Consider the following 144,179-nt stretch of genomic DNA (forward strand, 5'->3'; position numbering starts at 1 on the left):
TTCCTTCTTTTTTAACTATGCTTTGGGCCAATCATTCCTTCTTTTGATTCTTACTTTTTGGTTTGCATGTATCATGTGTGTGTCCCCACCATGTAAATTCTGTTCTATATCACTAACAGTTTTGCCTTGAAAATGATCAGTTGTTCAGGGTCGAAACACGTTTCGGCAGTTCTGTTTTATTATTTTGATCATAAACTTTTATCCAAAGCATCAAGGCTGATGATTCTATTGCTCAGCTCGATTTGATTTATTGGTCTACAGCATTGACACTCTTTTGGTATATTTCTGTACTGGGTTGCGCAAGGAATCCGAGGTGGCACTCTTCCTTTCGCCATCATCCACTACAGGACACAGAGTCCCAGGCTAAATGCCCCCTATTTCATCTAGGCCCCTTCGAGCTTGTGGGCTCTCTCCATGCCATGTGTGCCCATGTGATGGACATCAGAGCAGCTGCCACTCTCTCTTGACCCTAGATCAAAAACTAGACACCATAACACGGAGACTGACAGCCATAGGTTGTAACAAACTTGATGTATTACAATGAGCTCTTAACACAAAGCAATGGATAGTGGGAATCTTTACCTCACCTCGGAAACAAGGTTATTATATGGGTTCTGATAATCACAGGGAGGTGCTTCTTCACACAAACCTCTGACATAGTTATTTTCCTCTCCCGATGTGCTTTCACCCCTCCCAACTTGTGCTGTCGCTCCTTTCCCCTTGCAATTTCACTTCTTCCCGCTCTAAGCACTGTCACTCCATTCGCCTTCACGCTGTCACTCCACCCACCTTTGCGGTGTTGATCAGTACCCCCTTGTTTTGCTGCTCTGCCCCCAATTGCCCTTTCACTTCATTCAAATATTGGACAATGCTCATGTGTACTGTTGTTGGCTAGATTTGCTTTTTGATGCAGCCAGTCTGGCTATTTATTAAAGTGACATGACATTTCCACTGGAAATTATGATAAAGCAAGCTTGATGTGTTATAACATGGCTAGACTGGCATGATGGGACAGCCAGTTTCGACATGTTTTCATATTGTGACATACCATTTTTAATGGTGAACCCGAGGTAACAGTTTCTGAGATGGATGGGGATGCATATCTTACTCTAACATCAATAATCAGACCGACTCAGGAAGTTGGCAAAAACATAAATGCTTTAATTGCACTTGTCTAAAACAGGGAGTACAACGGACATCAACGGACACCACAGAAGCATTCTGAAACATGTTGCATAAAAAACAAAGCTTTATTCAAAAAATGTGTCATCACTGGTGTCATACTACATGGCAAAATAAGAAAACCTAAGCTGGATTGTGGTAGGCTTAAAGGAATCATGTAAGTATACTTTCTATGGGGTATGGGATCGTGATTGGATCTCTAAGGTCAGGTGGACAGCTATGCCCACCACTACTGCAAGTCATCTCACGCGTTATGAAAATACACAACGTTTCATAGGCTTTCAGACTATAGGGTTCTCTGCTACGTGGCCCTCTACAATTGGATGGCACGCTTGTAACATTCTGGAATATTCCACTCGCTAGCAGCACGCAAGATGGTACCCCAGGTGCTGGAGGGTTGGCTTGGTCATGCCTCCCCACCTAATTAGCCCAACATCCATCATCACTCCTGCTGTCTGCCGTTCAATTAGTCCTTTTAACTTGGCCTTGCAAAGGATCACTGTGCCTGAGAATAAAAGTGAGTGTGGGCATGGCCTTTTCTTCTGGTCTCGGTTTAGCTCGCCCCAAAGTCTATTTTCATCTGCCCATGTGACAGGAGACCATGTTTTGAGCTCCTTTGTTGTATTTAATACTATTAAATTAATAAAACCTGGCACTTCTAGTGTTTTTACATTACACCTCAAACAGGAGCTTGGCTCGCTTCTCATGTTCATTGTATCTTCTGGAATAGATAAGCAGGTTCTTGGCAGCCCCAACTCTTGAAACTGGGCCAGGTAAGCCTTCTCGGATCTTCCTTCAGCATCAGTTGTTTTATTCAACTGTGCCACACTTTCAACCCTTCTATTCATGGGTTCTTAGCTTGCTAAAATGCTTTGTGGAACATTCCGATTCTATACACACATATATATACATATATTGGCAGCACCACCTGCCGTCTATCCACTACGTATAGCCAGCCTTATGATCACTTGGTCTACTTGCGTTACTGCAACTGTACAATTAGAAAATGGCTTTGCATTTTCTTCAGTGCTTTCCCGCACATGCAATCTTCATTTTGCTATCAAAATGTTGCTCACTTCTTTACTTTGCCATCAGATTCTATAAGGTCTATGTACTCTCTTCATTGGCATGTCTTATGGGTGCGTCTTTTTTGCTTCATGTGACGTCATCAGTATTTTCTTTCATTCATCTTCACACTTCTTCTTGAACTTCCTTTAGAAGACTGTCATTTCTTTGCGAATACATCATATAGGGTTTTCTCAATGGATACCTTGTTTCGAGGACTCTTAGTGGTATAGGTACCATTACTGGCGTTGTGCATGTCGCAATTTCCGGCTGCCAATATATAGCCAGAATGGGGGCGGGACCTCCGCTAGAAGCACTTAGCTCCTCCTCTACAATGGCAAAACCAGAAGGAGTATGTTCTTACATGGATGTACTGCCCTATATTGCCAGAACCAGCGTGGACATGTTTACTTATAGCATCACTACTGATATTATGCATAAAGCAAACATGAATAAGTTGATGCATGTGAATGCTGGCATAAGAAATGTATAGAAATAACCAGCGTGAACTTGTTTTTATACTGGCATATATTGTGGCCAAAAGCTTTATGAAAATGTGCTGGAAAATGCTGCTGTGCACCGGTGGTGACTCGCATCTATTTTATTTGTTCATGAGTTACCCTACGAAACCAATTGGAAGCTGCCTTTTAAACCAATTATTCACTTAAAGTGTGCTGTAAAATGCACCATTGTCACCAATTATTGAAAAAGATTTCTTGGGGGAAGAACCCCCACAACCCTCCATTTGATTAGTTCAGGTTCCTTCCTAAAGTTCAGGGACTCCTGCATGTTTGTAGGAAGTATTTATGCCTCTCCAATTAAAAAAAAATTCACCTGCCACCACTGCGTATAGCACTACCTTTATGGGACTCTCAAGCAGAAAAATACAGGCAGACTGTTATTTCACAGCAGTACAATGACTGGGGGGAATTGCCAACGACACCACAACCGATCATTTAGACAGGTCTGTGGCATGTGCGCAATTGTAAAAGCATAGCAAACTTGGCCTTTGTGTTACTTTAATGTACCATGAAAATACTGGTGGACTGTTAAAACTGCACAAATATCCAGTGCACTGAAATCATAGTGCCCATGGTCAATACAAATTGTAGTGAAGTTGGGCAATGAGCACCATGACTTCAGCGCTTGAAGTTGGGCCAGTGTTCCTGCTGTATATACAAAAAAATATCAAACTGACATCAATTAATCTGTAAAGCCATTTCCAAAACTATGTTTATGCCCAATAAATAAATGGAAAAAAAAAACTAAATAAATTCAGCTTTGGACTTTTGTTAATCACAGGAGTATAATGTTAACATACTATAATCCATAGCATAGGTTACTGATGGACTGGTTTTGCATTTGCAGAATATATATTGATTCACATAGCATCAGAGCATTCCCTCAGATAGCTCAATGGGATAAGCTCCAGCTTGTTGTAATAGCATGACCTGATACACAGGTTTAAATCCTGCCTCAGGCTTTTAAGAGAATGATGTAAATGTATGCATAACAATAAAAATAAATCAGGCTGTTAAACACAATGCTAGGGGGAGATTCATTTCACAGGGGGTACAAAAGTACGCCCCTCTACCCAAGAGGTTCTATTTCAGAATACATTCTGGGGAGGGATGATGGGGTGGAGGGTTAATTCTCAAATGAAATCGCCAGGGGGAGAGTCTGTGCAGGTGTGGATATGTTTTGTGACACTGGGCAAATAGGCAGCTCACTGCTTTTCACTTTATTTCTTAGCAGAGCATTTAAAGTGGGAGTGATTTACTGTGAGGGTCGATTTAAAATACAAATGTTTTCACTTTCTTTCTTAGCAGAGAATTTAAAGTATGAGTGATTTACTGTGGCGGCCTATTTAAGAGACCATTAATTTGGACGAGATCTTCTTAACGTTTCCTTCTTAAGAGCTTCAATGGGAAATTTTTCACACAAAACCATTTTAAATTATCTGCCTTATTTTCCCATGTTCACATTTACCATGTCAAAAACGTTTATTTTAGGTAGAATGAAACATTTTCCTCACATTATCAGGCCGATTCATGGACTAATTAGCGCGGCGCAAGTGGGCAAAAACGTGCGAATCGCAGTGCAAGTGCGAAAATCGCATGAAAAGCAGCGCACATCGATTCATGGAAGGGCGTGCGCGAAAAAAACATCTGATGTGCGCTAAAAAAGTGCGCGGCGCACGTTGGCGCACAGGCCATCTAACGGCGTGCGCCAGGTCACAGCGAAAATCGCACAGGCCACAGCGAAAATCGCACATAGCGCGGCGCACGCAACAAAAGTAGGCGGAACACGGGGCGTAACACTCGGAATGGGGAACAACTTACCAAAATGTGGGCGTCACGGGGGAAGTACAGGGTGCAAGTGCGCGGAACGCCCACACGCTCGCCTACAACACGTATTCATGGAATCGAATAGGGCAAAACAGCGCACGGTAAAACCAGCGCACAGGCACAAACACGACCGCCACAAGAAAGCAGGCGGTAGAATCCCTGCGCCTGTAAAAAATGTGCGCCAAAAGGTGCGCCAACAAATAGCACCTATATACAGCTATGATGAATGTCCTATACTGTGGCCCTCCAGGACAAATGACGTGCAAAGGGGTACCCACAAACACGGACACCCGCTGACTGAAAAATAACGTGTGCGTGTATTTCGGGGTGCGCGGGAAGTTTCACACGCGAATTGGCTGGGTACGTGGATTCCAGAGGTGCGCGGGAAGTCCCACACGCGATTTGGCTGGGTACGTGGATTTCAGGGGTGCGCGGGAAGTTCCACACGCGATTTGGCCGGGTACGTGGATTTCAGGGGTGAGCAGGAAGTTCAACACGCGATTTGGCTGAGTACGTGGATTTCAGGGGTGCGCAGGAAGTTCAACACGCGATTTGGCTGGGTACGTGGATTTCAGGGGTGCGCGCGAAGTTCAACACGCGATTTGGCTGGGTACGTGGATTTCAGGGGTGCGCGCGAAGTTTCACACGCGATTTGGCTGGTTACGTGGATTCCAGGGGTGCGCGGGAACTTTCACACGCGATTTGGCTGGGTACGTGTATTTCGGTGTTGCGGGGGAGTGCTACACATGATATGGCCATGTGGGTCCCCCCAGGTGTTCCCTCTACACCCTCCACGGCCCCTGCAGGCCGCCCACACCACAGGGTACTACCCTGCACCCCTGCTCATGTCCCACAGGCAACCCATCCACCATGGCCATGCCCACCAGCCAACCCACATGTCACGTTGCACCACTGATCACCAACACATGTCTACCACCACCCCCACCCCCCAGCCACCATGGGCAGCCTCCACCAGGCCCCCACTCATGTCTCCCACCACCCCCACCCCCCAGCCACCAGGGGCAGCCTCCACCAGGCCCCAATTCATGTCCCCTATTACCCCCACCCCCCCGCAGTGCAGGGGCAGCCTCCACCAGGCCCCCACTCATGTCTCCCACCACCCCCACCCCACAGCAGTGCAGGGGCAGCCTCCAACAGGCCCCCACTCATGTCTCCCACCACCCCCACCACCTAGCAGTGCAGGGGCAGCCACCACCAGGCCCCCACCCATGTCTACCACCACCCCCACCCCCCAGCCACCAGTGGCAGCCTCCACCAGGCCCCCACTCATGTCCCCTATTACCCCCACCCCCAGCCACCAGGGGCAGCCTCCACCAGGCCCCCACTCATGTCTCCCACCACCCCCACCCACCAGCCACCAGGGGCAGATACCACCAGGCCCCCACTCATGTCTCCCACCACCCCCACCCCCCAGCCACCAGGGGCAGCCTCCACCAGGCCCCCACTCATGTCCCCCTGCACCCCCACCCCCCAGCAGTGCAGGGCAGCCTCCACAGGCCCCCCACTCATGTCTCCCACCACCCCCACCCCCCAGCCACCAGGGGCAGATTCCACCAAGCCCTCACTCATGTCTCCCACCACCCCCACCCACCAGCCACCAGGGGCAGATACCACCAGGCCCCCACTCATGTCTCCCACCACCCCCACCCCCCAGCCACCAGGGGCAGCCTCCACCAGGCCCCCACTCATGTCCCCCTGCACCCCCACCCCCCAGCAGTGCAGGGCAGCCTCCACAGGCCCCCCACTCATGTCTCCCACCACCCCCACCCCCCAGCCACCAGGGGCAGCCTCCACCAGGCCCCCACTCATGTCCCCTATTACCCCAACCCCCCCGCAGTGCAAGGGCAGCCTCCACCAGGCCCCCACCCATGTCTCCCACCACCCCCTACCCCCCAGCAGTCAGGGGCAGCCTCCACCAGGCCCCCACCCATGTCTCCCACCACCCCCTACCCCCCAGCAGTCAGGGGCAGCCTCCACCAGGCCCCCACCCATGTCTCCCACCACCCCCTACCCCCCAGCCACCAGGGGCACCCTCCACCAGGCCCCCACCCATGTCTCCCACCACCCCCTACCCCCCAGCAGTCAGGGGCAGCCTCCACCAGGCCCCCACTCATGTCTCCCACCACCCCCACCCCCCAGCAACCAGGGACAGCCTCCACCAGGCCCCCACTCATGTCTCCCACCACCCCCACCCCCCAGCCACCAGGGGCAGCCTCCACCAGGTCCCCACTCATGTCCCCTATTACCCCCAACACCCCGCAGTGCAGGGGCACCCTCCACCAGGCCCCCACTCATGTCCCCCACCACCCCCACCCCCCAGCCACCAGGGGCACCCTCCACCAGGCCCCCACTCATGTCCCCTATTACCCCCACCCCCCGCAGTGCAGGGGCAGCCTCCACCAGGCCCCCACCCATGTCTCCCACCACCCCTACCCCCCAGCAGTCAGGGGCAGATTCCACCAGGCCCCCACTCATGTCTCCCACCACCCCCACCCCCAGCAGTGCAGGGGCTGATTCCACCAGGCCCCCACTCATGTCTCCCACCACCCCCACAACCCAGCAGTGCAGGGGCAGCCACCACCAGGCCCCCACTCATGTCTCCCACCACCCCCACCCCCCAGCCACCAGGGGCAGATTCCACCAGGCCTCCACTCATGTCTCCCACCACCCCCACCCCCCAGCAGTGCAGGGGCAGCCACCACCAGGCCCCCACTCATGTCTCCCACCACCCCCACCCCCCAGCAGTGCAGGGGCAGCCACCACCAGGCCCCCACTCATGTCTCCCACCACCCCCACCCCCCAGCCACCAGGGGCAGCCTCCACCAGGCCCCCACTCATGTCTCCCACCACCCCCACCCCCCAGCCACCAGGGGCAGATACCACCAGGCCCCCACTCATGTCTCCCACCACCCCCACCCCCCAGCCACCAGGGGCAGATTCCATCAGGCCCCCACTCATGTCTCCCACCACCCCCACCCCCCAGCCACCAGGGGCAGCCTCCACCAGGCCCCCACTCATGTCTCCCACCACCCCCACCCCCCAGCCACCAGGGGCAGATACCACCAGGCCCCCACTCATGTCTCCCACCACCCCCACCCCCCAGCCACCAGGGGCAGCCTCCACCAGGCCCCTACTCATGTCCCTTATTACCCCCAGCCCCCGCAGTGCAGGGGCAGCCTCCACCAGGCCCCCACCCATGTCTCCCACCACCCCTACCCCCCAGCAGTCAGGGGCAGATTCCACCAGGCCCCAACTCATGTCTCCCACCACCCCCACCCCCCAGCAGTGCAGGGGCAGATTCCACCAGGCCCCCACTCATGTCTCCCACCACCCCCACAACCCAGCAGTGAAGGGGCAGCCACCACCAGGCCCCCACTCATGTCTCCCACCACCCCCACCCCCCAGCCACCAGGGTCAGATTCCACCAGGCCCCCACTCATGTCTCCCACCACCCCCACCCCCCAGCCACCAGGGGCAGCCTCCACCAGGCCCCCACTCATGTCTCCCACCACCCCCACCCCCCAGCCACCAGGGGCAGCTTCCACCAGGCCCCCACTCATGTCCCCTATTACCCCCACCCCCCGCAGTTCAGGGGCAGCCTCCACCAGGCCCCCACCCATGTCTCCCACCACCCCTACCCCCCAGCAGTCAGGGGCAGATTCCACCAGGCCCCCACTCATGTCTCCCACCACCCCCACCCCCAGCAGTGCAGGGGCTGATTCCACCAGGCCCCCACCCATGTCTCCCACCACCCCTACCCCCCAGCAGTCAGGGGCAGATTCCACCAGGCCCCCACTCATGTCTCCCACCACCCCCACCCCCAGCAGTGCAGGGGCTGATTCCACCAGGCCCCCACTCATGTCTCCCACCACTCCCACAACCCAGCAGTGCAGGGGCAGCCACCACCAGGCCCCCACTCATGTCTCCCACCACCCCCACCCCCCAGCCACCAGGGGCAGATTCCACCAGGCCCCCACTCATGTCTCCCACCACCCCCACCCCCCAGCAGTGCAGGGGCAGCCACCACCAGGCCCCCACTCATGTCTCCCACCACTCCCACCCCCCTGCAGTGCAGGGGCAGCCACCACCAGGCCCCCACTCATGTCTCCCACCACCCCCACCCCCCAGCCACTAGGGGCAGCCTCCACCAGGCTCCCACTCATGTCTCCCACCACCCCCACCCCCCAGCCACCAGGGGCAGATTCCACCAGGCCCCCACTCATGTCTCCCACCACCCCCACCCCCCAGCCACCAGGGGCAGATACCACCAGGCCCCCACTCATGACTCCCACCACCCCCACCCCCCAGCCACCAGGGGCAGCGTCCACCAGGCCCCTACTCATGTCCCCTATTACCCCCAGCCCCCGCAGTGCAGGGGCAGCCTCCACCAGGCCCCCACCCATGTCTCCCACCACCCCTACCCCCCAGCAGTCAGGGACAGATTCCACCAGGCCCCAACTCATGTCTCCCACCACCCCCACCCCCCAGCAGTGCAGGGGCAGATTCCACCAGGCTCCCACTCATGTCTCCCACCACCCCACAACCCAGCAGTGCAGGGGCAGCCACCACCAGGCCCCCACTCATGTCTCCCACCACCCCCACCCCCCAGCCACCAGGGTCAGATTCCACCAGGCCCCCACTCATGTCTCCCACCACCCCCACACCCCAGCAGTGCAGGGGCAGCCACCACCAGGCCCCCACTCATGTCTCTCACCACCCCCACCCCCCAGCAGTGCAGGGGCAGCCACCACCAGGCCCCCACTCATGTCTCCCACCACCCCCACCCCCAGCCACCAGAGGCAGCCTCCACTAGGCTCCCACTCATGTCTCCCACCACCCCCACCCCCCAGCCGCCAGGGGCAGATTCCACCAGGCCCCCACTCATGTCTCCCACCACCCCCACCCCCCCAGCAGTGCAGGGGCAGCCACCACCAGGCCCCCACTCATGTCTCCCACCACCCCCACCCCCCAGCCACCAGGGGCAGCCTCCACCAGGCCCCCACTCATGTCTCCCACCACCCCCACCCCCCAGCCACCAGGGGCAGCCTCCACCAGGCCCCCACTCATGTCTCCCACCACCCCCACCCCCCAGCCACCAGGGGCAGCCTCCACCAGGCCCCCACTCATGTCCCATATTACCCCACCCCCCCGCAGTGCAGGGGCAGCCTCCACCAGGCCCCCACCCATGTCCCCACCACCCCTTACCCCCCAGCAGTCAGGGGCAGCCTCCACCAGGCCCCCACCCATGTCTCCCACCACCCCCTACCCCCCAGCAGTCAGGGGCAGCCTCTACCAGGCCCCCACTCATGTCTCCCACCACCCCCACCCTCCAGCCACCAGGGGCAGCCTCCACCAGGCCCCCACTCATGTCTCCCACCACCCCCACCCCCCAGCCACCAGGGGCAGCCTCCACCAGGCCCCCACTCATTTCCCCTATTACCCCCACCCCCCGCAGTGCCGGGGCACCCTCCACCAGGCCCCCACTCATGTCTCCCACAACCCCCACCCCCCAGCCACCATGGGCAGCCTCCACCAGGCCCCCACTCATGTCCCCTATTACCCCCACCCCCCGCAGTGCAGGGGCACCCTCCACCAGGCATCCACCCATGTCTCCCACCACCCCCTACCCCCCAGCAGTCAGGGGCAGCCTCCACCAGGCCCCCACCCATGTCTCCCACCACCCCCTACCCCCCAGCCACCAGGGGCACCCTCCACCAGGCCCCCACTCATGTTTCCCACCACCCCCACCCCCCAGCCACCAGGGGCAGCCTCCACCAGGCCCGAACTCATGTCTCCCACCACCCCCACCCCCCAGCAGTGCAGGGGCAGCCACCACCAGGCCCCCACTCATGTCTCCCACCACCCCACCCCCCAGCCACCAGGGGCAGATTCCACCAGGCCCCCACTCATGTCTCCCACCACCCCCACCCCCCAGCAGTGCAGGGGCAGCCACCACCCGGCCCCCACTCATGTCTCCCACCACCCCCACCCCCCAGCCACCAGGGGCAGCCTCCACCAGGCCCCCACTCATGTCTCCCACCACCCCCACCCCCCAGCCACCAGGGGCAGCCTCCACCAGGCCCCCACTCATGTCTCCCACCACCCCCTACCCCCCAGCAGTCAGGGGCAGCCTCCACCAGGCCCCCACCCATGTCTCCCACCACCCCCTACCCCCCAGCAGTCAGGGGCAACCTCCACCAGGCCCCCACTCATGTCTCCCACCACCCCCACCCCCCAGCAGTGCAGGGGCAGCCACCACCAGGCCCCCACTCATGTCTCCCACCACCCCACCCCCCAGCCACCAGGGGCAGATTCCACCAGGCCCCCACTCATGTCTCCCACCACCCCCTACCCCCCAGCCACCAGGGGCACCCTCCACCAGGCCCCCGCCCATGTCTCCCACCACCCCCTAACCCCCAGCAGTCAGGGGCAGCCTCCACCAGGCCCCCACTCATGTCTCCCACCACCCCCACCCCCAGCCACCGGGGGCAGCCTCCACCAGGCCCCCACTCATGTCTCCCACCACCCCCACCCCCCAGCCACCAGGGGCAACCTCCACCAGGCCCCCACTCATGTCCCCTATTACCCCCACTCCCCCGCAGTGCAGGGGCACCCTCCACCAGGCATCCACCCATGTCACCCACCACCCCGTACCCCCCAGCAGTCAGGGGCAGCCTCCACCAGGCCCCCACCCATGTCTCCCACCACCCCCTACCCCCCAGCCACCAGGGGCACCCTCCACCAGGCCCCCACTCATTGCTCCCACCACCCCCACCCCCCAGCCACCAGGGGCAGCCTCCACCAGGCCCCCACTCATGTCTCCCACCACCCCCACCCCCCCAGCAGTGCAGGGGCAGCCACCACCAGGCCCCCACTCATGTCTCCCACCACCCCACCCCCCAGCCACCAGGGGCAGATTCCACCAGGCCCCCACTCATGTCTCCCACCACCCCCACCCCCCAGCAGTGCAGGGGCAGCCACCACCAGGCCCCCACTCATGTCTCCCACCACCCCCACCCCCCAGCCACCAGGGGCAGCCTCCACCAGGCCCCCACTCATGTCTCCCACCACCCCCACCCCCCAGCCACCAGGGGCAGCCTCCACCAGGCCCCCACTCATGTCTCCCACCACCCCCACCCCCCAGCCACCAGGGGCAGCCTCCACCAGGCCCCCACTCATGTCCCCTATTACCCCCCCAACCCCCCCACAGTGCAGGGGCAGCCTCCACCAGGCCCCCACCCATGTCTCCCACCACCCCCTACCCCCCAGCAGTCAGGGGCAGCCTCCACCAGGCCCCCACCCATGTCTCCCACCACCCCATACCCCCCAGCAGTCAGGGGCAACCTCCACCAGGCCCCCACTCATGTCTCCCACCACCCCCACCCCCCAGCCACAAGGGGCAGCCTCCACCAGGCCCCCACTCATGTCTCCCACCACCCCCACCCCCCAGCCACCAGGGGCAGCCTCCACCAGGCCCCCACTCATGTCCCCTATTACCCCCACCCCCCGCAGTGCAGGGGCACCCTCCACCAGGCCCCCACTTATGTCTCCCACCACCCCCACCCCCCAGCCACCAGGGGCAGCCTCCACCAGGCCCCCACCCATGTCTCCCACCACCCCCTACCCCCCAGCAGTCAGGGGCAGCCTCCACCAGGCCCCCACCCATGTCTCCCACCACCCCCTAGCCCCCAGCAGTCAGGGGCAGCCTCCACCAGGCCCCCACCCATGTCTCCCACCACCCCCTACCCCCCAGCCACCAGGGGCACCCTCCACCAGGCCCCCACCCATGTCTCCCACCACCCCCTAACCCCCAGCAGTCAGGGGCAGCCTCCACCAGGCCCCCACTCATGTCTCCCACCACCCCCACCCCCCAGCCACCAGGGGCAGCCTCCACCAGGCCCCCACTCATGTCTCCCACCACCCCCACCCCCCAGCCACCAGGGGCAGCCTCCACCAGGCCCCCACTCATGTCCCCTATTACCCCCACCCCCCCGCAGTGCAGGGGCACCCTCCACCAGGCCCCCACTCATGTCTCCCACCACCCCCACCCCCCAGCCACCAGGGGCAGCCTCCACCAGGCCCCCACTCATGTCTCCCACCACCCCCACCCACCAGCCACCAGGGGCAGCCTCCACCAGGCCCCTACTCATGTCTCCCACCACCCCCACCCCCCAGCCACCAGGGGCAGCCTCCACCAGGCCCCCACTCATGTCCCCTATTACCCCCACCCCCCCGCAGTGCAGGGGCAGCCTCCACCAGGCCCCCACTCATGTCTCCCACCACCCCCACGCCCCAGCCACCAGGGGCAGCCTCCACCTGGCCCCCACTCATGTCTCCCACCACCCCCACCCCCCAGACACCAGGGGCAGATTCCACCAGGCCCCCACTCATGTCTCCCACCACCCCCACCCCCCAGCAGTGCAGGGGCAGATTCCACCAGGCCCCCACTCATGTCTCCCACCACCCCCACCCCCCAGGAGTGCAGGGGCAGCCACCACCAGGCCCCCACTCATGTCTCCCACCACCCCCACCCCCCAGCAACCAGGGGCAGATTCCACCAGGCCCCCACCCATGTCTCCCACCACCCCCTACCCCCCAGCAGTCAGGGGCAGCCTCCACCAGGCCCCCACCCATGTCTCCCACCACCCCTTACCCCCCAGCCACCAGGGGCACCCTCCATGTTAGGGAGAATTCTCTGTTTAGGCTGAATTTCCTAACCTAGTGAGTCCCCCAGCAGCTTTGCTGGATTTCTGGAGTTTGTTTTTTCCATCCTGCCAAGAGTGTGACCCTTTTCCTCTCACTCTTGGACATGTATGTGTGTGATTCCTTTGAGTTGTCAATGTGTTCGATGGGCTATGGGGTCTTTTACTCCATAGGGTCTCATAAGTTTTTCTATGTGTGTCACTCCGCACCCTACGTGTCGTGACACGGGGGCACCCTAGCTGGTCCCCCCACCATAGACTCCATACCCGGGGACTGACTACCGTCTCCCCGGGCATGTAAAGTCACCATTGGCTTTGCTAGACCTAAATTTACTAACAGAACTAGTACCAACCATCTTATTGTGGACGTGCTAGTAGGGGTAATTCGATTACTCCTGGATCTGTTACTCGAGGGGGCACTGTCCCGTCCCTCCTCGTCGAGTTTTGGCTGGTGGCAGTGGAAACTACTTGTTATGTTCGACCCCGAGCATAACCCCATGGGATCCGTCCCATTGTTGAAGATTGATACTGTTTTTCGTTAATCTCCAACGTACCACCGATCTACTTATCTTAAATAGGTTTATCGAGTGGTATTTTCTGCCAGAACTCGGGTTGTAAAATGGCGTCTGTGTTTTTCTCTGTGACTCCTAAACCAAAGGTTGAGCCCTTTGTTCCACTTTTGGCGGGCCTCTGGACAGAGACCCTCCAAAGTGGCGCCATTCTGTCTGGGTTACCTCAGGGGTGTGGGAGGGGGTTTAGGCACCCTGGACCGAGTTGCCTTGCCAACTCAGGTCGCACTCTGGAGTGATTGGCCCAGGTGGTGAGCCTTCCCGCTCACCACTTAGCATGTATTGATTGACAAGCTAGGCTGAATGAATGGGGGACGTCTGCATAAAAGCAGGGCTTTTGGGACTGGATCTTAGGAACGTCGCCACTGGACCTAAAGAATCCGACGAGGGTAACGCTGAGCCGACCTGCACGACGACACCTCCGGTGGAGCCCGCGGAACCGTCTCACAATCTCCCGACGACAGAAGAGATCTCCCTGCCGGAGAGGCTCTTTCCCTGGCTGGTGGGAACAACCAGTCTTCTTCTTCTTTGTGCTTTTTGATCGCCCTGGACGCAGTGGTCGAATTGCCCGTGCAGAGCACCCGGCAACCGGATAGCCACTACTCCGGCATCGTGATCGAAAGGTGGTGCCTTGTGACGAAGCACTCCGCGGCTGGTTTCTTCCCTGGTGGTGCACCGGACATCTTCTCTTCGACGACGAGAGCATCTCTTCTCTTGGCCAAGACCCGTTGTGCATCCACCACCAGGAACAACTGCCCCCGCTGGAGTGGTCTTCCAAAACAAGGTACCGTAACCGCCTGGCTTCCCTTATCGATCGGTTCGTGTGAGGTATCTGATTCCTCTCCGTTCCGTTGGGTTGCCTCCAAGCTTTATTCACTCTTTGTTCTGAACTGGTTCAACCTGTCGCTAACCAAACTGCTAACTGAGACTTGAACGCATCACCCATAGAGACTTTCCAGGACATCGTGCCATACCTCTCACCGAGTGGGCCTGGCCGCCGAACTGTATGATCTAGTGTGATTAATGCCTTCTTGCCTTGCATTTTTACCTGCTTCAGTACGAACCGTGTTGACTTCATTACCTGCCTATCTCTTCTCTCCCTTCCTCACTAAATATTCGAGTGTCATCTGGGTTGAGGTATACACCTCTGTCTGAAAATAAGTGGTGCCGTAGGACCTGGAGTTGTCGATATTGTGTTTTCGGGGATTGAGCTTTATTCCATTCTGCAGAGTAATTGTATTTTGATTTGTTTGCCGTGGTTCGCTTTAGTACTTTCCGTAGATGTTCTGTTATTAATAAATAACTTGCTACCTTTATACTAAAGCCTGGTTGCGTGTTTACTCGTTTTGCTGCGAAGAATTACCCTATCTTGTATGCTCCCTATACTGACCAACTTTTCTTGAGAGAAGTCTGACTGCTCAGCCACAGCTACCAATTGAATCTGTGTGGTACAGACTGCTACCAAGTGGGTTCATCGCAACACCTGTAGTCCTAAATCTTTTGCAGTGGTCCCAGAGGGAGCTGCACAGGTTTCCGCCTAACACTGGTGGCAGCGGTGGGATTAGTATCGAGTATACAGTTTAGAGTGTTTTTCGACGCTGTAGGACGACTAACCACAAAGCGTTACAAAAGCAACTTTCAAAAAACATGTCTACGATGGAAATGTACAGCCAAGAGTCTTTGTCAGATAAAAATACTGAGAGTCTGCGAGCTCTCTGTAGACAAGAGAATCTTCCTGTAAAAGGCAAGAAGTTAGAACTGATAGAGAGATTGCTGGCGAACCAAAGTCTGGGTACTGGTTCAGAGGAACCAAACTCTCCAGCAACTGTAGATAACAGTAATGGTGTTGATCTGAATCGTAATTCTGATGATAGCGATGAAGAGGCTGACGAGGACGGCGAGGCTAACGAAACTGTCTCACCTGTTCCTCTACCTGCCTTACCAACTGTGCCTACGGGGCCAATACCAGGTCCCACAAGTAATCCTGCTTATTTTGAACTTGAAAAAATGAAGCTCGAATTAGAATATAAACGGTTCTTGGCTCAATCTGAACGAAACCAAGAGCTCGAGTTCAGACGAATGAATGCCCAGGCTGAGCAGAAACAAGCTGAGTTAAGACTCAGGGAAATAGAGCTTAATCATGAGTTACAAATGAAAAAGTTGTCTATGGAAAATGCTTCTCTCTCCTCTGGTTCCTCTAGGAGCTCCAGTCCCAAAAGACCCCGGATGCTGAAGGAATTAGTGGGTATGTACGAACCGAGATTGGATGTGTTGGATTGGTTGAAACTGTTTGAATACAATCATGGGCTCCAGGACATCACCGGGAATGCGTTGCTTCCCTGGTTGTTCTCTAGGCTTCCTCCTGTTGCGACTGATGTGGTAATGGAATTGGGGGAGGTGGATAAGACGGATTACGAAAGTGTGAAACTAGCATTGATAGCTAGATTCGGGAAGACCCCTTCCCAGTATCTTAAGAGGTTTAGAACCCTCAAAAAGCATGATGGTACCCCTTGGGCTACCTGGGTGAGTGAAGGGTTGAAAAACTTAGAGGGATGGATTAAGGGTTACAAAGTTAACACTTACGAGGGTATGCGAAATCTTTTTATGTTGGAGTCGATTTATGATGCCTGTTCTCCCGAGCTCAGACAGCACTTGGCTGACTCGAAGGAATTAGATTCCAGGACTCTAGCTAGGGCTGCTGACTTGTGGGTTGCCAACAGGGCTACTCAAAAGGATTCTGGGGCAACTCAGAAAAAGGACGAGGGAAAACAGCCTAAAAAAGACTCAAAGGAGAATTCGAATAACTCACATTCCAAAGAGGGCCCCAAACAAAACCAGAAGGGTAAGCACCGGGAAAACCACAGCAGAATAGTATGTCTTCTGGTGCCAAACCGTAAGGAGGTCAGAACAAGCCACCATTCCAGAAAGCATTCGGGAAATGCTTTGTTTGTGGCTCGACTGATCACGTGAAAGGAGATCCCAGATGTAAGGGTAAACGTTCAGGGGTCCAGCTTGTCTCCTTAGCCTTCGCTCCAGAGGAGGAAGTCCAAATGGCAAGTGGAAACTTTCTACTGCTAGCTGACGAACCCATTGGAGTCTCAGCCAGCGTTTCTTTAGTATCTCTGGGGTTGTGGGAACAACAGAATTTAGATGTCTATAATTCTATCCCCGATAATACTAAAGAGTATTATAAGGACAGTGTCCAGGTGGATGGTCAGGAGACGCCTGCCATTAGGGACACTGGGGCCAGCATAACTGTGGTGGATAAATCGTTTTTTCAGGCTGAGGATGTTGCTAAGGCACCCAAATGCCTCACCAAGTTAGGCGGAGGGCCTGTGCAGATGCTTCCCCAATTACCAGTTCTCATCCAGTGTAACGACATGACTGTAAAGATACCTGTCAGCATACAGAGTGAGGTACCAGGACGCGTACTGTTGGGTAACGATTTGAAAACTCTCAGAGTTGTATCGCATACTCCCAGACCTCCTAGTAAACGGTTACAGGAGCTAACCAGACCTGCAAGAGAGAGGACCCTGCGCGGAACTCTCGGGGAGATGATGAAGAAAGAAATCACTCCTGCTCCATTGGAAATGGCGGCCGCTGTCTCTAGGAACACAGAAGTAAAAGGGAAACCTAAAACTTCTAAACCGAAACCAACAGCCCACATTCCAATGCAGCCGACACGGACTTCCCCGCGGTTGTCCAACGTCACACCCGTAACTCCACCTCCAGCTGAGGCTGAGGGGGAAGTACAACCCTGTATGGTAGAATTAGACTCTGAAGAAGAGCTAATGGAAGGCCAAGAACTCATTGGAGATCTGGATCCTGTTGACCATCCTGAGCTGCAGTCGTTACTGGCAGAAGGTGGACCCAGCAGGGCGGACTTCAGTAAGGGACAGAGAGAATGTCCAACTCTGGAAGGTCTTCGCCGTCAGGCAGACACTCAGGCTGAAGGGCAAGAGCCTGGGAAACAAAGTTTGCACTGGGAAGATGGCCTCTTCTATAGTGAACCGACCGAGTCTGCACCTGGAGACTACAAACGCCTTGTAGTACCCCAAGAGAACAGACCACAGTTCTTGCAGTTAGCCCACGAGATTCCTTTGGCTGGTCACTTGAGTTTCAAGAAGACTAAGGAAAGGCTCTCGCTCTACTTCTATTGGCCAAAGATGGGGGCCGAAGTAGAAAAACACTGCAGAAGCTGCCATACCTGCCAGATCTCTGGTAAGGTTGGGTCCAAGAATGTGACACCGTTAGTGCCTCTTCCCGTTGTGGGAGTCCCATTTGAGAGAGTAGGGATTGATATCGTTGGTCCCCTTGATCCTCCAACCTCCTCAGGCAACAGGTTTATACTTGTTGTAGTAGACCATGCTACTAGGTATCCTGAGGCAATTCCTATGAGGACTGTTACAGCTCCGGCTGTGGCTAAGGCCCTCCTTGGTATTTTTACTAGGGTCGGATTTCCTAAGGAAGTTATCTCTGACAGGGGGTCAAATTTTATGTCCCACTACATGAAAGCCATGTGGAAAACCTGCGGGGTAACTTACAAGTTCTCAACGGCTTACCACCCACAAACCAATGGGTTGGTAGAACGGTTCAACCGAACCATGAAGAGCATGATAGGTGCTCTAGAAGAACCCCTTAAACGTAAGTGGGACCTTCTATTGCCATGCCTTCTTTTTGCTTATAGAGAAGTCCCTCAGGAGGGAGTAGGCTACTCTCCCTTCGAACTGCTCTATGGTCATCCCGTCAGAGGTCCATTGGCCCTGATTAAGGAGGGGTTGGAGAGTGCTCCTTCCCCCAAGCCAGTCAGAGTGACTGACTACGTGATAGGTCTCCGGAGGAGAATGTCGCACCTGATGACAGAAGCAAGCGATAACTTGAAAGCTGGACAAGCATTGGTCAAGCACTGGCACGATCAAAAGGCTAACATGGTTGAGTTCGCTCAAAACCAGCTTGTTCTTGTTATGATCCCCACAAGGCAGAGGGCCTTGCAAGATAAATGGATGGGACCCTACCGAGTAGTGGGTAAGCTCGGCGAGGTTAACCATCTGGTGGACTTGGGCAACCCCAAGGAGGCTCCGACAGTCTTTCACACCAACCGACTTAAAGCGCATGTCTCACGACCTGATGTAGGAGCGTTGCTTCTAGCATCGGCCGAGGAAGAAGAAGAGAGTGAAGCTCTTCCGGATCTCCTCAGAGGCTTACCTTTAGATGAAAAAATTGAAGGAGTAAATCTCTCCTCCAATCTGACACCCGAGCAACAAGAAGAGTGCAAGTCTATGTTGAATCAGTTTGCCTCTCTGTTCACGCTCTCACCAGGCTTGACCCCTTGGGGCCAGCACGAGATACTCACTGTTGACTGTCTGCCTGTCAAAAGCAGAGGATATCGCATGTCAGAAAACGTAAGAACCCACATCAAAGGCGAGGTCAGCAAGATGCTTGATCTCGGGGTAATAGAGCCCTCTACTAGTCCATGGTCTAGCCCAGTTGTGTTAGTACCAAAGGCCGGATCTAAAGAACTTAGGTTCTGCGTGGATTATAGAGCTCTTAACGCAGTCACCACGACTGATGCCCACCCTTTGCCAAGGACAGATGAGTTGGTGGATAAACTTGGCGCCGCCAAGTTCCTCAGCACATTTGACTTGACGTCAGGCTATTGGCAAATAGCCCTGACCAACCATGCCAAGGAGAAAACTGCATTTTCTACCCCCGTTGGGTTATACCAGTTTACGGTAATGCCTTTCGGACTAAAAAATGCACCTGCTACGTTTCAACGGATGGTAAACCAGGTTCTAACCGGGATGGAGGACTTCTGCATGGCATACTTGGATGACATAGCAGTGTTCAGCAATTCCTGGGACGAACATGTAACCCACCTGAGAGATGTTTTGCAGGCTCTTGGACGAGCCAATCTGACCATAAAGGCGAGTAAATGCCAAATTGGACAGAGTAAGGTAGTCTACCTTGGGCATGAGGTAGGCGGTGGAGAAATAAGGCCTTTGCTCAGTAAGATTGAAGCTGTGCAAAATTGGACAACACCGACTACTCAGACTCAGGTGAGAGCCTTCCTAGGCCTCACCGGGTATTACAGGAATTTCATAGAGAACTATGGGACCATAGCTTCTCCACCGAATGTCATCTCCTCGCCCAAATTCCCTAAAAAGGTTAAATGGAACGAGGAGTGCAATCAGGCTTTTGAAAACCTGAAAAAGGCTCTTTGCAAAGCCCCAGTACTCAGAGCTCCTGATTACCGCCAACACTTCATTGTGCAGACAGACGCTTCCAATGTAGGGATAGGTGCCGTACTCAGTCAACTGGATGGGAAAGGTAGGGAGCACCCCGTTTGCTACATCAGCCGCAAGCTGAAGGATCCTGAAACAAGGTGGGCAACAATCGAAAGAGAATGCTTTGCTATCGTGTGGGCTCTGAAGAAGTTTAGGCCGTACTTGTATGGTTCTACTTTTGTTATTCAGACTGACCACCACCCTTGAGATGGTTAATGCAAATGAAAGGGGAAAACCCGAAACTACTGAGATGGTCGATCTGCCTGCAAGGGTTCGATTTCACCATTGAGCACAGGTCAGGGTGTCACCACCAAAATGCTGATGGTCTCTCTAGGATGTATATCATCGACTAGAGGTATGAGATTCATCCAGGAGTGGATTAAATCCTCCTGTCCCTTAGTCTGGGGGGGGCGAGTGTTAGGGAGAATTCTCTGTTTAGGCTGAATTTCCTAACCTAGTGAGTCCCCCAGCAGCTTTGCTGGATTTCTGGAGTTTGTTTTTTCCATCCTGCCAAGAGTGTGACCCTTTTCCTCTCACTCTTGGACATGTATGTGTGTGATTCCTTTGAGTTGTCAATGTGTTCGATGGGCTATGGGGTCTTTTACTCCATAGGGTCTCATAAGTTTTTCTATGTGTGTCACTCCGCACCCTACGTGTCGTGACACGGGGGCACCCTAGCTGGTCCCCCCACCATAGACTCCATACCCAGGGACTGACTACCGTCTCCCCGGGCATGTAAAGTCACCATTGGCTTTACTAGACCTAAATTTACTAACAGAACTAGTACCAACCATCTTATTGTGGACGTGCTAGTAGGGGTAATTCGATTACTCCTGGATCTGTTACTCGAGGGGGCACTGTCCCGTCCCTCCTCGTCGAGTTTTGGCTGGTGGCAGTGGAAACTACTTGTTATGTTCGACCCCGAGCATAACCCCATGGGATCCGTCCCATTGTTGAAGATTGATACTGTTTTTCGTTAATCTCCAACGTACCACCGATCTACTTATCTTAAATAGGTTTATCGAGTGGTATTTTCTGCCAGAACTCGGGTTGTAAAATGGCGTCTGTGTTTTTCTCTGTGACTCCTAAACCAAAGGTTGAGCCCTTTGTTCCACTTTTGGCGGGCCTCTGGACAGAGACCCTCCAAAGTGGCGCCATTCTGTCTGGGTTACCTCAGGGGTGTGGGAGGGGGTTTAGGCACCCTGGACCGAGTTGCCTTGCCAACTCAGGTCGCACTCTGGAGTGATTGGCCCAGGTGGTGAGCCTTCCCGCTCACCACTTAGCATGTATTGATTGACAAGCTAGGCTGAATGAATGGGGGACGTCTGCATAAAAGCAGGGCTTTTGGGACTGGATCTTAGGAACGTCGCCACTGGACCTAAAGAATCCGACGAGGGTAACGCTGAGCCGACCTGCACGACGACACCTCCGGTGGAGCCCTGCGGAACCGTCTCACAATCTCCCGGCGACAGAAGAGATCTCCCTGCCGGAGAGGCTCTTTCCCTGGCTGGTGGGAACAACCAGTCTTCTTCTTCTTTGTGCTTTTTGATCGCCCTGGACGCAGTGGTCGAATTGCCCATGCAGAGCACCCGGCAACCGGATAGCCACTACTCCGGCATCGTGATCGAAAGGTGGTGCCTTGTGACGAAGCCCTCCGCGGCTGGTTTCTTCCCTGGTGGTGCACCGGACATCTTCTCTTCGACGACGAGAGCATCTCTTCTCTTGGCCAAGACCCGTCGTGCATCCACCACCAGGAACAACTGCCCCCGCTGGAGTGGTCTTCCACAACAAGGTACCGTAACCGCCTGGCTTCCCTTATCGATCGGTTCGTGTGAGGTATCTGATTCCTCTCCGTTCCGTTGGGTTGCCTCCAAGCTTTATTCACTCTTTGTTCTGAACTGGTTCAACCTGTCGCTAACCAAACTGCTAACTGAGACTTGAACGCATCACCCATAGAGACTTTCCAGGACATCGTGCCATACCTCTCACCGAGTGGGCCTGGCCGCCGAACTGTATGATCTAGTGTGATTAATGCCTTCTTGCCTTGCATTTTTACCTGCTTCAGTACGAACCGTGTTGACTTCATTACCTGCCTATCTCTTCTCTCCCTTCCTCACTAAATATTCGAGTGTCATCTGGGTTGAGGTATACACCTCTGTCTGAAAATAAGTGGTGCCGTAGGACCTGGAGTTGTCGATATTGTGTTTTCGGGGATTGAGCTTTATTCCATTCTGCAGAGTAATTGTATTTTGATTTGTTTGCCGTGGTTCGCTTTAGTACTTTCCGTAGATGTTCTGTTATTAATAAATAACTTGCTACCTTTATACTAAAGCCTGGTTGCGTGTTTACTCGTTTTGCTGCGAAGAATTACCCTATCTTGTATGCTCCCTATACTGACCAACTTTTCTTGAGAGAAGTCTGACTGCTCAGCCACAGCTACCAATTGAATCTGTGTGGTACAGACTGCTACCAAGTGGTTTCATCGCAACACCTGTAGTCCTAAATCTTTTGCAGTGGTCCCAGAGGGAGCTGCACAGGTTTCCGCCTAACACTCCACCAGGCCCCCACCCATGTCTCCCACCACCCCCTACCCCCCAGCAGTCAGGGGCAACCTTCCACCAGGCCCCCACTCATGTCTCCCACCACCCCCACCCCCAGCCACCAGGGACAGCCTCCACCAGGCCCCCACTCATGTCTCCCACCACCCCCACCCCCCAGCCACCAGGGGCAGCATCCACCAGGTCCCCACTCATGTCCCCTATTACCCCCACCCCCCCGCAGTGCAGGGGCACCCTCCACCAGGCCCCCACTCATGTCCCCCACCACCCCCACCCCCCAGCCACCAGGGGCACCCTCCACCAGGCCCCCACTCATGTCTACCACCACCCCCACCCCCCAGCCACCAGGGGCAGCCTCCACCAGGCCCCCACTCATGTCTCCCACCACCCCCACCCCCAGCCACCAGGGGCAGCCTCCACCAGGCCCCCACTCATGTCTCCCACCACCCGCACCCCCCAGCCACCAGGGGCAGCCTCCACCAGGCCCCCATTCATGTCCCCTATTACTCCCACCCCCCGCAGTGCAGGGGCAGCCTCCACCAGGCCCCCACCCATGTCTCCCACCACCCCTACCCCCCAGCAGTCAGGGGCAGATTCCACCAGGTCCCCACTCATGTCTCCTACCACCCCCACCCCCAGCAGTGCAGGGGCTGATTCCACCAGGCCCCCACTCATGTCTCCCACCACCCCCACAACCCAGCAGTGCAGGGGCAGCCACCACCAGGGCCCCACTCATGTCTCCCACCACCCCCACCCCCCAGCCACCAGGGGCAGATTCCACCAGGCCCCCACTCATGTCTCCCACCACCCCCACCCCCCAGCAGTGCAGGGGCAGCCACCACCAGGCCCCCACTCATGTCTCCCACCACCCCCACCCCCCAGCAGTGCAGGGGCAGCCACCACCAGGCCCCCACTCATGTCTCCCACCACCCCCACCCCCCAGCCACTAGGGGCAGCCTCCACCAGGCTCCCACTCATGTCTCCCACCACCCCCACCCCCCAGCCACCAGGGGCAGATTCCACCAGGCCCCCACTCATGTCTCCCACCACCCCCACCCCCCCGCAGTGCAGGGGCAGCCACCACCAGGCCCCCACTCATGTCTCCCACCACCCCCACCCCCCAGCCACCAGGGGCAGCCTCCACCAGGCCCCCACTCATGTCTCCCAACACCCTCATCCCCCAGCCACCAGGGGCAGATACCACCAGGCCCCCACTCATGTCTCCCACCACCCCCACCCCCCAGCCACCAGGGGCAGCCTCCACCAGGCCCCCACTCATGTCCCCTATTACCCCGACCCCCCGCAGTGCAGGGGCAGCCTCCACCAGGCCCCCCACCCATGTCTCCCACCACCCCTACCCCCCAGCAGTCAGGGGCAGATTCCACCAGGCCCCAACTCATGTCTCCCACCACCCCCACCCCCCAGCAGTGCAGGGGCAGATTCCACCAGGCCCCCACTCATGTCTCCCACCACCCCCACAACCCAGCAGTGCAGGGGCAGCCACCACCAGGCCCCCACTCATGTCTCCCACAACCCCCACCCCCCAGCCACCAGGGTCAGATTCCACCAGGCCCCCACTCATGTCTCCCACCACCACCACCCCCCAGCAGTGCAGGGGCAGCCACCACCAGGCCCCCACTCATGTCTCCCACCACCCCCACACCCCAGCAGTGCAGGGGCAGCCACCACATGGCCCCCACTCATGTCTCCCACCACCCCCACCCCCCAGCCACCAGGGGCAGCCTCCACTAGGCTCCCACTCATGTCTCCCACCACCCCCACCCCCCAGCCACCAGGGGCAGCCTCCACCAGGCCCCCACTCCAGTCTCCCACCACCCCCACCCCCCAGCCACCAGGGGCAGCCTCCACCAGGCCCCCACTCATGTCCCATATTACCCCCCCCCGCAGTGCAGGGTCAGCCTCCACCAGGCCCCCACCCATGTCTCCCACCACCCCTTACCCCCCAGCAGTCAGGGGCAGCCTCCACCAGGCCCCCACCCATGTCTCCCACCACCCCCTACCCCCCAGCAGTCAGGGGGCAGCCTCTACCAGGCCCCCACTCATTTCCCCTATTACCCCCACCCCCCGCAGTGCAGGGGCACCCTCCACCAGGCCCCCACTCATGTCTCCCACCACCCCCACCCCCCAGCCACCTGGGGCAGCCTCCACCAGGCCCCCACTCATTTCCCTATTACCCCCACCCCCCGCAGTGCAGGGGCACCCTCCACCAGGCACCCACTCATGTCTCCCACCACCCCCACCCCCCAGCCACCAGGGGCAGCCTCCACCAGGCCCCCACTCATGTCCCCTATTACCCCCACTCCCCCGCAGTGCAGGGGCACCCTCCACCAGGCCCCCACTCATGTCTCCCACCACCCCACCCCCCAGCCACCAGGGGCAGCCTCCACCAGGCCCCCACTCATGTCTCCCACCACCCCCACCCCCCAGCCACCAGGGGCAGATTCCACCAGGCCCCCACTCATGTCTCCCACCACCCCCACCCCCCAGCAGTGCAGGGGCAGCCACCACCAGGCCCCCACTCATGTCTCCCACCACCCCCACCCCCCAGCCACCAGGGGCAGCCTCCACCAGGCCCCCACTCATGTCTCCCACCACCCCCACCCCCCAGCCACCAGGGGCAGTCTCCATCAGGCCCCCACTCATGTCTCCCACCACCCCCACCCCCCAGCCACCAGGGGCAGCCTCCACCAGGCCCCCACTCATGTCCCCTATTACCCAACCCCCCCCCGCAGTGCAGGGGCAGCCTCCATCAGGCCCCCACCCATGTCTCCCACCACCCCCTACCCCCCAGCAGTCAGGGGCAGCCTCCACCAGGCCTCCACCCATGTCTCCCACCACCCCCTACCCCCCAGCAGTCAGGGGCAGCCTCCACCAGGCCCCCACTCATGTCTCCCACCACCCCCACCCCCCAGCCACAAGGGGCAGCCTCCACCAGGCCCCCACTCATGTCTCCCACCACCCCCACCCCCCAGCCACCAGGGGCAGCCTCCACCAGGCCCCCACTCATGTCCCCTATTACCCCCACCCCCCTGCAGTGCAGGGGCACCCTCCACCAGGCCCCCACTCATGTCTCCCACCACCCCCACCCCCCAGCCACCAGGGGCAGCCTCCACCAGGCCCCCACCCATGTCTCCCACCACCCCCTACCCCCAGCAGTCAGGGGCAGCCTCCACCAGGCCCCCACCCATGTCTCCCACCACCCCCTAGCCCCCAGCAGTCAGGGGCAGCCTCCACCAGGCCCCCACCCATGTCTCCCACCACCCCCTACCCCCCAGCCACCAGGGGCACCCTCCACCAGGCCCCCACCCATGTCTCCCACCACCCCCTACACCCCCAGCAGTCGGGGGCAGTCTCCACCAGGCCCCCACTCATGTCTCCCACCACCCCCACCCCCCAGCTACCAGGGGCAGCCTCCATCAGGCCCCCACTCATGTCTCCCACCACCCCCACCTCCCAGCCACCAGGGGCAGCCTTCACCAGGGCCCCACTCATGTCCCCTATTATCCCCACCCCCCCGCAGTGCAGGGGCACCCTCCACCAGGCCCACACTCATGTCTCCCACCACCCCCACCCCCAGCCACCAGGGGCAGCCTCCACCATGCCCCCACTCATGTCTCCCAACACCCCCACCCACCAGCCACCAGGGGCAGCCTCCACCAGGCCCCCACTCATGTCTCCCACCACCCCCACCCCCCAGCCACCAGGGGCAGCCTCCACCAGGCCCCCACTCATGTCCCCTATTACCCCCACCCCCCCGCAGTGCAGGGGCAGCCTCCACCAGGCCCCCACTCATGTCTCCCACCACCCCCACGCCCCAGCCACCAGGGGCAGCCTCCACCAGGCCCCCACTCATGTCTCCCACCACCCCCACCCCCCAGCCTCCAGGGGCAGATTCCACCAGGCCCCCACTCATGTCTCCCACCAACCCCACCCCCCCAGCAGTGCAGGGGCAAATTCCACCAGGCCCCCACTCATGTCTCCCACCACCTCCACCCCCCAGGAGTGCAGGGGCAGCCACCACCAGGCCCCCACTCATGTCTCCCACCACCCCCACCCCCCAGCGACCAGGGGCAGATTCCACCAGGCCCCCACTCATGTCTCCCACCAACCCCACCCCCCAGCAGTGCAGGGGCAGCCGCCACCAGGCCCCCACTCATGTCTCCCACCACCCCCACCCCCCAGCAATGCAGGGGCAGCCACCAACAGGCCCCCACTCATGTCTCCCACCACCCCCACCCCCCAGCCACCAGGGGCAGCCTCCACCAGGCCCCCACTCATGTCTCCCACCACCGCCACCCCCCAGCCACCAGGAGCAGATTCCACCAGGCCCCATGTCTCCCACCACCCTCACCCCCCAGCAGTGCAGGGGCAGCCACCACCAGGCCCCCACTCATGTCTCCCACCACCCCCACCCCCCAGCCACCAGGGGCAGCCTCCACCAGGCCCCCACTCATGTCTCCCACCACCCCCACCCCTCAGCCACCAGGGGCAGCCTCCACCAGGCCCCCACTCATGTCTCCCACCACCCACATCCCCAAGCCACCAGGGGCAGCCTCCACCAGGCCCCCACTCATGTCTCCCACCACCCCCACCCCCCAGCCACCAGGGGCAGCCTCCACCAGGCCCCCACTCATGTCCCCTATTACCCCCACCCCCCGCAGTGCAGGGGCACCCTCCACCACGCCCCCACTCATGTCTCCCACCACCCCCACCCCCCAGCCACCAGGGGCAGCCTCCACCAGGCCCCCACTCATGTCCCCTATTACCCCCACCTCCCGCAGTGCAGGGGCACCCTCCACCAGGCACCCACCCATGTCTCCCACCACCCCCTACCCCCCAGCAATCAGGGGCTGCCTCCACCAGGCCCCCACCCATGTCTCCCACCACCCCCCAGCCACCTGGGGCAGCCTCCACCAGGCCCCCACTCATGTCTCCCACCACCCCCACCCCCCAGCCACCAGAGGCAGCCTCCACCAGGCCCCCACCCATGTCTCCCACCACCCCCTACCCCCCCAGCAGTCAGGGGCAGCCTCCACCAGGCCCCCACCCATGTCTCCCTCCACCCCCTACCCCCCAGCAGTCAGGGGCAGCCTCCAACAGGCCCCCACTCATGTCTCCCACCACCCCCACCCCTCAGCCGTGCAATTTGCCTGGGTACGTGTACTTCGTGGTGTGCGTGAAGTTCCACACGTGATTGTACGTGTACTTCGGGGTGCGCGTGAACTTCCACATGCGATTTGCCTGGGTACCTGTATTACTGGGGGTGCGCGTGAACTTCCACACGCGATTTGCCTGGGTACGTGTACTTCGGGGTGCGCGTGAACTTCCACACGCGATTGGGCCTGTGAGAGTGGGTCACATGTATTCCAGGGGTGGGCGGGAATATTTAGCCGCGACTGTGCCTGTGAGAGCGTGCTACGTGCATTCCTGGTGTGGGCGGGAAGATTCACACGTTCTCCTACGACGTGCCGAAAAAGGGTCCAATCCTGACACGCGTACGCCAGCATGAAGCAGGCGTACGTTGACCCGAGCAGCATAAAAGTGCGCGAAAACCACAAACAAGCTCATACGCCAGGATGAATATACCATTCCTAGCAGCAGTGGCGGTGGGTTACCAAAGGAGGAGGAGGAGGATAGTGAGGGCCCGAATTTTCACTCCCAGAAGCAGCCTTTTTGGGATGCCTGATGACCAGGTGTATGGGAGGTACAGGTTTCCCCCACACATACTACTGGACCTGGTCAGTAGGTGGGAGGATGACCTCACATCACCCACCCTGTGCTCCCAAGCACTCAGCCCCCTGGAGAAGGTCCTCAATGTACTGCACTTCTTGGCCACAGGATCATTTCAGCGGACAAGTGCCATAGTGGGTGGGGTGTCACAGGCCACGCAGTCACGCTGCCTACACCAGGTCTTGAACATCATCACTGCACGCCCATCAGTCCGTAGGCACATATACCTTCCCAGGACACCTGCAGAAAGGCAGGCTGCCACCCTCGATTTCTACGGTGTGGCACAATTTCCAAAAGTGCTAGGTGCCATTGACTGCACCCATGTGGCACTACGTCCCCCCAGGGCATCTGAGCAATTCTATAGGAACCGCAAGCACTGGCATTCCATCAACGTGCAGGTAGTATGTAATGCTAAGGGAATCATCACCTCAGTATATGCCAACTATCCAGGGTCCACCCACGACAGCTTCATTTTCCGAATGTCTACCCTAAGCCGGGACCTAGAAGCTGGGCGGCATGGTGATACATGGCTGCTTGGTGAGTATGAATGCCACTGCACATGCATGCATGTCAGATGCAGAGTTATGTCACTACCCCACTAATGATACCCATCACCTCCTCACCAGGGGACAGTGCCTACCCTCTGAGCACCCACATGATTACGCCAATTCGGAACCCCATCACGCCTCCAGAGGTAAGATACAACACAGCCCATATTGCAACCCGGGGCATAGTGGAGCGCACATTCGGAGTGCTCAAGTCACGCTTTCGCTCCTTTGACCGGTCTGGCGGGTAGCTGTTATATGCGCCCCCAGTAGTGTGCAGGATCATAGTGGCAGCATGTGTCCTGCACAATGTTGCAACATGCCGGGGCCTGGCCGTGGACATGGTGGTGCCCCCACATCCCCAACCACATGCACGCCCGCTGCGCATGGGAGGGGAGAGGGCACGGGGTGAGGCAGCCTGTACGCAGCTGGTGGCTAATTACTTCACATAGAAATCACACCCCAGTGGAGTGCACACAGGCTTGGCACATACCATCTGATAAGCAATGATGACTCGACCTGACAATTAAGACGAACAAAGGGACTGTCAACTGTCAGAACCATAGCAGCCTGAGATTGTTCATGTGCAAGTGTCACAATGTGTGCATCCCTACCTACACAAACACCACCAATGCAGTGTCATGAAAAGACACTTCCATGTTGCAGAAATAAATACCCACTTGCAAAATACTACATGAAAACAGTGCCATGTCACCCACCCCCTCCACGGCACGGCCACACAACACACCATGGCATGTCATGCAATGTGAGAGGAAAGAAATGAATCCCCACAACATGCCCCAAGTGTCAGCAGCTACAGTGTCCCTAATGGAAACCTGTCCACACATGAAATGCTCACAGTAATGCAGGACCTACAGCCCACATCACCAATTACTTACCAATAATACCAATCACCTACACAACCTCCAACCCACCTTAAACATGACATTACAGACTTATTAATTAGCTAGCCTCACCACCTGATGATGACAGCCCTCCGAACACTTGCAAGTATACAGTGTTAGCGCCATGCAAGAGTGTAGGTGCACTGCTTACAACATGGACTCCAGTTCCAAGGTGGACCGCATTGTGAAGACATGAGGAATGGACCTGCAAATATGGAGGATGAGATGGATGCAGAGGCACATATCAATACACCACGCAGTGCACAATACAACAACAATATGCACTATGAATGTATACACAGTATTGACTACAGACTGCCCACACAGCTCATGGGAGTCCAATGTCACCATGTACGTCAATGTCACTTGGGCACACCCTTTGCAAGCCCATGGAAACGGGAAGCAGGAGTGGTGTGTGTGACAAAAACCCAAGCATCTGAACCAAATCCATGACAAGCCTGCATGTGCCCAGCCACAATGCAGCGTATGCCCACGGGAGCCACACAAGGCAAAACACTGTCCCAAAAAATAAATAAATAAATAAATTTAAAAAAAAAAAAAAATTCAAAAATGGCCCGGGGGGGGGGGGGGGGGGGTTGGGGAGGCCACCCAGGAGGTCTGAGGACAGGGTGCACACCAAAACCCACCTGTGTGGATCTTGCGAAAAAAAAACACCTCCATGGGCTCATGGCCCACACGGCTACCCTATTGTGGGAGTATCACTGCTGTCGCTATTCTCACCCTGTGCAGCTGGATCCGGAGGTGGTGGCACTATGGGAGGCAGCCCACGCAAGGCCCTAGTCTGTTCCTCCATGGCTGCAAGCATGCGGGTGTGGTTGGTCTCGTTCTGGAGGATGAGTGTGCGGAGGTCCCCATGCAACAACTCACGGGATGCCCGGACCTCCGCCCTAGTTGCCTGCATCTCAGCTGAGAGCGTACGGGTGAGACGCTCCAGCTGCTGTTCTGTCCTTCGGTTTGTTGAAGCCTAAAGCTCAACAAGAGTCGTCCTGAGGTGAAGGAGTTCCAGCCTCAGGGCTTCCCTGTGGCCCTGGGACTCTATGGAGATGGCTTCCTGCAGAGTCGCCAGTGCCGCCCGCCTGTCCCTGTTGGACGCCAACATGTCCTCCCTGTGTGACTGGCAGATGGAGTCGGTTGCCTGCTGTTGTCGCTCCATCAGCCTTTCGGGGGGGACAATGGAAGTGGCCACCCTATCCATGGCCTGTGACATCATCTCTGACATCATCTCTGATGATGCTGCCTGTTGGGTTGCCATACCGTAAATGGATTGCTCCCATGCGTTATTGCCAGGTGGCGTACGGCCACCACGTCGGCGGGCACCACACCTGTCTGGGGCAAGGCGAACTGCGCCTTGCTGTGCCGGCACTGCCTGAGGCTGCAGGACTGCATTCCCCCTCTGATCTGCTGGCCCAGGAACAGGATCAGATGTCGCGGAGTGTGACCCTGCATCCGTAACCACCAAAGGCGTACCTGCCAACACTGACATCCCCATTGAGGGTTCTAACCCTGGTGCAGGTGGGTCGGACAGAACAGAATCCCTCCCAGGAACACTCACCTGCGACGGCACGTAGGTCTCATCATCGTAATCAACACCTGAGTACAGCTCGGGGGAGGTGCAGCCAGAGACACCCCTTGAGAGCACGACCTGCAGCAGTTGTGGGTTCTCACCCACCACCACACCACGTCCCTCACTGGTGGTCGGTCGGCCCTCAGACCCCTCCTGGGTCTGCACCATCTCCACAACCACAGCAGTATCAGGTGCGTCTTCCCCTGCAAAGATATAAAAGAAAACAAATGGAAACAGGCATTAGCACCATGGCACACAATGAGGGCTGAGAGGCTACAGAAACAGTACTTGATTGACACATGTCCCACATGACTAAAACACTCCCATGCATGCACCGTCACTGCGTGTGATAGGGAGGCAGATGCCACACATTGATGACACCAAGATGGAAGATGAACACATTTGCTGCATGCTGCCTAGCAGTGCCATCACACATTGGCCAGTGATTGGCAGGTCAAATACACATGCCATCACACAGATGGCATGTACCCTAGCCATGAAGTGAAGAGGGAGAGGAGGTCACCATTTGTTCATTCAGTCCAGTTTGTTCATATGATTGATTATTTTCATTGTAATGGTTCTAATGTTTAACATGCAGCTGCCAGTCAAAAATGGTCCTATAGCACAGGGACATGTCCAAACTAATCATGTCCACGAAACTGAGCCAGTCCACTGTACCATAGCCATGTCAGACATGTGACAATAGGACTGAGAAATCCCGAGTAAAAGTGGTGGTATGCAAACAATCTGCCTGAATAAACAGAGGTAAATAAGCAACAGTGTAGTCGCAAGATGACACTCCAAGGGCAACTGGCGTGGTGTTGGGCTGGATGTCTAATGTTGGCCGAAGGGATGCTGCTATACCCAAATGCTGGTGCCAAGAATGTTTAGGAAGAGGCACATGGGTGAGCCGAACCACTCAGGCACACACACCCTGCCCTGGCACACAGACAGAAGCCCTCCCACACACAACATGCACATGGATGACACACACACATGCATGTGCACTCACCGGACAATGCCTTGTAATCTGCCACTACTCCCACGCCTTGGATCTGTTCCTCCGTGACGTAGGTCCCAGCAACCTGCTCATGTGGAGTGAGTTCTATGTCGTCTGCTGGAGACATACCTCCAGTCACTAGAGTTGCGGCATGACTTGAGGCCAGCTTATTCTTTGCCCTGCGCTTCAGGTCATTCCAGCGCTTGTAGCAATCATTAGCTGTGCGCCTCACGATTCCAAGGGCACTTATGATGTCCTCAATGGTCTGCCAGTGTGCCTGACGTTGTGCAGGTGTGGTCTTGGATCCTGCAACAATCACCATTTCGCGGTCATGTGCGGACACATACTCTACAATTGCATTCAGTTCGGCCTCATTGAAGCTGGGCTTCCTTGACGGGCCGGACTGTGTAGCCGTGTCTGGGGCATCAGCCTCTACTGGACGAGCACTCTTCCTCTTCCGCTTGGAAGGTGGTGGGGATCCAGAGTGTCCTGCGCCACTCTGGACACTAGGGGTAGGAGCATGGGATTGCACACTCAGCATGGGAGTTGGTGCAGGCATTATCTCAAGTGTGATGGTGTCAGGGGGAATGTCAGCATGATGGACTTGAACCGACACTGTCCTGGCTGGGTGTGTGAGAGGTGGGGTGGATGGAGCCGCAGCTGCCCTTGCAGCCTCCCCAGCCTGCGTACGCGGGGCAGCAGATGACCTAGCTGCCCCTGATCCACGTGGCCTGATGGCACCAACGTTCACCAGCGCACGTGGCCTAGACCTGCTGACCTGGAAGTCAGCCATGGAGTCACCCTGTGCCAGGTCTGGTTCCACAGTGGGCTGGTCCAACAAGGGCTGAGCATGGATGGTGTCAGCCACGGTAACCTCAACCAGGGGGGGGGGGCATGGGTGTCTCTGACTGCTCCTCCACACATGGGGGGCTAGGGGCACCCTGCAAGTCACGGCCACGTCCCCTACCGGATCCACCACGACCACCACTTGGGGTTCGGCCACCTTTGCCACCCTTACGGCTTGTTCGCCTCCCAGCGATGGCACTGATGTTATTGTGCGTATGGGAGTTGATGTGAACTATTGTCCTGGGCAATTGGGGGTCAAAGGGCTTGGGTACCAGATGGTAATCGTACCCTAGTGCTCTAGCAAGGCTGTATGTCACCCCTGGGGAAAGATGACGGGTCACGCAACGCACAGGCAGCCCAAAAAAGGGAAGTAAGGTGCACGCAACCCCTCCTAGACCACGTGCGTGGAAAAAAAAACCTGCACTACGCTGTGGCACCCAGGAACACAAGAATGAACGTATGCGTGTCACACGCAGCCTAGAATGACCTCTGAAGGGGTACGCGACACACGTGGCAAGCACAGATGTTAGATACGTGCGCGACTCACCGTCCGCCAGGAACAAAAGCGTGAAAAATATGCGCGTGTGCGCGTTGGCAACACCCCCGCCAAAAGAAGAATTGTACGCTGTCGGAGGAGACAGGACAACAGTAGTAGGGAAGCTGTTTGAGGAAACAGGCCCAGGAAAAAGAGGAAAAGAGAAAAAACTGTCAGAGGTAACAGGGAGTATGAACTGGAAACGCCGTGAAGTAAATCGCGTGTGAACCGACAAGAAGTACAGCTTTCACCCACTCGCTCTCCACGAAAAGCACGTACAAGGAAATGGCGTCCTACACGTACCTTTTATACACACGTCACAGACGCGCATACGCAATGAGGCCATTTCCACCAATTACGCGCTTTGACACTCGGACGTGTATCTCTTCATTTTTACACGCGCCATTCTCTACGGCCATGCGCGTGATGTCACAGCTGCGCATGGTGGCCTTTGGGCCACTGAAATGAAACTGCACGTCCGAGTGTCATCACGTGTAATCGGAGGGAAGTGAGCGTACACCCGATTGGCCTGGGTACGTGTATTTCTGGGGTGCGCAGGAAGTTCCACACACGATTGGTGGAAATCCACGTGTGCTCTGTTATCACGTGTAATGAGGGAAACACCCGCGCGCCTCACGTCACAGACGCGCTCACGCGCTAAGGGCCTTTGGTCCAATGAAATCGCATATGCGTGCTGACGTGTATACGCGCTAATGGCCTTTCCTCGATTTACACGCAGACGTGCAGGATTTTCACGTGCCAAATCACTCCGTATCAAGCTGGCCACACGTAAGCACACGGAAGACCACGCTCCTGCCCAAAAGGCCAAATGACTGCCCCCCAGAGCCCCGAGCAGCCTCCCACGAGCCATCTGCTGCTGCCTGCCTGCCTGCCTGCTGCCACCGTGCCCTGCCATTTGGTGCCTGCACATCAGCCATCTGCAGGGGTCCATTTGCTGTGTCCACCCCTGCTGGAACAGAAGACTCCCGACTGGGATACCATCGCTCCACAGCCCAGCCCCAGGACCCAGTTGCCCACCCACTCCTGCCTCTGGGGTTGCCATGTCGGGCACTGCTACATCTGGCACCACTGACAACCCCCGGCCAGAGAGGCAGAGGGGCACCAGCTTCAGTGCCACCGAAGTTGGAGTCCTGGTGGAGCAAGTCCTGGGGCAGTATGATGCCCTCTTTGGAAGTAAGCGCGCCAACAAGGAAGGACGGACTCGGATTTGGACGGACATCGTGACTGCCATCAACGCGGAGGGGGTGGCAGTCCGCGACTACCAACATGTCAAGAAGCGCTGGGATGACTGCAGGTCCAGGACCCTCTTGAAGGCCCGGCGCCTCGTGGAGGGGGGCCGGGGCCGCATGAGTACCATCCAGATGAGGGTCCTGGAACGCGTAGGCCCAGCGCTCCACGGCCAGATCCTTGAGAGGCAGACCCGTCTGGAGTTGAGGGGTAAGTGGCCAAGCATTGCTGTGTGAGACAGGGCATGTCGCAGTGTGCTGGTTGTCTGATACTTGCCTGTATGTGTGACATAGCCCATGTATGCATGTGTGTGTGCAGGGACGTCATGCATGTGAGACCAGTAATGTGTGAACCACACGGCTGGTGCATGTGTTCAAATGCAACATGGGTTGCCCTATGCGGAATGGCCACATGAAAGCATGCCAGTCTCTGTTCCTGGACATGGGTGAGGGATGGGTGCTGATGCCATGTACATATATGCTGTCCATGTCTGCGTGTCTGACCAGCGTGTCTGTGACTTGTGAATGCCTGGGATGCATGACACATGTCTGTCGCAATGTTCCGGTTCACTGATGCAGCCTAGTCATCCTTGTATCCACTGTGTCTGTGGTGTACGAGGCCAGATGGATGAAACTAGGGTGAAGTGTGTGCATGTGATAGGCATGGCACATGATGCATGTAAGTTCCAAAACAACAGTGTATGTTTAAAGAATGACTTGGACATGTATGCTAATGTCCATAGCATGCGCCATGCCTGTTACCACATGTGTTTTACCTGCACTGAGCCATGTGTTGTGGAGGGACATGATGGAAGTGATCTTTGACAGTGCCACTCATCTGCTATTGCTTCTTGTCTAGGGGACCATGTACAGTACCCTGATGCTTGTGTTCTATGTCTCCCTCTACACAGCGCCACGTGAAGAAGAGGGCGGAGACGGCTCTGTGGAGCAAAGCGGCAGGGATGCCCCCACGGCTGCAGCAGAAGGGGTGGGTGAGCCCCCACAGGGGCTTGCAACGGCGGAAGACGGGGTGGAGCCATCCAGGTTGGTAGTTTACACAGAGGAGGAGGAGGCCGCTACTGAGGCGCACATGGGGCCTGGTGGGGGCATCCCTGCTGGTGCAAGTGTTGCAGTCCAGGGGCAGGGGCAGGAGGCAGCACAGGTCGCCGTGGAGGGGCCTGTGCATGTCACTGTCCCTGACACTGTGACTGCACCACCATGCACCAGCAGGGATGCCCCATCCCAGGCCCGTCCGCAGGTAGGGGGGATGTCCATGTCATCTGACTCCCCTCCACCTGCGTACGAGGGGACCCCTGGCCGTATGGAGAAGGTCCTGATTGGTGTCGCGTTGCGCACAGGTGCAATCCGTGATGAGGTGCGTGCTTCCCGGGAGGAGCATGCACGTCATCACGGAGAGCACCGTGCCGACGTGGCCCAGTTGGGAACGGCCATGGTCGGGGGTTTCCTACATGTGTCGGCCAATCTGGCGACCCTCTCCTCCTCTGTGGAGACTATGCACCAGTCGTTCTCCATGCCGTCTTCCGACCCAGATGCCACCAGGGCCCCCTGTGGACCTGCCCCGACCAATGCAGCCGGCTCGGTGGGGATCCCATCCCTGCCACAGTCGGGAGTCGGAGGTCCAGCAGGGGTGGACACACCAGCAACTGGACCTGTTAGGGAGAATTGTCTGTTTAGGCTGAATTTCCTAACCTAGTGAGTCCCCCAGCAGCTTTGCTGGATTTCTGGAGTTTGTTTTTTTCCATCCTGCCAAGAGTGAGACTCTTTTCCCCCACTCTTGGACATGTATGTGTGTGTAATTCCTTTGAGATGTCAATTTGTTCGATGGGCTATGGGGTCTTTTACTCCATAGGGTCTCATATGTTTTTCTATGTGTGTTACACCGCACCCTACGTGCCGTAACACTGGGGCGTCCTAGCGGACCCCCACCATAGACTCCATACCCGGGGACTGACTACTGTCTCCCCGGGCATGTAAAATCACCATTGGCTTTACTAGACCTAAATTTACTAACAGGACTGGTACAAACCATCTTATTGTGGACGTACTAGTAGGGGTAATTCGATTACTCCTAGACCTGTTACTCGAGGGGGCACTGTCCCGTCCCCCCTCGTCGAGTTTTGGCTGGTGGCAGTGGAAACTACTTGTTATGTTCGACCCCGAGCATAACCCTATGGGATTCGTCCCATTGTTGGAGATTGATACTTTTTCTTGTTAACCTCTAACATACCACCGGTCTACTTATCCTAAATAAGTTTATCGGATGGTATTTTCTGCCAGAACTCAGTTTGTAAAATGGCGTCTGTGTTCGTCTCTGTGACTCCTAAACCAAAGGTTGAGCCCTTTGTTCCACTTTTGGCGGGCCTCTGTACAGAGACCCTCCAAAGTGGTGCCATTCTGTCTGGGTTACCTCAGGGGTGTGGGAGGGGGTTTAGGCACCCTGGACCGAGTTGCCTTGCCAACTCAGGTCACACTCTGGAGTGATTGGCCCAAGTGGTGAGCGTTGCCACTCACCACTTAGCATGTGTTGATTGACAGCTAGGCTGAATGAATGGGGGTTTTCTGCATAAAAGCAGGGCTTTTGGGACTGGATCTTCAGAAGTCGCCACAGGACCTAAGAATCCGACGAGGGTAACGCTGAGCCGACCTGCACGACGACACCTCCGGTGGAGCCCTGCGGAACCGACTCACCACTTCCCGACGACAGAGGAGATCTCCCTGCCGGGGAGTCTCTTCCCCGGACTGGTGGGAACAACCTCTCCCCTTTGCTTTTTATTCGCCTCAGGACGCAGTGGTCGAATTGCCCGTGCAGAGCACCCCGGCAACCGGATAGCCACTACCCCTGTACCGCGACCAAAAGGTGGTGCCTTGAGACGGAGCACTCCGCGGCTGGTCTCTTCCCTGGTGGTGCACCGGACTTCCTTTTTCTTCGACGACGAGAACCTCTCTACTCTTGGCAAAGACCCGACGTGCATCCACCACCAGGAACATCTATCCCCGCCGGAGCTGCTCTCCACAATAAGGTACCGTGTCCGCCTGGCTTCCCTTTCGATCGGATTGAGCGAGGTGTCTTAATCCTCTCCTTTCCGTTGGGTCACCTCCAAGCTTTTCTCATTTATAGTTCTGAACTGGTTCAACCTGCCGATAACAATTTGCTACAAAGACTTGAATGCATCTCCTCTAGAGACTTTTTGGGACATTGCGCCCTGCCTCTCTCCGAGTGGCCTGGCCTCTGAACTTTATGATCTATTGTGTTTCTTGCCTTCCTGCCTTGCATTTTATCCGCAAAGGATTGAACTGTGTTGATTTCATGACCTGCCTATCTTTTTCTCTCCCGTCCTAACAAGTGTTCGAGTGTCATCTAGGTTGAGGTATACACCTCTGTCTGAAAATAAGTGATACCGGTAGAACCTAGAGTTGTCGAAATATTGCTAGGGGGATTGATCGTTTTCTACTTCGTAGAGTAATTGTGTTTGATTTGTTTGCCGTGATTTGCCTTAGTGTTTTGCATAGATGTTCTGTTATAAATAAATGCCTTAATATCTTTACACTAAGCCTTGTTGCGTGTTTGCTTGTCTTGCTGTGAAGAATTGCCCTATTTTGTATACTCCACATACTGCTCAACTTTTCTTGAGAGAAGTCTGACTGCTCAGCCACAGCTACCAAGTGAATCTGTGTGGTACAGACTGCTACCAAGTGGGTTCACCGCCAAACGCCTGTAGTCCTAAATCTTTTGCAGTGGTCCCAGAGGGAACTGCACAGGTTTCCGCCTAACACTGGTGTACAGCGGTGGGATTTGTATCGAGTATACAGTTTAGAGTGCTTTTCGACACTGTAGGATAACTAACCACAAAACTTTGCACAAAAAGCAACTTTCAAAAACATGTCTACGATGGAAACTTACAGTCAAGAGTCTTTGTCAGTTGAAAATACTAAGAGTTTGCGAGCTCTCTGTAGGCAAGAGAATCTTTCTGTAAGAGGCAAGAAGTTAGAACTAATCGAGAGATTGCTGGCGAACCAAAGTCTGGGTACTGGTTCAGAGGAACCAATCTCTCCAGCAACTGTAGATAACAGTGATGGTGTTGATCTGAATCGTAATTCTGATGATAGCAATGAAGAGGCTGACGAGGATGGCAAGGCTAACGAAACTGTCTCACCTGCTCCTCTACCCGTCTTACCAGCTGTGCCTACGGGGCCCATACCAGGTCCCACAAGTAACCCTGCTTATTTTGAACTTGAAAAAATGAAGCTCGAACTAGAATACAAACGGTTCAGGGCTCAATCTGAAAAAAACCAAGAGCTCGAGTTCAGACGGATGAATGCCCAGGCTGAGCAGAAGCAAGCTGAGTTAAGACTCAGGGAAATAGAACTTAATCACGAGTTAGAGATGAAAAAGTTGTCTATGGAAAATGCTTCTCTCTCCTCTGGTTCCTCTAGGAGCTCCAGTCCCAAAAGACCCCGGATGCCGAAGGAATTAGTGGGTATGTATGAACCGAGATTGGATGTGTTGGATTGGTTGAAACTGTTTGAATACAATCATGGGCTCCAGGACATCACCGGGAATGCTTTGCTTCCCTGGTTGTTCTCTAGGCTCCCTCCTGTTGCGACTGATGTGGTAATGGAGTTGGGGGAGGCGGATAAGACGGATTACGAAAGTGTGAAACTAGCTTTGATAGCTAGATTCGGGAAGACCCCTTCCCAGTATCTTAAGAGGTTTAGAACCCTCAAAAAGCATGATGGTACCCCTTGGGCTACCTGGGTGAGTGAAGGGTTGAAAAACTTAGAGGGATGGATTAAGGGTTACAAGGTGAACACTTATGAGGGTATGAGAAATCTTTTTTTGTTGGAGTCTATTTATGATGCCTGTTCTCCTGAGCTCAGACAGCACTTGGCTGATTCAAAGGAATTGGATTGCAGGGAGCTAGCTAAGGCTGCTGACTTGTGGGTTGCCAACAGGGTTACTCATAAGGATTCTGGGGCAACTCAGAAAAAGGATGAGGGCAAACAGACTAAAAAAGATTCAAAAGAGAATTCTAATAGCTCGCATTCCAAAGAGGGCCCCAAACAAAACCAGAAGGGTAAGCCACCGGGAAAACCACAGCAGAATAGTATGCCTTCTGGTGCCAAACCGGAAGGAGGGCAGAACAAGCCACCATTCCAGAAAGCATTTGGTAAATGCTTTGTTTGTGGCTCGACTGACCACGTGAAAGGAGATCCCAGATGTAAGGGTAAACCTTCAGGGGTCCAGCTTGTCTCCTTAGCCTTCACTCCAGAGGAGGAAGTCCAAATGGCAAGTGGAAACTTTCTACTGCTAGCTGACGAACCCATTGGAGTCTCAGCCAGCGTTTCTTTAGTATCTCTGGGGTTGTGGGAACAACATAATTTAGATGTCTATAATTCTATCCCCGATAATACTAAAGAGTATTATAAGGACAGTGTCCAGGTGAATGGTCAGGAGACGCCTGCCGTTAGGGACACTGGGGCCAGCATAACTGTGGTGGATAAATCGTTTTTTCAGGCTGAGGATGTTGCTAAGGCACCCAAACGCCTCACCAAGTTAGCTGGAGGGCCTGTGCAGATGCTTCCCCAATTACCAGTTCTCATTCAGTGTAACGACATGACTGTGAAGATACCTGTCAGCATACAGAGTGAGGTACCAGGACGCGTACTGTTGGGTAACGATTTGAAGACTCTCTGAGTTGTATCGCATACTCCCAGACCTCCTAGTAAACGGTTACAGGAGCTAACCAGACCTGCAAGAGAGAGGACCATGCGCGGAACTCTCCAGGAGATGATGAAGAAAGATATCACTCCTGCTCCACTGGAATTGTCGGCCGCTGTCTCCAAGAAATCAGAAGCAAAAGGGAAACCTAAGACTTCTATCCTGAAACCAGCCGCCAGCATTCCACTGCAGCCGACACAGACTTCCCCGCGGTTGTCCAAAGTCACACCCGTATCTCCACCTCCAGCCGAGGCTGAGAGGGAGGTACAACCCTGCGTGGTAGAATTAGACTCTGAGGAAGAGCTAATGGAAGGCCAGGAACTCATTGGAGATCTGGATCCTGTTGACCATCCTGAGCTGCAGTCGTTACTGGCAGAAGGTGGACCCAGCAGGGCAGACTTCAGTAAGGGACAGAGAGAATGTCCAACTCTGGAAGGTCTTCGCCACCAGGCAGAAGCTCAGGCTGAAGGGCAAGAGCCTGGGAAACACAGGTTGCACTGGGAAGATGGCCTCTTCTACAGTGAACCGACCGAGTCTGCACCTGGAGACAACAAACGACTTGTAGTACCCCAAGAGAACAGACCACAGTTCTTGCAGTTAGCCCATGAGATTCCTTTGGCTGGTCACTTGAGTTTCAAGAAGACTAAGGAAAGGCTCTCTCTCTACTTCTATTGGCCAAAGATGGGGGCCGAAGTAGAAAAACACTGTAGGAGCTGCCACACCTGCCAGACCTCTGGTAAGGTTGGTTTCAAGAATGTGGCACCTTTAGTGCCTCTCCCAGTCGTGGGAGTCCCATTTGAGAGAGTAGGGATTGACATTGTTGGTCCCCTTGATCCTCCAACCTCCTCAGGCAACAGGTTTATACTTGTTGTAGTAGACCATGCTACTAGGTATCCTGAGGCAATTCCTATGAGGACTGTTACAGCTCCGGCTGTGGCTAAGGCCCTCCTTGGTATTTTTACTAGGGTCGGGTTTCCTAAGGAAGTAATCTCTGACAGGGGGTCAAACTTTATGTCCCACTACATGAAAGCCATGTGGAAAACCTGTGGAGTTACTTACAAGTTCTCAACAGCTTACCACCCACAAACCAATGGGTTGGTGGAACGGTTCAACCGAACCATGAAGAGCATGATAGGTGCTTTAGAGGAACCCCTTAAGCGTAAAAGGGACCTTCTACTGCCATGCCTTCTCTTTGCTTATAGAGAAGTCCCTCAGGAGGGAGTAGGTTACTCTCCCTCCGAACTACTCTATGGTCATCCCGTCAGAGGTCCATTGGCCGTGATTAAGGAGGGGTTGGAGAGTTCTCCTTCCCCCAAGCCAGTCAGAGTGACTGACTACGTGATAGGTCTCCGGAGGAGAATGTCACACATGATGACGGAAGCAAGCGATAACTTGAAAGCTGGACAAGCATTGGTCAAGCACTGGCACGATCAAAAGGCTAACATGGTTGAGTTCGCTCAAGACCAGCTTGTTCTCGTTATGATCCCAACAAGGCAGAGGGCCTTGCAAGATAAGTGGATGGGACCCTTCCGAGTAGTGGGTAAACTCGGAGAGGTTAACTATCTGGTGGACTTGGGCAATCCCAAGGAGGCTCCGACAGTCTTTCACACCAACCGACTCAAAGCGTATGTCTCACGACCTGATGTAGGAGCGTTGCTTCTAGCATCATCCGAGGAAGAAGAAGAGAGTGAAGCTCTTCCGGATCTCCTTAGAGGCATGCCTTTAGACGAAAAAATTGAAGGAGTAAATCTCTCCTCCAATCTGACACCCGAGCAACAAGAAGAGTGCAAATCGATGTTGAATCAGTTTGCCCCTCTGTTCTCGCTTTCGCCAGGCTTGACCCCTTGGGGCCAGCACGACATACTCACTGGTGACTGTCTGCCGGTCAAGAGCAGAGGATACAGAATGTCAGAGAACGTACAAACCCACATCAAAGGTGAGGTCAGCAAGATGCTCGATCTCGGGGTAATAGAGCCCTCTACTAGACCATGGTCTAGCCCAATTGTGTTAGTATCAAAGGCCGGATCTAAAGAGCTTAGATTCTGCGTGGATTATAGAGCTCTTAATGCAGTCACCAAGACTGATGCCCACCCTTTGCCAAGAACAGATGAGTTGGTGGATAAACTTGGCGCCGCCAAGTTCCTCAGCACATTTGACTTGACGTCAGGCTATTGGCAAATAGCCCTGACAGACCATGCCAAGGAGAAAACTGCATTTTCTACCCCCGTTGGCTTATACCAGTTTAAGGTATTGCCATTTGGATTGAAAAATGCACCTGCTACGTTTCAACGGATGGTAAACCAGGTTCTGAATGGGATGGAGGACTTCTGCATGGCATACTTGGATGACATTGCAGTGTTCAGCAATTCCTGGGAAGAACATGTAACCCACCTGAGAGATGTTTTGCAGGCTCTTGGACGAGCCAATTTGACCATAAAGGCGAGTAAATGCCAAATTGGACAGAGTAAGGTAGTCTATCCTGGGCATGAGGTAGGCGGTGGAGAAATAAGGCCTTTGCTCAGTAAGATTGAAGCTGTGCAAAATTGGACAACACCGACTACTCAAACCCAGGTGAGAGCCTTCCTAGGCCTCACCGGGTATTACAGGAATTTCATAGAGAACTATGGGACCATAGCTTCTCCACTGAATGTCATCTCCTCGCCCAAATTCCCTAAAAAGGTTAAATGGAACGAGGAGTGCAATCAGGCTTTTGAAAACCTGAAAAAGGCTCTTTGCCAAGCCCCAGTACTCAGAGCTCCCGATTACCGCCAACACTTCATTGTGCATACAGATGCTTCCAATGTAGGGATAGGTGCCGTACTCAGTCAACTGGATGGAAAGGTAGGGAGCACCCCATTTGCTTCATCAGCCGCAAGCTGAAGGATCCTGAAACAAGGTGGGCAACAATCGAAAGAGAGTGCTTTGCTATCGTGTGGGCTCTGAAGAAGTTTAGGCCGTACTTGTATGGTTCTACTTTCGTCATTCAGACTGACCACCAACCCTTGAGATGGTTAATGCAAATGAAAGGGGAAAACCCAAAACTATTGAGATGGTCGATCTGCCTGCAAGGGTTTGATTTCACCATTGAACACAGGTCAGGGTCTCACCACCAAAATGCAGATGGTCTCTCTAGGATGTATGTCATCGACTAGAGGTATGAGATTCATGCAGGAGTGGATTAAATCCTCCTGTCCCTTAGTATGGGGGGGCGAGTGTTAGGGAGAATTCTCTGTTTAGGCTGAATTTCCTAACCTAGTGAGTCCCCCAGCAGCTTTGCTGGATTTCTGGAGTTTGTTTTTTTCCATCCTGCCAAGAGTGAGACTCTTTTCCCTCACTTTTGGACATGTATGTGTGTGTAATTCATTTGAGATGTCAATGTGTTCGATGGGCTATGGGGTCTTTTACTCCATAGGGTCTCATATGTTTTTCTATGTGTGTTACACTGCACCCTACGTGCCGTAACACCGGGGCGTCCTAGCGGACCCCCACCATAGACTCCATACCCGGGGACTGACTACTGTCTCCCCGGGCATGTAAAGTCACCATTGGCTTTACTAGACCTAAATTTACTAACAGGACTGGTACAAACCATCTTATTGTGGATGTACTAGTAGGGGTAATTCGATTACTCCTAGACCTGTTACTCAAGGGGGCACTGTCCCATCCCCCCTCGTCGAGTTTTGGCTGGTGGCAGTGGAAGCTACTTGTTATGTTCGACCCCGAGCATAACCCTATGGGATTCGTCCCATTTTTGGAGATTGATACTTTTTCTTGTTAACCTCCAACATACCACCGGTCTACTTATCCTAAATAAGTTTATCGGATGGTACTTTCTGCCAGAACTCGGTTTGTAAAATGGCGTCTGTGTTCGTCTCTGTGACTCCTAAACCAAAGGTTGAGCCCTTTGTTCCACTTTTGGCAGGCCTCTGTACAGAGACCCTCCAAAGTGGTGCCATTCTGTCTGGGTTACCTCAGGGGTGTGGGAGGGGGTTTAGGCACCCTGGACCGAGTTGCCTTGCCAACTCAGGTCGCACTCTGGAGTGATTGGCCCAAGTGGTGAGCGTTCCCGCTCACCACTTAGCATGTGTTGATTGACAGCTAGGCTGAAAGAATGGGGGTTTTCTGCATAAAAGCAGGACTTTTGGGACTGGATCTTCAGAAGTCGCCACAGGACCTAAGAATCCGACAAGGGTAACGCTGAGCCGACCTGCACGACGACACCTCCGGTGGAGCCCTGCGGAACCGACTCACCACTTCCCGACGACAGAGGAGATCTCCCTGCCAGAGAGTCTCTTCCCCTGACTGGTGGGAACAACCAGTCCCCTTTGCTTTTTATTCGCCTCAGGACGCAGTGGTCGAATTGCCCGTGCAGAGCACCCTGGCAACCGGATAGCCACTACCCCTGTACCGCGACCAAAAGGTGGTGCCTTGTGACGGAGCACTCCGCGGCTGGTCTCTTCCCTGGTGGTGCACCGGACTTCCTTTTTCTTCGACGACGAGAACCTCTCTACTCTTGGCAAAGACCCGCCGTGCATCCACCACCAGGAACATCTGCCCCCGCCGGAGCTGCTCTCCACAATAAGGTACCGTGTTCGCCTGGCTTCCCTTTCGATCGGATTGAGCGAGATGTCTTAACCCTCTCCTTTCCGTTGGGTCGCCTCCAAGCTTTTCTCATTTATAGTTCTGAACTGGTTCAACCTGCCGATAACAATTTGCTACAAAGACTAGAATGCATCTCCTCTAGAGACTTTTTGGGACATCGCGCCTTGCCTCTCTCCGAGTGGCCTGGCCTCTGAACTTTATGATCTATTGTGTTTCTTGCCTTCCTGCCTTGCATTTTATCCGCGAAGGATTGAACTGTTTTGATTTCATGACCTGCCTATCTTTTTCTCTCCCGTCCTAACAAGTGTTCGAGTGTCATCTAGGTTGAGGTATACACCTCTGTCTGAAAATAAGTGATACCGGTAGAACCTAGAGTTGTCGAAATATTGCTAGGGGGATTGATCGTTTTCTACTTCGTAGAGTAATTGTGTTTGATTTGTTTGCCGTGATTTGCGTTAGTGTTTTGCATAGATGTTCTGTTATAAATAAATGCCTTACTATCTTTACACTAAGCCTTGTTGCGTGTTTGCTTGTCTTGCTGTGAAGAATTGCCCTATTTTGTATACTCCACATACTGCTCAACTTTTCTTGAGAGAAGTCTGACTGCTCAGCCACAGCTACCAAGTGAATCTGTGTGGTACAGACTGCTACCAAGTGGGTTCACCGCCAAACGCCTGTAGTCCTAAATCTTTTGCAGTGGTCCCAGAGGGAACTGCACAGGTTTCCGCCTAACAGGACCCCAGCAGATGGAGGATGTGACGGCATCATCGGGCAGGGCACGTGCACGACGGCGTCGGTGGATACCATCAGCCTGGATGCCGTCGTGCTGGCACAGGCAGTTGCGTCGGAGGCAGCGGCAGGCTCGACGTGGGAGGCATCATGGCTCGGGGCCATCAACATCAGGGGTGCAGTCATCGGCCGGAGGGCAGGAGAACCCTGGAATCGGAGTGGCTTCCGTGTGGGAGCAGATGGGCCAGCGGATAGGTGCGGAGCGGCAGCGGGCAGAGGAGGAACGGCTCACAATGGTCAGGGCGGAGAACTCTATGCGGAGGGCGCTGAGTTGGGCTGAGTGCCTCGAGGGTCTTCGCAGGGAGTTGGAGCTGGACACTGCTTTATCCCTGCGAGACCTCGGGGCCAGGGAACATGCCCGCCTCCAAGCCATTGAACAGGAGTTCGATGATGCCCTGGCCCATGACAACATCCAGTGAGCCGTTGGACTAGCCCGCTGCCCATGTAAATAGTTATGTAGTTAGTGTTAGGTTTCCTTTGTTTTTGCTTTTTCTTTGGACCTTTTGGACAATGTGCCACATTTTTGTATATAGTTATTTTTTATTAGGTAGTGTTGTTAGATAGGTTTCATTTCTTTTGTTGGGATCATGGACCCTGGCTTGTTCACCTGTACATAGTTCACTGTTGGATTTTCTTTCCTTTTTACTATTTACCCATGGAGCAATGGCTTTCTATTATAATTTCACATTGGATTTTCTTTTCTGGACTGTGACTTTGGACATCATTCCTTTGGATTCTGATTTTTGGTTTTGCATTTTTTCATGGACATGCTTCTTTTTACTTTTTTTACATTCCCATTTCTGTTAGTATATTTTTGATTCAATTCTTGTTTTCTTTAATACATATTTTTAGATCAAACTTCAATGTGTAGTATCATGTCATTAGTTTCATGCATATCATGATACGGGTTTGGAGATTCACTGACACCCATTGGGTGTATGTGAGGGACATGTGTTCGTTTCCAAACTTGCAATTGCAGTTCTATCATGTTATTTCCATTTCTGAGTGGGTGGATGCAATACTCGGGTGGGTGTTTTGCATTTGGAGGCTGACCATGGGGACCGGGGATCTAGATTGTGATGACATGTTGGTTGGGGAACATGAGTTGGACATGAATGGGGGCCTGCTGGCAGGTGCCCCACAGTGCTGGGGGGTGGGGGTGCAGGGGAACATGAGTTGGACATGAGTGGGGGCCTGCTGGCAGGTGCCCCACGGTGCTGGGGGGGGTGGGAGTGCAGGGGAGCATGAGTTGGACATGAGTGGGGGCATGCTGGCAGGTGCCGCACAGTGCTGGGGGGTGGGGGTGCAGGGGAACATGAGTTGGACATGAGTGGGGGCCTGCTGGCAGGTGCCCCACGGTGCTGGGGGGTGGGGGTGCAGGGGAACATGAGTTGGACATGAGTGGGGGCCTGCTGGCAGGTGCCCCACAGTGCTGGGGGGTGGGGTGCAGGGGAACATGAGTTGGACATGAGTGGGGGCCTGCTGGCAGGTGCCCCACGGTGCTGGGGGGTGGGGGTGCAGGGGGACATGAGTGGGGGCCTGGTGGAATCTGCCCCTGGTGGCCGGGGGGTGGGGGTGGTGGGAGACATGAGTGGGGGCCTGGTGGAGGCTGCCCCTGCACTGCTGGGGGGTGGGGTTGCAGGGGGACATGAGTGGGTGCCTGGTGGAATCTGCCCCTGGTGGCTGGGGGGTGGGGGTGGTGGTAGACATGGGTGGGGTCCTGGTGGAGGCTGCCCCTGGTGGCTGGGGGGTGGAGGTGGTGGTAGACATGGGTGGGGGCCTGGTGGTGGCTTTCCCTGCACTGCTGGGCGGTGGGGGTGGTGGGAGACATGAGTGGGGGCCTGGTGGAATCTGCCCCTGGTGGCTGGGGGGTGTGGGTGGTGGTAGACATGGGTGGGGGCCTGGTGGAGGCTGCCTCTGCACTGCTGGGGGGTGGGGGTGGTGGGAGACATGAGTGGGGGCCTGGTGGAGGCTGCCCCTGGTGGCTGGGGGGTGGGGGTGGTGGGAGACATGAGTGGGGGCCTGGTGGAGGCTGCCCCTGCACTGCTGGGGGGTGGGGTTGCAGGGGGACATGAGTGGGGGCCTGGTGGAATCTGCCCTTGGTGGCTGGGGGGTGGGGGTGGTGGTAGACATGGGTGGGGGCCTGGTGGAGGCTGCCCTAGCACTGCTGTGGGGTGGGGGTGGTGGGAGACATGAGTGGGGGCCTGGTGGAGGCTGCCCCTGGTGGCTGGGGGGTGGGGGTGGTGGGAGACATGAGTGGGGGCCTGGTGGAGGCTGCCCCTGCACTGCTGGGGGGTGGGGGTGCAGGGGGACATGAGTGGGGGCCTGGTGGAGGTTGCCCCTGGTGGCTGGGGGGTGGGGGTGGTGGGAGACATGAGTGGGGGCCTGGTGGAGGCTGCCCCTGCACTGCTGGGGGGTGGGGTTGCAGGGGGACATGAGTGGGGGCCCGGTGGAATCTGCCCCTGGTGGCTGGGGGGTGGGGGTGGTGGTAGACATGGGTGGGGGCCTGGTGGAGGCTGCCCCTGCACTGCTGGGGGGTGGGGGGGTGGGAGGCATGAGTGGGGGCCTGGTGGAGGCTGCCCCTGGTGGCTGGGGGGTGGGGGTGGTGGGAGACATGAGTGGGGGCCTGGTGGATGCTGCCCCTGCACTGCCGGGGGGTGGGGGTGCAGGGGGACATGAGTGGGGGCCTGGTGGAGGCTGCCCCTGGTGGCTGGGGGGTGGGGGTGGTGGGAGACATGAGTGGGGGCCTGGTGGAGGCTGCCCCTGCACTGCTGGGGGGTGGGGTTGCAGGGAGACATGAGTGGGGGCCTGGTGGAATCTGCCCCTGGTGGCTGGGGGGTGAGGGTGGTGGTAGACATGGGTGGGGGCCTGGTGGAGGCTGCCCCTGGTGGCTGGGGGATGGGGGTGGTGGTAGACATGGGTGGGGGCCTGGTGGTGGCTGCCCCTGCACTGCTGGGGGGTGGCTGGGGGGTGGGGGTGGTGGGAGACATGAGTGGGGGACTGTTGAAGGCTGCCCCTGCACTAATGGGGGGTGGGGGTAATAGGGGACATGAGTGGGGGCCTGTTGGAGGCTGCCCCTGCACTGCTGGGGGGTGGGGGTGGTGGGAGACATGATTGGGGGCCTGGTCGAGGCTGCCCCTGGTGGCTGGGGGGTGGGGGTGGTGGTAGACATGGGTGGGGGCCTGGTGGAGGCTGCCCCTGCACTGCTGGGGGGTGGGGGTGGTGGTAGACATGGGTGGGGGCCTGGTGGAGGCTGCCCCTGCACTGCTGGGGGTGGGGGTGGTGGGAGACATGAGTGGGGGCTTGGTGGAGGCTGCCCCTGGTGGCTGGGGGGTGGGGGTGGTAGGAGACATGAGTGGGGGCCTGGTGGAGGCTGCCCCTGCACTGCTGGGGGGTACGGTTGCAGGGGGACATGAGTGGGGGCCTGGTGGAATCTGCCCCTGGTGGCTGGGGGGTGGGGGTGGTGGTAGACATGGGTGGGGGCCTGGTGGAGGCTGCCCCTGGTGACTGGGGGGTGGGGGTGGTGGTAGACATAGGTGGGGGCCTGGTGGTGGCTGCCCCTGCACTGCTGGGGGGTGGGGGTGGTGGGAGACATGAGTGGGGGCCTATTGGAGGCTGCCCCTGCACTGCTGGGGGGTGGGGGTGGTGGGAGACATGAGTGTGGGCCTGGTGGAGGCTGCCCCTGCACTGCTGGGGGGTGGGGTTGCAGGGGGACATGAGTGGGGACCTGGTGGAATCTGCCCCTTGTGGCTGGGGGGTGGGGGTGGTGGTAGACATGGGTGGGGGCCTGGTGGAGGCTGCCCCTGCACTGCTGGGGGGTGGGGGTGCAGGGGGACATGAGTGAGGGCCTGGTGGAGGCTGCCCCTGGTGGCTGGGGCGTGTGGGTGGTGGGAGACATGAGTGGGGGCCTGGTGGTATCTGCCCCTGCAGGCTGGGGGGTGGGGGTGGTGGGAGACATGAGTGGGGGCCTGGTGGAGGCTGCTCCTGCACTGCTGGGGGGTGGGGTTGCAGGGGGACATGAGTGGGGGCCTGGTGGAATCTGCCCCTGGTGGCTGGGGGGTGGGGGTGGTGGTAGACATGGGTGGGGGCCTGGTGGAGGCTGCCCCTGGTGGCTGGGGGGTGAGGGTGGTGGTAGACATGGGTGGGGGCCTGGTGGTGGCTGCCCCTGCACTGCTGGGGGGTGGGGGTGGTGGGAGACATGAGTGGGGGCCTGGTGGAATCTGCCCCTGGTGGCTGGGGGGTGGGGGTGGTGGTAGACATGGGTGGGGGCCTTGTGGAGGCTGCCCCTCACTGCTGGGGGGTGGGGGTGGTGGGAGACATGAGTGGGGGCCTGGTGGAGGCTGCCCCTGGTGGCTGGGGGGTGGGGTTGGTGGGAGACATGAGTGGGGGCCTGGTGGAGGCTGCCCCTGCACTGCTGGGGGGTGGGGTTGCAGGGGGACATGAGTGTGGGCCTGGTGGAATCTGCCCCTGGTGGCTGGGGTGTGGGGGTGGTGGTAGACATGGGTGGGGGCCTGGTGGTGGCTGCCCCTGGTGGCTGGGGGGTGGGGGTGGTGGGAGACATGGGTGGGGGCCTGGTGGTATCTACCCCTGGTGGCTGGGGTTGGGGGTGGTGGGAGACATGAGTGGGGGCCTTTTGGAGGCTGCCCCTGCATTGCTGGGGGGTGGGGGTGCAGGGGGACATGAGTGGGGGCCTGGTGGAGGCTGCCCCTGGTGGCTGGGGGGTGGGGGTGGTGGGAGACATGTGTGGGGGCCTGGTGGAGGCTGTGCCTTGCACTGCTGGGGGGTGGGGTTGCAGGGGGACATGAGTGGGGGCCTGGTGGAATCTGCCCCTGGTGGCTGGGGGGGTGGGGGTGGTGGTAGACATGGGTGGGGGCCTGGTGGAGGCTGCCCCTGGTGGCTGGGGGTGGGGGTGGTGGTAGACATGGGTGGGGCCCTGGTGGTGGCTGCCCCTGCACTGCTGGGGGGTGGGGGTGGTGGGAGACATGAGTGTGGGCCTGTTGGAGGCTGCCCCTGCACTGCTGGGCTGTGGGGGTAATAGGGGACATGAGTGGGGACCTGTTGGAGGTTTGCCCCTGCACTGCTGGGGGGTGGGGGTGGTGGTAGACATGGGTGGGGGCCTGGTGGAGGCTGCCCCTGCACTGCTGGGGGGTGGGGGTGCAGGGGGACATGAGTGGGGGCCTTGTGGAGGCTGCCCCTGCACTGCTGGGGGGTGGGCGTGCAGGGGGACATGAGTGGGGGCCTGGTGGAGGCTGCCCCTGGTGGCTGGGGGGTGGGGGTGGTGGGAGACATGAGTGGGGGCCTGGTGGTATCTGCCCCTGGTGGCTGGGGGGTGGGGGTGGTGGGAGACATGAGTGGGGGCCTGGTGGAGGCTTCCCCTGCACTGCTGGGGGGTGGGGTTGCAGGGGGACATGAGTGGGGGCCTGGTGGAATCTGTCCCTGGTGGCTGGGGGAAGGGGGTGGTGGTAGACATGGGTGGGGGCCTGGTGGAGGCTGCCCCTGGTGGCTGGGGGGGGTGGTAGACATGGGTGGGGGCCTGGTGGTGGCTGCCCCTGCACTGCTGGGGGGTGGGGGTGGTGGGCGACATGAGTGGGGGCCTGGTGGAATCTGCCCCTGGTGGCTGGGGGGTGGGGGTGGTGGTAGACATGGGTGGGGGCCTGGTGGAGGCTGCCCCTGCACTGCTGGGGGGTGGGGGTGGTGGGAGACATGAGTGGGGGCCTGGTGGAGGCTGCCCCTGGTGGCTGGGGGGTGGGGCTGGTGGGAGACATGAGTGGGGGCCTGGTGGAGGCTGCCCCTGCACTGCTGGGGGGTGGGGTTGCAGGGGGACATGAGTGGGGGCCTGGTGGAATCTGCCCCTGGTGGCTGGGGGGTGGGGGTGGTGGTAGACATGGGTGGGGGCCTGGTGGAGGCTGCCCCTGCACTGCTGGGGGGTGGGGGTGGTGGGAGACATGAGTGGGGGCCTGGTGGAGGCTGCCCCTGGTGGCTGGGGGGTGGGGGTGGTGGGAGACATGATTGGGGGCCTGGTGGAGGCTGCCCCTGCACTGCTGGGGGGTGGGGGTCCAGGGGGACATGAGTGGGGGCCTGGTGGAGGCTGCCCCTGGTGGCTGGGGGGTGGGGGTGGTGGGAGACATGAGTGGGGGCCTGGTGGTATCTGCCCCTGGTGGCTTGGGGGTGGGGGTGGTGGGAGACATGAGTGGGGGCCTGGTGGAGGCTGCCCCTGGTGGCTGGGGGGTGGGGGTGGTGGTAGACATGGGTGGGGGCCTGGTGGTGGCAGCCCCTGGTGGCTGGGGGGTGGGGGTGGTGGGAGACATGAGTGGGGGCCTGGTGGAGGCTGCCCCTGCACTGCCGGGGGGTCGGGTTGCAGGGGGACATGAGTGGGGGCCTGGTGGAATCTGCCCCTGGTGGCTGGGGGGTGGGGGTGGTGGTAGACATGGGTGGGGGCCTGGTGGAGGCTGCCCCTGGTGGCTGGGGGGTGGGGGTGGTGGTAGACATGTGTGGGGGCCTGGTGGTGGCTGCCCCTGCACTGCTGGGGGGTGGGGGTGGTGGGCGACATGAGTGGGGGCCTGGTGGAATCTGCCCCTGGTGGCTGAGGGGTGGGGGTGGTGGTAGACATGGGTGGGGGCCTGGTGGAGGCTGCCCCTGCACTGCTGGGGGTGGGGTGGTGGGAGACATGAGTGGGGGCCTGGTGGAGGCTGCCCCTGGGGGGTGGGGGTGGTGGGAGACATGAGTGGGGGCCTGGTGGCGGCTGCCCCTGCACTGCTGGGGGGTGGGGTTGCAGGGGGACATGAGTGGGGGCCTGGTGGAATCTGCCCCTGGTGGCTGGGGGGTGGGGGTGGTGGTAGACATGGGTGGGGGCCTGGTGGAGGCTGCCCCTGCACTGCTGGGGGGTGGGGGTGGTGGGAGACATGAGTGGGGGCATGGTGGAGGCTGCCCCTGGTGGCTGGGGGGTGGGGGTGGTGGGAGACATGAGTGGGGGCCTGGTGGAGGCTGCCCCTGCACTGCTGGGGGGTGGGGGTGCAGGGGGACATGAGTGGGGGCCTGGTGGAGGCTGCCCCTGGTGGCTGGGGGGTGGGGGTGGTGGGAGACATGAGTGGGGGCCTGGTGGAATCTGCCCCTGGTGGCTGGGGGGTGGGGGTGGTGGTAGACATGGGTGGGGGCCTGGTGGAGGCTGCCCCTGCACTGCTGGGGGGTGGGGGTGGTGGGAGACATGAGTGGGGGCATATTGGAGGCTGCCCCTGGTGGCTGGGGGGTGGGGTGGTGGGAGACATGAGTGGGGGCCTGGTGGAGGCTGCCCCTGCACTGCTGGGGGGTGGAGGTGCAGGGGGACATGAGTGGGGGCCTGGTGGTATCTGCCCTTGGTGGCTGGGGGGTGGGGGTGGTGGGAGACATGAGTGGGGGCTTGGTGGAGGCTGCCCCTGGTGGCTGGGGGGTGGGGGTGGTGGTAGACATGGGTGGGGGCGTGGTGGTGGCAGCCCCTGGTGGCTGGGGGGTGGGGGTGGTGGGAGACATGAGTGGGGGCCTGGTGGTATCGGCCCCTGGTGGCTGGGGGTGGGGGTGGTGGGAGACATGAATGGGGGCCTGGTGGAGGCTGCCCCTGCACTGCTTGGGGGTGGGGGTGCAGGGGGACATGAGTGGGGGCCTGGTGGAGGCTGCCCCTGGTCGCTGCGGGGTGGGGGTGGTGGGAGACATGAGTGGGGGCCTGGTGGAGGCTGCCACTGCACTGCTGGGGGGTGGGGTTGCAGGGGGACATGAGTGGGGGCCTGGTGGAATCTGCCACTGGTGGCTGGGGGGTGGGGGTGGTGGGAGACTTGAGTGGGGGCCTGGTGGAGGCTGCCCCTGCACTGCTGGGGGGTGGGGTTGCAGGGGGACATGAGTGGGGGCCTGGTGGAATCTGCCCTGGTGGCTGGGGGGTGGGGGTGGTGGTAGACATGGGTGGGGGCCTGGTGGAGGCTGCCCCTGGTGGCTGGGGGGTGGGGGTGGTGGTAGACATGGGTGGGGGCCTGGTGGAGGCTGCCCCTGCACTGCTGGGGGGTGGGGGGGTGGGAGACATGAATGGGGGCCTGTTGGAGGCTGCCCCTGCACTGCTGGGGGGTGGGGGTAATAGGGGACATGAGTGGGGGCCTGTTGGAGGCTGCCCCTGCACTGCTGGGGGGTGGGTGTGGTGGGAGACATGAGTGGGGCCTGGTGGAGGCTGCCCCTGCACTGCTGGCGGGTGGGGTTGCAGAGGGACATGAGTGGGGGCCTTGTGGAATCTGCCCCTGGTGGCTGGGGGGTGGGGGTGGTGGTACACATGGGTGGGGGCCTGGTGGAGGCTGCCCCTGCACTGCTGGGGTGTGGGGGTGCAGGGGGACATGAGTGGGGGCCTGGTGGAGGCTGCCCCTGGTGGCTGGGCAGTGGGGGTGGTGGGAGACATGAGTGGGGGCCTGGTGGTATCTGCCCCTGGTGGCTGGGGGGTGGGGGTGGTGGGAGACATGAGTGGGGCACTGGTGGAGGCTGCCCCTGCACTGCTGGGGGGTGGGGTTGCAGGGGGACATGAGTGGGGGCCTGGTGGAATCTGCCCCTGGTGGCTGGGGGGTGGGGGTGGTGGAAGACATGGGTGGGGGCCTGGTGGTGGCTGCCCCTGCAATGCTGAGGGGTGGGGGTGGTGGGAGACATGAGTGGGGGCCTGGTGGAATCTGCCCCTGGTGGCTGGGGGGTGTTGGTGGTGGTAGACATGGGTGGGGGCCTGGTGGAGGCTGCCCCTGCACTGCTGGGGGGTGGGGGTGGTGGGAGACATGAGTGGGCGCCTGGTGGAGGCTGCCCCTGGTGGCTGGGGGGTGGGGATGGTGGAGACATGAGTGGGGGTCTGGTGGAGGCTGCCCCTGCACTGCTGGGGGTTGGGGTTGCAGGGGGACATGAGTGGGGGCCTGGTGGAATCTGCCCCTTGTGGCTGGGGGGTGGGGGTGGTGGTAGACATGGGTGGGGGCCTGGTGGAGGCTGCCCCTGGTGGCTGGGGGGTGGGGGTGGTGGTAGACATGGGTGGGGGCCTGGTGGTGGCTGCCCCTGCACTGCTGGGGGGTGGGGGTGGTGGGAGACATGAATGGGGGCCTGTTGGAGGCTGCCCCTGCACTGCTGGGGGGTGGGGGTAATAGGGGACATGAGTGGGGGCCTGTTGGAGGCTGCCCCTGCACTGCTGGGGGGTGGGTGTGGTGGGAGACATGAGTGGGGCCTGGTGGAGGCTGCCCCTGCACTGCTGGGGGGTGGGGTTGCAGGGGGACATGAGTGGGGGCCTTGTGGAATCTGCCCCTGGTGGCTGGGGGGGTGGTGGTAGACATGGGTGGGGGCCTGGTGGAGGCTGCCCCTGCACTGCTGGGGGGTGGGGGTGCAGGGGGACATGAGTGGGGGCCTGGTGGAGGCTGCCCCTGGTGGCTGGGCGGTGGGGGTGGTGGGAGACATGAGTGGGGGCCTGGTGGTATCTGCCCCTGGTGGCTGGGGGGTGGGGGTGGTGGGAGACATGAGTGGGGGCCTGGTGGAGGCTGCCCCTGCACTGCTGGGGGGTGGGGTTGCAGGGGGACATGAGTGGGGGCCTGGTGGAATCTGCCCCTGGTGGCTGGGGGGTGGGGGTGGGGGTGGTGGTAGACATGGGTGGGGGCCTGTAGGAGGCTGCCCCTGGTGGCTGGGGGGTGGGGGTGGTGGTAGACATGGGTGGGGGCCTGGATGTGGCTGCCCCTGCACTGCTGGGAGGGTGGGGGTGGTGGGAGACATAAGTGGGGGCCTGGTGGAGGCTGCCCCTGGTGGCTGGGGGGTGGGGATGGTGGGAGACATGAGTGGAGGCCTGGTGGAGGCTGCCCCTGCACTGCTGGGGGGTGGGGTTGCAGGGGGACATGAGTGGGGGTCTGGTGGAATCTGCCCCTGGTGGCTGGGTGGTGGGGGTGGTGGTAGACATGGGTGGGGGCCTGGTGGAGGCTGCCCCTGCACTGCTGGGGGGTGGGGGTGGTGGGAGACATGAGTGGGGGCCTGGTGGAGGCTGCCCCTGGTGGCTGGGGGGTGGGGGTGGTGGGAGACATGAGTGGGGGCCTGGTGGAGGCTGCCCCTGCACTGCTGGGGGGTGGGGGTGCAGGGGGACATGAGTGGGGGCCTGGTGGAGGCTGCCCCTGGTGGCTGGGGGTTGGGGGTGGTGGGAGACATGAGTGGGGGCCTGGTGGTATCTGCCCCTGGTGGCTGGGGCGTGGGGGTGGTGGGAGACATGAGTGGGGGCCTGGTGGAGGCTGCCCCTGGTGGCTGGGGGGTGGGGGTAATAGGGGACATGAGTGGGGGCCTGGTGGAGGGTGCCGCTGGTGGCTGGGGGGTGGGGGTGGTGGTGGTGGGAGACATGAGTGGGGGCCTGTTGGAGGCTGCCCCTGCACTGCTGGGGGGTGGGGGTAATAGGGGACATGAGTGTGGGCCTGTTGGAGGCTGCCCCTGCACTGCTGGGGGTGGGGGTGGTGGGAGACATGAGTGGGGGCCTGGTGGAGGCTGCCCCTGGTTGCTGGGGGGTGGGGGTGGTGGGAGACATGAGTGGGGGCCTGGTGGTATCTGCTTCTGGTGGTTGGGGGGTGGGGGTGGTGGGAGACATGAGTGGGGGCCTGGTGGAGGCTGCCCCTGGTGGCTGGGGGGTGGGGGTGCAGGGGGACATGAGTGGGAGCCTGGTGGAGGCTGCCCCTGCACTGCTGGGGGGTGGGGGAGGTGATAGACATGCATTGTTGATCAGTAGTGCAAGGTGACATGTGGGTTGGCTGGGGGGCATGCCCATGGTGATTGGGCTGCGTGCGGGACATGAGCAGGGGCTGTGGAGGTTGTAGAGCGAACACCTGGGAGGACCCAGACGGCCAATTCACGTGTAGTACTCCCCAGAACCCCTGAAATACACGTACCCTACTGAAATCGCGTGTGGAACTTCCCGCGCACCCCTGGAATACACGTACCCTGCTGAAATCGCGTGTGGAACTTCCCACGCACCCCTGCAATACACGTACCCTGCTCGCACGGGGCCAATCGCGTGTGGAACTTCCCGCGCACCCCTGAAATACACGTACCCTGCTTGCACGGGGCCAATCGCGTGTGGAACTTCCCTCGCACCCCTGAAATACACGTACCCTGCTGGAATCGCGTGTGATACTTCCCACGAACCCCTGTAATACACGTTCCCCGCTTGGCGTTTGCTGTTTGCCAGCCCTGTGAACTGGTCCAGGGTTAGCGCAGCCCTTTGCGATTATTTGGGGATTTTGAAGGCTTTTCCTTGCGCGAGGCCGTTCTTGGGGGCGTAACTGGCGCTGCTGCAGGGTCGCTGCGCCACACTGCGCCACGGCTGGTTTTGGATGCGAGAATCCATGAATACGCTGTGCGCGGAAATTGATTTTAGCGCACGCGGCTGGCGCAGACATTCGCACGGGCATGCTGTGCGCCAATCGCGTGTGCCACTTTTGTGCGAATTTCTATGATTTACCCTGTATATATGAAGCATGCCTTTGTCTAACATTGAAACTCAAACAGGTAAGCTTTTCCCACATTACCTTTGTTATTAGTGATTAAGTCTTGAAAGTGCATTTTCAAAATCCACAAGACATTATTTTGTCCTCTGCAGAATTACATTTTGGTATTTTTGGATAGTCTTCCATTCAAGGTGGGGTGAATAATGTCAATTGTAAACGTTTTGCCTAGTATATTTCTGTAAGGATTTTTATATTTTTGCGAGTACTTACATTTGTGTGAGTACTTAAACATGGTCTGTGTACTTTTCAAAATATCTTTATTCAAGAGTATTGCTCAAAGCCAAACGTAGGGGTGAGAAGGGTAAGGATGAGAGGGCAAGTGCGTCTTGACTATATGCACAGCATGTGGCAAGTGAGGTTGCAGTCCTGGACACTGGAGGATTTACATTCTCTCGTTCTGGCCCTGTGCCGATGTTCAGGGTACAAGTTGGGGATACATGTGGGTGCACAGCGTCTGTCCACTTTTCTCAGGGGGCGAAGATAACCCCTTTTAGGTGTTATTGTGGCAAGCATTACAGACAAGTTTGATTGCTCAAGTGTTCAGCAACATTCACCTACCCTGCTGAATTATCTTTGCAGCATTCTGCTAAAGGATCCCCTGCTGCTCCCGCACCTGAAAAGCAGATTTGGCCTGCTCACCCTCTCCAATATAAGGTCGGGTAGTACATTAATGAGGCTTCTTTCCAATTTTGCAGTGAGGAACACTTGCTAATTTTGCAGGATGAATGTTAATAGATCCCCAAACCTGAATGCAATAGGAGAGGAGAAAGATTCCTGACACAACCTGTGATTTAGCTAAGCATGGCAAGGAAAGCGGGTGCACCTATTCCCTCTGCTCTATGTACTTAGCACCTACGCATATATTTCTGAGCCCCCATACCCCAATTCTTTTTTACACTTAACATTCTTAATGTTGTTAATATTCGAAAACTTGAAAAATGCTTACTTCCCTGCCTCAAGACCCCCCAGCTAAATAGGCACTATCACACTATAAGGCAATCCAGCAGTAGACACAGCGTGTCCCGACTACCAGGGCCAATCCCTGTCTTGCTCAAACAAGACATCCTTGTAACTTGGTTGGAGTTTATTTGACAGCCAAAATAATCTTTATCTGTGGCTTCTGAAATAGAAAAGTATTGTTAGTTTAGACACTATTGCCAAATATATCAACAATAACATAAAAAAACTATTGGGAGATGCCTGCAAACACAGCAGTTTCCTTCAGTTATCAAAATCCAATCACCATATTTTGCAAAGCCTTCCACAGTCAGATGGTATTTTTCAAACAAAAGCTTAAAAAAATACCTTCTACAAACAATATTTGTACCAATTACAGCTGGGAAGAGATGTCTTGAATTGCATACTGGTCTCAAGCCTGAATTCTCCACTTAACCAAAGTGTGTGCTCCGGTCCAAATCCTTTTTTATCTCACTTGTCTGCCAGAATAAACCTGTCTATTTAAGGTATTTAGCCACACTGCCTGCTAGTTCAAAAAAAGTCTCACTCCTGATATTTCCACATAGGTAACTGGACCTCACAGTTTATTTCTCTCTTGCCTTACTTATGGCAACAGGTTTTTACCGTAACTTCCCATGATACCGTTGCTTGTTGAAGACTCAATCTGTAATATCACTGATGTCATTATTCATGCAAATAAAGGAATACCTCACACACCTTTTGCTGGCCAGGGCTCCGCAAATCCTAGGGCCGGCTCTGCTCGGCACCAAGTCACTACCCCCTCTATCACTCATCTTAAAATCTAACTCTCGATATATATGTGAAAACATTGGGCCTCATTAGGAGGCTTGTGGTAGCCGTGCCTGTAATACATGCATGGCTGCCGCCCGTATTTATTTTTTTCCGGCGGCCAGGAATGGGCAATAACCAGGTCATTACAGCCTTGCCGGACCCGGTATTTGCCCATTCCTGCGCGCTGGAAATAATTCTTCCCCATTGGAATGGGGAAGCCGGATGCACCGGCACCGTTATAAACAGTGCCGGTGCATCCGACATGCTGTGCTTGCGGGTGCTGCTCTGCCCGCCAGGTCAGACCTGGTGGTCAGAAAGGGACCCGCGAGCACAACTCGTAGTTTGCTGGCCAGGGAACTATGGTACCGGCAAGCTTACCGGCTAACTATCACCCAATCTCCATCACTCCTTTCCTTGGCAAACTCCTGGAAAAGTTGGCCATCTCCAAGCTCACTCTTCACACTAAATCGATTGGTTGTCTCCATGATCATCAGTCTGGCTTCAGAGCTGCCAGAAGCACGGAAACTGCTCTCCTGAACATCTGTGAAGACCTGCTCTCCAAACTTGACTCCAACACCCCAAGTGTCCTCCTCTTCCTTGCTCTCTCCTCTGCCTTTGACACAGTCAACCATGCCATCCTGCTCAACCGTCTCCCTGATAACCTGGGGATCACCGGTCAGGCCCTGGTGTGGCTGACCTCTTTCCTCTCTAATCGACCCTCCCAGGTTCAACTTTGGTCCTTCCTCTCATCCATATCTATCTCTACCTGGGGTGTTCCCCAGCGGTCTAACCTCTCTCCCTGGCTGTTCAACCAATACCTGGCACTTCTTGCCCACCACATTACTGCGCTCTGCCCCAACTTCCAGTGCTATGTGGATGACACGCAGCTCATTTTCAGGCTACCCTCAGCCACCTCTTCTCCCTCTCTGATCTGTGACTGTCTGTCCAGCATCCAGGATGGTGTGCCGCCAATGATCGCTGCCTTAATGCCAGTAAGACCGAGATTCTCCTCATCAGCACACCCGCTCCCTCCTTTCCTGTCACTCGCTAGCCAGCCTCTCTTGGCCCCCTTTCTTCTCCCACCTGCGAGGCTAAAAACCTTGGGGCATCTTCGATTCCATACTCTCCTTCTATCCTCACATCTCTGACATCTCTAAGAAGTCATACTACCAGCTGCGCCTCCTCAGAGGTATTCTTCCTTCCCTCTCCTTACCCCAGCAGCTCACTGTCTCTAGAGCGCTGGTTCTCTCTTGGCTGGTCTATTGCAACAGCCTCTTTCTAAATCTGCCTGCTTCTACTCTCCGCCCTCTGCAACTCATCCATAACAGGACTGCAAGACTTGTCCTTGGCCTCAAACCCAGGGATGGTATCTCTCCAGGACTGACATCTCTGCACTGGCTACCAGTGGCTGCAAGGATTAAGTTGAAATCCCTCTGCATTGTCCACAAGGCCTTCTGGGGCCTCAATACCTTCAACTCTCTCTTCCTAAATATCTTCCTTCTCGAGCTCTTCGCTCATCCGCCTCCAACTCCCTCAGGGTCAGTCTATTCTCCAAGCAACAATTTGGTGGTAGATCTCTTTCTTCGGCTGGGGCCTCCCTCTGGAACAGCCTCCCTGCCTCCCTGAAACTTGAGAAGAATCATCTTCGGTTCCGGAAGCACCTTAAAACATTTCTCTTTGCTTCTGCCTTTTCTCCTCCTCTCCCCTGCTGACTTCCTGGCTGAAACTGAAACTGCACTGGTTACCTGGCCATCCTCTGATCTTGGGCCCATGTCCCCTTCCCGCCCAGTGGCACGCCTGCACTGCCTTCCTGGCAACCCCTGTACTTAGGGACTGTTTTCTGTATCCCTAGAGTCCCATTACCAGCACTTAACACCTGATGTCTGCACTTACACTTGCACTTGCCACATACTGGCCGTACTTTACTTAATGTTATTTATTCTATTATTCCATGTACTGCACTGTTCAATCGTCTCCCCCCCCGCACTTTCCCATGCACTTGCGCAATGTGAATGACACCTGGGCTAGTAGGATCGTTGTCTGTCTTCCCTCTGTTCCCCCTCCCTTGCCTTGTCGCACCTTGAAACACTTGTGTATAGGCACGTTATAAATGTCATGTCATATCATATCATATCATATCATCTGCACCCACTACCCATTGTGTACGTTTCTCACTGTGTAAGTGAACCAGGGCAATCCTAGGTATGATACTGTATTCCTTTTAAGAGTGTGTCAAGGCAATTTCTGGTCACTTTTAAGTTTTCTCCAACTTTGAGGTTAATGAATACAGATACATGTCACATACAGTACAGATCTAGCCTCAACTCATGATGCAGAGTACTGCCAACCCATCTGCACCCACTGCGCACATTTTTCACGGCGTATATGAACCAGAGCAAACCTAGGTACGGTACTGGATTCCTTTTAAGAGTGTGTGAAGTTAACTTTTGTTCACTTTAAAGTTCAATCCAACTTTGAGTTTATTGTAAATAATGTACATGACACAAACAGCATAGCTCTTTCATCTGATCTTCTAATTTGTGGTGGTTGCTCAGTTCAATTAATAAAGCACAGCGGGAGAGGTATAAAGAACAGACAATGGGAGGTGTGTTACAAGTCAACAACTTATTCTATTATACTTATGTGACTTTATTTGATATTTTGCAGCATGCTGCCGTCACAGTTAGGCCAAGGGTAAGTGCAGAAATAGGCAGTAAATACATTTGGGAAATACACACCATTTCTTGGGGTCGATTCATGGAATTAATGTGCACCGAAAATTCCCGCGCAGAGGTGCCAAAACGTGCGAATCGCAGTGCAAGTGCGAAAATCGAAGTGCAAGTGCGAAAATCGCAGGGAAACCAGCGCACATCGATTCATGGAAGTCTGTGCGCGAGAAAAACATTGGATGTGTGCTGAAAATGTGCGCCACGCACGCCGGCGCACAGGACATCCAACAGCGTGCGCCACGGCCACTGTGAAATCGCACATAGCGCGGCGCACATCACAAAAGTAGGCGGAACACGGGGCGTAACACTCGGAATGGGGAACAACGAGTGAAAATATGGGTGTCACGGGGGAAGTACAGGGGGCAAGTGCGCGGAACGCCCACACGCTCGCCTACAACCCTTATTCATGGAATCGAATAGGGCAAACCAGCGCACGGTCAAAGACGCGCACAGGGCTAAACAAGTACGCCACAAGAAAGCAGGCGGTAGCGTCCCTGTGCCTGAAAAAAATGTGCGCCAAAATGTGCGATAACAAAAAGCACCCATATACCGCCATGATGAATGGTCCATACAGTGGCCCTCTAGGACAAATGAGGTGCAAAGGGGTACCGACAAACACGGACACCCGCTGTGTGAAAAATAGCGTGTGCGTGTGTACCTGGGTGCACGGGAAGTCCCACACGCGATTGGCCTGGGTACGTGTACTTCAGGGTGCGCGGGAAGTTCCACACGCGATTGGCCTGGGTACGTGTACTTCGGGGTGCGCGGGAATTCCCACACGCGATTAGCCTAGGTACGTGTACTAGGGGGTGCGCGGGAAGTTCCACACGCGATTAGCCTGGGTATGTGTGTTTCGGGGTGCGCGGGAAGTTCCACATGCGATTAGCCTGGGTGCGTGTACTACGGGGTGCGCGGGAAGTTCCACACGCGATTGGCCTGGGTAGGTGGGGGTGCGCAGGAAGTTCCACACGCGATTGGCCTGGGTACGTGTACTTCGGAGTGCGCGGGAAGTTCCACACGCGATTGCCCTGGGTATGTGTATTCCGATGTGCGCGGAAGATTCACACGCGATTTCTGCAGGGTACGTGTATTTCGGTGGTGCCGGGGAATGCTACACGTGATTTGGTAATGTGGGTCCACCCAGGTGTTCCCTCTACACCCTCCACGGCCCCTGCAGACAGCCCACACCACAGGGTACTACCCTGCACCCCTGCTCATGTCCCACAGGCAACCCATCCACCATGGCCATGCCAACCAGCCAACCCACATGTCACCTTGCATTACTGATCACCAACACGTCTCCCACCACCCCCACCCCCCAGCCACCAGGGGCAGCCTCCACCAGGCCCCCACTCATGTCCCCTATTACCCCCACCCCCCAGCAGTGCAGGGAGAGCCTCCACCAGGTCCACACCCATGTCTACCACCACCCCCACCCCCCAGCCACCAGGGGCAGCCTCCACCAGGCCCCCACTCATGTCTCCCACCACCCCACCCCCCAGCAGTGCAGGGGCAGCCTCCACCAGGCCCCCACTCATGTCTCCCACCACCCCCACCCCCCAGCCACCAGGGGCAGCCTCCACCAGGCCCCCACTCATGTCTCCCACCACCCCCACCCCCCAGCCACCAGGGGCAGCCTCCACCAGGCCCCCACTCATGTCTCCCACCACCCCCACCCCCCAGCAGTGCTGGGGCAGCCTCCACCAGGCCCCCACTCATGTCTCCCACCACCCCCACCCCCCAGCAGTGCAGGGGCAGCCTCCACCAGGCCCCCACCCATGTCTACCACCGCCCCTACCCCCCAGCCACCAGGGGCAGCATCCACCAGGCCCCCACTCATGTCTCCCACAACCCCCACCCCCCAGCAGTGCAGAGGAAGCCTCCACCAGGCCCCCACTCATGTCTCCCACCACCCCCACCCCCCAGCCACCAGGTGCAGCCTCCACCAAGCCCCCACTCACGTCCCCCTGCACCCCCACCCCCCAGCAGTGCAGGGGCAGCCTCCACCAGGCCCCCACCCATGTCTACCACCACCCCCACCCCCCAGCCACCAGGTGCAGCCTCCACCAGGACCCCACTCATGTCTCCCACCACCCCCATCCCCCAGCAGTGCAGGGGCAGCCTCCACCAGGCCCCCACTCATGTCCCCCTGCACCCCCACCCCCCAGCAGTGCAGGGGCAGCCTCCACCAGGCCCCCAATCATGTCTCCCACCACTCCCTACCCCCCAGCAGTCAGGGGAACCCTCCACCAGGCCCCCACTCATGTCCAACTCATGTCTCCCACCACCCTCATCCCCCAGCCACCAGGGGCAGCCTCCACCAGGCCCCCACTCATGTCTCCCACTACCCCCACCCCCCAGCAGTGCAGGGGCAGCCTCCACCAGGCCCCCACCCATGTCTACCACCACCCCCACCCCCCAGCCACCAGGGGCCGCCTCCACCAGGCCCCTACCCATGTCTCCCACCACCCCCACCCCCCAACCACCAGGGGCAGCCTCCACCAGGCCCCCACTCATGTCTCCCACCACCCCCACTCCCCAGCAGTCAGGGGCACCCTCCACCAGGCCCACACTCATGTCTCCCACCACCCCCTACGCCCCAGCAGTCAGGGGCACCCTCCACCAGGCCCCCACTCAAGTCTCCCACCGCCCCCACCCCCCAGCCACCAGGGGCAGCCTCCACCAGGCCCCCACTCATGTCTCCCACCACCCCCACCCCCCAGCAGTGCAGGGGCAGTCTCCACCAGGCCCCCACTCATGTCTCCCACCACCACCACCCCCCAGCCACCAGGGGCAGCCTCCACCAGGCCCCCACTCATGTCTCCCACCACCCCCACCCCCCAGCCACTGGGGGCACCCTCCACCAGGCCCCCACTCATGTCCAACTCATGTCTCCCACCACCCTCACTCCCCAGCCACCAGGGGCATCCTCCACCAGGCCCCCACTCATGTCTCCCACCACCCCCACCCCCCAGCAGTGCAGGGGCAGCCTCCACCAGGCCCCCACTCATGTCTACCACCACCCCCACCCCCCAGCCACCGGGGGCAGCCTCCACCAGGCCCCCACGCATGTCTCCCACCACCCCCACCCCCCAGCAGTGCAGGGGCAGCCTTCAGCAGGCCCCCACTCATGTCTCCCACCCCCCCCACCCCCCAGCAGTCAGGGAACCCTCCACCAGGCCCCCACTCATGTCTCCCACCACCCCCACCCCCCAGCCACCAGGGGCACCCTCCACCAGGCCCCCACTCATGTCCAACTCATGTCTCCCACCACCCTCACCCCCCAGCCACCAGGGGCAGCCTCCACCAGGCCCCCACTCATGTCTCCCACCACCCCCACCCCCCAGCAGTGCAGGGGCAGCCTCCACCAGGCCCCCACTCATGTCCCCTATTACCCCCACCCCCCAGCAGTGCAGGGGCAGCCTCCACCAGGCCCCCACTCATGTCTCCCACCACCCCCCAGCAGTGCAGGGGCAGCCTCCACCAGGCCCCCACTCATGTCTGTCACCACCCCCATCCCCCAGCCACCAGGGGCAGCCTCCACCAGGCCCCCACTCATGTCCCCCTGCACCCCCACCCCCCAGCAGTGCAGGGGCAGCCTCCACCAGGCCCCCACCCATGTCTACCACCACCCCCACCCCCCAGCCACCAGGGGCAGCCTCCACCAGGCCCCCACTCATGTCTCCCACCACCCCCACCCCCTAGCAGTGCAGGGGCAGCCTCCACCAGGCCCCCACTCATGTCTCCCACCACCCCCACCCAACAGCCACCAGGGGCAGCCTCCACCAGGCCCCCACTCATGTCCCCCTGCACCCCCACCGCCCAGCAGTGCAGGGGCAGCCTCCACCAGGCCCCCACCCATGTCTACCACCACCCCCACCCCCCAGCCACCAGGGGCAGCTTCCACCAGGCCCCCACTCATGTCTCCCACCACCCCCACCCCCCAGCAGTGCAGGGGCAGCCTCCACCAGGCCCCACTCATGTCCCCCTGCACCCCACCCCCCAGCAGTGCAGGGGCAGCCTCCACCAGGCCCCCACTCACGTCTCCCACCACCCCCTACCCCCCAGCAGTCAGGGGCACCCTCCACCAGGCCCCCACTCATGTCCAACTCATGTCTCCCACCACCCTCACCCCCCAGCCACCAGGGGCAGCCTCCACCAGGCCCCCACTCATGTCCCCCACCACCCCCACCCCCCAGCAGTGCAGGGGCAGCCTCCACCAGGCCCCCACCCATGTCTACCACCACCCCCATCCCCCAGCCACCAGGGGCAGCCTCCAATAGGCCCCCACCCATGTCTCCCACCACCCCCACCCCCCAGCCACCAGGGGCAGCCTCCACCAGGCCCCCACTCATGTCTACCACCACCCCCACCCCCCAGCCACCAGGGGCAGCCTCCACCAGGCCCCCACTCATGTCTCCCACCACCCCCACTCCCCAGCAGTGCAGGGGCAGCCTCCACCAGGCCCCCACTCATGTCTCCCACCACCCCCACCCCCCAGCCACCAGGGGCAGCCTCCACCAGGCCCCCACTCATGTCTCCCACCACCCCCACTCCCCAGCAGTGCAGGGGCAGCCTCCACCAGGCCCCCACTCATGTCTCCCACCACCCCCACCCCCCAGCCACCAGGGGCAGCCTCCACCAGGCCCCCACTCATGTCTCCCACCACCCCCACCCCCCAGCCACCAGGGGCAGCCTCCACCAGGCCCCCACTCATGTCTCCCACCAACCCCACCCCCCAGCAGTGCAGGGGCAGCCTCCACCAGGCCCCCACTCATGTCTCCCACCACCCCCACCCCCCAGCAGTGCAGGGGCAGCCTCCGCCAGGCCCCCACCCATGTCTACCACCGCCCCCACCCCCCAGCCACCAGGGGCAGCATCCACCAGGCCCCCACTCATGTCTCCCACAACCCCCACCCCCCAGCAGTGCAGAGGCAGCCTCCACCAGGCCCCCACTCATGTCTCCCACCACCCCCACCCCCCAGCCACCAGGTGCAGCCTCCACCAAGCCCCCACTCATGTCCCCCTGCACCCCCACCCCCCAGCAGTGCAGGGGCAGCCTCCACCAGGCCCCCACCCATGTCTACCACCACCCCCACCCCCCAGCCACCAGGGGCAGCCTCCACCAGGCCCCCACTCATGTCTCCCACCACCCCCACCCCCCAGCAGTGCAGGGGCAGCCTCCACCAGGCCCCCACTCATGTCCCCCTGCACCCCCACCCCCCAGCAGTGCAGGGGCAGCCTCCACCAGGCCCCCAATCATGTCTCCCACCACTCCCTACCCCCCAGCAGTCAGGGGAACCCTCCACCAGGCCCCCACTCATGTCCAACTCATGTCTCCCACCACCCTCATCCCCCAGCCACCAGGGGCAGCCTCCACCAGGCCCCCACTCATGTCTCCCACCACCCCCACCCCCCAGCAGTGCAGGGGCAGCCTCCATCAGGCCCCCACCCATGTCTACCACCACCCCCACCCCCCAGCCACCAGGGGCAGCCTCCACCAGGCCCCTACCCATGTCTCCCACCACCCCTACCCCCCAGCAGTCAGGGGCACCCTCCACCAGGCCCCCACTCATGTCTCCCACCACCCCCACCCCCCAGCCACCAGGGGCAGCCTCCACCAGGCCCCCACTCATGTCTCCCACCACCCCCACCCCACAGCAGTGCAGGGGCAGTCTCCACCAGGCCCCCACTCATGTCTCCAACCACCCCCACCCCCCAGCCACCAGGGGCAGCCTCCACCAGGCCCCCACTCATGTCTCCCACCACCCCCACCCCCCAGCCACCGGGGGCACCCTCCACCAGGCCCCCACTCATGTCCAACTCATGTCTCCCACCACCCTCACCCCCCAGCCACCAGGGACATCCTCCACCAGGCCCCCACTCATGTCTCCCACCACCCCTACCCCCCAGCAGTGCAGGGGCAGCCTCCACCAGGCCCCCACTCATGTCTACCGCCACCCACACCCCCCAGCCACCAGGGGCAGCCTCCACCAGGCCCCCCTTGCATGTCTCCCACCACCCCCACCCCCCAGCAGTGCAGGGGCAGCCTCCACCAGGCCCCCACTCATGTCTCCCACCACCCCCACCCCCAGCAGTCAGGGGCACCCTCCACCAGGCCCCCACTCATGTCTCCCACCACCCCCACCCCCCAGCCACCAGGGGCACCCTCCATCAGGCCCCCACTCATGTCCAACTCATGTCTCCCACCACCCTCACCCCCCAGCCACCAGGGGCAGCCCCCACCAGGCCCCCACTCATGTCTCCCACCACCCCCACCCCCCAGCAGTGCAGGGGCAGCCTCCACCAGGCCCCCACTCATGTCCCCTAATATCCCCACCCCCCAGCAGTGCAGCGGCAGCCTCCACCAGGCCCCCACTCATGTCTCCCACCACCCCCCAGCAGTGCAGGGGCAGCCTCCACCAGGCCCCCACTCATGTCTGTCACCACCCCCATCCCCCAGCCACCAGGGGCAGCCTCCACCAGGCCCCCACTCATGTCCCCCTGCACCCCCACCCCCCAGCAGTGCAGGGGCAGCCTCCACCAGGCCCCCACCCATGTCTACCACCACCCCCACCCCCCAGCCACCAGGGGCAGCCTCCACCAGGCACCCACTCATGTCTCCCACCACCCCCACCCCCCAGCAGTGCAGGGGCAGCCTCCACCAGGCCCCCACTCATGTCTCCCACCACCCCCACCCCCCAGCCACCAGGGGCAGCCTCCACCAGGCCCCCACTCATGTCCCCCTGCACCCCCACCGCCCAGCAGTGCAGGGGCAGCCTCCACCAGGCCCCCACTCATGTCTCCCACCACCCCAACCCCCCAGCAGTGCAGGGGCAGCCTCCACCAGGCCCCCCCTCATGTCCCCCTGCACCCCACCCCCCAGCAGTGCAGGGGCAGCCTCCACCAGGACTCCACTCATGTCTCCCACCACCCCCTACCCCCAAGCAGTCAGGGGCACCCTCCACCAGGCCCCCACTCATGTCCAACTCATGTCTCCCACCACCCTCACCCCCCAGCCACCAGGGGCAGCCTCCACCAGGCCCCCACTCATGTCTCCCACCACCCCCACCCCCCAGCAGTGCAGGGGCAGCCTCCACCAGGCCCCCACCCATGTCTACCACCACCCCCATCCCCCAGCCACCAGGGGCAGCCTCCACCAGGCCCCCACCCATGTCTCCCACCACCCCCACCCCCCAGCCTCAGGGGCAGCCTCCACCAGGCCCCCACTCATGTCTCCCACCACCCCGACCCCCCAGCAGTGCAGGGGCAGCCTCCACTAGGCACCCACTCATGTCCCCCTGCACCCCCACCCCCCAGCAGTGCAGGGGCAGCCTCCACCAGGCCCCCACTCATGTCTCCCACCACCCCCACCCCCCAGCAGTGAGGGGTTCCCTCCACCAGGCCCACACTCATGTCTCCCACCACCCCCTACCCCCCAGCAGTCAGGGGCACCCTCCACCAGGCCCCCACTCATGTCTCCCACCACCCCCAGCCCCCAGCAGTGCAGGGGCAGCCTCCACCAGGCCCCCACTCATGTCTCCCACCACCCCCACCCCCCAGCCACCAGGGGCAGCCTCCACCAGGCCCCCACTCATGTCTCCCACCACCCCCACCCCCCAGCCACCAGGGGCATCCTCCACCAGGCCCCCACTCATGTCCAACTCATGTCTCCCACCACCCTCACCCCCCAGCCACCAGGGGCATCCTCCACCAGGCCCCCACTCATGTCTCCCACCACCCCCACCCCCCAGCAGTGCAGGGGCAGCCTCCACCAGGCCCCCACTCATGTCTACCACCCCCCCACCCCCCAGCCACCAGGGGCAGCCTCCACCAGGCCCCCACTCATGTCTCCCACCACCCCCACCCCCCAGCAGTGCAGGGGCAGCCTCCACCAGGCCCCCACTCATGTCTCCCACCACCCCACCCCCCAGCCACCAGGGGCAGCCTCCACCAGGCCCCCACTCATGTCTCCCACCACCCCCACCCCCCAGCCACCAGGGGCACCCTCCACCAGGCCCCCACCCATGTCCAACTCATGTCTCCCACACCCTCACCCCCCAGCCACCAGGGGCAGCCTCCACCAGGCCCCCACTCATGTGTCCCACCACCCCCACCCCTTAGCAGTGCAGGGGCAGCCTCCACCAGGCCCCCACTCATGTCCCCTATTACCCCCACCCCCCAGCAGTGCAGGGGCAGCCTCCACCAGGCCCCCACTCATGCCCCCCAGCCGTGCGATTTGCCTGGGTACGTGTACTTCGGGGTGCGCGAGAAGTTCCACACGCGATTGGTCTGGGTATGTGTACCTCGGGGTGCGCAGGAAGTTCCACACGCGATTAGCCTGGGTACGTGTACTTTTGGGTGCACGTGAACTTCCACACGCGATTTGCCTGGGTACGTGTCCTACGGGGTGCGCGGGAAGTTCCACACGCGATTGGGCCTGTGAGAGTGGGGTACATGTATTCCAGGGGTGGCCGGGAATATTTACCCGCGACTGTGCCTGTGAGAGCGTGCTACGTGTATTCCTGGGGTGGGCGGGAAGATTCACACGTTCGCCTACGACATGCCGAAAAATAAATGGTCCAATCCTGAGACACGTACGCCAGCATGAAGCAGGCGTACGTCGACCCGCGCAGCATAAAAGTGCGCGCAAACAACAAACAAGCTCATACGCCAGGATGAATATACCATTCCTAGCAGCAGTGGCCGTGGGTTATCAAAGGAGGAGGAGGAGGATAGTGAGGGCCCGAATTTTCTCTCCCAGAACCAGCCTTTTTGGGATGCCTGATGACCAGGTGTATGGGAGGTACAGGTTTCCCCCACACATAATACTGGACCTGGTCAGTGAGTGGGAGGATGACCTCACATCACCCAACCTGTGCTCCAAAGCACTCAGCCCCCTGGAGAAGGTCCTCAATGTACTGCACTTCTTGGCCACAGGATCATTTCAGCGGACAAGTGCCATAGTGGGTGGGGTGTCACAGGCCACGCAGTCACGCTGCCTACACCAGGTCTTAAACATCATCACTGCACGCCCATCAGTCCGTAGGCACATATACCTGCCCAGGACACCTGCAGAAAGGCAGGCTGCCGCCCTCGATTTCTACGGTGTGGCACAATTCCCAAAAGTGCTAGGTGCCATTGACTGCACCCATGTGGCACTACGTCCCCCCAGGGCATCTGAGCACATCTATAGGAACCGCAAGCACTGGCATTCCATCAACGTGCAGGTAGTATGTAATGCTAAGGGACTCATCACCTCAGTATATGCCAACTATCCAGGGTCCACCCACGACAGCTTCATTTACCGAATGTCTACCCTAAACCGGGACCTAGAAGCTGGGCGGCATGGCGATACATGGCTGCTTGGTGAGTATGAATGCCACTGCACATGCATGCATGTCAGATGCAGAGTTATGTCACTACCCCACTAATGATACCCATCACCTCCTCACCAGGGGACAGTGCCTACCCTCTGAGCACCCACATGATGATGCCAATTCGGAACCCCATAAGGCCTCCAGAGGTAAGATACAACACAGCCCATATTGCAACCCGGGCATAGTGGAGCGCACATTCGGAGTGCTTTCGCTCCCTTGACCGTTCTGGCGGGCAGCTGTTATATGCACCCCCAGTAGTGTGCAGGATCATGGTGGCAGCATGTGTCCTGCACAATGTTGCAACACGCCGGGGCCAGGCCGTGGACATGGTGGTGCCCCCACATCCCCAACCACATGCACGCCCGCTGCGCATGGGAGGGGAGAGGGCACGGGGTGAGGCAGCCCGTATGCAGCTGGTGGCTAATTACTTCACATAGAAATCACACCCCAGTGGAGTGCACACCGGCCTGGCACATACCATCTGATAAGCAATGATGACTCGACCTGACAATTAAGACTAACAAAGGGACTGTCAACTGTCAGAACCATAGCAGCCTGAGATTGTTCATGTGGAAGTGTCACAATGTGTGCATCCCTACCTACACAAACACCACCAATGCAGTGTCATGAAAAGACACTTCCATGCTGCAGAAATGAATACCCACTTGCAAAATACTACATGAAAACAGTGCCATGTCACCCACCCCCTCCCCGGCACAGCCACACAACACACCATGGCATGTCATGCAATGTGAGAGGAAAGAAATTAATCCCCACAACATGCCCCAAGTGTCAGCAGCTACAGTGTCCCTAATGGAAACATGTCCACACATGAAATGCTCACAGTAATGCAGGACCTACAACCCACATTACCAAATACTTACCAAGAATACCAATCACCTACACAACCTCCAACCTACCTTAAACATGACATTACAGACTTAAAAATTAGCTAGCCTCACCACCTGATGATGACAGCCCTCCGAACACTTCCAAGTATACAGTGTTAGCGCCACGCAAGAGTGTAGGTGCACTGCTTACAACATGGACTCCAGTTCCAAGGTGGATCGCATTGTGAAGACATGGGGAATGGACCTGCAAATATGGAGGATGAGATGGATGCAGAGGCACATATCAATACACCATGCAGTGTACAATACAACAACAATATGCGCTATGAATGTATACACAGTATTGACTACAGACTGCCCACACAGCTAATGGGAGTCCAATGTCACCATGTACGTCAATGTCACTTGGGCACACCCTTTGCAAGCCCATGGAAACAGGAAGCAGTAGGGGCGTGTGAGACAAAAACCCACACATCTGAACCAAATCCATGACAAGCCTGCATGTGCCAGCCACAATGCAGCGTATGCCCACGGGAGCCACACAAGGCAACACACTGTCCCAAAAAAAAAGAAAAAAAAAAATCAAAAATGCCCATTAATGGGTCCGGGGGGGGGGTTGGGGAGGCCACCCAGGAGATCCGAGGACAGGGTGCACACCAAAACCCACCTGTGTGGATCTTGCGAAAAAAAAAAACACCTCCATGGGCTCATGGCTTACACGGCTACCCTATTGTGGGAGTATCACTGCTGTCACTATCCTCACCCTCTGCAGCTGCATCCGGAGGTGGTGGCACTATGGGAGGCAGCCCACGCAAAGCCCTAGTCTGTTCCTCCATGGCTGCAAGCATGCGGGTGTGGTAGGTCTCGTTCTGGAGGATAAGTGTGCGGAGGTCCCCATGCAACAACTCACGGAATGCCCGGACCTCCGCCCTAGTTGCCTGCATCTCAGCTGAGAGCGTACGGGTGAGATGCTCCAGCTGCTGTTCTGTCCTTCAGTTTGTTGAAGCCTCAAGCTCAACAAGAGTCGTCCTGAGGTGAAGGAGTTCCAGCCTCAGGGCTACCCTGTGGCCCTGGGACTCTATGGAGATGGCTTCCTGCAGAGTTGCCAGTGCCGCCCGCCTGTCCCTGGCGAACGCCAACATGTCCTCCCTCTGTGACTGGCAGATGGAGTCGGTTGCCTGCTGTAGTCGCTCCATCAGCCTTTCGGGGGGGGACAATGGAAGTGGCCACCCTATCCATGGCCTGAGCCATCATCTCTGATGATGCTGCCTGTTGGGTTGCCATACCGTAAATGGATTGCTCCCATGCGGTATTGCCAGGTGGCATACGGCCACCACGTCGGCGGGCACCACACCTGTCTGGGGCAAGGCGAACTGCGCCTTGCTGTGCTGGCACTGCCTGAGGCTGCAGGACTGCATTCCCCCTCTGATCTGCTGGCCCAGGAACAGGATCAGATGTCGCAGAGTGTGACCCTGCATCCGTAACCACCAAAGGCGTACCTGCCAACACTGACATCCCCATTGAGGGTTCTAACCCTGGTGCAGGTGGGTCGGACAGAACAGAATCCCTCCCAGGAACACTCACCTGCGACGGCACGTAGGTCTCATCATCCGAATCAACACCTGAGTACAGCTCGGGGGAGGTGCAGCCAGAGACACCCCTTGAGAGCACGACCTGCAGCAGTTGTGGGTTCTCAACCACCACCACACCACGTCCCTCACTGGTGGTCGGTCGGCCCTCAGACCCCTCCTGGGTCTGCACCATCTCCACAACCCCAGCAGTATCAAGTGCGTCTTCCCCTGCAAAGACATGAAAGAAAACAAATATAAACAGGCATTAGCACTATGGTACACAATTAGGGCTGAGAGGCTACAGAAACAGTACTTGATTGACACATGTCCCACATGACTAAAACACTCCCATGCATGCACCGTCACTGCGTGTGATGGGGAGGCAGATGGCACACATTGATGACACCAAGATGGAAGATGAACACATTTGCTGCATGCTGCCTAGCAGTGGCATCACACATTGGCCAGTGATTGGCAGGTCAAATACACATGCCATTACACAGATGGCATGTACCCTAGCCATGAAGTCAAGAGGGAGAGGAGGTCACCAATTGTTCATTCAGTCCAGTTTGTTCATATAATTGATTATTTTCATTGTAATGGTCCAAATGTTTAACCTGCAGCTGCCAGTCAAAAATGGTCCTATAGCACAGGGACATGTCCAAACTAATCATGTCCACGAAACTGAGCCAGTCCACTGTACCATAGCCAAGTCAGACATGTGACAATAGGACTGAGAAATCCTGAGTAAAAGTGGTGGTATGCAAACAATCTGCCTGAATAAACAGAGGCAAATAAGCAACAGTGTTGTGGCAAGATGACACTCCAAGGGCAACTGGCGTGGTGTTGGGCTGGATGTCTAATGTTGGCTGAAGGGATACTGCTATACCCAAATGCTGTTGCCAAGAATGTATAGGAAGAGGCACATGTGTGAGCCGAACCACTCAGGCACACACACCCTCCCCTGGCACCCAAACAGAAGCCTTCCCACACACACCATGCACATGGATGACACACACATGCATGTGCACTCACCGGACAATGCCTCGTAATCTGCCACTTCTCCCACACCTTGGATCTGTTCCTCTGTGACGTAGGTCCCAGCAACCTGCTCATGTGGAGTGAGTTCTATGTCGTCTGCTGGAGACCCACCTCCAGTCACTAGAGTTGCGGCATGACATGAGGCCAGCTTATTCTTTGCCCTGCGCTCAGGTCATTCCAGCGCTTGTAGCATTCATTAGCTGTGCGCCTCACGATTCCAAGGGCACTTATGATGTCCACAATGGTCTACCAGTGTGCCTGACGTTGTGCAGGTGTGGTCTTGGATCCTGCAACAATCACCATTTCGCGGTCATGTGCGGACACATACTCTACAAGTGCATTCAGTTTGGCCTCATTGAAGCTGGGCTTCCTTGACGGGCCGGACTGTGTAGCCGTGTCTGGGGCATCAGCCTCTACTGCACGAGCACTCTTCCTCTTCCGCTTGGAAGGTGGTGGGGATCCGGAGTGTCCTGCGCCGCTCTGGACACTAGGGGCAGGAGCGTGGGATTGCACACTCAGCATGGGAGTTGGTGCAGGCATTATCTCAAGTGTGATGGTGTCAGGGGGAATGTCAGCATGATGGACTTGGACCGACACTGTCCTGGATGGGTGTGTGAGAGGTGGGGTGGATGGGGCCGCAGCTGCCCCTGCAGCCTCCCCAGCCTGCCTACGCGGGGCAGCAGATGACCTAGCTGCCCCTGATCCACGTGGCCTGATGACACCAACGTTCACCGGCGCACGTGGCCTAGACCTGCTGACCTGGAAGTCAGCCATGGAGTCACCCTGTGCCAGGTCTGGTTCCACAGTGGGCTGGTCCAACAAGGGCTGAGCATGGATGGTGTCAGCCACGGTAACCTCAACCAGGGGGGGGGGGCATGGGTGTCCCTGACTGCTCCTCCACACATGGGGGGCTAGGGGCACCCTGCAAGTCATGGCCACGTCCCCTACCGGATCCACCACGGCCACCACTTGGGGCTCGGCCACCTTTGCCACCCTTACGGCTTGTTCGCCTCCTAGCCATGGCACTGATGTTATTGTGCGTATGGGAGTCGATGTGAACTATTGTCCTGGGCAATTGGGGGTCAAAGGGGTTGGGTACCAGATGGTAATCGTACCCTAGTGCTCTAGCAAGGCTGTATGTCACCCCTGGGGAAAGATGACGGGTCACGCAACGCACAGGCACCCCAAAAAAGCGAAGTAAGGTGCACGCAATCCCTCCTAGACCACGTGCGTGGAAAAATAAACCTGCACTACGCTGTGGCACCCAGGAACACAAGAATGAACGTATGCGTGTCACACGCAGCCTAGAATGACCTCTGAAGGGGTACGCGACACACGGGGCAAGCACAGATGTTAAATACGTGCGCGACTCACCGTCCGCCCGGAACAAAAGCGTGAAAAATTTGCGCGTGTGCACGTTGGCAACACCACCCGCCAAAAGAAGAATTGTACGCTGACTGAGGAGACAGGACAACAGTAGTAGGGAACGCTGTTTGAGGAAACAGGCCCAGGAAAAAGAGGAAAAGAGAAAAAGCTGTCAGAGGTAACAGGGAGTACGAACTGGAAACGTTGTGAAGTAAATCGCGTTTGAACCGACAAGAAGTACAGATTTCACTCACTCGCTCTCCACGAAAAGCACGTACAAGGAAAGGGCGTTCCACACGTACCTTTTATACACACGTCACAGACGCGCATACGCAATGAGGCCACTTCCACCAATTACGCGCTTTGACACTCGGACGTGTGTCTCTTCATTTTTACACGCGCCATTCTCTACGGCCATGCGCGTGATGTCACAGCTGCGCATGGTGGCCTTTGGGCCTATGAAATCGCATATGCGAGCACACGTGGTAAAACTGCACGTCCGAGTGTCATCGCGTGTAATCGGAGGGAAGTGAGCGTACACGCGATTGGCCTGGGTACGTGTATTTCTGGGGTGCGCAGGAAGTTCCACATGAGATTGGTGGAAATCCACGTGTGCTCTGTCATCACGTGTAAAGAGGGAAACACCCGCGCGCCTCACCTCACAGACGCGCTCACGCGCTAAGGGCCTTTGGTCCAATGAAATCGCATATGCGTGCTGACGTGCATACGCGCTAAGGGCCTTTCCTCGATTTACACGCAGACGTGCAGGATTTTCACGTGCCAAATCACTCCGTATCAAGCTGGTCACGCGTAAGCACACGGAAGACCACGCTCCTGCCCAAAAGGCCGAACTACTGCCCCCCAGAGCCCCAAGCAGCCTCCCACGAGCCATCTGCTGCGGCCTGCCTGCCCGCCTGCCTGCTGCCACCGTGCCCTGCCATTTGGTGCCTGCACATCAGCCATCTGCAGGGGTCCATTTTCTGTGTCCACCCCTGCTTGAACAGAAGACTCCCGACTGGGATACCATCGCTCCACAGCCCAGCCCCAGGACCCAGTTGCCCACCCACTCCTGCCTCTGGGGTTGCCATGTCGGGCACTGCTACATCTGGCACCACTGGCAACCCCCGGCCAGAGAGGCAGAGGGGCACCAGCTTCACTGCCACCGAAGTTGGTGTCCTGGTGGAGCAAGTCCTGGGGCAGTATGATGCCCTCTTCAGAAGTAAGCGCGCCAACAAGGAAGGACGGACTCGGATCTGGACGGACATCGTGACTGCCATCAACGCGGAGGGGGTGGCAGTCCACGACTACCAACATGTCAAGAAGGGCTGGGATGAATGCAGGTCCAGGACCCTCTTGAAGGCCCGGCGCCTCGTGGAGGGGGGCCGGGGCCGCATGAGTACCATCCAGATGAGGGTCCTGGAACGCGTAGGCCCAGCGCTCCACGCCCAGATCCTTGAGAGGCAGACCCGTCTGGAGTTTAGCGGTAAGTGGCCAAGCATTGCTGTGTGAGACAGGGCATGTCTCAGTGTGCTGGTTGTCTGATACTTGCCTGTATGTGTGACATAGGCCATGTATGCATGTGTGTGTGCAGGGACCTCATGCATGTGAGACCAGTAATGTGTGAGCCACACGGTTGGTGCATGTGTTCAAATGCAACATGGGTTGCCCTATGCGGAATGGCCACATGAAAGCATGGCAGTCTCTGTTCCTGGACATGGGTGAGGGATGGGTGCTGATGCCATGTACATGTATGCTGTCCATGTCTGTGTGTCTGACCTGCGTGTCTGTGACTTGTGAATGCCAGGGATGCATGACACATGTCTGTCGCAATGTTCAGGTTCACTGATGCAGACTAGTCATCCTTGTATCCACTGTGTCTGTGGTGTACGAGGCAAGATGGATGAAACTAGGGTGAAGTGTGTGCATGTGATAGGCATGGCACATGATTCATGTGAGTTCCAAAACAACAGTGTATGTTTCAAGAATCACTTGGACATGTATGCTAATGTCCATAGCATGCGCCATGCCTGTTACCGCATGTGTTTTACCTGCACTGAGCCATGTGTTGTGGAGGGACATGATGGAAGTGATCTTTGACAGTGCCACTCATCTGCTATTGCTTCTTGTCTAGGGGACCATTGTACAGTACCCTGATGCTTGTGTTCTATGTCTCCCTCTACACAGCGCCACGTGAAGAAGAGGGCGGAGACGGCTCTGTGGAGCAAAGCGGCGGGGATGCCCCCACGGCTGCAGCGGAAGGGGTGGGTGAGCCCCCACAGGGGCTTGCAACGGCGGAAGACGGGGTGGAGCCATCCAGGTTGGTGGTTTCCACAGAGGAGGAGGAGGCCGCTACTGAGGCGCACATGGGGCCTGGTGGGGGCATCCCTGCTGGTGCAAGTGTTACAGTCCAGGGGCAGGGGCAGGAGGCAGCACAGGTCGCCGTGGAGGGGCCTGTGCATGTCACTGTCCCTGACACTGTGACTGCACCACCATGCACCAGCAGGGATGCCCCATCCCAGGCCCGTCCGCAGGTAGGGGGATTGTCCATGTCATCTGACCCCCCTCCAGCTGCGTACGAGGGGACCTCTGGCCGTATGGAGAAGGTCCTGATTGGTGTCGCGTTGCGCACAGGTGCAATTCGTGATGAGATGCGTGCTGGAGAGCACCGTGCCGACGTGGCCCAGTTGGGAATGGCCATGGTCGGGGGTTTCCTACATGTGACGGCCAATCTGGCGACCCTCTCCTCCTCTGTGGAGACTATGCACCAGTCGTTCTCCATGCTGTCTTCCGGCCCAGATGCCACCAGGGCCCCCTGTGGACCTGCCCCGACCAATGCAGCCGGCTCGGTGGGGATCCCATCCCTGCCACAGTCGGGAGTCGGAGGTCCAGCAGGGGTGGACACACCAGCAACTGGACCCCAGCAGATGGAGGATGTGACGGCATCATCGGGCAGGGCACGTGCACGACGGCGTCGGTGGATACCATCAGCCTGGATGCCGTCGTGCTTGCACAGGCAGTTGCGTCGGAGGCAGCGGCAGGCTCGACGTGGGAGGCATCATGGCTCGGGGCCATCAACATCAGGGGTGCAGGCATCGGCCGGAGGGCAGGAGAACCCTGGAATGGGAGTGGCTTCCGTGTGGGAGAGCGGATAGATGCGGAGCGGCAGCGGGCAGAGGAGGAACGGCTCACAATGGTCAGGGCGGAGAACTCCATGTGGAGGGCGCTGAGGCGGGCTGAGTGCCTCGAGGGTCTTCGCAGGGAGTTGGAGCTGGACACTGCTTTATCCCTGCGAGACCTCGGGGCCAGGGAACATGCCCGCCTCCAAGCCATTGAACAGGAGTTCGATGATGCCCTGGCCCATGACAACATCCAGTGAGCCGTTGGACTAGCCCGCTGCCCATGTAAATAGTTATGTACTTAGTGTTAGGTTTCCTTTGTTTTTGCATTTTCTTTGGACCTTTTGGACAATGGGCCACATTTTTGTATATAGTTATTTTTTATTAGGTAGTGTTGTTAGATAGGTTTCATTTCTTTTGTTGGGATCATGGACCCTGGCTTGTTCACCTGTACATAGTTCACTGTTGTATTTTCTTTTCTTTTTACAATTTACCCATGGAGCAATGGCTTTCAATTATAATTTCCCATTGGATTTTCTTTTCTGGACTGTGACTTTGGACACCATTCCTTTGGATTCTGATTTTTGGTTTTGCATTTTTTCATGGACATGCTTCTTTTTACTTTTTTAACATTCCCATTTCTGTTAGTTTATTTTTGATTCAATTCATGTTTTCTTTAATATATATTTTTTGATCAAACCTCAATGTGTAGTATCATCTCATTGGTTTCATGCATATCATGGTATGGGTTTTGAGATTCACTGACACCCATTGGGTGTATGTGAGGGACATGGCTTCGTTTCCAAACTTGCAATTGCAGTTCTATCATGTTATTGCCATTTCTGAGTGGGTGGATGCAATACTCTGGTGGGTGTTTTGCATTTGCAGGCTGACCATAGGGACCGGGGATCTAGATTGTGATGACATGTTGGCTGGGGAACATGAGTTGGACATGAGTGGGGGCCTGCTGGCAGGTGCCCCAAAGTGATGGGGGTGAGGGTGCAGGGGAACATGAGTTGGACATGAGTGGGGGCCTGCTGGCAGGTGCCCCACAGTGCTGGGGGGTGGGGGTGCAGGGGAACATGAGTGGGGGCCTGGTGGAGGCTGCCCTTGGTGGCTGGGGGGTGGGGGTGGTGGTAGACATGAGTGGGGGCCTGGTGGAGGCTGCCCCTGCACTGCTGGGGTGTGGGGGTGCAGGGGGACATGAGTAGGGGCCTGGTGGAGGCTGCCCCTGGAAGCTGGGGGTTGGTGGTGGTGGTAGACATGGGTGGGGGCCTGGTGGAGGCTGCCCCTGCACTGCTGGGGGGTGGGGGTGCAGGGGACATGAGTGGGGGCCTGGTGGAACCTACCCCTGGTGGCTGGGGGGTGGGGGTGGTGGTAGACATGGGCGGGGGCCTGGTGGAGGCTGCCCCTGCACTGCTGGGGGGTGGGGGTGCAGGGGGACATGAGTGGGGGCCTGGTGGAGGCTGCCCCTGGTGGCTGGGGGGTGGGGGTGCTGGGAGACAGGAGTGGGAGCCTGGTGGAGAGTGCCCCTGACTGCTGGGGGGTAGGGGGCGCAGGGAGACAGGAGTGGGGGCCTGGTGTTGGGTGCCCCTGACTGCTGGGGGGTGGGGGTGGTGGGAGACATGAGTGGGGGCCTGGTGGAGGCTGCCCCTGGTGGCTGGGGCGGTGGGGGTGCTGGGAGACAGGAGTGGGAGCCTGGTGGAGGGTGCCACTGACTGCTGGGGGGTAGGGGGTGCAGGGAGACAGGGGTGGGGGCCTGGTGGAGGGTGCCCCTGACTGCTGGGGGGTGGGGGTGGTAGGAGACATGAGTGGGGGCCTGGTGGAGGCTGCCCCTGGTGGCTGAAGGGGTGGGGGTGCTGGGAGACAGGAGTGGGAGCCTGGTGGAAGGTGCCCCTGACTGCTGGGGGGTAGGGGGTGCAGGGAGACAGGAGTGGGGGGCTGGTGGAGGGTGCCCCCGACTGCTGGGGGGTGGGGGTGGTGGGAGGCATGAGTGGGGGCCTGGTGGAGGCTGCCCCTGCACTGCTGGGGGGTGGGGGTGGTTGGGGACATGAGTGGGGGCCTGGTGGAGGCTGCCCCTGCACTGCTGGGGGGTGGGGGTGGTGGGAGACATGAGTGGGGGCCTGGTGGAGGCTGCCCCTGGTGGCTGGGGGGTGAGGGTGGTGGGAGACATGGGTTGGACATGAGTGGGGGCCTGGTGGAGGGTGCCCCTGACTGCTGGGGGTGGGGGTGGTGGTAGACATGGGTGGGGGCCTGGTGGAGGCTGCCCCTGCACTGCTGTGGGGTGGGGGTGGTGGGAGACATGAGTGGGGGCCTGGTGGAGGCTGCCCCTGCACTGCTGGGGGGTGGGGTAATAGGGGACATGAGTGGGGGCCTGGTGGAGGCTGCCCCTGCACTGCTGGGGGGTGGGGGTGGTGGGAGATATGAGTGGGGGCCTGGTGGAGGCTGCCCCTGCACTCCTGGGGGGTGGGGGTAATAGGGGACATGAGTGGGGGCCTGGTGGAGGGTGCCCCTGACTGCTGGCGGGTGGGGGTGCTGGGAGACATGCATTGTTGATCAGTAGTGCAAGGTGACATATGCGTTGGCTGGGGGGCATGCCCATGGTGGATGGGCTGCCTGCGGGACATGAGCAGGGGTGCAGGGATGTCCCCCGTGGTGTGGGCTGCCTGCAGGGGCCATGGAGGTTGTAGAGCGAACACCTGGGAGGACCCACACGGCCAATTCACGTGTAGTACTCCCCAGAACCCCTGAAATACACGTACCCTGCTGAAATCGCGTGTGGAACTTCCCGCGCACCCCTGAAATACACGTACCCTGCTGAAATCGCGTGTGGAACTTCCCGCGCACCCCTGAAATACACGTACCCTGCTGAAATCGCGTGTGGAACTTCCCGCGCACCCGTGAAATACACGTACTCTGCTGAAATCGCGTGTGGAACTTCCCGCGCACCCCTGAAATACACGTACCCTGCTCGCACGGGGCCAATCGCTGGTGGAACTTCCCGCGCACCCCTGAAATACACGTACCCTGCTGAAATCGCGTGTGGAACTTCCCGCGCACCCCTGAAATACACGTACCCTGCTCGCACGGGGCCAATCGCGTGTGGAACTTCCTGCGCACCCCTGAAATACACGTACCCTGCTGAAATCGCGTGTGGAACTTCCCGCGCACCCCTGGAATACACGTACCCTGCTTGCACTGGGCCAATCGCGTGTAGAACTTCCCGCGCACCCCTGAAATACACGTACCCTGATGGAATATCGTGTGAAACTTCCCGCGCACCCCTGAAATACACGTACCCTGCTGAAATCGCGTGTGGAACTTCCCGCGCACCCCTGAAATACACGTACCCTGCTCGCACGGGGCCAATCGCATGTGGAACTTCCCGCGCACCCCTGCAATACACGTACCCTGCTGAAATCGCGTGTGGAACTTCCCGCGCACCCCTGGAATACACGTACCCTGCTTGCACGGGGCCAATCGCGTGTGGAAATTCCCCCGCTCCCCTGAAATACACGTACCCTGCTGAAATCGCGTGTGGAACTTCACGCGCACCCCTGTAATACACGTACCCTGCTGGAATCGCGTGTGATACTTCCCGCGCACCCCTGAAATACACGTACCCTGGTGAAATCACGTGTGGAACTTCACGCGCACCCCTGTAATACACGTACCCTGCTGGAATCCCGTGTGATACTTCCCGCGCACCCCTGAAATACACGTACCCTGCTGGAATCGCGTGTGATACTTCCCGCGCACCCCTGAAATACACGTACCCTGCTGATTTTGCGTGTGATACTTCCCGCGCACCCCTGATGCACACGTACACAGGACAATCGCGTGTGGAACTTCCCGCGAACCACTGAAATACACGTTCCCCGCTTGGCGTTTGCTGTTTGCCAGCCCTGTGAACTGGTCCAGGGTTAGCGCAGCCCTTTGCGATTATTTGGGGATTTTGAAGGCTTTTCCTTGCGCGAGGGCGTTCTTGGGGGCATAACTGGCGCTGCTGCAGGGTCGCTGCGCCACGCTGCGCCACGGCTGGTTTTGGATGCGAAAATCCATGAATACGCTGTGCGTGGAAATCGATTTTAGCGCACGCGGCTGGCGCAGGCTTTCGCACGGGCACGCTGTGCGCCAGTCGCGTGCGCCACTTTTGTGCGAATTTCTATGAATTACCCTGCTTGTCTCTCCGTATCACGTAATTTGAGAACAATGCAAGACAGTTGTGCATCATGGCAAAGGGCTCAAACCATAATTCATATGGGAAAAGGCAGAATAAATCACATTACAAATCAGTGAATTAAAATGTATTCCAAATGGAATTCCAGGCAAACTGCAGTAAAGAGTGAATAAAAGTATAGATGATGTCCCGGTGAAGACACGAGCAGGTCTAGGATATGACACATTGGCAGATTGAGACAAAGAACGTGTGACTGGGAAACTCAGTGTTTCTTTTCGTTTTGCAAAGTTTTATGAGCATTTTATATAGAGCTATGCCTGTTCCACCTCTGAATTATCTTACTCTGTGAAGGAGAATCTTGTGAGGGGTGTGTGATGGGTCAGTTGAACTTGGAAGGCTTTTAACGTTCTCAAATGAGTGCGAGTGCAACAGTAACACATGTCCAGGAGAACGTCCACATACATTGGCCTGATAGCGCACTTTAAAACTCACATTAAATACATAAATAATTAAAAATCCTAAAAACACCCTCTACACGTGCAGCAGGCACACCCTAACTGCAGGCTGCAAAACAACTGCATCCTCAATCCACACAAAAATGAAACCACCTCCAAGGCCCCGACCCAAATCACCCTCAGGTACCACCCCAATGCATGTGATACATTGCCATTCCAATTTCAACAGACCCATTAATAACGCTCGCCCTCCTTTACTCCACCACAGGGTTCGATTCAAACGACGAGCTCCAGGACACCCCTACCAGCACACCTGCAAAGAGGGCCAAGACCAACGGCCAAAGACCCTCCACCTCAGCTGCACGCATCAAGACACGGCAGCAGCACAAATCAAGTGGCAGCACACAGGAGGGAACTTCAACAGGCACCCCAGCAGCCAGCATGCCCACAACAGCACCACCACAGGTCCCCCCAATGGATGCCACAGAAGGCACTGCTTCTGGTGGCAGCAGCACCATAGGTGACAATGCATTAATGGCAGCATGCTCCGACACAGAAAACGGGGATGTCGAAGTAAGATCCATCCATGACCTGTCTCAATCCCCCTGTTTGTTTCATCCCGTACACCATGAGGATACCACGCAGGGGCACCCACAAGACGACGACTGGCCATCCCCCACAAGCCCTGTGGCAAGGCAACATGAGGTGACCAGCCCCTCTGTGACACCACCGCAAATGGCCATGGCACAGCAGAGGCAACAGTCCCTCGACCAGGTGATCGTGCAACAGCAGCAACTGGCCACGCTCCTCAAGGACCATGCTGATGAATGTGGGGGTACTAAGGCAGCCATAGAAACATCAACTGAGACACTTAGGGCAGAAATGGAGAGAAGCACCGAGAGCCTGAGAGTACAAATGGAGAGAAGCACCGAGAGCCTGAGAGTACAAATGGAGAGAAGCACCGAGAGCCTGAGGGGGGAACTGCATGCGACGTCCAAAGACGTATGTGCTGAACTTGCCGCTGTGCGCCGTGTGCTCACTGAGCTCTCACAAACCCTTAGGGACATGCATGGACGTGAGCAGGCAGAGACATCATCCGTTGCAAGTTCCGTCCAGGGCAGCCCCCAACGTAGATCTGGGAGGAACCTGCGCTCCACAGGCAGGGGTGCCCCTGATACCCGGAGAGGGGGCTTGCAATAGCGTCTGCCCACTGACAATGAGCATCTTTGGACACTGGTGTTCGGGGGGGGGAGGTAGGAGGGTGGAGGGGGTGTGTTGGGCTCACTTGGGTGGCGGGTCGATGGGGTGTGTAACATAATTTCACATATGCTATAAACAATGCACGATCATCCAATGAGATGTGTGGACATTGATCTTTGTGTACGAGGCCTTTATAGGCGTACAGTCCATATTGTGCATGTTCCAGACACACACAGTGCCACAAGTCCCGTGTCCATGTATCAGCCACCAGGCGTGAGTGCTAGAAGCATGAATCAATGAGAATCTGACGAATGTCACGGCCCTCCTGTGCCTCGCAGACTCCTTGAGGTGCTGCCACATCCCCACCCTCATCATGACCATCTTCAGGTGCTTGCAGTTCTGCGTCAGGGGGCATGGGCACATTTCTACGTATGCACATGTTGTGTAGCATGACACATGCCATGACCATCTTTGCAACCTTCTCATGGCGGTACAGGAGTGCCCCGCCAGACCTGCTGAGGCAGCGGAAACGAGTCTTCAGTAGGCCGAATGCCTGTTCTATGACTACACGGGTACGTGAGTGGGCATGGTTGTAGTCCTCCTCATGCTGGTTCTGTGGGTTCCGGAGTGGTGTAAGGAGCCATCTCTTCAGTGGATACCCGGCATCACCTGTATGTGGACAATAAAGGATGTTTGTGGAATGACATTGCTACGTACGCACCCCCCCCCTTCCTGCCAGGTCATTGCCGCATCACATACCCCACATTATCATGCATGAAATGAGACTCACCGAGTAGCCAGGATCTGTTCCCTGCGTGTCGCTCCATGTAGCGTGGTATTGTAGAGTTCCTCAAGACCATAGAATCATGGGTTGATCCAGGAAATCGGGCACAACAATGTGTAATGATCCTGTTGGAGTCACACACCATTTGTACATTAAGAGAATGAAATTGTTTTCGGTTGCGGTACTGTGCCTCCATGGCATGTGGGACGACCAGTTCCACATGGGTGCAGTCAATGGCACCAATGCAACCCGGTATGCCGTCAAGTGCATGGAATCCCACTTTTGTGTTCGTAATATCCTGCTCCGAGCGTGGTAGAGAGATGTAGTCGTCTGCGTGCTTCAGGAGGGCATCGAGCACTTGCAATAGTGTCCGTGAGAACACTGGCTGTGAAATGCCATGCAACTGTCCGACTGTGTGCTGGTAGGTGCCTGTGGGCAGGAAGTGGAGTACAGACACCACCTTCAGTAGGGGTGGGATGGCGGTTGGGCTATCTATCATGCTGACAAGGTCAGCCTGTGTCATGTCCACAATGGCGGTTATGGTGTCCCGGTCCAAACGGTAGAGGGTGTGGATCTGCTCATCCGTGAGGTTGAACGGATGTGCTCGGAGGCGTGGGATTGCGGGCTGCCTGCGTGGTGGTAGTGGCTGTGCTGGCGGGCCTTGCTGGCCCTGCCTTGCCCTCCTCCTCCTCCTGCGTCTCCTCTGTGCGGCCGGTTGTTGTAGTAGTTGGTGTTCGTCTTCTTCTTGAAGTTGGAGTACTTGCAGTGCTATCAGGTCCCCCAGGGCCAACATCGCTAGTCCTGCCGGTAGCATTTTGGAGTGGGTGTGGTTGTGGGAGGGGGTTGGGTGTGCAATTTATGTGTTTTCAAGCTGTATTGCCTCCACCTGTGGTGATTCATTCCACCTGTGCAAGCTGCAATCCCCTTTGGGCGAGCACGTCCCGCACACAACGCTGCAATTCGACGCATGGCATCTTGCCATTACAATCATGTATTTCATCCCGATGGCAGTGAGATATTGGTTCATATGTTCATTCTGCTATGGTCCCATTGCTTCACATACTATCTTTGCAGTCGCGAACAAACTTGTGAAGGGTCAGTGGAATGTAGTACTCGATTAACGGTGGACCCTCATGCAGCACTGTACCGCGGTTCACCGACGGCCGGGGCGTCCCATTTGTGAGTGAAGCCAGTTTGCATTTTCACACATTGCCGCACTACATGGATGGATTTGTGATTTCAAGCGGTCACAGATGCCTTTTCGACGTGATGTTGCAAATGAGGAATTCGAAGGACAGCGTTTTCGGTTTTCAGCTAGCGGCGAGGAGACGCCCACAGGTCTGACTGCAAATATAACGTTCTATTGTTTAATGTCCTTGGGACAGGGGCCATGGCGAGAATGCTATGATTGATATGAATAGTATGGGATGCGCAATAGCGTAGTGGACGATAAGGCCGGACGTTCCCAAATACAGGTTACTTCACAACACTGGAATTCCGGCCTGAAGCACAGTGGATTTTGCAGACTGCATTACGCACAGACTCAATGGAAATTTCACATGTTATGTGAGTAAATAATCAGGCGTTTTCATACCGGGATGAGGGAATGATGTATGGATGCATGGACAGATGATTTGATGGAGAGTTTGCCATGTACAGGGCTTTTTGGATTCTATCCACCTCCCCTGCGCTATGTGATGAAGAGCTGCCATAGTGGGACCATCGTCTTTCTGCCCTTGTTGAACCCTCCCTGTCTCGACGCGCCTTCAAACACTTGTGTCTATGCACGTTACTAATCCCATCTAATGGATTCTGTCTTAACAGACGCATGCACACAAACACTCGTTTGTAATAGTGTTTTCACCTCGATTTTCATAGTTGTGATTCGCAAGTGATTTTTGGGTGGGAATAATCCTTTTGAGTGGGCTAGCATGCATATGGCTGTAGATTTAGTGTGATCATTGAAGTGAGTAATACAAATCAAGTTCTGATGGCCATACTATTCTTTTTCATTTCATTTGGGTGACAGGTATCTCCTCCCCTTTTGCCGCTGCCATCTGTATGCCACTCCTGCAGATGGCTTTTACTCCCGACACCTGCTGCTTCGAGTTAACCAGTGGAGCACCATTACGATCTTATGGGACGATCGCCAATGGGCCACATGCCCTTACGCAGTACTAGTGGCTAGGAGCAACATTTCGACCTTTCAGCTGGACTAGTGCCTACCTAATGGGACGGCCCTGCGGTTCTAGGCGCTTCCATGTTGCCTTTTTGAACGTGAATGTAGCCCCTGTGTACCATGAAGGAACAGGGCGTCACACAAGCAGAAGCTGGTCATTTATTGCGGATGCAGCCCACAATACTGAAATGTATTTTGGAGTTCATGACCTAATGGCTGTATGGGCTTGGTGATTTTGTGGTGCATTAAATTTCTATTCTGATATAAACCGTGTAGCGTTATTCTTTGCAAGTAATGTAGCATATTCCTATTTGTGGAGCGGTGTATTGTGAGGAGATCTGCATTGGGTTCCGGCTTCTGAGTATAGTTGCGTGGTACTGTACTGGCCGCGTTTGCCTACGAAGCCCAGTAAGGTCAGGGATGGGGCCTGCCATTATGACTGTTTTAATGATGTCATGCTCAGGGGCGGGGGATTAGCTTTTGTGTAACAGATGCCGGTCAGCCAGGTGGATTGGTGGAATGATGTGATTATCAGACTATGGCTGGTCACAGGTGCCTGTGTTTGCGTGCGTTTCTTGGAGGGAGACTGAGGTCATGTCCATTGGAATAGCTTCTGTATTCGTGCCATCTGTGCCCTGCAGCTCCCATTGGCCCCTCTTGAGATGAGCCTGGCTGCTCTGTCACTCTGCCAACTTGTGTGGTACATGCTTATGCTGATGGTTGGTTTGTTTACTGGCAGGAGTACAGGGCTGGTGCAGTCTCACTCAGGATACTGCTTTGAATGTTGCCTTACACTGGTGTCAGTCGATGGGGGGGCCTGTTTTTGTTTGTCTCATTTTTCTGCTCATGTTGCTGTACTTGAACCTTCACATGCCTGTGCTGCATCAGTGCGGCAATGGTGCCATGGCAAATATGGATGCCCACTCACAAGGCACTTGGAGCCCCTGGATTCATTTGTTCGTTGGCATGCATGGGTGACTTGTACATTTCACTGGTTGCATTGTGTGACTTCATTGCACCTACGAGGAGTTGTGCAATGTGGCCAGGGAGTGGTGTACAGGCACTCAGTAGGGCCGTTTACGGTTGATTCGCGATGCCGTACTTCTCACCATGGCGGAATGGTACTTTCCGCCATGCTTGATGGCGTTAGGTACATGTCCGCTAGGGTCAGAATTCGCGTATCGTTGCGCCATGGTGGTAATTACGGTTTGGCATGGCGCGCGTGCGCGTACTTGGTGCAGTTAGCGTTGGCGTTCACTACGGTGTCGCTAATGGCATCGTACTTTACGGTGACGGGTCATAATCGCACCGAGCGCTACTCGATGGCGGTATTGCATTTCCGCCATCGTTTTTCGATTTCCGCCAGGGTCGTAATGAGGGCCCTTGTCTGTGGTTGGATAAGTATAAACATTGCATTTGTCACTGGAGCATCTGCCCTGTCAAAGGCTAACTTTTATTTGACTTATTTACAGATGCAGAAGTGTGCTTTTCATTTCTATTCCGCCACGTCACTCCCCCTCATGACTTTCTGCACCTATGTGCCGTGGCGAGCGAACGGTTAAGGCTTACTGGTGAGGTTGCTAGAGCTGACTGAATGTGTGTTCTGTTTTAAATTGGTGCTCTATTATTTGCTGTAATTTTAGTAAGAACGTATTGTATTTTCTTTTAACACTGCTGCTCGCACGTCCTTAACATTTAACAGGAAGTGTATTTTTCATTTCTGCCGCCACTTCACTCTCCCTCGTGACTTTCTGCATATATGTGGCAGGGGGGAGTGAACGGACCGCAGATATGCACAACGTGTGCACCTGCAGCATGCCAAAGTCGCGCTTAAGGCATGCTCATCTGTGCTCGTCTGTGAGTGAAGCTGTCAGGGACACAACTCTTAGTCGGATCTTCTTATCTCTGATCAATGTAGCATTTTTAGACAGGCATTACTGCAGGCGGCCCCCGTCTCCACACAATTTCCTGTTGGTTTTCTGTGAGGTGTAACCCCTCTTATTTCCCTGACCTCTGGCATGGCCATTCCTCACCTTAAGTGTAGACTATTTAATGCATGCTCATTAACAGCACATTGTCCTGAATGTCACAAGCTTATATGCGACTATGCCCCGGATGTATTGTGTGTAACAGAGACCTGGCTAGGGGTCTCCTCAGATCCTACTTTGGTTCAGCTCCTCCTGCTGGGGTTTAACATTATTCGCCTGGATCGGGTATCCCGTTACCGTGGTGGGGGAGTTGTTATTATTTCCAAGTCCAAATTCCTTGTCATTCACCTCACGTTAGATCATAATATATACGAGCCGATTCATGGAATTAATGTGCGCTGAAATTTTGCGAAAGCGTGCGAATCGCAGTGAAACCCGCACACAGCGATTCATGGAAGTCTATTCACGCGTAAATTCCAGGATGTGTGCCAAAATTCTGCGTGGCGCACGCTGGCGCACACGTCTCCAAACAGCATGCGCTAAGCGCACAGCGAAATCACACATAGCACGGCGCACACAACAAAAGTAGGAGGAACTGGGGGCGTGACATGCGGAATGGGGAACAACTCGTGAAAATGTGGGCGTCACGGGGGAAGTACAGGAGGCAAGTGCGCAGAACGCCCACACGCACGTTCAAAACACATATTCATGGAATCGAACGGGGCTAACGCGTGCGCAAAAAAAGACGCGCTAATCCGGAAACACGTACGCCAGCAGGCAGCAGGCGTACGTGGACCCACGCAGCATAAAAGTGCACGCAAACAACAAACAAGCACAGATGCCAGGATGAATATACCGTTCCTAGCAGCAGTGGTTGTGGGATACCACAGGAGGAGGAGGAGGATAGTCAGGCCCAGAATTTTTACACCCAGAACCAGCCTTGTTGGGATGTCTGATGACCAGGTGTATGGGAGGTACAGGTTTCCACCTCACATAATACTCGACCTGGTGAGTGAGTGGGAGGATGACCTCACATCACCCACCCTGTGCTAGCAAGCACTCAGCCCCCTGCAGAAGGTCCTCAATGTACTGCACTTTTTGGCCACTGGATCATTTCAACGGAACTCTGCTTTAGTGGGGGGGTGTCACAGGCCACGCAGTCACGCTGCCTACACCAGGTCTTGGCCATCATGACTGCACGCCCATCAGTCCGCAGGCACATATACCTGCCCAGAACACCTGCAGAAAGGCAGGCTGTCGTCCAGGATTTTTACATGGTGGCACACTTCCCCAAAGTGCTAGGTGCCATTGACTGCACCCATGTGGCTCTACGTCCCCCCAGGGCATCAGAGCACATCTACAGAAACCGCAAGCACTAGCATTCCATCAACGTCCAGGTAGTATGTGATGCCAAGGGAATCATCACCTCAATATATGCCAACTATCCAGGGTCCACCCACGACAGTTTTATTTACAGAATGTCAACCCTAAACCGGGACCTAGAAGCTGGGCGGAATGGCGATACATGGCTGCTCGGTGAGTATAAATGCCACAGCACATGCATGCATGTCAGATACTGAGCAATGTCACAACCCCACTTATGATACCCATCACCTCCTCCCCAGGGGACAGTGCCTACCCTCTGAGCACCCACATGATGACGCCAATTCGGAACCCCACGACGCCACCTGAGGTAAGATACAACACAGCCCACATTGCAACCCGGGGCATAGTTGAGTGCACATTCGGAGTGCTCAAGTCACGCTTTCGATCCCTTGACCGTTCTGGCAGGCAGCTGTTATACGCTCCCCCAGTAGTGTGCAGGATCATAGTGGCAGCATGTGTCCTGCACAACGTTGCAACACGCCGGGGCCTGCCCGTGGACATGGTGGTGCCCCCACATCCCCAACCACAAGCATGCCCGCTGCGCATGGGAGGGGAAAGGGCACGGGGTGAGGCAGCCCGTACACAGCTGGTGGATAATTACTTCCCCTAAAATCACACCCCTGTGGAGTGCACACAGCCCTGGCACATGCCAGCTGACAATCAATGATGATGACATAAGGGACAGTCAACTGTCACAACCATACAAGGCTGAGATTGGTCACCTGGAAGTGTTACATTGTGTGCCCTACCTACACAAACACCACCAATGCTGTGTCATCAAAAGACACACTTCAAAGCTGCAAAAAATATTACCCCCTTGCAAAATACAACATGACAACAGTGCCATGTCACCCAACCCCTCCCCAGCACCGCCACCCAACACACCATGGCATGTCATGCTATGTGAGAGCAAACAAAGCAATCCCCAAAACATCACACAAGTGTCAAAGTACAGTGTCCTCAATGGAAACTGCCCACACACAATATGCTCCCAGTAATGTAGAACTAACGAAACACATGACCAAATACTTACCAACAATACAATGCAGCTACACAACCTCAAACATAGCATAAACATGACAGTACTAAGTTAAAGTAGTGGTAGTCTTACAACCTGATCATGCCAGCACATCGGCCACTTCCAACTGTACAGTGCTGCTGCCACGCAAATGTCCAAGTGCACTGCTTACAACATGAACTCCATCTCCAAAGTAGACGGCCTTGTGAAGACATGAGGATTTAACCTGCAAATTAGGCGAAAGACATGGATGCACAAGCACATAGCAATACACAATGCAGTGTACAATTCAACAACAATATCCACTAGGAATGTATACACAGTATTGACTACAGACTGCCCACACAGCTCATGGGAGTCCTACGTCACGTGTAAATCAATGTCACTTGGGCACACCCTTTGCAAGCCCATGGAAATGGGAACCAGGAGGTGTGTGTGTCTCACAAACTCAAGCATCTAACCCAAACTCAGGACAAGCCTGCATGTGCCCAGCCGGAATACAGTGGATGCCTACGGGAGCCACACAAGGCAACACACTGCAAAAAAAAAGAAAAAAAAAATCAAAAATCAAAAATGGCCATGTGGGGGCCAGGCAGGGGGGGGAAGCCACCCAGGAGGTCTGAGGACAGGGTGCGCACCAACACCCGCCTGTGTGGATGTTGGGAAAAAAAACACCTCCATGGTCTCATGGCCTGCACGGCTATGCCAATGTGGGAGAACTGCTGCTGTCGCTATCATCACCCTCTGCTGCTGCCACAGGAGGTGGTGCTGCCACAGGAGGTGGTGGTGCAATGGGAGGCAGCCCACGCAAAGCCTTGGTATGGTCCTCCATGGCAGCAAGCATGCAGATGTGGAAGGTCTCGTTTTGGAGGATTATAGTGCGGAGATCCCCATGCAGCACCTGACGTGATGCATGGATCTCCTCCCGAGTTGCCTGCATCTCAGCTGAGAGCGAACGTGTGAGCCGCTCCAGCTGCTGTTCTGTCCTCAAGTTAGTGGAAGCCTCAAGGTCAACAAGAGTCTCCCTGAGGTGATGGAGTTCTACCCTCAGGGCTTCCCTGTGGCCCTGGGACTCTATTGATATCGATTGGCGTAGAGTCTCCAGTGCCGCCCGTTTGTCCCTGTTGGACGCCAACATGTCCTCCCTGTGTGATTGGCAAATGGAGTCTGTTGCCTGCTGTAGTAGCTCCATCTGCCATTCCGGGGGGACAATGGAAGTGCCCACCCTCTACATTGCTTGAGCCATCATCTCAACTGATGCTGCCTGTTGGGTTGCCATACCGTAAATGGATTGTTCCCATGCAGTATTGCCTGGTGGCGTACGGCCACCGCGTCAGCGGGCACCACACCTGTTTGGGGCAAGGCGATCTGCGCCTTGCTGTGCCGGCACTGCCTGAGGCTGCAGGACTGCATTCCCCCCTCTGATCTGCTGGCCCAGGAACAGGATTAGATGTTGTGGAGTGTGACCCTGCATCGTAACCGCCAAAGGCGGACTTACCAACACTGACATCCCCATAGAGGGTTCTACCCCTGGTACAGGTGTGTTGGACAGAACAGAATACCTGCCAAAAACACTTACCTGCGACGGCACATAGGTCTCATCATCCGCATCAGCACCTGAATAGAGGTCTGAGGAGGTGACCCAGAAGCACCCCTAGATAGAATGTTCTGCAGCAAGATTGGGTTCTCACCCACCACCACACCACGTCCCCCACTGGTGCCCGGTTGTGCCTGAGATTCCTCCTGGGTCTGCACCATCTCCTCAACCTCAACAGCATCAAGTGTGTCATCCCCTGCAAAAACATGAAAGACAAAAAATGGAAACAGGCATTAGCACCATAGCACACAAATAGGCCTGACAAGCTACATAACCAGTACATGATTTACACGATTTACACATGTCCCACATGACTATAACCCTCCCATGCATGCACTGCCACTGAGTTTGAAGGGGACCCAAAAGGCAGACACTGATGACACCTACATGGCAGAGCGACACATTTGCTGCAAGCTGGGTAGCACTGCCATCACACATTGGCCTGTGAGTGGCATGTTCAATACACATACATGGCACATGCCATCACACAGATGGCATGTACCATAGCCATGGTACATTCCACAAGTACATTCATATGTCAGTGAATGAATACTGTCAGCCATCCATGTGAGATGGACATGATGAGATGAAAAATGCTACATAGTGTGACAAAATAGGCATGTGCCACACACTGCAACACATCCAGTGTACAAAAATACAGTGATTGCAGGCCGATGTACACATCAATGGCTTGTCACTTCAACATGACAGGAAACAACAATCATGTTCCACATTCAAACAGGCCCCAAAAATTCCTGTGATCAGGCCAATACTCAATTAGCCTGAATGGTCAAATCATTCATCTAACAAGGTAACACATGTGGTCCAATGTGGGGTTCTTCAATGACAGAAGCATGTCACAAATGTGACAATAGGGCTGAGGAATGCGTAGCCAAAGTGAGAGAATTGAAACAACTAGCCTGAACGAACACTGAAAAATACAAACAATGTTGTTGCAAGATGCCACTTCAAGGGCAACTGCCGTAATGTTGAGCCAAATTACTAATGTGGGCAGAAGGGATACTGTCACACCCAAATCCAAGGCCGCTGAATGTTTTGGATGAAGCACATGGGTGACCCATACCACTCAGGCACACACACCCTCACCTGGCACTCAATCAGAACCCGTCACCCAAACAACATACACATGCATTACACACACATGCATGGGCACTCACCGGACAATGCTTCATAATCAGGTTGTCCTCCCACACCTTGGATCTGTTCCTCTGTGATGAAGGTGCCAGCAACAGACTCATGTTCAGTGAGTTTGTTGTCCTCTTGTGGAGACCCACCGCCAGTCACCAGAGTAGCGGCATGATTTGAGGCCAGCTTGTTCTTTGCTCTGCGTTTCAGGTCATTCCACCGCTTGTAGCAATCATCAGCTGAGCGCCTCACAAATCCAAGGGCACTTATGCGGTCGGCGATGGTCTGCGAGTGTGCCTTATGTTGACCAGGTGTGGTCTTGCACCCTGCAGTCACCAACATTTCGTGGCTATGTGCCGACACATAGCGCACAAGTGCATCAAGTTCCGGATCATTGAAGCAAGGCTTCCTTGAGGTACCGGAGTGTGTACTCCTTGAGGTACGGAGGGGTCTCAGCCTGTCATACCAGAGCACCCTTTTTCCTCGTCTTTAATGGTGGAGCAGAGCCAGAGTGGCTTACGCCGCTCTGGTCAGTAGGGGCAGAATCACCGGTGGACTGGGTAGTAGGAGTCTGGGAATGCACAATGACCATAGGTCTTGATGCAGGCATTGGTTGCAGGGTAATGTCGGCAGCGGGAACGTCAGTTTGACGGACTGGGACTGACACTGTCCTGGCTGGGAGAGACAGAGCTGGGGCGAATGGAGCTGCAGCTGCCCCTGCACCCTCCCCACCCTGCATACTTGGGGCAGCAGATGACATAGCTGCCCCAGATCCATGTGGATTGGTGACAACAACTTGCACCGCCACACGTGGCCTAGACTTGCTGACGTGGAAGTCAGCCAGGGAGTCATCCTGTGTCAGGTCAGGTGCCACAATGGGCTGGCCCAACAGGGGCTGAGCTTGGATGGTGTCAGCCACGTTTCCCTCAACCATGGGGGGGGCATGGGTGTCCCTGATTGTTCCTCCACACATGGGGGCATAGGGGCACCCTTCAAATCCCAGCCACATCCCCTACTGCGTCCTCCATGCCCACCTTTTGAGGGTCGGCCACCTTTGCCTCCCTTACCGCTTGGTCGCCTCCCAGCATGGCACTGATGTTGTGCGTATGGGAGTTGCAGTAAACTATTGTCCTGGTCAATTGGGGGTCATAGGGGTAGGATACCAGATGGAATTTGTACCCTAGTGCTCTAACAAGGCTGTCTGTGACCCCTGGGGGAAGATGACGGGTCACGCAACGCACAGGCAGCCCAAAATCAAACATAAACATGCATGCAACCCCTCGTAGACCACGTGAGTGAAAAAATGAACTTGCACTACGCTATGGCACCCAGAAACACAAAAATAAGCGTATGCGTAATACACGCAGCCTACAATGACCTCTGAAGGGAAACGCGACACACGGGGCAAGCACAGTTGCTAAGTACATGCAGAACTCACCGTCTGCCTGGAAAAAGAACGTGAAAAATATGCACGTGTGCGCGTTGGTAACATCCCCGCCAAAAGAAGATTTGTACGCTGTCTGAGGAGACAGGACAAAAGGAGAAGTGAACTCTGTTTGAGGAAACTGGCCCAACAAAAAATCAGAAAAGAGCTGTCAGAGGTAACAGGGAGTACGAACTAGAAACGCTGTGAAGTAATAGCATGTGAACCGATAAGAAGTACAGATTTCACACACTCGCTCTCCACGAAAAGCACGTACAAGGAAATGGTGTCCTACATGCAGCTTTTAAACTGGCCCACACGTACACGTCAGGGACGCGTGTACGCGGGCACTTTCATCCACGCGATGACACTCGGACGTGCAGCTTTTCCACGTGTTCTCTGTCATCACGTGCTATGTGGGAAACGCCTGCACGCGTAATGTAACTTACGCGTCTACACTCTAAGGGCCTTTGGTCCAATGGAATCGCGTGCGTGCGCTGACGTGCTTACGCGCTAAGGTCCTTTCCTCGAATTACATGCTGACATGCAAGATTTTCACGTGCCGAATCACTCTGTATCAAGCTGGCCACGCAAAAACACACGGAAGACCACGCTCCGGCCCTGAAGGCCATTTTCCTTCCCCCCAGAGCCCCGAGTACGCTCCCGCCTGCCATCTGCTGCTGCCTGACTGCCTGCTGCCCACGTGGCCTGCTATTTGGTGCCTGCACATAAGCCATCTGCAGGGGTCCAGTTGCTGTGTCCACCCCTGCTGGAACTGAAGACTCCAGACTGGGATCGCATCGCTCCACAGCCCAGCCCCAGGACCCAGTTGCCCACCCACGCCTGCCTCAGGGGTCGCCATGTCGAGGCAAACACCATCTGAGACCACTGGCGACCCCCAGCCAGAGGGGCAGAGGGCCACCAGCTTCAGTCAGAAGGAAGTTGGTGTCCTGGTGGAGCATGTCCTGGGGCAGTATTATGACCTCTTCGGAACATCACGCGCCAACAAGGAAGGACGGGATAGGATCTGGGACGACTTTGTGGTTGCCATCAACGCGGAGGGGGTGGCAACCCGCAACATCAAGCAAGTCAAGAAGAGCTGGGAGGACTTGAGGTCCAGGACCCTCAACAAGGCCCAGCGCCTCATGGAAGGGGGCCGGGGCAGCATGAGTACCATCCAGATGAGGGTCCTGGAACGCGTAGGCCCAGCACTCCACGCCCAGATCCTTCGGAGGAAGACCTGTCCGAGTTGAGCGGTAAGTGGCCAAGCATTGCTGTGTGAGACTGGGCATGTTGCAGGGTGCTGGTTGTCTGATACTTGCCTGTACATGCGACATAGGCCATGTACGTATGGGTGTGTGCAGGGACATCATGGTCATGCATGTGAGACCAGTAATGTGTGAACCACATCGTTGGTGCATGTGTTACAATGCAACATGCGGAGCAGCATGGGGAATGCACACATTAATGCATGTCTGTCTCGGTTATTGGACATGGATGGGGTGTGAGAGATGGGTGCTGCTGTCATGGACATGTATGGTGTCCATGTCTGTGTGTCTGACTTGTGTGTCTGTGACTTGTAAATGCCATGGGTGCATGACACATGTCTGTGACAATGTTCAGATTCTCTGATGCAGCCTACTCATCCTTGTATCCACTGTGTCTGGGGTGTACAAGGCCAGATGGATGAAACTACGGTGAAGTGTGTGCATGTGAAAGGCATGAACCATGATGCATGTGAGTTTCAAACCAGCATTGTATGTTTCAAGAGTCCCTTGGACATTTATGCTGATGTTCATAGCATGCGCCATGCCTGTTACTGCATATGTTTTGCCTGCACTGACCCATGTGTTGTGGAGGGACATGATGGAAGTGATGTTTGACAGTGCCACTCATCTGCTATTACTTCCTGTCTAGGGGACCATTGTACAGTACCCTGATGCGTGTGTTCTATGTCTCCCTCTACACAGCGGCAAGTGATGAAGAGGGCGGAGACAGCGCTGTGGAGCAAAGCGGCGGGAATGCCCCCACCGGCCGGCGACGCAAGGCCCAGTCACCCTCCCAGATTTTGCCATCGTCCGGGAGTGAGGGGACTGGTGCTGCGTCTGCCACTACGGCTGCAGCGGAAGGGGTGGGTGAGCCCCCAAAGGGGCTTGCAACGGCGGAAGACGGTGTGGAGCCATCCAGGTTGGTGGTTTCCACAGAGGAGGAGGAGGCTGCTACTGAGCCGCACGTGGGGCTTGGTGGGGGTAGTACCACTGGTGCAAGTGGTGCAGTCCAGGGGCAGGGCAGGAGGCAGCACAGGTCTCCGTGGAGGGGCCTGTGCATGTTGCTGTCCCTGACCCTGTGACTGCACCACCATGCACCAGCAGGGATGCCCCATCCCAGGCCCGTCCACAGGTAGGGGGGATGTCCATGTCATCTGACACTCCTCTACCTGCGGACGAAGGGACCCCTGGCCGTATGGAGAAGGTCCTGATTGGTGTCACATTGCGCACGCGTGACATTCGTGATGATGTGCGTGCTTCCCGGGTGGAGCACGCACGTCATCACGAAGAGCAGTGTGCCAACGTGGCCCAGTTGGGAGTGTCCATGGTCCGGGTTTTGTACATGTGTCGGACACTCTGGCGGCCCTCTCCTCCTCTGTGGAGACTATGCGCCAGTCGTTCTCCATGCCGTCTTCCGGCCCAGATGCCCCCAGGGCCCCCTGTGGACCTGCCCTGACCAACGCAGCCAGCTCAGTGGGGATCCCATCCCTGACAGAGTCGGGAGTCGGAGGTCCAGCAGGGGTGGACACCACAGCAACTGGACCCCAGCAGATGGAGGATGTGCCGGGCATCATCGAGCAGGGCATGTGCACAACGGCGTCAGTGGATTCCATCAGCCTGGGTGCTGTCGTGCTGACAGAGGCAGTTGCTTCGGAGGCAGCGGCAGGCTTAACGTGGGAGGCATCATGGCTCGGGGCCATCTACACTAGAGGGGCAGGCATCGGCCGGAGGGCTGGAGGACCCTGGAATGGGAGTGTCTTCTGTGTGGCAGCGGTTGGGCCAGCAGATAGGTGCGGAGCGGCGGCAGGTGGAGGAGGCACGGCTCACAATGGCCAGGGCGGAGATCTCCATGCGCAGGGCGCTGAGGCGGGCTGAGTGCCTCGAGGGAATTTACAGGGAGTTGGAGGTGGACATGGCGTTATCCCTGCGAGACCTCAGGGCCAGAGAACAGGCCCGCCTCCAAGACATTGAACAGGAGTTCGATGATGCCCTGGCCAATGACATCAACAAGTGAGCCGTTGGACTTGCCCGCCGTCATTGTATATAGTTCATTAGTGTTAAGTTTCATTTCTTTTTTCTTTCATTTGGGGCGCATGGACTATGCCCACATTTTTGTATATAGTTATTAATTGGGTAGGTTTCATTGTAGGTTTCATTTATGTCGTTGGGCTCATGGACCCTGGATTTGCTATTTGTACATAGTTTTACAGTGGATTTTTCTCCTTCATCTTAATTTTTCTTCACCATGGAGCAATGGATATTACGCTTTTCTTTCCCTTTGGATTTGCTTTGTTGGACGGTGACTTTGGACACATTTTCATTTGGATTAATTTGGATTCTCATTTTTTTTATTTATCATTTTTTGGGACATGCTGCATTTTGATTATTATTGGCATTATTTCATTCCCTTCATTTTGACTTGAATACATTTTTGTTTCTTACTTCAATGTGTGGTCTTCTCTCATTGGTTTCATGCATGTCACAATGTGGGTTTTCTCAGTCATGTGTTGCCATTGTGTGGGTCTGACAGACTTGTACTCATGCGCATACTGCTTATTTGTGATCTATCATGTAATGATGATTTCAATTTGGAGTGGATGTAAAGCTTGGTTGGGTGTTTGGACTGGGGTGTGTGGGGTGGAATTTGTGTGGCCATAAGAGCCAGGGATCTGGATTGTGATGACGTGTTGGCAGGGGGACATGTGCCGGGGCCTGCTGGCAGGTGCCTGTCAATGTTGGGGGGGTGCAGGGGGTCATGAGTGGGACATGAGTGGGAGACTGCTGGCAGGTGCCCAGCACTGCTGGGGGGTGGGGGTGCAGGGGGTCATGAGTGGGGGCCTGCTGGCAGGTGCTCTGCACTGCTGGGGGGTGGAGGTGCAGGAGGCCATGAGCGGCACATGAGTGGGGGCCTGCTGGCAGGTGCCCTGCACTGCTGGGGGGTAGGGGGTCATGAGTGGGGGCCTGCTGGCAGGTGCCCTGCACTGCTAGGGGGTGAAGGTGCAGGATGCCATGAGCGGCACATGAGTGGGGGCCTGCTGGCAGGTGCCCTGCACTGCTGGGGGGTAGGGGAGCAGGGGGTCATGAGTGGGGGCCTGGCGGCAGGTGCCCTGCACTGCTGGGGGGTGGAGGTGCAGGGGGCCATGAGTGGGACATGAGTGGGGGCCTGCTACAGGTGCCCTGCACTGCTGGGGGGTGGGGGTCAGGGGGTCATGAGTGGGGGACTGCTGGCAGGTGCCCTGCACTGCTGGGGGTTGGAGTGCGGGGGTCATGAGTGGGACATGAGTGGGGGCCTGCTGGCAGGTGCCCTGCACTGCTGGGGGGTGGGGGTGCAGGGGGTCATGAGTGGGACATGAGTGGGGGCCTGCTGGCAGGTGCCCTGCACTGCTGGAAGGTGGGGGTGCAGGGGGTCATGAGTGCAGGCCTGCTGGCAGGTGCCCTGCACTGGTGGGGGGTGGGGGTGCAGGGGGTCATGAGTGGGACATGAGTGGGGGCCTGCTGGCAGGTGCCCTGCACTGCTGGGGGGTGGGGGTGCTGGGGGACATGTGTGGGGGCCTGCTGGCAGGCGACCCTGACTGCTGGAGGTTGGGGGTGCTGTGGAACCTTTGTGGGGGCCTGTTGGCAGGTGCCCTGCACTGCTGGGCGGTGGGGGTGCTGGGGGACATGTGTGGGGGCCTGCTGGCAGGTGCCCTGCACTGCTGGGGGGTGGAGGTGCAGGAGGCCATGAGTGGCACATGAGTGGGGGCCTGCTGGCAGGTGCCCTGCACTGCTGGGGGGTAGGGGTGCAGGGGGTCATGAGTGGGGGCCTGGTGGCAGGTGCCCTGCACTGCTGGGGGGTGGAGGTGCAGGGGGTCATGAGTGGGACATGAGTGGGGGCCTGCTACAGGTGCCTGCACTGCTGGGGGGTGGGGGTGCAGGGGGTCATGAGTGGGGGGCTGCTGGCAGGTGCCCTGCACTGCTGGGAGTGGGGGTGCAGGGGGTCAAGAGTGGGACATGAGTGGGGGCCTGCTGGCAGGTGCCCTGCACTGCTGGGAGTGGGGGTGCAGGGGGTCATGAGTGGGACATGAGTGGGGGCCTGCTACAGGTGCCCTGCACTGCTGGGGGGTGGGGGTGCAGGGGGTCATGAGTGGGGGACTGCTGGCAGGTGCCCTGCACTGCTGGGGGTTGGAGTGCGGGGGTCATGAGTGGGACATGAGTGGGGGCCTGCTGGCAGGTGCCCTGCACTGCTGGGGGGTGGGGGTGCAGGGGGTCATGAGTGGGGGCCTGCTGGCAGGTGCCCTGCACTACTGGAGGGTGGGGGTGCAGGGGGACATGAGTGCAGGCCTGCTGGCAGGTGCCCTGCACTGGTGGGGGGTGGGGGTGCAGGGGGTCATGAGTGGGACATCAGTGGGGGCCTGCTGGCAGGTGCCCTGCACTGCTGGGGGGTGGGGGTGCTGGGGGACATGTGTGGGGGCCTGCTGGCAGGCGACCCTGACTGCTGGGGGATGGGGGTGCTGTGGAACCTTTGTGGGGGCCTGTTGGCAGGTGCCCTGCACTGCTGGGCGGTGGGGGTGCTGGGGGACATGTGTGGGGGCCTGCTGGCAGGTGCCCCTGACTGCTTGGGGGTGGGGGTGCTGGGGGACATGCGTGGGGGCCTGCTGACAGGTGCCCTGCACAGCTGGGGGTGTTCTGGGGGACATGTGTGGGGGCCTGCTGGCAGGTGCCCCTGACTGCTGGGGGGTGGGGGTGCAGGGGGTCATGAGTGGGACATGAGTGAGGGCCTGCTGGCAGTTGCCCTGCACTGCTGGGGGGGTGGGGGTGCAGGGGTTCATGAGTGGGGGCCTGCTGGCAGGTGCCCTGAACTGCTGGGGGACATGTGTGGGGGCATGCTGGCAGGTGCCCCTAACTGCTGGGGGGTGGGGGTGCTGGGGGACATGTGTGGGGGCCTGCTGGCAGGTGCCCTGCACTGCTGGGGGGTGGGGGTGCTGGGGGACATGTGTGGGGGCTTGCTGGCAGGTGCCCCTGACTGCTGCGGGTGGGGGTGCTGGGGGACTTGTGTGGTGGCCTGCTGGCAGGTACCCTGCACTGCTGTGGGGTGGGGTGCTGGGGGACATGTGTGGGGGCCTGCTGGCAGGTGCCGCTGCAGTGCTGGGGGGTGGGGGTGCAGGGGGTCATGAGTGGGACATGCGTGTGGGCCTGCTGGCAGGTACCCTGCACTGCTGATGGTTGGGAGTGCAGGGGGTCATGAGTGGGGGCCTGCTGGCAGGTGCCCTGCACTGCTGGGGGGTGGGGGTGCAGGGGGTCATGAGTGGGACATGAGTGGGGGCCTGCTAGCAGGTGCCCTGCACTGCTGGGGGTGTGGGTGCTGGGGGACATGTGTGGGGGCCTGCTGGCAGGTGCCCCTGACTGCTGGGGAGTGTGGGTGCTGGGGACATGTGTGGGGGCCTGCTGGCAGGTGCCCTGCACTGCTGGGGGTGGGGGTGCTGGGGAACATGTGTGGTGGCCTGCTGGCAGGTGCCCCTGACTGGTGGGGGTGCTGGGGGACATGTGTGGGGGCCTGCTGGCAGGTGCCCTGCACTGCTGGGGGGGTTCTGGGGGACATGTGTGGGGGCCTGCTGGCAGGTGCCCCTGACTGCTGGGGGGTGGGTGTGCTGGGGGACATGTGTGGGGGCCTGCTGGCAGGTGCGTCTGCACTGCTGGGGGGTGGGGGTGCAGGGGGTCATGAGTAGGACATGAGTGGGGGCCTGCTGGCAGGTGCCCTGCACTGCTGGGGGGTGGGGGTGCAGGGGTCATGAGTGGGGGCCTGCTGGCAGGTGCCCTGCACTGCTGGGGGGTGGGGGTGCAGGGGGTCATGAGTGGGACTTGAGTGTGGGCCTGCTGGCAGGTGCCCTGCAGAGCTGGGGGTGGGGGTGAAGGGGGTCATGAGTGGGGGCCTGCTGGCAGGTGCCTTGCACTGCTGGGGGGTGGGGGTGCAGGGGGTCATGAGTGGGACATGCGTGGGGGCCTGCTGGCAGGTGCCCTGCACTGCTGGGGTGTGGGGGTGCAGGGGGTCATGAGTGGGGGCCTGCTGGCAGGTGCCCTGCACTGCTGGGGGGTGGGGGTGCAGGGGGTCATGAGTGGGGGCCTGCTGGCCAGTGCCCTGCACTGCTAGGGGGTGGGGGTGCAGGGGGTCATGAGTGGGACTTGAGTGTATGCCTGCTGGCAGGTGCCCTGCAGAGCTGGGGGTGGGGGTGCATGGGGTCATGAGTGGGACATGAGTGGGGGCCTGCTGGCCGGTGCCCTGCACTGCTGGGGGGTGGGGGTGAAGGGGGTCATGAGTGGGGGCCTGCTGGCAGGTGCCCTGCACTGCTGGGGGGTGGGGGTGCAGGGGGTCATGAGTGGGACATGCGTGGGGGCCTGCTGGCAGGTGCCCTGCACTGCTGGGGGTACTGGGGGACATGTGTGGGGCCTGCTGGCAGGTGTCCCTAACTGCTGGGGGGTGGGGGTGCTGGGGGACATGTGTGAGGGCCTGCTGGCAGGTGCCCTGCACTGCTGGGGGGTGGGGGTGCTGGGGGACATGTGTGGGGGCCTGCTGGCAGGTGCCCTGCACTGCTGGGGGTGTGGGTGCTGGGGGACATGTGTGGTGGCCTGCTGGCAGGTGTCCTGCACTGCTGTGGGATGGGGGTGCTGGGGGACATGTGTGGGGGCCTGCTGGCAGGTACCGCTGCAGTGCTGGGGGGTGGGGGTGCAGGGGTTCATGAGTGGGGGCCTGCTGGCAGGTGCCCTGCACTGCTGGGGGCTTGGGGTGCAGGGGTTCATGAGTGGGGGCCTGCTGGCAGGTGCCCTGCACTGCTGGGGGGTGGGGGTGCAGGGGGTCATGAGTGGGACATGAGTGGGGGCCTGCTGGCAGGTGCCCTGCACTGCTGGGGGTGTGGGTGCTGGGGAACATGTTTGGGGGCCTGCTGGCAGGTGCCCCTGACTGCTGTGGGGTGGGGGTGCTGGGGGACATGTGTGGGGGCCTGCTGGCAGGTGCCCTGCACTGCTGGGGGTGGGGGTGCTGGGGGACATGGGTGGTGGCCTGCTGGCAGGTGCCCCTGACTGCTGGGGGTGGAGGTGCTGGGGGACATGTGTGGGGGCCTGCTGGCAGGTGGCCTGCACTGCTGGGGGCTTGGGGTGCAGGGGTTCATGAGTGGGGGCCTGCTGGCAGGTGCCCTGCACTGCTGGGGGGTGGGGGTGCAGGGGGTCATGAGTGGGACATGAGTGGGGGCCTGCTGGCAGGTGCCCTGCACTGCTGGGGGTGTGGGTGCTGGGGAACATGTGTGGGGGCCTGCTGGCAGGTGCCCCTGACTGCTGTGGGGTGGGGGTGCTGGGGGACATGTGTGGGGGCCTGCTGGCAGGTGCCCTGCACTGCTGGGGGGTGGGGGTGCAGGGGGTCATGAGTGGGGGCCTGCTGGCCAGTGCCCTGCACTGCTAGGGGGTGGGGGTGCAGGGGGTCATGAGTGGGACTTGAGTGTATGCCTGCTGGCAGGTGCCCTGCAGAGCTGGGGGTGGGGGTGCATGGGGTCATGAGTGGGACATGAGTGGGGGCCTGCTGGCCGGTGCCCTGCACTGCTGGGGGGTGGGGGTGAAGGGGGTCATGAGTGGGGGCCTGCTGGCAGGTGCCCTGCACTGCTGGGGGGTGGGGGTGCAGGGGGTCATGAGTGGGACATGCGTGGGGGCCTGCTGGCAGGTGCCCTGCACTGCTGGGGGTACTGGGGGACATGTGTGGGGCCTGCTGGCAGGTGTCCCTAACTGCTGGGGGGTGGGGGTGCTGGGGGACATGTGTGAGGGCCTGCTGGCAGGTGCCCTGCACTGCTGGGGGGTGGGGGTGCTGGGGGACATGTGTGGGGGCCTGCTGGCAGGTGCCCTGCACTGCTGGGGGTGTGGGTGCTGGGGGACATGTGTGGTGGCCTGCTGGCAGGTGTCCTGCACTGCTGTGGGATGGGGGTGCTGGGGGACATGTGTGGGGGCCTGCTGGCAGGTACCGCTGCAGTGCTGGGGGGTGGGGGTGCAGGGGTTCATGAGTGGGGGCCTGCTGGCAGGTGCCCTGCACTGCTGGGGGATGGGGGTGCAGGGGGCCATGAGTGGGACATGAGTGGGGGCCTGCTAGCAGGTGCCCTGCACTGCTGGGGGCTTGGGGTGCAGGGGTTCATGAGTGGGGGACTGCTGGCAGGTGCCCTGCACTGCTGGGGGGTGGGGGTGCAGGGGGTCATGAGTGGGACATGAGTGGGGGCCTGCTGGCAGGTGCCCTGCACTGCTGGGGGTGTGGGTGCTGGGGAACATGTGTGGGGGCCTGCTGGCAGGTGCCCCTGACTGCTGTGGGGTGGGGGTGCTGGGGGACATGTGTGGGGGCCTGCTGGCAGGTGCCCTGCACTGCTGGGGGTGGGGGTGCTGGGGGACATGGGTGGTGGCCTGCTGGCAGGTGCCCCTGACTGCTGGGGGTGGAGGTGCTGGGGGACATGTGTGGGGGCCTGCTGGCAGGTGGCCTGCACTGCTGGGGGGTGGGGGTGCTGGGGGACATGTGTGGGGGCCTGCTGGCAGGTGCCCCTGACTGCTGGGGGGTGGGAGTGCAGGGGGACATGAGTGGGGGCCTGCTGGCAGGTGCCCCTCACTGCTGGGGGGTGGGGGTGCTGGGAGACATGGTTGGTGATTATATTGCAACGTTGCATGTGGCTTGGCTGGGGGGCATGCCCATGGTGGATGGGCTGCCTGTGGGACATGACCACGGGTGCAGGGTAGTCCCCTGTGGTGTGGGGTGCCTGCAGGGGCCGTGGAGGGGGTAGAGGAGACACCTGGGAGGACCCACCCTGCCAATTCACGTGTAGGACTCCCCGCACACCCCCAAAATACACGTTCCCCGCTCTGACAGTAAAATCGTGTGTGAAACTTCATGCGCAGCCCAGTAATACACGTACCCTACTCCAATCGCGTGTGAAACTTCCCATGCACCCCTGAAATACACGTACCCAGCCCAATCGCGTGTGAAACTTCCCGCGCACCCCTGAAATACACGTACCCAGGCCAATCGCGTGTGAAACTTCCCACGCACCCCTGAAATACATGTACCCAGCCCAATCGCGTGTGAAACTTCCCGCGCACCCCTGAAATACACGTACCCAGGCAAATCGTGTGTGAAACTTCCCGTGCACCCCTGAAATACACGTACCCAGGCCAATCGTGTGTGACACTTCCCGCGCACCCCTGAAATACACATACCCAGCCCAATCGCGTGTGCAACTTCCCGCGCACCCCCGAAATACACATACCCAGGCCAATCGCGTGTGAAACTTCCCGCGCACCCCTGAAATACACATACCCAGGCCAATCGCGTGTGAAACTTCCCGCGCACCCCTGAAATACACGTACCCAGGCCAATCGCGTGTGAAACTTCCTGCGCACCCATGAAATACACGTACCCAGCCCAATCGCGTGTGAAACTTCCCGCGCACCCCTGAAATACACGTACCCAGGCCAATTGCGTGTGAAACTTCCCACGCACCTCCGAAATACACATACCCAGGCCAATCGCGTGTGAAACTTCCTGCGCAACCCTGAAATACACATACCCAGGCCAATCGCGTGTGAAACTTCCCGCGCACCCCTGAAATACACGTACCCAGGCCAATCGCATGTGAAACTTCCCGCGCACACCTGAAATACACGTACCCAGCCCAATCGCATGTGAAACTTCCCGCGCACCCCTGAAATACACGTACCCAGGCCAATTGCGTGTGAAACTTCCCACGCACCCCTGAAATACACGTACCCAGGCCAATCGCGTGTGAAACTTCTCGCGCATCCCCGTAATACACGTACCCCACTCGCACAGGCCCTTTCGCGTGTGAAAGTTCCTGCGAACCCCATAATACACGTACCCTGCTGAAATCGCGTGTGAAACTTCCCGCGAACCCCAGTAATACACGTACCCCAATCACACAGGCCCTTTAATGTGTGAAACTTCACGCGCACCCCAGTAATACACGTTCCCCACTTGGCGTTTGCTGTTTGGCAGCCCTGTATACTGGTCCACGGTTAGCACAGCCCTTTGCGCTGAATTGGGAATTTTGATGGCTTTTCCTTGCGCGAGGGCGTTCTTGGGGGCGTAACTGGCGCTGCTGCAGGGTCGCTGCGCCACTCTGCGCCACGGCTGGTTTTGGAGGCTAAAATCCATGAATACGCTGTACACGGAAATCGATTTTAGCGCACGCGGCTGGCGCAGACATTCGCACGCGCACACTGTGCACCAGCCGCATGCACCACTTTTGTGCGAAATTCTATGAATTACCCTGAAAAATGGAAGGCATTTTGGTTCGTCTTGGTTTCTCTCCCACTGTCACAGTTCACATCTTCCTTTTCTAACACCCTCCTGGTATTGATTCCAAGTTCCCTGAATTGTTTACAGAGTTGGTTTCTGATCTGCAGCTTCGTTTCTCTAACCTTTGGGTACTGGGCGACTTCAAACTTAAGATCGAGCTTTTGCTGTGGCAGGCCTCTTCTATATACTTCATGGCTGTTTGTAAAGCTAAATGTACTTATTTTTCTTCATGAATTGCAGACTCTCTTAATCAGCCAAGAGAGCTGTACAGTATTGTACACTCACTTTCTTCGATTCCTCCGGTGGCTGTGGTACGGTCCCAGGCCCTGTGTGATTTTCTTGCTTTATTTTTTGTGGATAAAGTTGACATTATTTGGAAACAGATAGGTTCCTCTGGTGTGCAGCTGATGAAGCCCCGGGTACTTCTCCTGAGCCGGAGCTGGGTGATCAGTGGTCCTCCTTTCCCACTTTCTCTGACCAGGACATTATGACAGCTACGTCCAAGCTTAATTCTGTTTCCCCCTGCAATCCCTCTTCATGTGCTGAAGGAGATTATGCCTTCCATCATGCCTTTTGTCACTCAGGCCATTAATCATCCATTCAGCACAGGCCCTATTCCTGCTAGTCTTAAACACGCCTTGGTCATTCCTCTCATGAAAAATCCTTTGTTGGATCCCTCTATCTTAGCTAATTTCCATCCCATTTTGCTTCTTCCTTTTTTGGCTAAACTTCTTAAATCCTTGGTGGTCCCGTGCCTTAGCTGTTTTTTGGAAAGCTCTTCTTTTTTGATGTCTCTCAATCTGTCTTTCGTCCTGGGCACAGGACCGAGGGAGCGCTTGTCGCTGTTGTGGAGAACCTCAGATGCCTCCAGGATCAGGGCAGCATGGGAGCTCTCATTTTACTTGATCTCCCCACCGCCTTTGATACGGTCAACCATTCAGTCCTGTTGAAGTGCCTCGTCTCGGCAGGCATCGCTGGAACTGTTTTGAACTGGTACAGTTCATTTATCTCTGACTGGACTCAGTCTCTTTCCTTCCCTTCTTTTTGATGTGCCCCTGCCCCTCTCACTTGTGGTGTCCCTCAAGGGTCTGCCATCTCACCTATTTTGTTTAACATCTACATTCAGCCAACTCATGTCCTCCCACTGCTTCCTGTGTTTTTCCTAACCAATGACACTCAAATCATTGTGCGACTTAATCTCTCCTCTGAGGAAACAATATCTCGCGTTAGGGCATGTCTGGCAGCTGCGGGGGATTGGATGAGTGGGAATTGGCTTATGCTGAATGGTAGAAAAACTGAGGTGTTGGTGATAAGCCCTCCGTCTAGCACTACCCTTTGGACCCCTCTGTGTTGGCCCACTTCTCTTGAGTCCTTTCCTGTCCCTGTTACTATGGTTAAAGACTTGGGCATCAAGATATCAGCCACTCTCTCCGCTAATAGGCAAATTGGGGCGGTATGTCAACAGGGTCACCTACAGATAAAAATCTAGAGGAAGGTCCTTCGGTTGCAACCTTCGTGCTGTCTGCTCTGGATTACTGTAACGCCCTGTATTTGGAGCAACCGGCTTACTTGATTTATTAACTTCAGGTCCTCCAAAACTCAGCTGCTAGGGCGGCCACCTCTGCTCACCATTACTGCCATGTTGCTTCCATTCCTCGGTCCCTTAACTGGATCCTGATTAACAAGCAAATTTCGTTTAGATCTGTCTGCTTGGTCCACCGAGCATACTATGGCAGGTGAGCAAGGTATCTTCAACTGAAATGTTTCTATATGCCCCTGTTCATACACTACAATCATCGCAGCTGAGCTTAGTCATTGTTCCTCAAGCTCGATACATTCAGATTGGGGGCTGTGCATTTTCTATTGCGGCCTCCAAACTGTGGAATTCCCTTCCTTCTTCTCTTCGGCTATTGAGGACAATCTTCTTTGTAGAACATCTCTTACAACTTACCAGTTCTGATGTTTGGTACATGCTGTCTCCCAGTCTTGTTCTTTAGCACCAGGCTCCCCTCGTGTGTATGTCTGCGCTCTACAAATTCCATATCAAATGAAATCATCAGATATATCCAGCCAGCACTACCACAAGAGTGATTGTGCCAAATGGCAGGCTTCGTTTACTGCCCAGCAAAATGAATACAGTTGACCAGCTATTATTAAAGCCATTCTTGGTTTTAGGAGCTCAAGAGAAACAGGAAGTGAAACGGTTTGGACCCATTCAGTCAGTAGCAATATTGAATAAGCTTTAAAAGATTGGGTTAAATAGTATACACACACGTTTTCGTTGACCTGGTATGAGAATATGACCTATTTTACATATAGCACATTTCTAAAAATGCATCATTCTTCTTTCCCAGCTTGCTATTCAGTGGTGAGGCGGCATGGACAAAATGAAGAGTTACTGATTTAAAACATCTATCAGACAAAATAAAAAATAAAAAACATAGACTGCAAATTCCACTTGGACAACTCCTTAAATTTGACATTCTTGGAAGTATAAACATAGCATTTAGACGAAGGCTATCACAGAAGCATAAGGAAGCATATTGAGGAAGTGGACACAAAACAGATTCAGTTTATCAAAATAAATCTACTGTGCACGGTTGTGTTGTGCCTTTGAATTGATATTATGAGGCCATGATGAAACTGAGGGTTCATTAAGCCCAGGAGTATTTAGAGGGTTAGTGGATTTTAATTAAATCCTAGATAGTGCAATGGTTGTTCATTTAAAAATGGCAACTGTATTTAAAAACACCTCCAAAACTATCCAGAATGAGCTTCTGGGTTGCATGCTGGATGTAACGAGAGAATGCATCATGATAGAATACACTACATTTGTGGCCATCGAAGCAGATGGCAGAACTGATGTTTCTACTGAGACTCAGTCAGTGCTAGTCTTTTTGTATCTGGATGAGAATGACAAGGTAGTTGAACTATTTTATTTTCTTCATTTAACCTATTCCACAGCTGACTGTATTTCTACAGCTTTACGTCATCAAGTAAACCTTGTACTTCCAGACCCTCAAAACAGATCAAAACTAATTGTGCTAAGTTACCATGGTGCCACTGGTATGTGTGGCTCTTCTGGTGGGGTTAAAAAAAAGTTGTGGACGTGTACCTGAATGCAAATTATGTGCATTGCTACGCACACCAGTTGAATATTGTCATGGTGCAATCAGCATAGAAAATTAACAAATGCAAAATTGCCTTTGCTGTATTGGCTGCAATATCAAACTTATTTCTCGTTCCGCAAAAAGGGGTGTAGTGCTCTGAGAAATTGTTTGTAGAAGACTTCCGAGGGGGGCTCCAACTCAATGTAACTTTCATATTCAGACAATTGGGATGGTATACCAGTACAGGGAAGATATTATTGAATGCATGAATACAATTCAAGCCCGGGAGAACCCTGTCTCAGTCATGATGGGCGAGTCACAAGGGTGTTTGAGATTACTGGAAGACACAGAGTTTCTTTTCTTTCTGTTCCTGTTCCACAACATTATGCCCCATGTTGAGATTCTCTACAATCAATTACAGAAGAGAGACATTGACCCGTTGTATGTAGAAAACACCACAAAAGAGGCCTCATCAGGAGTCTCGTGGTATCCAGACAGTAATACTGCTGGGATACCGCCAGCACAAATAGTGTTACAGTTACTTGGTCTGGCGCTATTGTGAATCATGAGTAGCGGTGCAGCAGTAATTTCCCATTCCCCATTGGGTTCATTCGACTGAATGGGGTTGGGGTGGGTTTATAGTCATAAAAAACAAAATAAAAAACAATAATGTCGAAAGTCATAAAATCGAGAAAAAAAATTAAACAAAAAAAAGTCACATTTCTTTTTGATTACGTTATTTTTTTTAGTTACCTTTTTTTTACATGCGGAACCCAAAAAAATTATATAAATAAAAAAATAAAAAATTAAAAATGTGTGTAATTCGACATTATTTATTCGATTTTATGACTGCACACCGTTGGGGTGCTATTACCACCGGTGGTAATTGTGCCAGCGTTAATAGCACCAAAAATGTCAAAAAAGTGGGCTGTAGGCCATGCACCCAAGAATCTGCCCACTGGTTACAAGAACTCTCATGTATGTGTACAGCAGTGTCGAATATTGCTTGAGCTGTACCTATCCTCTTTTTAGGGGCTGAGTGGGTGAGGATAATGAAACACCAATTACAAAAAATCCCACTAACCAGCTTCCTTCCCTTACCGTGCTGAGTGAGCCAACTTAGATGTATGTGTACGTAATTTTTTGCATTCTTAAACCTAAACAAAGGGCACTTCACCACTTAATTATCGAAAAATACACATATTTTAATATTTATCACACCATATTGACAATTCCAATATACACAATTAAAAATATTCCAAACACATATTCAACAATAAGTCGTTGTGTGTACATCTTTCTTCATTACAAATAAAAGCATAGAAATATATGCTTAGAAAAACCTTTTCTATGCCTTACTGGGGGTGTGTTCTCTTTTATGAAAAGGACCCCACTCTTATTTCAGCCCTTCCTAATTTCTCTGGGCAAAGCGGACTGTGCCAATATATATTTCCATGCTGGTCCTAGAAACACATTTTTATAAAAGTGTTGGCACAGTCCGCTTTGCCCAGAGAAATTAGGAAGGGCTGAAATAAGAGTGGGGTTTTTCTAAGCATATATTTCTATGCTTTTATTTGTAATGAAGAAAGATGTACACACGACTTATTGTTGAATATGTGTTTGGAATATTTTTAATTGTGTATATTGGAATTGTCAATATGGTGTGATAAATATTAAAATATGTGTATTTTTCGATAATTAAGTGGTGAAGTGCTCTTTGTTTAGGTTTAAGAATGCAAAAAATTACGTACACATACATCTAAGTTGGCTCACTCAGCACGGTAGGGGAAGGAAGCTGGTTAGTGGGATTTTTTGTAATTTGTGTACAGCAGTGGACATGGCCTCGGGCAGCTGGCGTTTCTGTGTGGGTTGTGGCCACTGGACAAATTCTTGGGCGCATGGCTTTGTTATGCTGTGGCCAGCCACTAGACTCTTGGCTGCATGGCCAGACACTACCAAGAGTCTGGCCACTGGTTGCAAATAGTGCAATAATCCGTGTACAGAATTGGACAGGGCCTGTGGTGGTTGTGGCCAGCCACTAGACTCTTGGATGCATGGCTGGAGGCCATGCACCCAAGAGTTTGCGCACTGGCTGCAAGTAGTGTAATAGTATGTGTACAGAAGTGGACAGGGCCTCAGAGCGCTGGTTTATGTGTGTGGGTTGTGGTCACTGGCCAGATTCTTTGGTGCATGGGTGTATTATGCTGTGATCGTTGTGGCCTGTTCCTAGGCTTTTTAGTGCATGAGAGTCTGTCCACCGGTTTCAAGAACTGTAGTAGTATGTGTACAGAAGTGGACAGGCCCTCTGGCTGCTGGCTTATGTGTGTGAGTTGTGGGTACTGGCTAGAATCATAGGTGTATGGATGTATTATGCTGTAATGCCTGTGGCCTGCTCCTAGACTTTTGGGTGCATGAGAGTTTGCCCATTGGTTGCAAGAAGCGTAATAGTATGTATACAGAATTGGACAGGGCCTTGGGTGCCTGGATTATGTGTGTCGGATGTTGCCACTGGACGGATTCTTGGATGCATGGTCATATTATGCTGTGGTGGTTGTAGCCAGCCCCTAGAATCTTGGGTACATGGCCGGAGGTTGGAGGCGGAGGCTGTAGGCCATGCACCCAAGAGTCTAGGGGCTGGCCACAACCACCACAGCATAATACGGCCATGCACCCAAGAATATGGACACTGGCATCAGCATTGCAGAGACATGTGTATAGAAATGCAATTTGTCCATTACAAAGAAGCACGACATCAATAATATACTCACTGTACGTATTGTTGAGGCACTGTATACCTTTTGAAACACAGTGACAGAATACAATTGAAGTGGAAATAGCACAGTTCAATATTGTGCCACTGCAGGCACACATTTTCTTTGTTGCATGTGGAAATGCAGGAGAAATCTGTGTTTCATTGTCTGTGATTAAAAATAAAACATAACATGTTAGTGAAGATACTTCATAATGTATTGTACACAATTTCAGACATCCATGTACTTTGTGAACCCTCATAATAAATACATTACAAGTACTATGCTTCAAACAAGTGTACTGTGCAATGTGCTCAGTTCATGTGTTTGGTTGCATAATCATTGGGTCTGAGGGAAAAGAATCCGTGCAGGATAAAAAAAAAAGAAACAAGTACATTTATTTGATGTTACGTGGCACACTATGTTTCATTGAAGTGTGCAGTACTTACAGGAATGTTTAAGGTGCACATATATTTGGTTCTGCTGTTACAAGCACTGTTGCAGTAGGAGGAATTGAAATGGTGTATGTGTTTCGCTTTTCAAAAGTGGTGGTGGTATGGTTGCAGTTAAATACCAGTTGGGGTATTCTAACTGTTTATCCATTTCCATTTTTTAACAGTTATCGGTTATGCAGTTTGATTGCTGTTAGTGTTTTCTAAGTACTGTACTATTGACAACTAATATTGCAGTATTGTGCGGGCAGTTAGATACATGTTGGCGTATTCTAACTGTTGATAGTTTCACAGTTCTTGAGGGTATCTTTTGAAGCAGTTTCATGTGTGAAGGTGGATGTTAGCAGTTTGACTGCTGGAAGTAACATTGGAGTACTGTGGGTGTACTGAGATACCAGTTTGTGTATTCTGCCTGTTAACACTTTATGAGCATTAAAGGGCATCTTCAGAAGAACTTTCATTTTTGCAGGTGGATTTTAACTTTTGTAGTAATGGGAAGTAATATTGCAGTATTATGGTTGCAGTTAGATACCAGTTGGCGTATTCTAACCCTTCACAGTTTCACAGTTTTGCAGGGTATGTTTTGAAGCACCTTTATTCAGGTTGGCAGATTTAAGTTTTCCACTATTGCCAAGTGACATTGTAGTATTATGGGTGCAGTTAGATGGCAGTTGCCATATTCATTGCTGTGGTATGGGCACAGTTAGAGAGAAATTGGCTTATTGTAACAGTTGATAGTGTCACAGGTTATTGAGGACAGTTTGTAGACCCTCAAACTCATGGTTGAAACAATTTTAGTGTGTGTTTCCCACAGTCATTGTTCCTGTGTGTATAATCATTCGGTCATTGGGGAAAAAACTGTACAGCAGCGGTACTGATTTACTCACGGGTCAGTTGGTGTATCCTAAACTCTTACAGTTTTACAGGGTAGAAGGGTATTTTTCCATTGCAGTTACATACCTGTTGGTGGCCATCGGGTAGTAGAATATGTTATTTTTATAGCTCAGTGGGTACATTTTGGTTTCAGAAATATTAAGTAGGTATTTGCTAGATTTGGTGATAATCTCTGCTTCAGAGTAATCGAAATATCATTTCATTCAACCCACCCACATTTCTTTTTAAAATATTCAATATAGTGACTTGCACTGGTTGTGGCACCCGTATGGTAGATTATGCCTACTGTTGTGAAGGTTTTCTTGCCAAGCCATACTTGCCCGTGTGTGAAGCCAGTAAGCTTGCAGTTGTTTTGGTATCATCTGCAATGTATCTTAAAAGTATTACCATGATGTATTGACTATGTGAGTTTATGTGTAAGGTTGAACGATTGTCGGACCTGCAAATAGTGCATAATATGCCTTGATTTGCATTTTGCAGCAGCTGCTGAAATGGAATAGATTCACAATTGGGTACAGATACATACACAAAGTGCTCATTAGGGACTTGCTCCTGCACCACATTGCTGCAGAGAGTGCATGTATGTTTCCACATATATGAAAACTGCAAGATTTCATTATAGGTATGTCTTTACTTTCGAGCACTCGTAGTAAGTACATTCAAAATTCTTGTGGAACTTCTTGTGTGTTTATTGTAAATCTCACCATTCCGGCACAGTAGTCCAGTTCCTGCCTTATCCCTGAGACACTGTAAGTGTTGTCAGGATTGTTTGTTGCATTTCTGTGCAGGAGAACCATTTGCAAACACAACTGGTATGCACTGTTCAAGTAAATGTTTTCAACAATTGGTGGCAAGTGCAACAGGATATTGATTGCTACATCTGCATAGCAAATTACACCAGTTGTGTTGGAACATTTCAATGGGCCTGACAGTTCTGTGTCTGAGTCATGTGCTAGAAGACATACTTCTCTTTGGTTGTGTTGTTGGGTGTGCATTTGCATTTTCACTACATCGTTTTGTGGTTGTGCTATTTGATGGAGTAGCATATGTTTTCAATTTCTTTGGTGCTACTGTTGGGAGATCTCTTCGGTATGCATTAAGTTTCTTTTAACAAGTTCTCCTTTATGAAATGGGGTGTGTAGAGTGCACATAGTTTGTTGTCTTCTACGATGCAAGGAATGTCACCTTTGACTTAGTTTGCATCAACATTGACTAGAAATAGTCCTTCATGTCCATGTAGCTGTGACAGTGCTACGTAATTCATGCCTTCTTTAAAGACGTTACTGCCAATGTCAATCAATGCCTGATCTAGGGTTAGACCTTGCGATTTATGAATAGTGACTGCATATGCAAGAGGCAGAGAAAACTGTTCACTTCATACATAGTCTTTATAAAGAAGGAATCGGGCAGTTGAGCGTGCTATCCTTTTAACTTCTGACAGTTTGTCAAAGTGAATGTTGACAAACTGAATGTTGTTGTCTCGTGGCTATGTCTGTACCAAGTGTTCCATTAACAAAACCTTACTCCACGTCAAGTTTACTTTTTAGCATTGATCTACAGTTCAAACATAATGTTAATATTTTCCCCAAACCAGCTGTGTTGGAGATAGAGTTTTCTAAGATATTTAGTTGTGCTGTGGCTTGTTGACACATAGACAGTATCATACCGTGCACTTCCAGTTTGTCAGTGGAGTTAATTAGCACTGTTGGTTGCATTCCATTTTTTAACATTGTGTCATTGAATTGTGCACAGCTTGCTAGGGTTGGCATTCCAGACATACATTTCACATTTTTGTGTGCTAATTGTTCCATGACATCAGTAGCAGATGTGTTATGCCCGTATAGCTCATGGATGTGTCTACTATGTAAGATAGACAGTGCATCCTTAGAAAGGACATCAATCCAAAAGCTTTTCAAAATGTTAGCATAGGTGAGGTCTGCAGACTGATGCATGCTTTCAGTTAGTTTTCTGTATTGGAAATGTTGTCAGAGGTTTACATGTCCTACACTGCTAAGTCTGTTATGGCACAGTTTGTGTCCTAAAGTTTTAAAAATGGGTTTACCTTTCACTGGTGGTAATTGAAGAATATCTCAGAAAAAACAATAACATGTTTTCCTCCAAAGAGTTCTTCATGGTTTGTTTTAAGGACATCTTGCAATATGAGGTGAATCAAAGCCAACATTAGGATGGAGACCATGCTCACCTCATTCATTAGGGGCATTTTAATTTGTTTCAGAATTCTGCATAGCTCCATAGCAGCTTCTGATGAAAGTTTGTAGAACTATACATTGTTTTGGTGTTCTACTGGAAGGAGTAGCAGCTAGACCTGTGGGAGCTCTTACAGCAGCTGAAATATTGGTGTTTGTTAATTTTTGGAGGAACTTGCTGATGATTTGTATTAAGAATGTTTTTCCTGAACCTGCCTCGCCACTTACATATAGGAGTACAGGTTTATAATTTTGACAGCTATAAGTTTTAGTTTTGTGCTGTAAACCATGTTCAATTTCTTTTGTTACTTCCAGAAAAAATGCTACGTTGTTCTTCATTGAGTTGTGATTTCAGTAGAGCAATGTTTTCTTCAGATTCCTCAGACTGACACATTGTGTTTTCTACTTCATGGCTAATTCTGCTTCATTTACTATAAGTGTCTTTCTAAGTGGTTCTTGACTTCCTGTAAGAGAAGGTTGACTGCTCTCTGGAGTGTCTTCATTTAGTTGTGCTTGAACGTCTTCCTCTTGTTGGTGTTCATTGTCCAACATGTTTTTGTTCTGTTTGAAATTCATATCTGTTATACTGCTTTCACTTGCATTGAAAGCATCTTCATAGGAGTCATGGTTGTCCAATAAGTCTTCTTCTTTGCTCCATAGTTTAAAAAGTTGGAGTAGGGATGGGTAGTACAGTTCTCTATGTTGAGGAGTTTTAAATGATAGCTTCATATGATTAATCAGGCTGGGTTTGGTAATTGTAACCAGGCTGCCTTCCCAAACTTTGACTAAGTATTTACCTTTTTGTTTCATCTGGTTGAATAATATTCTTGTGCAAGAAATGTTGGGTAATGTGGTACAGACAAATGGTTTCCAAAGCAGTACTCCTGTTTGGGTAGAATGTGTCCAATAAATTGTTTTTCAAAATGTCCTGGCTATTGGGATCATTTTTGGCAATTTCTTTCTATGTCTTGGTATGATTTGAGCACTCATTTTCTGTATGTAGCAGGACCAGGTCTTAGCCAAAATACGTTTTCAGATTTGCCATATATGGCTGTGCCTGTTAAACAGTCTGCAGATTTGTAGCAACCGCATTCTCTTTGGAAGAGCATTTTTATGCCACAGCTGAACAATTTTTGTGAAAGTGTTTTGTCTGATGGTATGTCATCCCAGAGGTCTTTGTTCTCTGTTTTCTCAGCTTCGGTTGAGTAGGCTATGACATATCGTGCACCAGCAGTGGAATTGTCTGCAATGTACAGCACATCTATGTTTGCATTCCACAAGAGAGCAATGGTTGCTTTGTAATCATTGATATACTTTGATGCTTCGCTTCTTTTAATGAAGAATGTGTTCTTAGGTGATTTGCCTTTCACACTGTGTCTAACAGAAGACATGAAGCTTTTTACTTGTCCTGTACTTTTCCTGAAACTGGTCTTGGGAAACCAAAGCAGCATTTAATGTAGTATTTGCCTTTGCTTTTTATATCTGCATCGACAATACTTGCCACATTTATGCCTTTGAAACCACAAAATGTGTCGCTCACTATGTGCACTTCCAGAAGGGATTTTGCAAGTGACATATTTGTGAATGAACTGCAAAACAATGGCATCCCTGTCCTAATCAAATTTAGGAGCATCTATTATCAAAAGCATCTGGATGTGTGGTGCTCCCCTGTATTGATATTCTCTTCTCCAAAAGAAGTGTTGCACTTCTCTGAGGGGCGGAATTGTTTTATTACAGATGAAGTGCAGCATGCAATAAAGCGGTGATGGACGTACCTTGACACACTTACATGGGCAAGAGAGCAGAGTTCTCCTGGTGTTTTCATGTCTATCCCTCCATTGTTTGTGTTTGCTATGCGCAGGAAGTCATGCAAGTCTTCCCATGCATACTCAGCACAAGATAAAGTGACAAAACATGTGGGTGGGCCAAGGTTCCGTAGCATACACCATACATCTGCATGCCGTCGGAACAGTATTCTTTTGTACCATGGATGTTTGCCAAGAGATTTGTAATACTTGACTGCAAAACTACATCTTTGTCTTGAACCTTTTGAAGTAGTTGTGTAGCAGACATATTTAAACAATTGGAACCTGTTTTCAATGTGTGTGCAACTCCAACATAGAGTTGCTACTTCACTTTCAAACAGGAGGTACAATATGTATTCAGCGTTTTGTCTGAATCTGGGGTCTTCAGAATACATTTGTAAAGAGGGGTATTCTGATGCTGTTATTTTTGTGCCTCTTTCATCATACCTTCACCCTTTCCCAGTAGGAAAGAGGAGAGGAAGGTTTTTTGCCTCTACACTTTTTCCCATATGCTGATTTGAGATCCTTTGGCTTGCAGCATTTGATATGTTTCTAGTGCATTGTCTATGCTGTCTTTGGAGTGCAGAGGGTGAATTGTATACAGGTCTAACATATTGGATGCTGTAATAGGATCTACAAGTTCAAATTGGCCAGTTGAGGAGGAATCCTGAATTATTTTGGTGGTTTCTCTTAGGTTTTCTTCAATGTTTATTTCTTTGTAGTGTTCATTGTTCTCTTTAACATATTGTTGGACTTCTCTCACTTAGTTTAAGTCTACTAGTTGCTGCCAATTTTATTTTGTTTTTTGTAGGTACACTGTTCACTAGGATAATCAAAGGTTGATCTATTTTTTAAGATCCAATGGTAAATAAACTACTTTGCAACAAATGTCTTTTAGTAATTCAGAAGGAGGTAATTTGGCTGTTTTAAGTTGAAGGTGTATTATAGTTTGAAATGGGTGTACTGTTTGGATTGTAATGCTCTCATACAAATTTAGCTGATGGGGTGGTTTTGGAAGTGGAAATATTTCCATGTTATTAGTGATAGCCTGTCAAGGCATTTGGTTCTTATCAAGCTTTGCACTGCAATATTTGTGGTTAGTAATGTTATATTATTTTTCTGCTACAAGGTAGAGATCTAATTGGAACCATTGGGATTCCTCATTATCTTCTATTTGTATGCTATATCTACAGTCTTGGTGCTCTTCGTATAAAAAGTTCAGCTGCAACACACACATATCTGGTTTGGTACTTCAGAAGATGAGCTTTTAAACTTTGTTATTTCTTTGTTGTATGTGTGTATCAGAAGGTTGCCATTTGTGAGGTTGTTGCTACTCTTTTCTAATGTTACTGGATTTTGAAAGTGCTCTTCACTTCTAAAATATTTGCTTTGGATGTGGTCTATTTCTTGCAGGAGTTCTTCGACTGTGCCATGTAGGTGAATGCAGGACTTTCTGCATAGTACAGTCTCTGGATGAGATTCTGTACAGTGGAATGGTGTGTTGCTAACATATTTATGTGGTGAAAGTTGCTTTTGCAAGCAGGGCCGGAAATGCAGGCTAATGAATGTCCCCGTAGTCCTGTGCATTTGAGCACTGGCCAGGAGTCCATGGTTTGCAACATTTTCATTCTCATTTTCTCTTTCGCTTTCACATACTGATTGAGGAATTGCTGTAAATACTTGAAGGATTGTTTTCGTACATTACACGAGATGGGACAAATGAGAGTATAATTATTCAGTAGGTTATGCAGGGTAAGTGGCAGGCAGCCTGTTCATATGTATTTGTGACAGAGTTGCAAATGTACTGTACAAAATAAATGCAAAATAAATGCATACCTGTAGTTTGTGTTGATGGATGCAGAGGTGGATGAACCTGGAAGCAGAAATCTTGGAGAGTTTTGCAGTACTTTTTGATGGAAGTGCTTTGGGATTTACAGGAGATCTGTTCTCTGGTTGTTCAACAGTACATCTAAAGTGTTGAACTGTGATGGCAGAGTTAGATGTAGAGTTCTTGGCTGTGATTTGTGAATGGGTGTGTGACTGTTTAACAGTAGCCAATGAGGGATTGCTGTAGAGAGTGAAGTGCAAAGGTAAGAAGGGCTGACCATGTGTTACCAGGTCCATGGACACCGCAGTAGTCGACAGACAGTCCATGCTACATCAGGGGCTTTTCAGCATGCCTGCCATGGCAATGGGACTGTGGGGGATTCGCCAATCAGGTGTTCAGGTTGTGTTTTACAGGGAGGGAGGGTAATACTTTTTGTCATTGCTGTGTTGGTTGTGTAGTAAAGATGGCTTGTGTTGGAGAGAGGTGGAGACTTAGTATATGGATAGTGGGAGATTAATTTTTGTATGATCTTGAGATGTATGCTGGTGTGGAGAAGCATTTTTTGTGATCTTGGGTTTCCAGGCCTGCAGGCTTTGTGGTATAGTATGCCTGGCCGCAATATGCAGGGACTGCTTGCATTTTGCAGAGACATTGCTACTTTTGGTACTCCTGATATTCTGGTGGTGCACTGTGGAGGAGAGCATTTGGCCTACATCTGTGCTCTAAGTTTGGTTTCTGTACTGAAGTTGCTGGTGGAAAACTGATGCTGCTTTTTCCTACTGCAAAGGTGTTTTTTTTCTCCAAAATACCACCTAGAGCACAATGGAATACCCCCAATGTCATTAGTCCCCCGCAAAATGATGGAAGGTGCCTCATTAATAGAGGCATGGGTGTATGTTTGTGACATGCTCAGATGTTCGTTTTCCATAATGAGAACATTGATTCCCTTACAATGCACTATTTCACTGCAGATGGCATTTCGTTGTCCATCCTTGGTTATGCTCTTTTTTTATTGTAATTTAAGGGATGCTATGCAGAAGTTGATGTGAAGCAGTAAGGAGGAAAAGAATAGCACCCCACCCAAAGAAATAGAAGAAAAAAGGAAAAAGGTGTTTGTTTCCTAGCAACTAAAGAAAAGAAAACAAAATTAAAAAAGTCTCTTTTCAGAGAGGACATATCCTACACTGGGTTACATTTTTCTCTCCACCCCCTTGAATTGGCCGATTTATCCGTGAATACTGCAGTAGTTCTTGGATCGCACGTGCCACATCCAGGACTTTTGAGGATGGCAGGCATTGAAATGGGACCGTGGAGGTCAGGGGATTGGCCAATAATGTTTGCTGGGTGTGGTGTGCAAGTTAGAGTGGGGAAAGGCTCTGTTACCTGAGAAGAGTGCAAATGGCTATGGCTATGGCTCTGTGTTTTAGGAGGCAGAGTGTCTGGATCTTGGGGGACTCTTGTATACATTGGTTGCAGGTGTATGCAGAGCACTGTGGAGTGGCTGCACATCTTGGATTCCATCCTGTGAATGTGCACTGGTATGGAGTGCGTGCCACTTTGGTGACACACCATCATCTAGCCATTATTCATGTTTATTGTGGAGGGAACAGTTTAGGGCACGTTAATGAAATATCACTGCAGTTTGCAATGAAGCAGGCACTTGGGAAAGTTATATACATGTTTCCAAACTCCTGAGTAATTATTTTGTGCATTGCACAGTGACAGATGTGGCTACGCTCTTCTTCATGCAAATGGAGAAAGCAAGGCACAATGTCAACAAGGCTGCTGGTGCATTTTTGAGAGATGCTGGAATGTCCTCCTTCCACAATGAAAAGATTACATTTCGTAGCACCTACATTTTTCGCATAGATGGTGTCCATCTTACTGATGCTGCAATCACCTTTTTATGCGAAATATCCAAAATGCTTTGCAGCCCTTCTCTTGCAAGTATATCAAGCATTTGTGCAGTAGGTGTTGGCCACTTTAAACATTCCAAAAACAACAAAAAAATACCAAAAAGGCTCTTTTCGGAGCCACCATTTTCTCCCAGAAAAGAATGCAATGTTTTTGATGGCGCCACCCCTAAATTTGTTTAGAGTCCTTGGAAGTTCGTGCTGTTCACGGACTTCGCAGACTTCGCAGACTTTTAAACTGTGAAAGGTGGCTCTGAGAAGAGCCTTTTTTGTTGTTTTATATATTCTTTGGTGTTTTTTAACACAACACACAAGGAAGGGAAGGGAAGGAAAGTTAGTGAAGGGCCACCAACCACAGGGACAAAGGGACAGGTGGAGAGAGGAAGATGTTGGGTGTGCCACATGGAGTTAGGGGGCACTTTCCCTTGTACTCCCGGACCATAGCCTCGAAAGTACTCTGGAATGGCTCACCCCTGCAGAGTACCGCGTCGCAGCATATACACAATAGATTGTCCTTAGAAAGGTAAGGGTCAGCTGCGGTGCATATGGCATGTAAGGCAGGCTCAGGAATCTACTGCCCCACAGGAGTGTCCCTTGTGGTGACAGGAGCAGATGTGGAGGATGCTGCAGAGGAACTCAACCTGCTACCCTGTTCGAAGGGGACGACCCTCCAAACTGTTGCCTTGCGGTTCAATCTCAGGTGTTGCTGCATGGAGGTGGTGCCGTAGCTGTACAGCCCAGGTTTGCCGCGACTGAGTACCATGTGGAACTCATTACAGTGAACCTTGGCCTCACAATCCTTGGGTACCTCCCAAACAGTGGTTAAGAGTCTCCACACCCAAGACTCATGTTGGCAGCTGCTAGTGGGGACTTCCACTACCTCACCCACTTCTTCTTGTTCACCCTCTACATCATCACACCTGTTCCCTTCCCCAAGCCCTCCAGAAGGTGGTGGTGGTGGGGGTGGTGCTGAGGAGAAAGCAGCCGCAGCCATGGTTTCCATTTCGATCAACACACACAGTGTTCGTGAATAAGGACCAATGCTCAGCGTGGGTGCGGTCACATGATGACATTGCAAATGTTCGCAAATGGGCGGCTGTCCGTAGGAGATCTAAAGGGTGGGATGCGGTGTGCGCATGTGCCTAGGTGTTAGTTGGACTGGGGCAGAACCCCAAACTAATTAAAAGTATGCCACGTGCAGCGGACAGACCTGGACAGGTGCAGTGTTCGGAGGGAACAGGGGAGCAGAAGCGCATGCACTCGGGTGTCCGTAGGACAGCGGCGGGATCCCCAACAATGTTTTTTGTCCTTTTGTGTCCTTGTCTTGCCATATGCCAAATTAGCAAAACAATTCAATGATGGTCCTTGGTGGTCCATTTGGGAGAACACAAGTCTTTTTTGCATTTTGATAGGTGAAAGTTCTTGTTTCTGTGGCTTCTTACATCATGAATGCTGACATGTTGCTCCTTATTGCCAGAAACGCAAATGCACATATAGCGCCATATCGATCATCCCAGATAACAGTGAGTGAAAAAACTCTGCTTATGGTAATCCTGCACTGTTGGTTCCAGAATCCATCTTTTGGCACTTGGGAGCTGTGACACGGGCAGTACGGTAGAATGTATCTGCAAACTAACAAAATAACAATACATTTAAGTAGCCGTTCTTTATTTTAATATAAGAAGTTAGCGTATAACTCATAACTGTTCGAAACCTAATCAAAGGCACAGCACAGCCAAACTTTAACAGACAAATTAAAACAAGGTGTACTGTTTAGACCATAAGTTGCAAACAATTTGAACACTGTGAATTAGGTATAGGTGCAAATGGGATGGAGAACTACATGGAGAAAATGAAGAACAATCATAGCAATCATTCATCTTGAACACCAGAGAGATGTCATTTAACGAAGTGTGCAGATTACTGTTTGAAAACCGAGCACAGTGCACACGGACAACATTTACGCTACCATACTTTAATACAGCACTCTATTCTACTCATTTTTAATCCCAATAAAAATGTGTGAACTTCAATATACATAATTCTACATAATTTCATAATTTACATAATTTCATAATTTACATAATTTCTGGACATTTCATGGTTAGATTGTTTCCGCGGGAAATCACTCTGTACAACGTATCACACACTTTCAGACTAACTTGGTGGTACATGTAAGCTCTGAATATAGTTAGTTATCTTTTTTTTTTTTTCTATTTCACACAATGTATGTCCTTTCGAGCAATTGATGCATAACGTTCAAGGCTAAATTACAATAAGTATTTGTGCTGTTCAAACGCAAACACGTTAGGATTCGATTTCTGAAGAAAATGCGGGGCGAAAAGGCATTGCGGCTGGACACTGTTAGGATATTATCGAGTATTTTGCAATGTAAGTAGTGTAGTTACATAGACCTTAGCATTATCTACATGCAGAGATGATCCTACCTTACACACGGTGCAATGAATAGACTGATGAGCAAAAAAACTATTATAGAATTACGTCCCTTATGTATGTGTCTTACGAATCAATGGTGCATGTTTGGACAGACTGTGTGTGTATCAGGCGGCTGAGCATACGTGGCGGGTGGCAGGGCCATGTTAAGCACTTTTGGGTCCCAGGGCACATATTTTTGGGGTCCCGCTCTAGCAAACCAATGGAATGACTTTAAAACGTTTAAAAAGATTATAAGTAGGACATGCTTTTCAAATAGTGTTTCCATTAGATATTAAAGATATTAAAAGAGCAAAGCAGAAGTTTAAAACTTTAAAACGTAGAGCAGACTTTAAAATATGCTTGCCCGAGTCCTGCACCATGTGGTCCAGTTCAATGTGTCTTTTACCCATTGCAGTGAAATGGTCTACATAAGGAGAAATATCAGATAATGGGCTAAACGATGCCACTGGTATGCAAGCAGGCAAATCTTACAGAACACAGTACAGTTATGTACGAGATATGGATGCATTCTGTGTTTGGGTTGTGGCCACTGGGCAGATTATTCAGTAGCTTACTGTATTATGATGTATTGGTTGCGGGCAGTTATTAGAGCCTTGGGTGCAGAGTCCATTAATCAAAGAGTTTGTCCATTGGCTGGAAGAACTGCAATACTATGTGAACTGAATTGGATAGGGGTTAGGTGGCTGTGTTATGTTTGTGGTTTGTGATAAGTGGGTAGATGTTTGCATGCATGGCTGTATTATGATGTGGTGGCTGTGTCCAGGGTCTAGAGTATTGAGTGCATGGCTGGAGGCCATAGACTCTTGGGTATGCACTCAAGAGTGTAGGTTGCGGGTGCAAGCACACAGTATAATACACCTATGCATTCAAAATTGTGATACTGGTATTTGGATTGCAGAAATATGTGTACAGATTGCAATTTGGAGATTATAAAGAAGTATGACACCAATAATGTTATACATACTCTTTGTATTGTTGAGGGCCTATGCAGTTGTTGTGCATGGTATGTGGAAATGTAGGAGTAATTGTTGTTTCATTCTCTATGATAAAAGAAAACATAACATGTTAGCGTAGCTACTTCGTCATTTTGTAGTTCATTGCATTGCAGACATGTGTATACTTTGTGAACCATCATAATTAGTACTTCATAAGTACTATGCTTTAAACAAGATTACTGTGCAATGTGCACAGTTATTGTGTTCCTTCGCATAATCATTGGGTCTGTGGGGAAAAAATCCATGCAGGATTAAAAACAATACTTCTACATTCATTTGTTGTTATGTTGCACAGTCCATTTAAGTGACGTGTGCACTAGTTGCAGTAATGATTAAGGTGCACTGTTGCATTAGGAGGAATTGAAATGTTGTATGATTTGTCTTTTGGAAGTGGTGGTAGTATGGTTGCAGTTAGATACCAGTTGGCGTATTCTAATTGTTTATCTGTTTCCTCTTTTTATCAGTATTTCTGTTTGCGTTTGGTTGTTGCTGATTTTTTGTAAGTATTGTGGCATTGCACTGTGATATTGCAGAATTGTGGGGGGAGTTAGATACCTATTGGCGTATTTTAACTGTTGATTGTTTGGACGTTGTTGAGGGTATGGTTGTAGCGCTGTGGTTGCTGAAGGTTGAGTTTGGCAGTTTGAATGCTGCAAGTAAATTTGAAGTATTATGGTTGCAATTAGATACCAGTTGGCGTATTCCAACTGTTCACAGTTTCTCATTTCTGCAGGGTATGTTTAGAAGCTTGTGCATTCTTCTTCGTACATTTACATTTTTCAATATTGTGATGTGCCGTTGCAGCACTATGGGTGCACTTAATAATATTTGCCTTTTTCTTGCATTGGTATGGGCATTGTTAGACAGTTGTTGCCATATTGTAGTAGTCGCTGGTTTCAGAGGTTACTGAGGACAGTTTTAAACTCTCATACTCTTTATTAATGTGTCTTTTCTACACTTATTGTTTTTGTGACGGTAATCATTAGCTCGTTGGGGGAAAAATTGTATAGCAGGCACACTGATGTATTTGTTGGATAATTGCTGTATGCTAAGTAGTTCCAGTTCTACAGAGTAGAAGGTAATTTTTTTTTCAATTATATATGTACTTGTGGGTGTTGGGGCGTAGGTTTTTCTAAATTTGTAGATTAGTGAGTACATTTTGGTATCAAGAATATTAAGTAGGCATGTGCAATATTTGCTGGTAATCTCTGCTTTAGAGTAATGAAAGTATCATTGCATTCAAACCATGCACATTGCTTTTTAATGTATGCAGTATAGTGGCCTGCACTGGTTGTGGCACCTGTGTGGTAGATTATGGCTACTGTTGTGAAGGTTTTATTGCCAAGTGATACTTGTCCGTGTGTGTAGCTAGTAAGCTTGCAGTTTTTTTTGGTTCCAACTGCATTGTATCGTAAAAGCATTAGTATTATGTATTTGCTATGTGATTGTATCTGTAAGGTGAAACGAATATCAGAATTGCAAGTAGTAGATAATATGCTGTGGTTTGCATTTTGTATGAGTTGCTGAAATGGAATGGATTCACAGTTAGGTATAAGTACATAGGCAAAGCAATTGTTAGGGACTGGTTCCTGCATCACATGGTTGCAGAGTGTACATATATGTTTCCACGGGTATGAAATCTGGAAGATTTAATTTATAGGTATGTTTTTGCTTTTCAGTACTTGTAGTAAGTACATTAGAAATTCCTGTGGATTTTCTTGTGTGTTTATAGTGAATCTCGCCATTCCAGCACAGTAGACACAATTCTTGCCTTATTCCTGAGAAACTGTAAGTGTTCTCAGGATTGTTTGCTGCATTTCTGTGAAGGAGTAGCATTTGTAAACACAACTGGTTTGAGCCGTTTAAATGCATTTTTCATCAATTGGTGGCAATTGGAATAGAACATTGATTGCCACATTTGCATAGCAATTTACACCAGTTGTATTGGAAAATGTGAATAGACCAGATAGTTATGTGTCTGAGTCATTTGATGGAAGTCCACGTGATTTGTTCGAGAGGTAGTTCTCTTTGTTTCTGTAGTTGGGTATGTATTTTCCTTTTCACTACATTTTTCTGTGGTTTGGTAGTTGATGGAGTATGTGCTGATTTCAATTTATGTAGTGGTACTGTTGGGAGATCATGTATAAGTTCTGATTGCATTTGTTTTCTTTTACAAAGTTTGTGTTTTTTAGTCTACTGAAATCTTTGATGCAAGGAATGTCAGTGTTGACTTTGCTTGCATCAGAACTGACTAGAAATAGTCCTTCAAGTGTACATAAGTGTGACCGTGCAACGTAACTCATGCCTTCTTTAAAGACTGTCATGCCAATATCAATCAATGCTTGATCTAAGGTTAGGCCTTGAGATGTATGAATAGTGACTGCGTATGCTAGCGACACAGAAAACCGTTCTCTGCGTACATACATGTCTTTGAAAAGAAGGAATCAGGCTGTTGAGTGTCATATCCTTTTAACTTCTGAAATGTTGTCAAAGTGGATGTTGACAAACTGAATGCTCTTGTCATACGGGTATGTCTGGAAGCCAACAACTGTACCAAGTGCTCCATTAACTAAACCTTGCTCCACGTCAAGGTTACGCTTTAGCATTACTGTACAGTTTATACACAATGTTAACATTTTCTCCGAACAATCTGTGTTAGATTTAGTCATGCTATGGCTTGTTGAAACATAGGTTTTGTCATACTGTGTACATCCAGTTTGTCTGTGGAGTAAATTTGCACTAGTGGTTGCATTTCTTTTTTTAGCATTGTTTCATTGAATTGTGCACAGCTTGTTAGAGTTGACATTAGGGACATACAGTTGACATTTATGTGTGCTAATTGTTCCATGACATCAGTAGCACATGTGTTATGCCCGTATAGTTCATGGATGTGTCTGGTATTTAGGATAAACTGAGCTTCCTTAGATAGTACACCAATCTGAATGTTTTTTTTAAATATTGGTGTAGGTGAGGTTTGCAGACTGACACATGTTTACTTTTATCTCTCTATATTGGAAATGTTGCCAGAGATTTACATTCCCTATCCTACCAAGAGTTTTAGGGCATAGTTCGTTTCCTGAGGTATTAAAAACAGGTTCACCTTCCACTGGTATTAATTGAAGGAGATCTTGGAAAACAATAACATGCTTTCCTCCAAAGAGTTCTTCGTAGTCTGTTTTGATGACCTCTCTCAATCTGAGGTGAATCAAAGCCAGAATTACGTTGGAGACCATGTTCACCTCATCTATTAGAAGCATTTTCATTTGTTTCAAAACTTTGCATAGCTCCGTAGCAGCTTCTGTTGAACGTGTGTAGTAGTCTAATTTGTTTTGGTGTGCTACTGGAAGGAGTAGCAATTGGTGTCAAGTGACACCACCTATGTTGTAGGCAGCGAAACCTGTGGGGGTGGTTATAACAGCTGAAAGCTTGGTGTTTGTTAATTGTTGGAGGAATTTACTGATGATTTTTATTAAGAATTTTTTGCCTGAACCACCTTGACCACTTACATACAGCAGTACAGGTTAATTGTGTTGAAAGGTACAAGTTTTAGTTTTGTGCTGCATACCATGTTTACTTTCTTTAGCTATTTCTAGGAAAATAGTACGCTGCTCATTGTTTAGTTCGGATTTCAGTAGAGCAAAGTCTTCTGCAAATTGCTCATACTGACACATGGTGTTCTCTACTTCAGTCATGGCTAATTCTGCCTCATTTGCTATGCGTGGCTGTCCAAGTGGTTCTTGGCTTCCTGTCAGAGAATGTTGACTGCTCTCAGGAGTGTCTACATTTGGATGTGGTTGAAGTTTTTCCTGTTGGCATTCATTGTCCAACATGTTTTTATGCTGCGTAAAGTTTATATCTGTTATGGTGCTTTCAATTGCATTGAAAGCATCTTCATAGGAGACGTGGGAGTCTAATCAATCTTCTTCTTTTCTCCATGGATTAATAAGTTGCAGTAGGACCACGTAGTTCAGTTCTTTATGTTGAGGAGTTTTTAATGACAGCTTCATATGATTAATCAAGCTGTGTTTTGCTACAGTCTATTTGTTTGTTTGTTTTCAGTGTTCACTTGTTGTTTCTGGCTAATGCTCTATATATTGGCTTGTTGCAGATTTTTGGAGCAGTTAGATACCTGTTGACATATTCTAACAGTTTATTTTTTGTTATAATGAAGTGGTATTGATTTATCTGTTTGGATATTGTAAAATTTTGGGGCAGTTAGATACCAGTTGGCGTATTCTAACTGTTTATTGTTTGATATCATTTAGTGGTATTCATTCATCTGTTTAGTTGTTGTAGAGTCTTGGGGAAGTTAGATACCTGTTGGCATATTCTAACTGTTTATAGTTTTTTTTATAATTAAGTGGTATTGATTTATCTCTTTGGATATTGTAAAATTTTGGGGCAGTTAGATACCAGTTGGCATATTCTAACATTCTATTCTTTATTATAATGAAGTGGTATTGATTTATCTGTTTGGATATTGTAAAATTTTGGGGCAGTTAGATACCAGTTGGCGTATTATAACTGTCTATTTTTTTTATATAATTTAGTGGTATTCATTTATCTGTTTAGTTGTTGTAGAATCTTGGGGCAGTTCTATAGCTGTTGGTATATTGTAACAGTTTATAGTTTTTTTTATAATTAAGTGGTATTAATTTATCTCTTTGGTTATTGTACAATCTTGGGGCAGTTAGATACCAGTAGGCGTATTCTAACTATCTATTTTTAGATATAATTTAGTAGTATTCATTTATCTTTTTAGTTGTTGTAGAATCTTGGGGCAGTTATATAGCTGTTGGTATATTGTAACAGTTTATAGTTTTTTAATAGAAGTTTAGTTAATGTTTAAGTACAGTTTAGTTAATACATTTTGGTTTTAAGAAGATTAAATAAGCGTTTGTAAGATTTGCAGGTAATCTCTGCTTTAGAGTAATGGTACTATCATTACATTCGAACCATCCACATTTTTTTTTATATATGCAGTATATTGACCTGCATTGGTTCTGGCTCCTGTGTGGTAGATTATACCTATTGTTGTGAATGTTTTCTTACCAAGTGATACTTGACCATGTGTGAATCCAGTCAGCTTGCAGTTGTTTTTGGTACCATCTGCATCGTAACGTAGAAGCATTAGTATTACGTATTTACTATGTGTTTCTATTAGTAAGGTGGAGCGATTATCCGAATTGCACGTAGTACACAATCTAACATGGTTTGCATTTTGTACAAGTTGCTGAAATGGAACGGATTCACAATTAGGTATTGGTACATACACAAAGCGCTCATTGGGGATTTGTTCTTGTGTCACATTGTTGCAGAGAGTGCATGTATGTTTCCACATGTAAGAAATCTAGAAGATTTCATTTATAGGTATGTTTTTGTTTTCCAGTACTTGTAGTAAGTACATTAGAAATTCTTGTGGAGCTTCCTGTGAGTTTATAATGAATTTCACCTTTCCAGCACAGTATAAGTACCATGATTTAAACAATATGTGTACACAGTAGTCCAATTGTTGTCTTATTCCATAAACACTATACGTGTTGTCAGGATTGTTTGTTGCGTTTCTATGAAGTACTAACATTTGCAAACAAAATTGGTCTGTACTGTGTAAGTAAATGTTGTCAACAATTGGTGGTAATTGAAATAGCATATTCATTGCTACATTTGCGTAGCAACTTGCACCAATTACATTTGAAAGTTTAAATGGACCAGGTAGTTCTGTATCTGAGTGCTTTTTTTTGAGTTTGTCTTCCTTTTTTGAAAACGTACCTGGTTTACTTTCCCTAATAGTTTCTTTTTTGTTTGTGGTACTTGATGAAGTATTAGTTTTTTTTTAATTCTCTTTGGAGGATTTGCAGTTACATCCTGTTGCATTTCTGTTTGATTTAGTTTTCTTTTAGAGCATTTTTCTTTTTGTGGAACAGGATATGTATTTAGATAGGGGGTGTATAGTGAACGAAGTCTATTGTATTCTAAAATGCAAGGAATATCAGGGTTTACTTTACTTGCATCAAAGTTGATTAGAAATAGACCGTCAAGTGTATGTGTGCGTGATAGTGCTGCGTAGCCCATGCCTTCTTTAATGGCTGTGTTACCAATGTCTATCAATGCTTTGTCTAGGGTAAGACCTTGTGATTTATGAATGCTGACTGCGTATGCAAGAGTTAGAGAAAATTGTTCTCTGCGTACATACACGTCTTTGAAGAGAAGGAATCGAGCTGTTGAGCATCCTATCCTTGTCACTTCTGAAAGTTTGTCAAAGAGAATATTGACAAACTGAATGTTGTTGTCACGTGGGTATGTTTGAAAGCCAACAACTGTACCCAGTGCTCCATTAACTAGTCATTGATCCACGTCAAGGTTACGTTTAAGCATTACTCTGCAATTTAAGGATCGTTTTAATATTTTTTCCAATCCAGCTGTGTTGGAGATTGAATTTTCTAAACTATTTAGTCTCGTAGTGGCTTGTTCATACATGGGTACTGTCATACCATGTATGTCAAGTTTGTCTGTGGCGCTAATTTCAATTATTGGTTGCATTTCTTTTTTTAACATTGTTTCATTGAATTTGAAACAGCTTGGCATTAAGGCCATACAATTGACATTTTTTTGGGCTAATTGTTCCATAACATCCATAGCACATGCATTATCGCCATAAAGTGCAGGAATGTGCCAGGTTTTCAATATTGCTTGTGCTTCTTGAGATAATTTACCAACTGTAATACTTTTTAAGATTTTGGCATACGTGAGATCTGCAGATTGCTGTACGTTCTCTGTTAATTCTCTGTATTGGAAATGTTGCCAAAGGTTGACATTTCCAATGCTGCCAACAGTTTTACGGCAGAGTTTGTGTCCTAAGGTTTTAAAAATAGGCTCACCTTTCACTGGTGTCAATTGAAGAAGATCTCCGAAAACAATAATGTGTTTTCACCCAACGAGATCTTCTTAGTTTGTTTTGAGTACTTCTTGTAATCTGAGGTGAATCAAAGCCAAAATTAGGTTGGAAACCATGCTCACTTCATCTATTAGTAGCATTTTCATTTGTTTTAATACTCTGCGTAGTTCCATTGCAGCTTCTATAGAAAGTTTGTAATAGTCTAATTTGTTTTGGTGATCTACTGGCAGGAGTAGTAATTGGTGTAAAGTGACACCGCCTATGTTGTAGGCAGCTAAACCTGTGGGGGCAGTGACAACAGTGGACAGTTTGTTGTTTGTCAATTGTTGAAGGAATTTACTGATGATTTTGATTAAGAATGTTTTGCCAGAACCAGCTTCACCACTGACGTACAGTAGTATAGGTTTGTAATTTTGGCAGGTACATTCTTTGTTTTCATGTTGTACACCATTTGCAATTTCTTTTGTTACTTCTTCAAAAATGCTACGTTGCTCATTGTTTAGTTTTGATTGTAGTATAGTTAAGTCTTCTTTATCTTCATACTGACACATGGTGTTTTCTACTTCCGTCATTCTGCCTCATTTGTTATTAGTGGCTCTTGGCTTCCTGTTACTGAAGGTTGACTACTGTCAGGAGTGTCCTTATCTAGTTGGGCCTGGAGTTCTTCTTTGTGTTGCTGTTCATTGTGCAACATTGTTTTGTACTGTGTAAAGTTTACATCGGTTATAGTACTTTCATTTGCTTTGAAAGCGTCTTCATAGGAGTCATAGTTATCTAGTATTTCTTCTTCTTTTCACCATGGTTTAAAGAGTTGTAGCAGGGACATGTAATATAGTTCTTTATGTTGAGGAGTCTTTAATGACAATTTGATATGATTAATTAAATTTGGTTTGGTGAGTTTTACTAAGCTGTCTTCACAATTTGACACTCTGTATTTACCTCTTTTTTCATCGGGTTTTATATTATTTTTGAACATGAAGTTTTGGGCTATGTGGTATAGACACTTTCAGGCCGATTCATGGAATAATTAGCGCGGCGCAAGTGGGCAAAAATGTGCGAATCGCAGTGGAATAGCGAAAATCGCAGTGCAATTGCGAAAATCGCACGAAAAGCAGCGCACGTCGATTCATGGAAGGCCGTGCGTGAGAAAACCAGCGGATGTGCGATAAAAAAGTGCGCGGCGCACGTTGGCGCACAGGCCATCTAACAGCGTGCGCCAGGTCACAGCGAAAATCGCACAGGCCACAGCGAAATTCGCACATAGCGCGGCGCACGCAACAAAAGTAGGCGGAACACGGGCGTAACACTCGGAATGGGGAACAACTTGCCAAAATGTGGGCGTCACGGGGGAAGTACAGGGCACAAGTGCGCGGAACGCCCACACGCTCGCCTACAACACGTATTCATGGAATAGAATAGTGCAAAAAAGCGCACGCTCAAACCAGCGCACAGGCACAAACACGACCGCCACAAGAAAGCAGGCGGTAGCGTCTCTGCGGCTGTAAGAAATGTGCGCCAAAAGGTGCGCCAACAAATAGCACCTATATACTGCCATGATGAATGTCCCATACTGTGGCCCTCCAGGAAAAATGACGTGCAAAGGGGTACCCACAAACACGGACACCCGCTGACAAAAAATACGTGTGCGTGTATACCGGGGTGCGCGGGAAGTCTAACACGCGATTTCAGCACGGTACGTGCATCACAGGGGTTCGCGTGAAGTTATTCACGCGATCGGGCCTGGGGGAGCGGGCTACGTGTATTTCAGGGGTTCGCGTGAAGTTTCACACACGATCGGGTCTGGGGGAGCGGGCTACGTGTATTACAGGGGTTCGCGTGAAGTTCCTCACGCGATCGGGCCTGGGGGAGCGGGCTACGTGTATTTCAGGGGTTCGCGTGAAGTTTCACACGCGATCGGGTCTGGGGGAGCGGGCTACGTGTATTACAGGGGTTCGCGTGAAGTTCCTCACGCGATCGGGCCTGGGGGAGCGGGCTACTTGTATTCCAGGGGTGCGCGTGAAGTTCCACACGCGAATAGCCTGGGCGCGTGGATTTCAGGGGTGCGCGGGAAGTTCCACACGCGAATAGCCTGGGGGTGCGTGTATTCCAGGGGTGCGAGTGAAGTTCCACACGTGAATAGCCTGGGCGCGTGTATTTCAGGGGTGCGCGGGAAGTTCCACACGCGAATAGCCTGGGCGCGTGTATTTCAGGGGTGCGCGGGAAGTTCCACACGCGAATAGCCTGGGCGCGTGGATTTCAGGGATGCGCGGGAAGTTCCACACGCGAATAGCCTGGGGGCGTGTGTATTCCAGGGGTGCGAGTGAAGTTCCACACGCGAATAGCCTGGGCGCCTGTATTTCAGGGGTGCGCGGGAAGTTCCACACGCGAATAGCCTGGGCGCGTGTATTTCAGGGGTGCGCGGGAAGTTCCACACGCGAATAGCCTGGGCGCGTGTATTTCAGGGGTGCGAGGGAAGTCCCACACGCGAATAGCCTGGGCGCGTGTATTTCAGGGGTGCGCGGGAAGTTCCACATGTGATTTGACAGTGTGGGTCCTCCCAGGTGTACCCTGTACACCCTCCACGGCCCCTGCAGGCAGCCCACACCACAGGGGACTACCCTGCATCCCTGGTCATGTCCCGCAGGCAGCCCACCCACCATGGGCATGCCCCCCAGCAAAGGCAAATGTCTCCTTGAACTAATGAACACCAACTCATGTCCCCTTGCACCCCCACCCCCCAGCAGTGCAGGGGCAGCCTCCACCAGGCCCCCACTCATGTCTCCCACCACCCCCACCCCCCAGCCACCAGGGGCACCCTCCACCAGGCCCCCACTCATGTCTCCCACCACCCCCACCCCCCCCAGCACTGTGGGGCACCTGCCAGCAGGCCCCCACCCATGTCCAACTCATGTCTCCCACCACCCCCACCCCCCCAGCCACCAGGGGCACCCTCCACCAGGCCCCCACTCATGTCTCCCACCACCCCCACCCCCCAGCCACCAGGGGCACCCTCCACCAGGCCCCCACTCATGTCACCCACCACCCCCACACACCAGCAGTGCAGGGGCAGCCTCCACCAGGCCCCCACTCATGTCTCCCACCACCCCCACCCCCCAGCCACCAGGGGCACCCTCCACCAGGCCCCCACTCATGTCTCCCACCACCCCCACCCCCCAGCCACCAGGGGCACCCTCCACCAGGCCCCCACTCATGTCTCCCACCACCCCCACACCCCAGCCACCAGGGGCACCCTCCACCAGGCCCCCACTCATGTCACCCACCACCCCCACACCCCAGCAGTGCAGGGGCAGCCTCCACCAGGCCCCCACTCATGTCTCCCACCACCCCCACCCCCCAGCACTGTGGGGCACCTGCCAGCAGGACCCCACCCATGTCCAACTCATGTCTCCCACCACCCCCACCCCCCAGCCACCAGGGGCACCCTCCACCAGGCCCCCACTCATGTCTCCCACCACCCCCACACCCCAGCCACCAGGGGCACCCTCCACCAGGCCCCCACTCATGTCACCCACCACCCCCAGCCACCAGGGGCACCCTCCACCAGGCCCCCACTCATGTCTCCCACCACCCCCACCCCCCAGCCACCAGGGGCACCCTCCACCAGGCCCCCACTCATGTCTCCCACCACCCCCACCCCCCAGCCACCAGGGGCACCCTCTACCAGGCCCCCACTCATGTCTCCCACCACCCCCACCCCCCAGCCACCAGGGGCACCCTCCACCAGGCCCCCACTCATGTCACCCACCACCCCCACACCCCAGCAGTGCAGGGGCAGCCTCCACCAGGCCCCCACTCATGTCTCCCACCACCCCCACCCCCCAGCCACCAGGGGCACCCTCCACCAGGCCCCCACTCATGTCTCCCACCACCCCCACCCCCCAGCACTGTGGGGCACCTGCCAGCAGGCCCCCACCCATGTCCAACTCATGTCTCCCACCACCCCCACCCCCCAGCCACCAGGGGCACCCTCCACCAGGCCCCCACTCATGTCTCCCACCCCCCCACCCCCCAGCACTGTGGGGCACCTGCCAGCAGGCCCCCACCCATGTCCAACTCATGTCTCCCACCACCCCCACCCCCCAGCCACCAGGGGCACCCTCCACCAGGCCCCCACTCATGTCTCCCACCACCCCCACCCCCCAGCACTGTGGGGCACCTGCCAGCAGGCCCCCACCCATGTCCAACTCATGTCTCCCACCACCCCCACCCCCCAGCCACCAGGGGCACCCTCCACCAGGCCCCCACTCATGTCTCCCACCACCCCACACCCCAGCCACCAGGGGCACCCTCCACCAGGCCCCCACTCATGTCACCCACCACCCCCACCCCCCAGCCACCAGGGGCACCCTCCACCAGGCCCCCACTCATGTCTCCCACCACCCCCACCCCCCAGCCACCAGGGGCACCCTCCACCAGGCCCCCACTCATGTCTCCCACCACCCCCACCCCCCAGCCACCAGGGGCACCCTCCACCAGGCCCCCACTCATGTCTCCCACCACCCCCACCCCCCAGCCACCAGGGGCACCCTCCACCAGGCCCCCACTCATGTCTCCCACCACCCCCACCCCCCAGCACTGTGGGGCACCTGCCAGCAGGCCCCCACCCATATCCAACTCATGTCTCCCACCACCCCCACCCCCCAGCCACCAGGGGCACCCTCCACCAGGCCCCCACTCATGTCTCCCACCACCCCCACCCCCCAGCCACCAGGGGCACCCTCCACCAGGCCCCCACTCATGTCTCCCACCACCCCCACACCCCAGCCACCAGGGGCACCCTCCACCAGGCCCCCACTCATGTCACCCACCACCCCCACACCCCAGCAGTGCAGGGGCAGCCTCCACCAGGCCCCCACTCATGTCTCCCACCACCCCCACCTCCCAGCATTGTGGGGCACCTGCCAGCAGGCCCCCACCCATGTCCAACTCATGTCTCCCACCACCCCCACCCCCCAGCCACCAGGGGCACCCTCCACCAGGCCCCCACTCATGTCTCCCACCACCCCCACCCCCCCAGCACTGTGGGGCACCTGCCAGCAGGCCCCCACCCATGTCCAATCCATGCCCCCCTGCACCTGGGTCCCAACATTCCCCAATCATGTCCGTAATGCCCATCCTCCCCTGCCAAAAGGCCCAACCAACTATCACACCCACCCACATATCAAAGGCAATTACTTGTTACACCCCCAATTTAAATAATGCAATTGAACACATGTCTGTCACACACAATGGCTGCAAGTGAATGACAAAACACCCAACATGACATGCCTGAAAGCAATGAGATGATACGACACATTGAAGAATAAAAAAAATAATGTATTGAACAGCAAGTAGAATGGAAATGAAATAAGAAAAAACACAAAGCAAATCAAACAAAACAAGATGAATGTCCAAGAAAATAATCTGAAAAATTAAAATAAGCCAACGAAGAACCATGAAGAAGATCATCCTGGGTCCATGAGCCCAACCAAATTAAACCTAACTATGACTACTAACTAAAAACTGAACTATATACAAAAAAGTGGTGCATTGTCCAATCGCTACCAAAAAAAATCAAAAAAACAAAGGAAACCTAACCCTAACTATACAACTATATACAAAGGCAGCGGGCTATTCGGACGGCTCACTGGTTGTTGTCATGGGCCAGGGCATCATCGAACTCCTGGTCAATGGCTTGGAGGCGGGCATGTTCCCTGGCCCCGAGGTCCCGCAGGGATAACGCAGTGTCAAGCTCAAACTCCCTGCGAAGACCCTCGAGGCACTCAGCCCGCCTCAGCGCCCTCCGCATGGAGTCCTCCGCCCTGACCATCGTGAGCCGTTCCTCCTCTGCCCGCTGCCGCTCCGCACCTATCCGCTGGCACAACCGCTCCCACACGGAAGCCACTCCCATTCCAGGGTTCTCCTGCCCTCCGGCCGATGCCTGCACCCCTAAAGTTGATGGCCCCGAGCCATGATGCCTCCCACGTTGAGCCTGCTGCTGCCTCCGACGCAACTGCCTGTGCCAGCACGACGGCATCCAGGCTGATGGAAACCACCGACGCCGTCGTGCACGTGCCCTGCCCGATGATGCTGTCACATCCTCCATCTGCTGGGGTCCAGTTGCTCTGGTGTCCACCCCTGCTGGATCTCTGACTCCCGACTGTGGCAGGGATGGGATCCCCACCGAGCTGGCTGCATTGGTCGGGGCAGGTCCACAGGGGGCCCTGGTGGCATCTGGGCTGGAAGACGGCAAGGAGAACGACTGGTGGATAGCCTGCACAGAGGAGGAGAGGGCCGCCACATTGGCCAACACATGCAGGAAACCCCCGAACATGGCCGATCCCAATTGGGCCACGTCGGCACGGTGCATTTCGTGATGACGTGCGTGCTCCTCCCGGGAAGCACGCACAGCATCATGAATCACAGCCGTGCGCATCGCGACCCCAATCAGGACCTTCTCCGCACGGCCAGGGGTTCCCACGTCCACAGGTGGAGGGGAGTCAGGTGACATGGACATCCCCTCTACCTGCGGACAGGCCTGGGACGGGGCATCCCTGCTGGTGCATGGTGGTGCACTCACAGGGTCAGGGACAGCGACATGCACAGGCCCCTCCACGGTGACCTGTGCTGCCTCCTGCCCCTGGCCCTGGACTGCACCACTTGCACCAGCAGGGATGCCCCCACCAGGCCCCATGTGTGCCCCAGTGGCGGCCTCCTCCTCCTCTGTGCAAACCACCAACCTGGATGGCTCCTCACCGTCTCCCACCGTAGCAGGCCCCTGTGGGGGCTCACCCACCCCTTCCGCTGCAGCCGTGGGGGCATCCCCGCCGCCTTGCTCCACAGCGCCGTCTCCGCCCTCCTCTTCACTAGCCGCTGCGTAGAGGGAGACAAAGAACACAAGCATCAGGGCACTGTACAATGGTCCCCTAGACAGGAAGCAATAGCAGATGAGCACCACTGTCAAAGTACACTTCCATCATGTCCCTCCACAACACATGGGTCAGTCCAGGCAAAACACACACAGTAACAGGCATGGTGCATGCCATGGACATTTCCATGCATGTCCAATGGACTCTTGAAACATTCAATGATATGTAACTCACATGCATCATGGCTCATGCCTATCACATGCACACACTTCACCTCAGTCACATCCATCTGGCCCCAAACACACCAAACACAGCGGATACAAGGGTAATTTGGCTGCTTTACTGAATCTGTGCATTGTCACACACATGTGTCATGCATCCATGGCATGCACAAGTCACAGACACGCAGGTCAGGCACACAGACATGGCTACCATATATGTACCTGGCATCAGCACCCATCCCTCACCCCCACCCATGTCCAGGTACAGAGACTGGCATGCTCTCATGTTCTAAATCTGCATAGGGCTCCCCATGCGGCATTTCAACACATGCAACAACCATGTGGGTCACACATCACTGGTCGCACATGCATTACCATGATGTCCCTGCACACATACATGCATACATGGCCTATGGCACACATACAGGCAAGTATCATAGAACCAGCACACCGCAACATGCCCTGTCTCACACAGTAATGCATGGACACTTACCGCTCAACTCCAGACGGGCCTCCCTCTCAAGGATCTGGGCGTGGAGCGCTGGGCGTACGCGTTCCAGGACCCTCATCTGGATGGAACTCATGCGGCCCCGGCCCCCCTCCACGAGGCGCCGGGCCTTCACAAGGGTCCTGGACCTCAAGTCCTCCCAGCGCTTCTTGATCTTCAGGACGTCGCGGGTTGCCACCCCCTCCGCATTGATGGCAACCACACAGTCGGCCCAGATCCTCTGCCGTCCTTCCTTGCTGGCGCGGGACGATCCAAAGAGGGCATCATACTGCCCCAGGACATGCTCCACCAGGACACCAACTTCGGTGACAGTGAAGCTGGTGCCCCTCTGCCCCTCTGGCCTGGGGTTGCCACTGGTGCCAGATGTGGAAGTGCCCGACATGGCAACCCCAGAGGCAGGTGTGGGTGGGCAACTGGGTCCTGGGGCTGGGCTGTGGAGCGATGTAATCCCAGTCGGGAGTCTTCAGTTCCAGCAGGGGTGGACACAGCAACTGGACCCCTGCAGATGGGTGATGTGCAGGCACCAAATGGCAGGGCACGGTGGCAGCAGGCAGGCAGGCAGGCAGCAGCAGATGGCACGTGGGAGGCTGCTCGGGGCACTGGGGGGCAGTAACTCGGCCTTCTGGGCAGGAGCGTGGTCTTCCGTGTGTTTTCACGTGGCCAGCTTGATACGGAGTGATTTGGCACGTGAAAATCCTGCACGTCAGCGTGAAATCCGAGGAAAGGCCCTTAGCGCGTAAGCGCGTCAGCACGCATACGCGATTCTATTGGACCAGAGTCCCTCAGCGCGTAAGCGCGTCTGTGACGTGACCCGCACGGGTGTTCCCCACTCAGCACGTGATGACGGGGCACACGTGGAGATACTGCACGTCAGAGTGTCATCGCGTGTAATTGGACAAAAGTGCGCGTACACGCGATTGGCCTATGTACGTGTATTTAATGGGTGCGCGGGCACTTACACACGCAAGTACGTCAGCGAACCTGTATCCCGTGGTGCGTGTGAATTTCCACACGCTATTGGACTGGGAACTGGATTCCAGGGGTGCGCGGGTCACACGCTGTATCCCGTGGTGCGTGTGAATTTCCACACGCTATTGGACTGGGAACTGGATTCCAGGGGTGCGCGGGTCACACGCTGTATCCCGTGGTGCGTGTGAATTTCCACACGCTATTGGACTGGGAACTGGATTCCAGGGGTGCGCGGGTCACACGCTGTATCCCGTGGTGCGTGTGAATTTCCACACGCTATTGGACTGGGAACTGGATTCCAGGGGTGCGCGGGTCACACGCTCGCCTAGAACACGCGCAAAGCATAAATTTGCGGACTTTAACAATAACAAGCTCAGACGCCAGGATGAACATACCGTTCCTAGCAGCAGTGGCAGTGGGCTACCAAAGGAGGAGGAGGAGGATAGTCACGGCCAGAATATTCACACCCAGAACCAGCCTTTTCGGGATGCCTGATGACCAGGTGTATGGGAGGTACAGGTTTCCACCACACATTATACTGGACCTGGTGAGTGAGTGGGAGGATGACCTCACATCACCCACCCTGTGCTCCCAAGCACTCAGCCCCCTGGAGAAGGTCCTCAATGTACTGCACTTCTTAGCCACTGGATCATTTCAGCGGACAAGTGCCATAGTGGGTGGGGTGTCACAGGCCACCCAGTCACGCTGCCTACACCAGGTCTTGAACATCATCACTGCACGGCCATCAGTCCGCAGGCACATATACCTGCCCAGAACACCTGCAGAAAGGCATGCTGCCGCCCTGGATTTTTACGCTGTGGCACGATTCCCCAAAGTGCTAGGTGCCATCGACTGCACCCATGTGGCTCTACGTCCCCCCAGGGCATCTGAGCACATCTATAGGAACCGCAAGCACTGGCATTCCATCAACGTGCAGGTAGCATGTAATGCCAAGGGAATCATCACCTCAGTATATGCCAACTATCCCGGCTCCACCCACGACAGCTTCATTTACCGAATGTCCACCCTAAGCCGGGACCTAGAAGCTGGGCGGCATGGCGATACATGGCTGCTTGGTGAGTATGTATGCCACTGCACATGCATGCATGTTGGATACTGAGCAAGGTCACAACCCCACCAATGATACCAATCACCACCTCCACAGGGGACAGTGCCTACCCTCTCAGCCCCCACATGATGACGCCAATTCGGAACCCCACCACGCCACCCCAGGTAAGATATAACACAGCCCACATTACAACCAGGGGCATAGTGGAGCGCACATTCGGAGTGCTAAAGTCACGCTTTCGCTCCCTTGACCGTTCTGGCGGGCAGCTGTTATACGCTCCCCCAGTAGTGTGCAGGATCATAGTGGCAGCATGTGTCCTGCACAACGTTGCAACACGCCGGGGCCTGGCCGTCGACATGGTGGTGGCCCCACATCCCCAACCACATGCACAGCCGCTGCGCATGGGAGGGGAAAGGGCACGGGGGGAGGCAGCCCGTACACAGCTAGTGGCTAATTACTTCACATAGAAATCACACCCCTGTGGAGTGCACACTGCCCTGGCACATTCCATCTGACAATCAATGATGACTCAACCTGACACTGATCCTGAATGTCTGGAGAATGAACCGTCAAAACCATATCAGCCTGAGATTGTTCACCTGGAAGTGTCACAATGTGTGCATCCCTACCCACACAGACACCACCAATGCAGTTTTGTGAAGTTACACATTGAAGCAGCTAAAATGAATACCCACTTGCAAAATGCAACAAGAGGACAGTGCCATGTCAGCCAACCCAACCCCAGCACCGCCACACGACACACCGTGCCATGTCATGCTAA

Source organism: Ambystoma mexicanum, chromosome 6p, assembly GCF_040938575.1.
Source record: "Ambystoma mexicanum isolate Mex_15411 chromosome 6p, UKY_AmexF1_1, whole genome shotgun sequence".
NCBI classification, from domain to species: domain Eukaryota; kingdom Metazoa; phylum Chordata; class Amphibia; order Caudata; family Ambystomatidae; genus Ambystoma; species Ambystoma mexicanum.